Source organism: Barbus barbus (assembly GCF_936440315.1).
Source record: "Barbus barbus genome assembly, chromosome: 14".
NCBI lineage: Eukaryota > Metazoa > Chordata > Actinopteri > Cypriniformes > Cyprinidae > Barbus > Barbus barbus.
The window spans coordinates 638,360-782,538 of NC_136742.1; the positions used below are offsets into that span (position 1 = coordinate 638,360).

Consider the following 144,179-nt stretch of genomic DNA (forward strand, 5'->3'; position numbering starts at 1 on the left):
CTTTGCGGGTGAGACGGGTGCTGTAAATTTCCTGGAGGGAGGGGAGAGAGACACCAACGATCTTCTCAGCTGCTCTCACTATGCGTTGAAGTGACTTGCGGCTGGATGCGTTGCAAGCGCCATACCACACAGTGATGCAGCTAGTCAGGATGCTCTCGATGGTGCCTCTGTAGAAGGTGCACATGATGGGGGCCGGGGCTCTGGCTCTTCTAAGTTTGCGGAGGAAGTAGAGATGCTGCTGTGCTTTCTTGGCCAGTGCTACAGTGTTGTTAGTCCAGGAGAGGTCCTCTGTGATGTGCACACCCAGGAACTTGGTGCTGCTCACTCTCTCCAGTCGCACCGTTGATGGTTAGAGGGGCATGCTGAGTGTGTACTCTCCTGACGTCAACAACAATCTCCTTTGTCTTCTCCACATTCAGAGAGAGATCGTTGTCACTGCACCACCTCACCTCGCTCCTGTAGTTTGTCTTATCTCTGTTGCTAATGAGACCCACCACAGTCGTGTCATCCACAAACTTAATGAAAAGGTTGGAGTTGTGTGTCGTTGTGCAGTCGTGGGTCAGCAGAGTGAAGAGGAGGAGGATCAGCACACATCCTTGGGGGGCCCCAGTGTTCAGTGTGATGGTGCTGGATGTGTTACTGCTGACCCGTACTGCTTGAGGTCTCCCGGTCAGGAAGTCCAACAGCCAGTTGCACAGAGAGGTGTTGAGCCCCAGCTGGACCAGTTTGTGAGTGAGCTGTTGAGGGATGATTGTGTTGAATGCTGAACTGAAGTCTATGAACAGCATCCTGACATATGAGTCTTTTTTGTCCAGATGTGTGAGGGCTGGGTGGAGGGCAGTGGCGATGGCATCATCGGTCGAGCGGTTGGACTTATATGCAAACTGGAAGGGGTCTAGGGAGGGGGGGGGGGCAGACTTGATGTGGTGCATGACTAGCCGTTCAAAGCACTTCATGAGAATAGGAGTGAGTGCTATTGGACGGTAGTCATTGAAGCAGGATGGAGATGACTTCTTTGGGACTGGAATGATGGTGGTAGCTTTGAAGCATGTGAGGACAACAGCCTGATTTAACGAGATGTTGAAAATGTCTGTGAAGACATCAGTGAGTTCCACGGCACAGTCTCTCAGTACACGCCCAGGAATGTTGTCAGGACCCCGAGCTTCTGCTGAGGGATCTCCTCACACTGTCCGGGGACAGTGTCATCACCTGGTTGCCGGGAGGAGGTGTAGTCTTCTGTGCAGTGGTGCTGTTTTGTGCCTTAAAGCGAGCAAAGAAGGCATTCAGCTCGTTCAGCAGGGGGATGGTGTTATCACAGGTCTGTGGTGGGGGCTTCTAGTCTGTAATGGTCTGTATCTCCTGCCACAGGCTCTGAGTGTCTCTGCTGTCGCTGAAACGATGCGCTATCCTCCTGGAGTACTGTCTCTTGGCCTCTCTGATGCCGCGGGAAAGGTTGGCCCTAGCTATCTTCAGGCCCTCCTCATCTCCAGCTCTAAAAGCAGCGTTCCGAGTCTTCAGAAGTCTGTAGACCTCCCCTGTCATCCACGGCTTCTGGTTGGCCCTGACAGTGATGGACTTTGTGACTGTTACATCATCAATGCACTTGGTGATGTAGGCAGTGACAGTCTCTGAGTACTCTTGGAGGTCTGTAGTGTTGTTGTATGTGGCAGCCTGTTTAAACATATTCCAGTCAGTGGTGTCAAAACAGTCTTGAAGTGCCTCTGACGACCCTTCCGGCCACACTTGTATCTGTTTGTGTATCGGTTTGATGGCTTTAACGAGCGGTCTGTATGCAGGCATTAGCATGACACTGATGTGGTCTGAAGCTCTGAGGTGGGGGAGGGGGAGGGCCTTGTAAGCTCCTCTCTGGGTGGTGTAAACAAATTCCAGAGTATTTTTTACTCTGAAAGTCTATGTGTTGATGTATTTTTGGGAACACACTCTTTAAGTCTGCGTAGTTGAAATCCCCAGCCAAGATGAGAAAAGCATCTGGGTGGGCTGTCTGCTGCTCACTGGTGTGCTGGTACAGATCATTTAGTGCCTCACTCCTGTTGTTGTTGTTGGAGCTGGGAGGGACGTATACAGCAACGAGCAGTATAGCTGTATATTCCCTCGGTAGACAGAACGGCCGGCACTTAATAATCATAAACTCCACCAAGGGTGAGCAGTGTTTGCAGACCACAACAGCGTCGCGGCACCATGCATCATTAATGTAAACACAAAGCCCGCCGCCGCGGATCTTACCTCCCTCGACGAGAGCTCTGTCAGCTCGATAGCATGTTAGGTGGTCGAGCTGTATGGCACAGTCCGGTACACTGTTGTTAAGCCATGCTTCCGTAAACACAAAAACACAACAGTCTCTTACAGTCCTTTGAGTAGAGCAAAAAAGTTGGATGTAGTCCAGTTTATTGTCCAAAGAGCGTACGTTCACCAGTACGATGGTGGGGATAGCTGGCTTGTGTGGGTTGGCCGCTAGCCTAGCTCGGATCCCTCCGCGCTTACCCCTCTTCTGCTTCCTCTCACGCCGCTTGTAGCGCCTCCGCTGTGGGGGAGATGCAGTAGTGGGGGTCGGTGATGGAGTAGGCTTTCGGAGCAGACCGAGGTCCCGCAGCTCTTCGGCGTGCGCTGAGTTTAACTCTAAAAATGTGATTCTGCTGACATCGAGCAGAAACTCACGACTGTATGTGCGCTTATAGACAGGTAGACGTGACGAAGATGTACAAAAACATTGCGACTTACAAGACATTCTGTCGGGAGAGAGAGAAGCCGCTGTGTTTGTGCGCGCCGCCATGTTGTAGGTCAACCGGAACCGGGAACACTTCCCAAAACACCTGATGTACTTTTTACATTCTTAGAAGAATGGCATCTACGTTGATATTAGTCTGTGTCTTTCTTATTCCGAGGTCACCGTAGCCACCTAGATCCAGACTGTATGGATCAGATCAGATGGTGGATCAGCACCTAGAGATGAACTCTACAGCCCTGAAAGTCAGCAGAGACCAGGACACCTAGATGAGCCCTAGAGACTGATCCCCAGTGAAGACCCTGTCTCCAAGACAGCCATCGGGACAAGACCACAGGAACCAGATGAGTCCTTTGCACAATCTGATTCTGCTTTAGCCTAGATTTAAACTGCTGATTTTGTCTGGCCAGAGGAGAATGACACTATTTCGACAAACTAGTTCCCCGTCTAAATATTGTAAAGCTGATATAAAGCCACCCAGCTTTATATCAAGCCGATGTAAAGCTGCTTTGACACAATTTGCATTGTTAAAAGCTCTATACAAATAATATTGACTTGACTTGACTATTATATTGTATTATAGATCCTATATTCTCATTCATGTTATCACATTTCAGGACAAGTTTCTAATTTTATGTACTATTATGTAAACGCTGCATAACTTTCATGTGTTGGTGGGCGTGTGCGTCGAACATTCGAGGCGCATTTAAACTGGAGTGTTGCAAAAGGTTTTTACTGCTTTCAGGTAAGTTTAGTCCCTACACAAATAATACATACAACTGTTTCTGACACTTTCTTACATGTAATTGACATGCTTCTGTTGAATATTTTACAGAAATGGTTCAGTGTCATCGGGAAAAAGTCCGTTAGCATCACAACTGTGAGCTAACTATAGAGGCCAGCTATAAGAGGTAAGCTAGCTATAGATTTGAGCTCTTATTTATGAAATTTTGGGATTTTAATTACATATGTGTAGATGAGTGATTTTTATAGCTTTGTAAATGTTTTGCTGGCAATTTGTTAATGGATGAATTGAAATAAGCTAATTAGTTTAACCCTAAAGTATGTTAATCCACTTACACTAAAATGGGCTGAAACTATTCCAGACATGTTTTTATCTTTCATTGTAGACAAATATTGATAAGAATTGTACCGTGATTTCAGGAGTGTCAGAGAAAAAAAAAAAAACTGCTGACAGAGATATTAGGGAACACAGGTGATCTGAGAAAGCTTATTAAATAACTTCATATGCATTTTTCACTATATATTTCACCTATATCATCATGCATCTTTAAAACGTAAAAACATAGATGATCTTTTCTTAAGATTTTTTCGTATGTTCTGTACATTATTCTCTTTTCTGCATTTCACCTCTGCTGTAGTTTATTTCTAATAAACCTGACATTGTATATTACATATTGTTGGCTCTCTGACAGATTATGTTCTTATATTCTTCCATGCTGATGGCCGTGCAGCAGAGTTGGAGGGGACCTCTTGTCGAAGAACATCTCCAAGGTACTATGGACCATCTGACTAGTAAGTAAAACCTCAAACATTCAAAAGTTTATTAGATATTACAAAAATATATCAAATAAATATAAAATATTTTTTGAGTCCTGTATGACTTACAAGGCCATCCTGTTTAACACTGCATTGAGGACATTACAACCTACAGATGGGTACAACATAATTCAAAATGAGACACAGATGATAATAAAAAGGTGCTTTGAAATGAAAATGAATAATGGTAAGACAGAACCGAGTACCGTGACTGTGCCTCATTTCAAAGTGAAACAGTCTGTAATGGTCATCTGCCATACCAGATGAACGGTGAAGGTGGGAATTAGAGAAGTAAGATTTTCTAAACTTTAAATGTAGTAAAGTGTTTGTTCAAGTAGACTTTGTTGCTTGTGGAAACCTCACTCTTGAAAACTGTTCACCAAAGACTAAATTTCAGTCACTCACAAGGATTGCTTTCTAATAGCATATTATTTGTTCTCTTCAGAGTTAGGTACCTGCAGATATTACTTGATTTTAGATTTAATGAAAACTATATATATTCAGTCAAGGCCAAAAATATCAGCACCCTTGGTAAATATGATCAAAGAAGGCTGTGAAAATTAATCTGCATTGTTAATCCTTTTGATCTTTTATTTAAAAAAAATCACAAAAATCTAACCTTTCATTGGATAATAAGAATTTCAAATGGGGGAAATATCATTATGAAATAAATGTTTTTAATGTAATACACATTGGCCACAATTAACGGCACCCTTTTATTCAGTACTTTTTGAAACCTCCATTTGTCAGTTTAACAGCTCTAAATCTTCTCCTATAATGCCTGATGAGGTTAGAGAACACCTGACAAGAGATCAGAGACCATTCCTTCATCCAGAATCACTCCAGATCCTTCAGATTCACAGCTCCATGACGGTGCTTCTTCTCTTCAGTTCACCTCACTCATTTTCTACAGGGTTCAGGTCAGAGGACTGGAATGGCCAGCAGAAGCTTGGTTTTGTGCTCAGTGACCCATTTTTGTGTTGTTTTTGAGGTTTGTGTTTGGATTATTGTGCAGTTGAAAGATCCAAATTATATGATTTCTAACAGAGTCAGTCACTTATTGATTTTTTATCTGTTGGTATTTGATAGAATCCATGATGCCATGTGTCTAAACAAGATGTCCAGGACCTCCAGCAGAAATATAGGCCCACAACATCAAAAATACAGCAGTATATTTCATTGTACACATGGGGTACTTTTTAGCCCTGTGTTCACCAAACCCATCTTGAGTGTTTGCTTCTAAAAAGCTCATTTTTTTAGTTTCATCTGACCATAGAAGCCAGTCCCATTTGAAGTTCCAGTCCTGTCTGATAACTGAATATGCTGGAGTTTGTTTTTGGATGAGCTAGGAGAATTGTTCTTGAAACCCTCCCACCCTGGTGATGTAGGGGCTGTTTGACCATTTTTTTAAAGGTTTTCTGACCCCAAGACTCAACTATTTTCTGCAATTCTCCATCTGTGGTCCTTGGAGAGTCTTTAGCCACTCAAACTCTCCTTCTCACCGTGCATTAGGATGATATAGACACACGTCCTCTTCCAGGCAGATTTGTAACATTTTATGTTGATTGGAAATTCCTAATTATTGCCCTGATGGTGGAAATGGGAATTTTCACTGCTCTAGCTCTTTTCTTAAAGCCACTTCACTAATTTGTGAAGCTCATTTATATTTTGCTGCACATCAGAAATTTATTCTTTGGTTTTTCTCATTGTGATCGATGATTAAGGGAATTTGGGCTTTGTTTTCCCTCTTATTTATATTTCTGTGAAACAGGAAGCCATGGCTGGATAATTTCATGTTCATAATCACCCTGGAGTGCTTAAAATTGTGAATATAAATGGGAATATACTTCCAAGATATTTTACTCATAATAATTTCTAGGGGTGCCAATAATTGTGTCCAACGTGTATTTGAGAAAAAATATTTATTTCATAATGATATTTCCCCCCATTTTAAATTCTTATTATCCAACGAAAGGTTAGATTTTTGTGAATTTTTAAAATAAAAGATCAAAAGGATTAACAATACAGATTCATTTTCACAGCCTTCTTTGATCATATTTACCAAGAGTGCCGATATTTTTGGCCATGACTATATATGGCTTTAAGGTGCTTTGGGGGAAGAAAAAAATATATTTCACATTTGCTATACACCAACAGCACTGACCAAACAAAACAAAATAAGCATTTTTTTAAAAGAAAATATTTTTTGTGGCAGTGTGAAATGACCATAATGCTGTATGTTAGGCGTGAGATTCATTAAACTTGATTTGCTATAATACATCTATTCAGAAGTGCATCAGTGTGAATCATAATTCCCCCCACATTTGCTGCATATCCATAAAGTGATATATTTGTCATAGTATTCTTTCATTGGTTAACTAACTCATTAAGACAGTCTCTTGTTCCCACCTACTGGCATAACAATGACAACGTTTGCATGGACAACAATACTCCAATTTTAATACGATTAAGACAATACTCTGATTAAGAGTCTACCATGTAAACAGAGATTTTTGATTACCTTAATCCGGCTAAAGTCATAATCGAAGTAAACACAAATCGAATTAAGACATGTGGAGTATTCCTATTTTAGTCGCATTATCGAGGTGCAGCACAGACATTTAGACACCTTAATCACACTATTACCGTCGTGTAGGACGTTTCTCTGCATTTTACGACAGTATACACACACGGCAGTGGTCAACCGTTTGATGGCAAATAAAAGAGCTTCAACAGCGCCATCGTCTGTATGCACGTACAAATAATTAACTGCACTTGAATCTTTCATAAAATTAAAAATGAAACACCCAAAACTGCAAATGGCATCATCATGAAGAGGAACTATATGTTTATACGTGAAATTCTGGGTCGGATGGCGTCGCCTGGTGACGCATGCCATTAATCGATCTATGTACTATAACATGTAAAACGGGAATATGAAAGGATTATTCTAAAAGCAGCTCATGTAAACACCTTAATTATAAAATTGTCTTATTCAGAATAAGGTAAATAATTAGATTACTGATGCCCATGCAAATGTAGTCAATGTAACCTGCAATGTTTTTTTTTTCTTTTTGAAAAAAGAAAAAACTATTTTTTTTTTGCATGATTTCCAATTAATTATTGGAAGTGGGTTGGTTAAGGGCCTGATTAGCTGATGTATTACAATTCTTGATTTAGGTTTAATAGAGCATGTGATTAGTTGAGAAATTGTGCATAGTTAATGATGGCTCTTAAATATTTAAATACAGTGTGTTGCATGCCTACTAAGAGTTGCATAATGTTTTGACCCTGGATTCTTATAGAAGGATAATCTTTCATTTATGTGCCAGAAACATCATACGCATTCATAATTTTGTAGGTTCATGCTGAACTCCTCACTCTGTGACTGGATTCAAGACTTCCTCACCGGCAGACCTCAAGTGGTGAAAGTTGGCCAGTTCACCTCAAACTCCATCACCCTGAACGTAGGAGCCCCACAGGGCTGTGTCCTGAGTCCCCTGCTCTACTCTCTCTACACGCATGACTGCGTGTCCTCTCACAGCTCCACATCTATTGTCAAATTCGCTGATGATACTGTGGTTCTAGGCCTCATCTCCAACAACGATGAGACCGCTTACTTGGATGAGGTAGAGAGACTCACATCATGGTGCCAGGACAACTGTCTCTCTCTGAATGTGAGCAAAACTAAAGAGCTGATCATGGACTTTAGGAAGAGACAGCAGCAGCCCTACACTCCTCTTATGATCAGTGGGACCCCTGTGGAGAGGGTGAGCAGCTTCAAGTACCTCGGTGTAAACATCTCAGAGAACCTGACTTGGACTACACACATCCAAACACAGGTTAAGAAAGCCAGGCAAAGACTGTACCATCTGCGACAGCTGAGGAAATTCAGGGTCTCACCAGCAATCCTGAAAACTTTCTATTCAGGGACCATAGAAAGTGTATTGACTCAGTGCATCTCAGTGTGGTATGGAAACCGCTCCAATCAGGACTGCAAAGCACTACAGAGAGTTGTGCGCTTAGCTGAGCGCATCTCAGGGTCTGCTCTCCCCTCTCTGCAGGACATCTACCTCAAACGCTGCAAAAATAGAGCTGTTAAAATCTACAAGGACTCTAATCACCCTGGTAACCAGCTATTCACTTTGCTTCCATCTGGTAAGCGCTTCTGTAGCCTGATGGCAAAAACTGAGAGACTTAGGAGGAGCTTCTTCCCCCAGGCCATCAGGCTCCTAAACTCTAACTGTGTCATAATATCACTTGACTCCATGTAATATCACCGTATCAATAAGTTATTCATATTATTCATAATTTTTTTCTACCTCATATGCTGCTATTTAAATACCCTGTACAACTTTTTGCACATTCTTTTTGTGCATTCCTCTTATAACTATTTAAGTCAACAACATACTGACCTGCACATTCATATTTATATTTATATTTTTTATCTTTTATTTTATTTTATTATCTTATTTTTTCTACTTTTCTTTTTCTCATATTTGTATTCTATATAATTGCACTGTCCTTGGAGCGGACCTGACCTACATTTCACTGCTGGTTATACTCTGTATAATTGTGTATGTGACAAATAAAAATCTTGAATCTTGAATCTTGAACTGGTGTTGATAAATGTACTCTTTATATTAATAAGGCAATTTATATTGTCACTGTTTTTAAGTTACATTGTCTGGAGAGTTTTCCAGTGCCCAAATTTTGTTTGTATTCTATTTATTATGAAGGGACAAATCATAATCGCGATAATGAAAATATTCACGTGTGGAGATTAAATATATTCCCGTTTACTTCAAACTTTGTGTAAATAAATTAAATGAAACATGTTTAAGTTTATTTAATTGAATATTTTAATGTTTTAAAATATATTTGCGTTTATAGAAATACATTTACATGTACAGAAATGTAATATTAATATATGGACATGTATTGCAAATTAATATATTTACACAGTCTGATATCTAAATATATTTATTTCCTTTATGTAAATACATGTAAATATTTTTAATGTAATACATGTAAATACAAAAATATATTTACATGTATTTAATATATGTGAAAAATATAAAAAAGCTTCCAAAATCAAACATTTTAATATATTTTTAATATATATTTCAAAATATATTTACATGTGTTGTATAAAATAGATTTTCTTCTATTTGAATTTAAGATATTTAAATATCAAAATATTATGTTTGTGAGATTTCATTCTTCAAAAATTCTGACAAAACAGAGATATTTGTTATTGTACCAAAAACTCAGAACTAAAGATAATTGAATATAATCTGTCCATTAATGGATTAACTGTTACGTCATCTTCTACAGTCAAGAATCTGTGTTTTATATTTCATAGCAATCTGTCCTTTGATCTGACCATATTTTCAGTGTTTGTATAACAGTCTTTTTTCACCTTTGAAATGTTGCTAAACAAATACATTTGCTGTCTGTCTCTAATGCAGAAAATCTTATTCATGCATTTATGAAATCATGATTACTGTAATGCCTTATCGGGTGGATATCCTGCACGCTTAATAAATATGATTCAGCTCTTCCAAAATGAAGCAGCTAGAGTGCATATTAACTCTTTTCCCACCATTGATGAAATTTACTATTGCTATTTTTTTCTAGAAATAAGGTTGCTAGGATAGCAAGAATTTATTCCCTCTATGCCACAGCAAAAAAAATATGGAAGCCTTTTTTTGTTAAACATTCAAAGGCCATAGTATATACTGCATGTTGCAATTAATCACTTTTTGATAACTGATATTTTGAATATATATTTTATTGTATCATTTGCATTATTCACATTGGATAATGCTATTCAACACTAAATTAAGTAAACAGTAATTTATTGTTTAAAGATTAACCAAAACTGATATTTTAGCATTATAATGAAGCTACTGAACAATTAATACTGACTGTAATTGGTACTCACCATTAACTGAGGTATACAATTGCTGACCATGTCATGACATGTCTGTTGTGGTCAATGTTTTAGTTAGGCACATTTGCAACTACATAATCATTTTAAATCCTTATAAGGTTAAAAGTTATAAAAATATACTAGTGTGTGTCCATAAATCTCTTTGGAAAGTTAAATGCATCTATCTATACACAACGTAAACTGCAACTGGGTTTTTGTTTAAAGAAAAAAAAATACAAAAAAGCAGCAGCATAGAACATACACACAGACAGACACACATATACACACAGAGACACATGCACGCGCGCACACGCAGACAGACAGATTTCTACTACATATGGGATATTCTTCCCCCACTTGATGGATATAGCTGAAGTATTTGGGTAGTAGTTCTTTGCAGGTAGGATGTTGACCCTGTGTCTGATCTCCAGGGTCTGATCTTTTACTCTGCACACAGAATGGTTCATAAGTCTTATGCTGTGTAAAAGGACACAGACACGGCTTCCTCAGAGCCTGCAAATCATCCACACTCACAGCTTAACTGTCCGTTTTACAGGATGTTGGAAGACTTGAAACAGTCTATATGTTACAGGTCACCCCTGCATCTTCTACGTGACCGCAGTTGGTTTTTCCCCATCCTGAGAATTTACACTGGTGAATAGAGTCTTCAGTACCAACACAAGCAACATCATCCATCCAGATTAACCCAGTGCCTAAAAGAGAGAGGAAATGGATCTCATGCATCTCATCAATCTTTATGGTTTAATTGTATAATACAATGGACATGCATTTTAAACATTAGACAGACTCTTTTATCCAAGTTACATTTGAGATTTAAAGTATATTTAATCCATTCATACATTGCCTACTCTTTCAGCTACAGAAAGTCAAGGAGTCAAGCATGGAAATTTGTGCAAATATCGCTAAAAACCCTTTTAGAGCACATTACTGTAGAGTGCACTAAATGCAGTCACTCTTAGGGGCTTTTGTAACTCTTTGCAAGCACGTCTGTAGCTGCCTTGTTGCCGTGTTCTATGTTTACATTTGTATTTTGGTATATGCTTAAATTTTGTACAGCACTTTGGCCAACAGCTGTTGTTTTTAAATGTGCTTTATAAATATGACTGACTGACTGACTGCCTTGAGGCCACTCTGACCTTGTCCAAACCGGCCTGTTTTGTGGATTTCTTTGGCTCCACGGTAGCCCAGCATCCTGCACACAACGTCTCCATCTTTCATGTCCCAAACATCATCGCACACTGTCCCCCATCGAAGCTCATGGAACACCTCCACTCGACCCTCGTGAGGCCCAGAGCCGTTCACCAACCTTACCAGAGTTTCTTCCACTGAAACACACACATTCATCATAGACGGAATCAATTAGAATAAAAGCATATAGAGTAGTGTTTCTCAACAGGGGCGTTCGGAGAGCATCGGGGGGTGCTGGAAGCAATATTTTTGAAATGGGGGCGCTGAGCTGTTCTTGGGGGGCGTTTGGTTAAGGCGAGTTTGCACCAAAGATGTATGAGCTGAAACTTGCAAAAGAAAATGGTCTGGCACATCCTAACGCCATCACGGCTCTACACTGGATGCATCAAAGTGCACTTTCTGTATCTATTTGTCAACTTGCATTGAGTGCGTCAGAAATAGAACGTGGCATCCGTTTACTGTAGCGCTTGCACTCATTTACTGAACGGCTGATTATAACGGGATCTATGTGCTTTGACGCAACGTGTTGCGCCGTTCGCGCCCGGTGAAGTAGTGTTAATACTACCGCTTCTAGACTAGACGGTGTATCATTTCCATAGCAACAACTCTTTACTTTAATGTTTGCTCTGCTTTCTGTAGCGCAGCTGATGAACTTCCCGTGAAACCAATATATGTATTTAGACACAAAGCATGAGATGCTTTTTCTTTTTAGAAAGATTTATATAAATGCTTTTTGTTTGCTGATTGACAAATTTCTAAAGAGTTTATTCAACGCACATAAATATAGCCTAATTTATATTCACGTGCCTTTTTTTCTTCTTGCGAAACTTGTGGTAATATTTCAAGTCCAGTCAAATCAAATATGTCATGAATGCCATGTTCCATTCAGTGTTATATATGGGTTAAAATACATGCTTTTAAGATATATATTATAAATAAAATATAGCCTAGCCTATAGGCCTACCACCATTCAAAAAATGTCAGTAAGATTGAATGGTTTTGAAACAAATAATTTCTGCAGTAAGTTTGCATTTATTTGATAGAAAATACAGTAAAAACAGTAAATCTACAATTTGAAACAACTGCTTTCTATTTGAATATATTTTGAAATGTGTTTTCCTCTCATGCTAAAGCTCTATTACTCCAGCTTTCAGTCACATGATCCTTCAGAAATCATGCTGATTGTTGTTCAAGATTTTTTTTAATATTTTTTTTTATTATAGCTGGCACACCACAACAACAAAAAAAACACGATTTTAAATCTAATTGATAACAAAAATATGAGTTTAATTAGTTAATTGATAAAAGAAATACAGGTGCTGGTCATAAAATTAGAATATCATGAAAAAGTTGATTTATTTCAGTAATACCATTCAAAAAGTGAAACTTGTATATTAGATTCATTCATTACACACAGACTGATATATTTCAAATGTTTATTTCCTTTCATTTTGATGATTATAACTGACAACTAATGAAAGTCCCAAATTCAGTATCTCAGAAAATTAATATCAATTAAGACCAATGCAAAAAAAAATATTTTTAGAAATGTTGGCCAACTGAAAAGTATGAACATGAAAAGTATGAGCATGTACAGCACTCAATATTTAGTTGGGGCTCCTTTGGCCTGGATTACTGCAGCAATGCGGCGTGGCATGGAGTCGATCAGTCTGTGGCACTGCTCAGGTGTTATGAGACCCCATGTTGCTCTGAGAGTGGCCTTCAGCTCTTCTGAATTGTTGGGTCTGGCGTATTGCATCTTCCTCTTCACAATACCCCATAGGTTTTCTATGGGGTTAAGGTCAGGCGAGTTTGCTGGCCAATCAAGAACAGGGATACCATGGTCCTTAAACCAGGTACTGGTAGCTTTGGCAGTGTGTGCAGGTGCCAAGTCCTGTTGGAAAATGAAATCTGCATCTCCATAAAGTTGGTCAGCAGCAGGAAGCATGAAGTGCTCTAAAACTTCCTGGTAGACGGCTGCATTGACCTTGGACCTCAGAAAACACAATGGACCAACACCAGCAGATGACATGGCACCCCAAACCATCAATGACTGTGGAAACTTTACACTGGACCTTAAGCAACGTGGATTATGTGCCTCTCCTCTCTTCCTCCAGACTCTGGGACCTTGATTTCCAAAGGAAATGCAAAATGTACTTTCATCAGAGAACATAACTTTGGACCACTCAGCAGCAGTCCAGTCCAGACGCTGTCTCTTGTTCAAGAGTGGCTTGACACAAGGAATGCGACAGCTGAAACCCATGTCTTGCATACGTCTGTGCGTGGTGCTTCTTGAAGCACTGACTCCAGCTGCAGTCCACTCTTTGTGAATCTCCCCCACATTTTTGAATGGGTTTTGTTTCACAATCCTCTCCAGGGTGCGGTTATCCTTATTGCTTGTACACTTTTTCTACCACATCTTGTCCTTCCCTTCGCCTCTCTATTAATGTGCTTGGACACAGAGCTCTGTGAACAGCCAGCCTCTTTAGCAATGACCTTTTGTGTCTTGCCCTCCTTGAGCAAGGTGTCAATGGTCGTCTTTTGGACAACTGTCAAGTCAGCAGTCTTCCCCATGATTGTGTAGCCTACAGAACTAGACTGAGAGACCATTTAAAGGCTTTTGCAGGTGTTTTGAGTGAATTAGCTGATTAGAGTGTGGCACCAGGGGTCTTCAATATTGAATATTTTCACAATATTGTAATTTTCTGAGATACTGAATTTGGGACTTTCATTAGTTGTCAGTTATAATCATCAAAATTAAAGGAAATAAACGTTTGAAATAAATTCACTTTTTGAATGGTAATACTGAAATCAATCAACTTTTTCATGATATTCTAATTTTATGACCAGCACCTGTATATAAATCAGGACTGCACTAAAATAATATTTGGAAAATGAGAAGCATATTTTCCCCATCTTTGTACAACCCCAATTCCAGAAAAGTCTGGACGTTTTGTGAAATGCCATACAATCAAGAAAATGTTATGTGCTCATTCTCTTTAACCTATATTTAATTGACTGAAGTACAAAGAAAAATATCTAATATTTATACTGGCCAAATTTTATTTTGTAAATATAAACTAATTTTGATTTTGATGGCTGCAACACACTCCAAAATAGTTTAACAGTTTAACACTGTCAAATCAACTTTCCCTTTAATTACAGTGTTTTATTGTTTGGGAATTGAGGATACAAATTTTTAAAAGTTTTGCCCAATCTCACTAGATACAAGACTTCAGATGCCCATCAATCTGTGGTCATCGTTGTCTGATTCTTCTTTTCACGATGGGCCGTACATGTTCAATAGGAGACAGATCTGCTGGCCAGTCAGTCACATGCACATGTGTCTATGAAACCATGTTGTTGTAGCACATGCAGAATGAGAGCTGGCATAGTCTTGATCTAATAACTATGGACTTCCCATGAAATAAGTCATCTTGATGGCAGTATATGTCTCTGTGCAATACCAATATATGCCTCAAATTTTAATGGCACCTTAACACATAAGCCAGTCACCCCTGCTGTTTGCTCTGCTGCACCCCCATACCATGACAGATGTGTGCTTTTGCATCTGTCGCTGATGAAAAGTCTGGATGGTCCCTTTGGTCTTTGGGACTGAGAACTCAACATCCATTTTCCCCAAGAAACAAGATGAAATGTGGACTCATTTGAGCACAGCACACATTTCCACTGTTTGTTTTTTTTTTGACTATCTGAGATGAGCTCTGGTCCTGAGAATCCGGTGTTATCACTGCATAGAATTGATAGCTTTCTCCTTGAGTAACAGATATAAGTTGTATTTCTTGATGCAGCAGCAGACTGTGTTAAGTGAGAGTGGTTTTCTGAAGTGCTCCTGGGCCCATACTGCAGCATGATGGTTTCTTATCTTTTTCTGCTTTGCCCTACACAGACTGAGATTTCTCTGGATTCTATGAATCTGTCCACAGTTGGTTGTTGGTGAAACACCTACATTCTTTGTGATTTTGCTTTGAGAAATTAGATTTTTGATTTGTTTGGCACAAAGTGATGAGCCATGGCTGAGACTGAGATGATCCTTTTATACACAAACACGATACCCTGGCCTATAATACCAGTCCACCTGCTTACTGTGAACTTTTTCAATTTTAATTTGGATATTCTGTAGCCTTTTCATTTTTATTTTCCCTCTGTCCCAGCTTAATTGGAGTGTGTTGCAGCCATCAAAATATGTTTATAAAAATGCATTTATGTTGGCCAGCAAAAACATTGGAAACATCTTTTTAATTTCTGTCAGTTAAATAAAAGTTAAAGAGAACTAACAAATCACAGGTTCTTGATTTTATTGCATTTTACAAAACATCCCAACGTTTCTGGAATTAGGGTTGTACTTTGAAGTATTTGTAAGCAAACTTTGAAATATTGTCACAGAATTTATGAAACATATTAAAAGAGGGTTTATATTTCTTCTATTTTCAAGTGTAAATGTGGTATTTAACCACCAAAATTACCATGTCTACTATGTCAGAAAAACAGGAAATTAAATATATTCTTTAACAAAAAAAAAAACTAAGGGATAAATATTATGTTTCACTGAAAGCTAACATCCATACATATGACAGCAGTAAAAGGGTTTTCAAGAGTTCCAGGAACAGAAGAACAAACTAAAATCTAGCTTTTAAAAATGCCCCTGTGGATATATTCTAAACAGGATATTTTTTTTCAAGGTCTCTTTAAATTTGGAGCAAGGTATATCAGATCTCAACATCATTGAAGCTGTAGTAATGAAAATCACCAACATGCTTAAAAACTAAGCTTAAATTAATCTTCAAATATTTCACTGTAAAAAAAGTACTTCACTGTCTTATTTGATCAATTCAATGGATCCTTAAATTAACTTAATTTCTTAAAAATCATAATGACACCATACATTTGAATGGTACTGTAAAAATAACAATCGTTATTATAAACACAAAATAATAATCAACTGTAATGTTCAGTGAAGACAATTAGACTGTTTTATATGATGGGGGACGGTGAGGGACCTGGAGAATGGGTAGGGGGGCGCTGGCCCAAAAAAAAGGTTGAGAACCAGTGATATAGAGAAAGACTTAGTCATGGAAAAATAAATCCCATTTACATGTGCTTTAATTGACTTTGTGTCACAGGAATTAAGTGTGTGTGGTCCAGATTATACTGTAGATAGGAATGTACAATAAATATATACATGGTAAATTCATAATAATAACACATAAAAGTATACATAGATACAAAAATATCTAGTATGTCTACATCTACTGTAATTGTGCAAAGCTTTAAAAGGAATGTTGCAGGATGGGATGGAGGATTAGGCATGATGTTACAGCATGTCAGTGTTGAAACAAGGCCTGAAGCATTTCAAACTAAGTTTTTGTTCAAAACAAAACCCAAAAACGTATTTGTTCACATTGGCTGGAGAAGATATAATGCAATACTGTAAACCTATTAATCACTGTAACTTCAAACAATTTTCAATTAGTCATCAACTATAATTAGAGCTAAAATTCTATTAATTCTCACTAAAAGCTTTTGACAAAACACACACACACACGTTGGTTTTTGTGGTTTATGGGGACTCTCCATAGGCGTAATGGTTTTTATTCTGAACAAACTGTGTGTGCTATTGCCCTACACCAACCCTACACCTAAACTTAGCCCTCACAGGAGACTTTGTGCATTTTTAGATTTTCAAAAAAAAACACCATTTAGTATGTTTTTTAAGCCTTTTGTAACAAGGCCGCTGAGGCTGAGTTAGAATCCATAAGCAGAAGTTTATTAAGCAGACTTACAACAGGCAGAAACGAGAATTCAGGCAATGGGTCAATACCAGGATAGCAGTCCGATCCGTCGACAAGTACAGGGCTGATCCAATGGACAAAGACGAGTAGGCAAGCATAAGGTCCAAACCCAAACATCAGAAGAATCGGGCAGGCACAGCAGAAGGGAGAATCCAGAACAATCGTGGTCAGATAAACAGGCAGAATCATACACAGCAAGGCAAACTAAATACAGGATGAACGCTTGGTAAGGCAGTGTAACTGGCAATACTTCGCATGGTCTAAAAAGGTCAGCATGCTTATAAATGTTCCAAACAGGAAATGATAAGAGAAGCAGAGGGAGTGGAGCACAGTCAGTATTCAGGTGAGGGCTCCCTCTGCTGGTTTGGCATTACAGAACCCCCCTCCTCTAGGAGCGACTCCTGGAGCTCGACGTGGCCGTCCCCGTGGTCATGGCGCTGGTCTGTCGGGTCTGGCTCGATGGAATTCCTCGATGAGCGATGGATCCAGAATATCCCAGGGCAGATACCCAGGACCTCTCCTCAGGCCCATAGCCCTCCCAGTCCACCAAATATTGGAGTTGACCCCCTCTCCTCCTTGAATCCAGCAACACATTTACCCGATAAGCAGGATTTCCATCAATGTCCAAAGGTGGTGGTGGCTCTTGGATCTCGGTTCCGGGGTCAGCATCCCGGTGGACCGGTTTGAGGAGGGAAACATGGAAAGGAGGAGATATACGATAATTAGCAGGAAGCTCTAGCTGGTAAGTGACCTCATTTATTCTTCGAAGAATTTTGAAAGGGCCAACATACCTTGGGCTGAGCTTCCTGCTGGGTAGCCGAAGCTTGATGTCCCTCGTTGAGAGCCAGACCCGCTGTCCCGGCTGGTAGGAGGGATGTGGGCGACGTCGTTTGTTAGCCTGGAACTCCTGTGTTCTTACGGCTCTCTGAAGACGGACGTGAGCACTGTCCCACACCCCCTCACTACGCCGGATCTAATCATCCACAGCCATTACCGAAGAAGGTTCGCCAGACCACGGGAACAGTGGGGGTTGAAACCCTAGGACGCATCGGAAGGGGGTTAGGCCTGTAGAGGGATGCGTGATGGAATTCTGGGCGTATTCAGCCCAGGGCAAGAACTCTGACCATCGGTGTTGCTCTTGCATGCAATAGGTTCGTAAATATCTGCCAATCTCTTGGTTGAGGCGTTCAACTTGGCCATTTGACTGAGGGTGATAACCAGATGTTAGACTCACGTTAATGTCCAAATGTTTACAAAAGGCTCTCCAGACTTGGGAGGTAAATTGAGTGCCTCGATCACTGACAATATCTTCAGGTAAGCCGTAAACTCTGAAGACCTGATGGAACAAGTCGAGTGCGGTTTCCATAGCTGTTGGTAAACCTTTGAGTGGTGTTAGACGACAGGATTTGGAGAATCGATTTATAACTACAAGTATGGTGGTAAAGCCATCAGATGGGGGAAGATCTGTTACAAAATCGATGGAGAGATGGGACCAGGGACGTTGTGGGATGGGTAATGGATGAAGTAGCCCTGATGGTAGTTCTTTTGGAGTTTTGGATTGTGCACAGACTTGACATACATGGTAGTGTCCTTGGTCATGAATGGCCACCAGAACAAATTTTGAAGTAAGTGGAGGGTGCGAGATATCCCAGGATGACCCGTACTGATGGAGATGTGGACGCACTGCATAATTCGTTGACGTAGATTGTGTGGTACATATTGTTTGTTTGGTGGGCAGTTATTAGGTGAAGGATCGTGTTGTTGTTCTCGTTGAAGCTCTTCCATAATATACCAGGTTACAGGAGCAATGATAACAGAAGGAGGAAGAATGGGTTCTGGTGAGACGTTTTCATTAGGAGGGTCATAACTCCTGGATAGGGCATCCGCCTTGCTATTTCTACTGCCTGGTCGATAAGTGACTGTAAATTGGAAACGGGTGAAAAACTGGGACCAGCGTGCTTGCCGTGGGTTGAGACGTTTGGCACTTTTTACATACTCAAGATTTTTATGATCAGTAATGACTTGGAACGGGTGGATGGCTCCTTCGAGCCAGTGTCTCCACTCCTCAATAGCGGCTTTCATTGAAAGAAGTTCCTTATTACCCACATCATAATTTCGTTCTGCTGCTGTCAACTTTCTTAAGAAAAATGCACATGGGAACAACTTGCCTGGTTGACCATGACGTTGGGAAAGTACAGCTCCGATTCCACAGTTTGAGGCATCGACTTCAACCACGAATGATAAATTGGGTTCAGGATGTTTCAGGATTGGTGCTGTGGTGAATTTTCCTTCCAGGGCAGTGAAGGCGGTATCAGCTTCTTCTGACCACGTAAGTTTTGCAGGTTTGCCTTTTAGGAGAGATGTCAGAGGGCTGGAAATCATGCTGTAGTTACGGATGAAACGTCGATAGAAGTTAGCAAAACCTAGAAATCGTTGAAGTTCTTTGACCGTAGTAGGCCGAGGCCATTCAGTGACTGCTTCTACCTTCGTCTCATCCATTTTTACCCCCTCGTGGCTAATATGGTAACCCAAGAATGTTGTTTGTTTGACATGGAATTCGCATTTCTCTGCTTTAACGTATAGTTGATTCTCTAGAAGTCGAGAGAGAACAGTTCTTACATGGTTGATATGTTCTTCTTCTGATTTGGAGTAGATTAGGATGTCATCAATATAGGCTACCACATACTTATTAAGCAGGTCTCGGAATATTTCATTGATGAATGATTGGAAAACAGCTGGTGAGTTCGCAAGCCCATAAGGCATGACCTGATATTCATAGTGCCCCCTGGTGGTAAGAAAGGCTGTTTTCCATTCATCTCCCTCCTTAATTCTGATAAGATTATACGCACTCCTTAAATCAAGCTTGGTGTATATGGTGGCCTCACGAAGTTGTTCTAGGGCTGATGGAACTAAAGGGAGTGGGTAGCGAAACTTGACAGTGACATTGTTGAGTCCTCTGTAATCAATGCAAGGCCTTAGTCCGCCATCCTTCTTCTCAACAAAGAAAAAGCCTGCGGCAGCTGGTGATGTAGAAGGACGAATGAAACCAGAGTTTAGAGCTTCATCGATGTATTCTTCCATAGCCTGGCTTTTGGTTCTGGACAGGGGATAAATTTTGCTTTTGGGTGGCATGGCATTGGGGAGTAGATCAATGGCACAGTCCCCTGGTCGGTGTGGTGGTAGACTAGTGGCTTTGGTTTTACTGAACACTTCAGATAAGTAATGGTAGCAAGAAGGGATGTTTACAGTCTTATTAGTTTCTGGACTTTCGATGCTGGTTGCAAGACAAGGTTGCGGTAAATCAAAACAGTGGTTCATACAAAACGTGGACCATTGAGTGAGCTCACCATGATGCCAGGAAATGTTCGGGTCGTGGATGGCTAGCCAGGGGTGACTGAGAATAACTTCATGTTTAGAAGAGTTAACAACATACAGGGTAATGGATTCTTGATGAAACAGTCCAACTTTCAGAGTGAGAGTTTGTGTTCTTTGAGTGATTCCTTCCCCAATAAGTGCTTCGTCGATGATTCTAATCTTAATTGGGGGTTTGCATGGTTGGGTGGGAAGACTGTACTTTTCAATTATGTTTTCACTGATTAGATTAAGAGCGGCTCCAGACTCAATCATCGCTGTTAATTCAAGAGAAATATGTTCAGTATTAATGGTAACGGGAAGCAAGAATAATTTATTATCGAGAAGAGAAAAATATTCAATATTCACCCTCTGAGCGGTTTGAGACTTGTGTGGGCATCCCATGCTGACGTGGCCTGCCTCCCACAATAAAAGCACAATCGAAGTTGTCTACGTCTTGTCCTTTCATCTTCAGACAATCTTGAAACACCAATTTGCATGGGCTCACTGTTCGCCTTGGTCTCTGCTGTAGACGAATCCCAGGGTGGAATTAATGAGTCGTGTCGGATGCCTCTGTTGCCTCTTCGTTTGGGTGCTTGTCTCATCAGATTGTCTATTTTAATTGCGAGCGTAACAAAATCTGAAAATGGTAGATCCTCCCCTTTACAAGCTAGCTCTGCCTGCAGATCAATGTTAAGACTTTGCTGGAATATGGCCTTTAAAGAAACATCATTAAAACCGCTTTGGGCAGCGAGTGTTCTAAACTCCACAGCATAGTCAGCGGCAGTATGAGTACCTTGTGAGATGTGTAGGAGTTGAGTTGTTACAGTTTTCCCTCCAGCAGGATACTCAAACACTTCTTGGAGTTGATGAATGAAGTAATCAACAGAGGATCTAAACCGTGAGTCTGTGTCCCAAACAGCGGCTGCCCAGTCGATAGCTTTACCGGTCAACAAAGTCATCAAAAATACACATTTCTTCTCTTCCGATTCAAACTTATCTTGATGATCTAAGTAGATCTTCACTTGACGAATAAAGCCTCTACATTGTTCAGGAGATCCATCAAACTTATCAGGAAGAGCAAAGCTTACCATCTTAGGTGTTGGTGAGGGAAGTGTCCGTATGTAATGTGTCAGGTTCTCGTTGATTGATTGCAGACTAGAGAGTTGTTCCTGATAACCCTTCAGCAACTCATTTTGATAAGCAAACGCTGCTTGTAAGTTTGAAACTTCCGCTGGACTCATAGGAGGCAAAGTATTCTGTAATAAGGCAGCTGAGGCTGAGTTAGAATCCATAAGCAGAAGTTTATTAAGCAGACTTACAACAGGCAGAAACGAGAATTCAGGCAATGGGTCAATACCAGGATAGCAGTCCGATCCGTCGACAAGTACAGGGTTGATCCAATAGACAAAGACGAGTAGGCAAGCATAAGGTCCAAACCCAAACATCAGAAGAATCAGGCAGGCACAGCAGAAGGGAGAATCCAGAACAATCGTGGTCAGATAAACAGGCAGAATCATGCACAGCAAGGCAAACTAAATACAGGATGAACGCTTGGTAAGGCAGTGTAACTGGCAATACTTCGCATGGTCTAAAAAGGTCAGCATGCTTATAAATGTTCCAAACAGGAAATGATAAGAGAAGCAGAGGGAGTGGAGCACAGTCAGTATTCAGGTGAGGGCTCCCTCTGCTGGTTTGGCATTACACCTTTTGAATTACGGGGACATAGGCAGTGTCCTCATAAACCACCTTCATATTGTAATACTTCTGTCATACCCATGTCATTATACAAATTTGTGTTCTCATAAACCACATACACATGCACACACACACAAACACACACACACACAATGCATATGTGCTTTCCAAGACTCTCCACAGGCCTAATGGTTTTTATACTGTTTTAATCAAATCTTCTATTGCCTGACCCTACACTGAGAGTATTGTACTGATTACTCCGCTATTATTGGAAACTTTCAGCTGCTGAAAATATGGGCAACGTATAAGAAAAATATACCTGTTCACAGGGAACTTCTGCAAAACTGTCAATAACTAAAAGGTTTTGCTACAATTTCCCCAACAAAAGAATGACACTTTAAGGCTTAGCTGTATTGTTGTTAAATGTGTAAAACGTGTATTTAAAACTTATTCTTAACTGTCTTTTCGAACATTTAGTTGTTAAACATCACTTTAAGTAATGCAGGTGGTCACAAATGATTTTTGAGTTTGTCAAAAGTATGTCAAAATATAGTATATACATTTATTCATTTAGCTGACGCGTTTATCCAAAGCGACTTACAATTGCTATATATGTCAGAGGTCGCACGCCTCTGGAGCAACTAGGGGTTAAGTGTCTTGCTCAGGAACACATTGGTGTCTCACAGTGGATTCGAACCCGGGTCTCTCACACCAAAGGCATGTGTCTTATCCACTGCGCCATCACCACCCCTATATGCACATAAAAGCAAGTGACTATAACTACAGACTTGTAGATGTATTTGTACTCTGCAGCATTTCAATTCACAGATAGCTTGATCTCACAGTTGTTTACTGCTTTCCAAGACAGAAGACACATCTGCAGGGTTTGAGAGCTATTTGAGAGTTTAAAATCCTAAAGAGATGCTGATTTTGACTCAGTGAAAGATGAGCTTTCACGCAGTTGTTTTACTCACTGACGATAAGAGCAAGTTCATGCAGAGTGTTTGTAAGGGTCAAAGTTTAGACTTTTTTATGATATTAACGCAGAACACACCGAGAACTGTAGATCAATGTGATGGCACAGTTGGAAAAAAATCTCGCAAATGTATAACAGCTGTGTGATTGCTGGCAGCGAACACACACCCACACCGCAGATTAAAGCCACATGCATGAGCCATGAGAAGGGTGTGTGTGCTCAGAGAATGAGCGAATGAAAATAAGTTTAGAGAATGAAAGACTGCATTACAACCAACCGTTAATGCAACAGAAAGTAAACAGCTGCTGATACATTTATTAAAACCATCTCTGTGATCGCTCACTGACCAAACCTGATGCAGCTTTAAAAAATGATTGTACGATGATGGAATAATCCAAAGACACATCTGTGGAAAACCACAACACAAGGACAGATTTGCATGTAAAGCATGACATCATATAGTTATTGACTGTGACATCGGAATATTTCCCAGTGAACAAAAAATAAAGCATGCCTTTTTGGGTTTAGCATCACCATCAATGTGACTGTCATTAAGCATGCGTGTACATAGGCTTATAATAACGGGTAGAGACTTTGGGAGAAGTTGACATATCCTGGAGCATGGCGTTTTTTTTAAAACAGCTACTGAAGATGTACGAGTTTCCCTGAAAATGCATAACTGATAGAAAACAACTGTGAGGCGGAAGAGAGTCTATTTCAAACTGTGATTTTTCTGTTGTGATTTTCCATCTCTGTGACTCAGCCAAGCTGTCAGTGTCCAAAAGAGAGTGTGACGAGTCGGCTGCCTCCCCCCTGTCCATCATCACCACCCCGTCCCGTATTCGCCGCCCTTCACCAGGCTCCCGACAGGAGTGGGTGTGTGAGAGAGGAGGGGCGCTGAACACGCAGGGCTGGCGGCGTGTGATGAGGCGCACCTGACGTGAATAGAGCCTCATCACCGCCGCCGTTTAAACGCCGAGCGCGCCTCTCCTCGGGAGACCGGTCTCTTCCCGTGCATGCACGCTGGTGTCCTCGTGGGTCCAGGAAGGGAGCGTCGAGGAGGACTGCCGCACCCGTTAGGCGGCTGACGGGCTAGGATGCCGAGCCGCCGAGTCCCCCAGAAGTGCCGGGATCCCGAAGATGGACGAAGCCGCGCCAGAGACGCCGCCGCCACTCGCTCCCGGCCCCGAGAGGGGAGCGCGTGCGGCCACCGGACTCCGCCCCTTCCCTGGACCCTTCCCTCCTGAACACTGCCCTCCTGCACAGCCCCGCAGCACGACGAGGACACCAGATCCCCGTTTATTTTGGACACTTTTCCCCCTTTGGACACTTTATTTTGATATATTGTTTAATAAAAACCTCTCCGAGGCTTGACGCCACGCCCACTGTGTCTATCGTTGGCTCCTCCCGCCACAAGAGTCATATCACTTACTAACCACTTCTTCTGTTCAGCCCAAAAATGAAAATTCGGTCCAAGCAACTTTTATTGTACCGACAGAAAAATACTGAGATGTTTTTTCATCTTTTGTCTTCCACAGAAGAAATACATGGGTAACACTTTACTTAAATCCTTTATGTATAATTCATTATAAAAGTAGTTTTAATGCATTATTTATGCCTTGTTATGCACCTTACGGTGCACCGTATGACCTCATGAATTATTGTAACCACAGTAATAATTGATTATAATACTTACAATATTATATGTAAATACATATTTATATTATTTTTAATATTTACCATTATTTATGAAAATATATCATGGATTACAACATACATTATGAATACCTTTATAATGTATTATACATAAAGACTTTACACAAAGTGTGTATACAGAATGTGAATAAGCACGCATATTTACTGTAGCTGGAGTGTGTGCATGAGTCTGAATGTACAACAATCCATTATTAGATCTTATATCCACTATACTATTTCTACCATTTTAAGTGCAATTGTCATTGATGTCAAAATAACAATTCAGTCATTATTTACACACTTTCAACATTCGTTCCAAACAATCTGCTGTTATTCAGACACAATGTTACTTTTGGTTACTACACGTGGTGGGCATTAAATAAATAATGCAAACTAGACTCAAGTTGCTGTTTGAGAGGCAAATTATCAGGTAATAATGACTTGAGTTTTGTTCGGTTCATATCCCCTTAATCATATAAACGCCAGGATATGCTTATGCTCTCTGAACCATGGCAAATATACAGAGGTAGAAAGAGCACGAAAATATTTTACTCGAGGAAAAGTACCATTACCTTAATGAAATTTTAGTTAAGTAGAAGTAAAAGTACCAGTCTAAAAATCTACTCAAGTAAAAGTAAAAAGTAGCTCATTTAAAATTTACTCAGAGTAAAAATTACTTAGTTACTTTTTAACAGTGGGAGGGACACAACAATAGGATAGGCCAAGGGTGTCAAACTCAGCTCCTGGAGGGCCACAGATCTACAACAGTTTAGATTCAACCCTAATTAAACACATCTGATGCAGCTAATCTAATCATTTAGGCTTATTTGAAAACTACATGGCATGTGTGTTGGAGCAGGGTTGGAACCAAACTCGGCAGGGCTGCAGCTCTCCAGGAACTGAGTTTGACACCACTGGGATAGGCCTATAAATCTCAAATTAGTTGTTTTTAACTAAAGGAATCAGTTATTTAGAATAATAAGACATTTGGGCTGTTATCAGGCAAATTAAATCAGTATCAACAAAATTCATCTTTGCAATGCAGAAGAAACACAGAAGCTTCATCTGAAGTGGCATTTAGACGTATTTACACACTGTTTATCAAAAGATATTTTAAGTGTGAAATTAAAACCGCCAGCAGGTGTCACCAAGTCACTGTTAATGAGTCATTGAGATTGAATCGAATCATTTAAACGGTTGATTCATTCAGGAACAAAACAGCGTCATGTTCCTCAGAGACACAAAACAGTGCTGTGGCTGTGTTTGGAATTATTTTTTGTTGTGGAAATAGAGCAAAAACAGGCAATATTGTGTCTAAAACGCAAGTCTCTTAATTTATTGTTTAGATTAGATTAGATTAGATTAGATTCAACTTTATTGTCATTGCACATGTAAGGTACAGGGCAACGAAATGCAGTTAGCATCTAACCAGAAGTGCAATAAGCAGAGGTACAGGATATACAGTGCCTACAATATGTTACATATGTACAGAAATATACAGATAAGGCAGTAGTACTATGGACATAATTTACACATTTTTAAATACTATCAGTATGATATACAGATGGGTGATATGAACATACTATACAGATGGATTGTACAGTAAATGTATGTACACTATGAGCAAAAACTATGAATATAATTACAAATGGATATGAATAAGCTATAAATTAAGATATATAAATACTAGTGCAATGAACATTGAAAGTGCATAGAAATAAAAATTTCCAGTACATAGTACTCAGTGTAGATTGGTTGTTTTTTGTTTAGTTTTTTTAATCGATTTAATGATGGGGAGGGGTGAAGAGTTTGTGGTGGTGTGTGAGGGGGGTATCATTGGGCAGAGTTCAGTAGGGAAACAGCTGTAGGGAAAAAGCTGTTCCTGAGTCTGCTTGTCCTTGATCGGAGGCTCCTGAAGCGCCTCCCAGAGGGCAGTAAGTTAAACAGTCTATGGTCAGGGTGAGAGGAGTCCTTAAGAATGCCGCGAGCTCGACGTAAACAGCGTTTTCTCTGGACGTCCTCAATGGCAGGAAGTGGTGTCCCTGTGATGCGTTGGGCGGTTTTCACCACCCTCTGTAGTGCCTTGCGGTCAGCAGCTGAGCAGTTTATTGAATCTATATGTAATCATGTTGATTTTTGGAGGAAAAAACGGGTCTCTTCGTGTGATATTGATTTACTATATGAAATGAAATAAATATATACATTTTCTGCCCCGTTTACCTTCAATTTTGTGATAATTTTAAATGCTTTTTAACAGACTGAATCACGAAAGAACACACTCTAAATGCGCACGCACTAGTCTAACCTGCTTCACGACACTGTGTAGGAGTGTTTTGTTTGGTTTTTGGCTAAATACTGATAATGTCAAATCGCACATCGTTAAAACAACAATTACGATATTGTCGCAGACGATACCTGCACCACTGTCTTTTTGGCTAATTTGTGGAAAACCTTTTGCTAAACTGGCAAAGCTTCATTTTAACCACCAATGCAATGATGCAAGTATTTACCTTACCTCTACATGCTTGCGAAGGGTTGATGTCGAGATTTTATAAGATGCTAGTTTGGTCTCCCTAGGCAAACACAGCTTACACTGCATAATAGAGCATAAACATGGCCAGGGGTTCACTTCCTTTCCTTGTTTTTCAGCTGAGTCTGCACCGTAACGCCTGTCTGCATCTTTCTTGTGGTTTCAGCGCCAGTTTGCCCATTATATACTGCAGTAGTTTCCAGGGAGCGATTTTTTTTTTTTTTTTTTTTTGTTATTTATTAATGTGTTTTAAAATGTAGCGAAGTACAATACTTCAAACTAAATATACTTAAAAGTAAAATGACAGATTTGAAAAATTACTTTAAAAAGTAGAAGTACACAAAAAAGCTACTCTATTACAGTAACGCGAGTAAATGTAAATCGTTAGTTTCCACCTCTGCAAATATGAAATGACTTCATGTACATGACCTGCTCACCCCGTGTGGATACAGCTACCTCACAGCCATGAGAGCACATTGTCAGTAACGTTTCAAATCATTAGCCTAGCCCCACTACATTTAATTCTGTTGTTAGCACTGGACCTGTGTCTTCCTCTCATTCGTCTCAAAACACTCATGAGCTCCGAATAATCAAAGCGATAAGTCAACATCTTATACAGCTGTACAAAATCTGGTCTTCACGCTCTGTTTTACTCTAACCATATTCTACATTCTTTAAAAAACCATTCCAGTCTAAATCTTGTCTATAGCATATAGTACTAAATGTCTGTTTACACCACATCAGCTGCCCCTAAATGTCATAAATCACAAGCAAGATTTGCCAATATGAGCCAATATAAAACGCTTATGTGCTCATCAAATCAGGCAGATTGTGCAGTCTTTATAATGTTAGCAAACCACACAATGGCTTCAAGTGCCACATCTGAGGTATGACTGTGTGCAGTTTATGTGGTAGAATAAAATAGGAATGACTCTTCAAGTCTAATAACCATATACTTTAATTTACTTCCAAATCATTAACCTATATTCTAAATCGCCTTAGAAATTCCAGAGGTAACCCATGGCAAATGATCATCCTACAAAGTGATTTCATGACTTACCAACTCTGCTTATGTTGAACTTTCTGCTATAGTGTTTCCTTTAGTCTGCTGCTTATTCGATTCACTTTTGGTGTGAAAAGATCATTCGTTGGTTATGTTTCACTTTTAAACATCACGTTTGGTGCTCTATGTGTGTGCGTTGATCAATGTTTATATGAGAATAAGAGCTTATATTAAATCTGTTCATCATATAAAGTGATCGTGCCTCTTCAGAAAATGTGGATTAAATTGCTTAATCCATATGATTTTTTAATTATATCATCATGAACTTTTGCAGCATCAAAGGTTTGGTCGAATAAACTTTATAAAGGAGTGACAGAAATCTCTCAGGTTTCATTAAAATATCTTAATTTTGTGTTCTGAAGATGAACAAAATTCTGATGACACGAGGTGAGTTAATGGCTGAGCCGTTTTAATGCCTACCCAAATTATGCCTAATTTGTTTTTGGGACAATTTTATCTGGAGATTTTAAAACAATTTTTACGGGTGTAATCAAGAAGGCAAGAGGTCCCAAAACAAAAAGTTGGGTTGGAGACAGGGTGAAAATGGTCATTATTAAATATTTTTTTTTTGGAACAAAAATCTTCACAAATATAGGTGAGTCTCAAGGAATAGAATCGTTACAAATGCATTACATTAACATAAATTAACAAACTACTTACACTAGGCACCATATGTAGTAAAAACATATAAATGCAATGTTAAAATGTAGCAATTTATAATATTAACAGAGATAAATACATTAAATTAGCTAGCTGCATGTTCATGTGTACCATCTGAATGTATAAAATCTTCACCTGTTTTCCCTCCTTTGTCTCCACGCTCTCCTTTCTCTCCTTTCGGTCCTCTTTCTCCTTTCACACCTGCAGAAGAAGCAAAGAATCATGTGTTTACTGACCGGTACAATTCTTCACGTTTTATTCTTTTGCAATCAATGGGATAAAGAAAATTACTCAGGTTTGGAACAACATAAGGATGAATAAATAATAATCTTTTAAAACTTTAAATGGGTCATGAGGAACCAAATCTTCCTTGAAGTTGTGATGAGCTGTAGAATGCACTATGAACTTAAAAGTCACAACTACCAGATCTGCACTACAAACACAAATGTTATGTTTATCTAAAAAGTACTTTTTGCTTATTAGTATGGTTGAACTGGATCATTAAGTGCCGACATTGGTTAATAAAATGGGAATTAAATACATAAAGTATATTTGTGTTTTTAACATGTTTAATTATTGCAGGTTTGCATCATATTCTGAGTTTGCAGTTTTTATTAATTTTGAACAATCCCAAATCTATTTTTGTGCAGTGAGATGAGTAAATGCATGATGAAATTGAGTCTAGAACTACAGTATGATCATGTTCACACACAACGCCACTGCAACGCCTGATTTCTCTCAACATGGGGACAGGAGAGCTGTCAGTCACCACATGGAAAACAAAGGAACTGCTTATTTGAAAAAGTAACTCAGATTTTTTTTTTTCTTTTTTCAGATTACTTTTTTCAAGGAACTAACACATTATTTTTTAATTTGCAAGACAATATCTGTGACCTAGCGGAATACCATGTTAAATTCACTTCGGACTCCAACTACGGTCAAATTATCACCTTATGATTACCACTTCAGGGAGCAAAACAAAGAAGCTGAATCTCTTATTTACATCATGTTTACACGAGCATGAAGATCTCAGTGAGCTCTGAACGAAAAGTTTGTTTTGAGATGAATTGAGCAGGTTCTTTGCGTTTATGAGCTCAACAGACATCTCTATGTTTGGCTATAATACTCGACCGCTGCAAAAGTGAAGTGAAGTGACATTCAGCCAAGTATGGTGACCCATACTCGGAATTCGTGCTCTGCATTTAACCCATCCAACGTGCACACACACACACACAGCAGTGAACACACACACACAGCAGTGAACACACACACACCGTGAACACACACCCGGAGCAGTGGGCATTTATGCTGCGGCGCCCGGGGAGCAGTTGGGGGTTCGGTGTCTTGCTCAAGGGCACCTCAGTCGTGGTATTGAGGGTGGAGAGAGCGCTGGACATTCACTCCCCCCACCTACAATCCCTGCCGGCCCGAGACTCGAACCCACAACCTTTGGATTACGAGTCCAACTCTCTAACCATTAGGCCACGACTCCCCCTAAAAAAACATGGTGTGAATGAAAACCTTTGATATTCCTCTGAGCATGGAGTCATTACTCTGTAGCCTGCTATAGATAATAGCTGCTATTGTCACATTTCTACAATTTCAGTAGGGCTGCACAATAAGTTGCATGTGATTGTCATGCGCATCGTCAGTAAAGCCGGTTTTGTGATTAGTAGTAAATCTCCATCATGTGCTTTCAAATGGAGCGGCATTTACTACACAGAGCCGTAGATCACTGACAAGCTACGCAATATCGCATTGTTATTTTATTATTATTCAATTATATAATTATTTAAATTATTAATATTTACCTATTTACAGTGTTGTGCGCTTGCTAAGCCCTTTGTTATGAGAAAGTGTGTTCAAGCGCTAGCAAAAGACAGTGTAAAGACATACTCTTTGAGAGAAGCAGTCTATCAGTGGAAGTTAAAAGCAGATCGTATGTGTCTTTATTTCTTGTCTAAATTATGTTTTATTAACAAAGTTCGGGAGGAGCACGTCAGATACTTAGCCTAATTAAACACAAGTGGCACTTAATCAAGTCAATCAACTCACGGACATAAATACAGCTGACATACCTCCACTCATTTGACGGTCTATCAGCATCCCTCCACCTCCCCTTCTCCACCAGTATCACTAAGTTCTCACCACACCACGGGGGGATACTCTGGGTTCGGGCCATTCCCGAGCTCAGAGCCCTTCCCCAGGACAGCACGCCAACTACGTATTACCATACTCACCAAATACGCATTACGCTACTCGTGCTAAATATATGTAAGTGTGAACTCGTGAATTAGTGTTTAGCGCAGTTGTCGTTGCTAGGAAACGCTTGTTTTATTTACTGTGTTGAGACATGCGGAAGTTGCATTTGGTCTCGTACTCTTATCGCATGCCTTGTCAGTGTTGTAGCCCTTTGTTGTGATAAACAGTCAAGTGTGTTCAGCTGAATTCAATTTTCAGTTTGTCAAACGGGTATAAAAAGGTTAGTATACCGCGGCAGTGGTCGCAGCAGCCATCGTGTGAAGCCCTCCTCGTGTGAAGACCGAAGAGTGTATAGACCATCGACTCTACCGTGCGATTCCACCGTACAGGGACACGGGGACATAAGTATCGCTTTTGAGTCATCCTCTTTTCTACACCTTGTTTCACTTCTGTTTCAGTTTTAATGACCAACTCTTACTATGTGTTTCCATATCATTACTATTACTACCACTCGCACATCACGCATCACACACTACAGGCAGCGCAATCCTAACAACCTGCGCACTTTGCCTTTGTCTGCTAATACACTACTTTCTTTTTCTATTGGTCTCTGGAATTGTCAGTCTGCGGTAAACAAAGCAGATTTCATTACATCTTTTACTAGTCATTCAAGACTAAGCCTCATGGCCCTGACAGAGACGTGGACCAAACCAGAGGACACTGTTACTCCTGCAGCACTCTCCAATAATTTCTCTTTTCCCACACTCCCCATCTGACTGGAAGAAGTGGAGGTACTGGTCTGCTTATCTCTAATGACTGGAAATTTATTACTTTACCTTCTACGAGTATAAACAGCTCCTTTGAATCACATTCAGTCACTATTACCCACCCAGGGGCAGACTGGGATAAAATTTCAGACCGGGAAATCTCACACTCATCCAGGCCATCTCATACATCCACAACAAATTTTGAAAAAAAGTTTAAATCTCTAGGCTGGGGCCGCGGAAAATAATTAAATGTTATCTCTTGAACTTCCTATTTAGTCTCTTCATTTTCGCTGACATCTCTCTGTCCCTCTGTAACAGACGTAGGCAAGTAAGTGCTGATGAGTGTAAACCTCACTCCCCTGATCTCAAAAAAGAGGCGCTCTGGCGACTGTTGATGGAGGCTGTGTCCTTTAGCCTCCTTGTTAGTGCGCCCGCCTCCCGCGCTGGAGACTGCGGTTCGAATCCCGCCCGGAGCGAGGCAAAGTAGAACCGGTTACACCTTATGTTTACTTTTTTCACTAATTTTCTTGTACCTGTCACTTTTTCATAAACACATCTCCACCTTGTTGCAAAACAACCACCTCATTGTGATTTGTTTGCACATAGTATACATAGTATTATTATGGGGGGTATTCTGCTCTCCCTGCTCCTGTCCATGCTAGGCTGCGTGGATGGGCAGGGAGTGTTTGCCCAGAACAGAACGATTCCCCCAACCTAAAATGTATGCTAATCGTAAGTTCGTAAGAACTATCTTTTTCTTACCTTTTTATATTTTGAAGAGCCTTCTTTAGCCACAAAGAACCTTTTGTGAAACAGAAAGTTTCTTCAGATGTTAAAGGTTCTTTATGGAAGCATGTAGACAAAAAGGGTTCTTCTGGCATCTGAATGAAGCATCTTTATTTTTAAGAGTGTAATTTAACTATAGCAACCAAGGTTTTTGGTTTTATTTTTTAGTAAAACCAGATTAATTTTCATAAGGGTTGTGTTGTTGTCTGCCTTAGCTCTCTCTAAACCTGTTATAAAACGATGTGAATATTTGTCTGCTATTCCTACTCTTTACTATAGTAATTACGCCCTTTTGGTGATTTTTCAGTAATTTGACTGCTACTGCTAACATTTGCTAGCAGTTTAATGATTAACAAATTAAACGAAGACAAAACTACAATAGTCTGTTTAGAGATGTAACTGACCTGAACTGAACAGGACAGTTTAGCCTCTCTGCTCCACCAGGGCACTTCCACGGCCAGTCCGCCCCTGTACCCACCCTTTTAAAATCCATTTTGTAGATTTTATATCGACCCCCAGGACCACAAGGTAACTTCTTGGATGAATTAGATGTGCTGCTCTCAACCTTTCCTGAGGATGACTAGTTAAGCTTGGAGACTTCAACATCCACCTAAATAAACCTCAGGCTGCAGACTTCCACACTATGCTTGCCTCTTTTGATCTCAAGAGAGTGTTAACTACGGCTACTCACAAATCAGGCAACCAACAGGACCTTATTTACACATGATACTGCTCCACTGATCATGTGTTGGTTACTCCAATGCACACCTCAGATCACTTCCTCCTCACTCTTAACCTCAACATGATTCCTGACACAACAGATACCCCTCCACATGACACTTTTCGACATAATCTACGCTCTCTGTCACACTTCTGGCTATCTGCTATGGTTTCATCTTTGCTTCCTTCTCTTAAACAGTTAGCATCTCTTGATGCTAACAGTGCTACTGATACTTTCTGCTCCACTCTTACAGTTAGTTTAGACACTGTCTGCCCCTTGTCTTCCAGGCCCGTACCACTCCTTCGTCCCCTTGGCTGTCTGATGTTCTCCGCGAACATTGTTCTAAGCTCAGGGCTGCAGAAAGGGTGTGGTGCAAATCTAAAAACCTTACTGACCTTAATACCTCTCAGTCTCTCTGCTCTTCCTTCTCTGCTAATGTCTCGACTGCTAAAAGGACATATTACCATAACAAAATTAACAATTCGTCTAACTCTCGCATGCTCTTTAAAACATTTTCCTCCCTTTGCCCCCCCCCCCTTCATCAACCCTAACAGCTGACGACTTTGCCACGTTCTTCATTAATGAAATTAAAACCATCAGTGCACAATTGTACACACCACAATCTGTCAAGCACATCTTACCAGCAGACATACACTCGTTCACATCCTTCACTTCACCCTCTGAGGCAGAAGTCTCCAAACTCATCCTTTCTAATCATCCTACTCCTTGTCCGCTTAATCCTATTCCATTTAATCTCCTTCAAGCCATTTTTCCTGCAGTTGTACCTGCACTCACTCACATCATTAACACTTCCCTTCCCACTGGTGTTTTTGCCCTCAGCATTTAGACAGGCTCGTATAACCCCACTACTTAAGAAACCCACCCTTAACCCATCTCTTTTAGAGAACTACAGACTGGATTCCCTTCTTTCTTTCATTGCAAAAACACTTGAACGAGCTGTGTTCAACCAAGTCTCTGCCTTTCTCTCACAGAACAATCTCCTCGACTGTAACCAGTCTGGCTTCAGAAGTGGACATTCGACCGAAACTGCCTAGTTATCAGTTGTTGAAGCCCTAAGACTGGCAACAGCGGATTTCAAATCATGTTTACTTATCTTACTGGATCTGTCCACTGCTTTTGACATGGTTAACCACCAGATCCTCCTGTCAATCCTATTGGCAAAGGGCATCTCAGGAACCGCACTCCAGTGGTTTGAGTCATACCTCTCAGATAGGTCCTTCAAGGTATCTTGGAGAGGTGAGGTGTCCAAGTCACAACATCTAACTACTGGAGTGCCTCAGGGCTCAGTTCTTGGACCACTTCTCTTCTCTGTCTACATGGCATCATTCAGTTCTGTCATTCAGAAACATGGATTTTCATATCACTGCTATGCTGATGACACTCAACTCTACCTCTCATTCCATCCTGACGATCCTGGCATCTCAACTTGTCTTACAGACATTTCTTGCTGGATGAAGGACCATCACCTTCAACCTTAACCTTGCCAGATCAAACCCATCGTTTCATCACGATTTCACCATCCAGTTAGGCATATCAACCATAATTCCTTCAAAAACAGCCAGAAACCTTGGAGTTATGATTGATGATCAGCTGACTTTCTCAGACTACATTGCTAAAACTGCCTGGTCTTGCAGATTTGCTTTATTCAACATCAAGAAGATCAGGCCCTTTCTTTGGGAACATGCTTCACAACTCCTTGTTCAAGCTCTTGTTCTGTCAAGGCTGGACAATGCTCTATTGGCAGGTCTTCCAGCCAGTTCTATCAAACCTTTACAATTAATCCAGAACACGGCAGCAAGATTAATTTTTAATGAGCCAAAAAGAATGCACGACACACTTCTGTTTATCAATTTGCACTGGCTACCAAAATTCAATGCATTAATGTTTGCCTACAAAACCACCACTGGCTCTGCAACGCTTTTCCTAAATTCACTACTTCAGACCTATGTACCTCTAGAAGCTTACGTTCCACAAGTGAACATTGCTTTATTGTGCCATCCCAAAGAGGAACAAAATCACTTTCACAGACTTTTAAATGAACTGTTCTGGTGGAATGACCTGTCCAACTCAATCCGATCTTCAAAAATTGGCTAAAAACACATCTCTTCCATCTTTATTTGACCGTCTAACTCTAGCACTCCCTATTCTAATTGTATTCTTCAAAAAAAAAAAAAAAAAAAAACTTGCACTCTTTTCATTTACTGCTTGTTCTCTTAAATAAATACATAAACTAACACTAGCTTTTGTAATCTTTTTGAATTCTATCTGTTTCTTTTTATTTATTATATAATTAACAAAAACAAAAAAGACTAACACTAACGCCTCTAACACTAGCTTGCTCTATTCTTTTTCTATTCTATCTGTTTTCTTTTTATTTACTATATAATATTAATTAAACAAAAGAATTTGCTACGTGTACTGCATTAGGCTAACAGACTTATTATAGCACTTGCATATCATTGCTCTTTTGTTGATTTTGATTGCTTCCATTGTCCTCATTTGTAAGTCGCTTTGGATAAAAGCGTCTGCTAAATAACTAAATGTAAATTTTGAATGCGATATTGCGTAGCTTGTCAGTGTACTATGGTTCTGTGTAGTGAATGCTGCTCCATCTGAAAGGACATGATGGAGATTTACTACTAATCACAGAACTGGCTTTACTGACAAGATACGCATGACAATCAAATGCGATTTATTGTGCAGCCCTAAATTTCAGTAATGATTTGGTAACAAATAAGAAATGCATTCCTCATAAAACTTATTCTGAAACACAAAAATAATTGAAAAACTTTCCTAAATCAATGTCCAAACTTTGCTGGCGCCTATAGCCTCATGGGCAGTGTGCACAACTGCGCCACTGGCTACTCGACTTCGATTCTCTTCATCATTCCCGTCTCTCTCTCCCTGCCCAATGTTTCCTATCTGATCTGTACTTAATAAAGGTATAAAAAGTCCCAAAATATAATCTAATAATACATTGGACTTCATCCAGTGTAATAAGTCTTTGCAATTTGGAGGCAAATGACAATAAAAACAGAGTCTGAAAGGGCAAGTGGCTCTATTTAAGTGATTAAAAATGATCAATACTATATGTCAGTCGTTCACAACCACAGAGCTCACTCTGCTGGCCTGTACTAGGCCGCAGCATGTTTGGCCAAATCACACTGATCTTTCCCAGCTGTTTGTTACATGCTGTGAAAACATGACGCATCTATTGCAGCCGACCACAGCCAGCGCGGTCACACATCTTGTGAGGCCCGAGATCGTAGCGAATGTTAGTGAGGATGATTCTATTACAAAAACAGGGTTCTGAGTCCAATAACATGAGAATGAGGCAATGAAAATAGGAGGAATGGGTGGATTGTTTTGGTGGAAGTTGGGGATGAAGAGCGATTGGGGGATGGTGTGGTTTTCTGGAGAACATTAAGGGAAATCATTAAATGTTTTGGAAGGTGTTAAAGGAGCACTGCATGTTCAGAGAATGAGATCAGTGGGTTGGAGGTTAGAGTGAAACTGAAATATAGAGTGAAAATAGAAACAAAGAAGTAAGTAAAGTCTGAAGTCAAAGCTGAGTTAGAAGCCCAAAACCTCATACCCTGTCTAAACCAAGCTTCCAGTGAATTGCCTGTTCACAGTGAGCACAAAACGTCTGTGCGACATGACAAAATATGAAAATCAGGACAACAGAGTTTGAAACTACAAGAAAGCACACAGTCCCCCTTCACTTCTTACTATCCTGGGCTGCGTTTCCCAAAACCATTGCAACTCTAAGCAGATCATAGAACCATTGCCACCAATAGTTTCTACGATCAACTTAGCTTACCATCGTAAGCTTTTGAGAAACGCAGCCCTGAGTTGTGACGTCAAAAACAGCAGACAGAGTGTCATTCAAAACGAAAAGTTTTTTTTTATTTTATTTTTTTTATTTAATCACACAGTCCTGGTATAACTGGGGATAATATGTCACATCAGGCTGGAGAAACATTTCATGTTGAGTAGGAGAGCACTAGTCTACCTCAAACAAAGAGAGAGGGCGAGAAGATTAAAGGCCTCAAGATACTTCAAGCAAAATTGAAGAACGAACTCATATGACGTCATTTCAAACAAAATCCGGCCAAAACAAACAAACAAAAAAGCACATATTTAACTATTCATTTAAGCATTGCTTTCATCAGAGTGGGCGTACCGCTGCTCACGTATTTCATTTTACCCCTAAACGAAGAATGAAAAGGAATTTTGTTTTGAGTATATCAGGGCTTTAAAGACACATTTCTTTGTCCCTAGGTATATACAATATATATATATATATACAGTGCCCTCCAAAAGTATTGGAACAATAAGGCCAATTCCTTTATTTTTGCTGCAGACTGAAAACATTTGGGTTTGACATCAAAAGATGAATATGAGATGAGAGATTAACATTTCAGCTTTTATTTACAGGTATTTTCATCTGGATCTGATGCACAACTTAGAAGATAGCACCTTTTGATTGAACCCACCCATTTTTCATGTTACCAGAAGTATTGAACATGTGACTGACAGGTGTGTTTTGTTGCCCTGGTGTGTCCTATTAATTAATTATGCAAACAATAAATAGCACTGAATGTCTGCGCTCAGTTTCAGATCCGTGCAGACTGCATTTATAGTTAGTTAGACGTGTAACCAACATGAAAACCAGAGAGGTGTCTATGGGTGAAAAACGATCAATTGTGAAGCTGAGAGAAGATGAAAAATCAATCAAACCATTGCACAAACACTGGCAAGAGCAAGTACAACCATTAATCTCCTGAGGAAGAAAGAAACCACTGGTGTACTAACGCACCTCAAACAGGTAGATCAAGGAAAACATCTGCAGTTGATGACAGAAACATTGTGACAGCTGTAAAGAAAGACCCTAAAACAACTGTTAGTGACATCAGCAACAACCTCCAGAGGGCAGGAGTGAAGGCATCACAATCTACTGTTCGCAGAAGACTTCATGATCACAAGTACAGAGGCTACACCAGAAGATGCAAACCACTCATTAGCAAGAAGAATAGGAGACGAGCATCAAATTCTGGGACAAGGTTTTATGAACTGATTTTATGGACCAAAGTGATGGAAAGGCTAAGGTTTGGAGAAAGAAAGGATCTGCTCATGATCCCAAACATACAAGCTCATCTGAAACACAGTGTACACAGGTGTACATTATAGTACACATTACACAAGTAATGTAATGGCTTGGGCTTTCATCGCTTCTTCTGGGACAGGCTCATTAATCTTGATTAATGATGTAACACATGATGGCAGCAGCTAAATTAACTCAGAAGTCTACAGAAATATTTCGTCTGACAATTTACAGAAAGATGCAACCAAACTGATTGGGAGATCCTTCATCATGCAGCAAGATAATGACCCAAAACAACAAAGGAGTTCATCAGGGGCAAGAAGTGGAAGGTTTTAGACTGGCCAAGTCCATCTCCACACTTAAACCCTGTAGAGGATGCATTTTACCTGCTAAAGAAGAGACTGAAGGGAGTAACCCCCAAAACTGAAAGAGGCTGCGCTGAAAGCCTGGAAAAGCATCACAACAGAAGAATGCAGAAGTTTGGTGATGTCAGTGGGTCACAGGCTTGATGCAGTTATTGAAAGCAAAGGATTTGCAACTAAATATTACGTCTCTTTCACTTTAATCTGTTAATTCTATCTGTTCCAATACTTCTGGTAACATGAAAAATGGGTGGGTTCAATCAAAAGGTGCTATCTTCTAAGTTGTGTATCAGATCCAGATGAAAATACCTGTAAATAAAAGCTGAAATGTTAATCTCTCATCTCATATTCATCTTTTGATGTCAAACCCAAATGTTTTCAGTCTACAGCAAAAATAAAGGAATTGGCCTCACTGTTCCAATACTTTTGAAGGGCACTGTATATATATATATATATATATATATATATATATATATATATATATATATATATATATATTAGGGCCGGGACTCGATTAAAAAAATTAATCTAATTAATTAGAGGCTTTGTAATTAATTAATCAAAATTAATCGCATTTTAATCGCATATAAATATTTGACCTGAGAACAGTGAGAAGTAAGTTTTTTTATATGGATTTTTAAATTTCCCATCCACAGGGCCAACCAAAGCGGTCTCATCAGCTTCTTTGTCCATGTTCACTGTGGTTTGTTTTTGGCTGTTTCTCAATATGCGTTCTTCAGCGATCTTGCGTCCTTGTGTTCTCGTTCTACGTCATCATTAACCGTCGAAGTTCAGTTCCAATTCTCAAGAACACAAGTACAGAGAATGCATGAAAGTGCCCGGATATGTTCTTGAAACTGAGGATGCATCGAGTGCAGACTTGAGAGAATCGAGCCGTTAGAAATCCCAGAAAACGCTGTGGGTGGCCGGTGTACGGAAGCCTGTAAGCTTTAAAGTCGCTCTCACAAATACTTAACGGCTCTTCAAGTTGAAAGTAAACATTTATCGTTTTGTTTTGGTTAATTTTAATAAAGTTATAAGACCCGGAGAAAGTCTGCATTTTTATTGGCATATTAAAATGAATCTTAACAGTAAAACATATAACGCTGTAAAATAAAACACAATACAATTATATGAAAGTAATATCTATAATAGTATGAAATGTTTTAATAAATTATGACATTTTGTAATATTGATTGTTCATTGGCCGTTTCTTATGCTGAGACTATGCGGTCAGTTAAGCAGGAACGCAGTACATCTCAATTCTCATAAGTGTGCGTTCTGTGTTCTCGCGTCCTTCCGAGTTCGTTCTTCCAAGGAAGCTTGGCAAGACCGGTCTCCACGAGAACGCAAGTCCGTTCTTTGCGTTCTTGGAATTGAGAAACAGCCTTTGTCTGAACGCTAGTTGGTGCTTCAGTATAATCGGTCCGCCGAAACTCATCCAGTGAGAAACGTTCCGCGGTGCAAAAATAAGTGCGATTAAAATGCGTTAAAAAAAATTTACGCATTATTTTTGTGTAATTAATTAATCTAAATTAACGCGTTAAAGTCCCGGCCCTAATATATATATATATATATATATATATATATATATATATATATACACACATACATACATACATACACACACACACACACACATACATATATATATTTACGTGTGTGTGTACAGGTTTAACTGCTTGTGAGGTCCAAATTGTTCTGACTATTCAACAGTCTTCTCACTGATATAGTAAACTCTGACTAGAGAGCAGGAGCTCATTACTTAAAAAGGTTTATAAACTGATCAAATAATTTTTCTGTTTATATCTAGTGTTTTGCACAGGTTTCTGTGAGGAGTAGGTTTAGGGGTCAATTTAGGACATAGAAAATATAATTTACCTCATATTAAAAAATAAAATCTATGAAACAAAATCATTAATACAGTCAAATTATGATGTATGTGTGTGTGTGTGTGTGTGTGTCAACATAAAGGACTAACCTTTGGGTCCCTCGGGCCCAATTTCTCCTTTTTCTCCATTGTGTCCATCCTGACCACTTTGTCCTGCCAGTCCACGAGGACCCTGAATGCCCTTTTCTCCTGGCAAGCCTGACAAAGAAAACAGGATATATACTCCCAAATGCTCTTAAACAAGACACACTGTATAACTTTATTTGAATCAAGATGAGTTGTTGGGCTGTGTTCATACGTGTGAATGATCATGTTAAGCCCTATTCGGACAGTGATTGATAGAATAAGGCGAAGAGATATCACTGAAGGAGCAGATATAGTATCACTGGTCTGTCAGTTGCTGTTGGTAATGTGTTTTGGCTGTGCTACACGGTACTACACCTCTTATTCCTGTCAGACCAGGAAGTCCAGCTGGTCCCAGGGGCCCCACATCACCTTTCTCACCCTTTGGTCCTGGTGGTCCTAAAAAGCAGATAAACAACATTCAAAAATTGAACACAAAATTAAAAAAAAGAAATTAATTACAGGCTCTAGAGTCACCTAACAACAGATTTCCTTATAATGACCTAGACGAGCAGACTCTGTTCCTTTTGTTTAATCTTATTTGTACAATCCAGAACACATGTTTACACAGCTCTTTGGAGTGAGTGTGTGTGTGTGTGTGTGTGTGTGTGTGTGTGTGTGTGTGTGAGTGAGTGAGTGTGTGTGTGTTTTAGTTTTTCTATTCAGGTGGGGACTTAAACCTGAATACACACAGACTCATGGGGACTTGTGTCATGGTGGGGACCTAAATTTGAGGCCCCCACGGGTAAACAAGCTTATAAATAACACAGAATGAAGTTTTTGAAAATCTAAAAATGCAAGTTTAGATGTAGGGATGGTGTAGGGCAATAGAATATATGGTCTGTACGGTAGAAAAACCATTATGGCTATGAGAGTCCCCACAAGGATAGCGAAACAAGTGAGTGTGTGTATGTGTGTGTGTGTGTGTGTGTGTGTGTGTGTGGGTGTGAGTGAGTGTTTCTGTGTGTGTGTGTGTGTGTGTGTGTGTGTGTGTGTGTGTGTGAGTGAGTGTTTCTGTGTGTGTGTGTGTGAGTGAGTGTTTTTATGTGTGTGTGTGTGTGTGTGTGTGTTCAAAGTAATGGTGCTTCATATAACGTTATCCAAAGAAACAAGTGTTAATGATAAATCCCCAGCGATGTTTGTACTGGCTACTGTATACAGGCCACCAGGGCACCATACAGACTTTATTAAAGAATTAGCTGATTTTCTATCTGAGGTAGTGCTGGCTGCAGATAAAGTCCTAATTGCTGGTGATTTTAATATCCATGTCGATAATGACAGAGATTAGTTAGGATCAGCATTTATAGACATTCTAAACTCTATTGGTGTTAAACAACACATTTCAGGACCTACTCATTGTCGAAATCATCCTCTAGATTTAATACTGTCATATGGAATTGATGTCAGTGGCGTTGAAATATTGCAGCAGAGCAATGATATCTCAGATCATTATCTAGTTTCGTGCATATTCCATATAGCTAAAGCTGTAAAGCCAACTCCTTGTTACAAATATGGTAGAAACATCACTTCTACCACAAAAGACTGCTTTATAAATAATCTCAATTTATCTCAATTCCTCAGCATATCCAATAGCTCAGAACAACTTGATGATGTAACAGAAACTACTTACTCTCACTTTTCTAGCACTTTAGATACGGTTACTCCTTTACACTTAAGGAAGACTAAGGAAAAGAGTCCCACACTGTGGTATAATGAGCACACTCGGGCCCTGAAGAGAACAAACACTTTTATCTTCTGAAAACCTGGATACTGCACATAGAATATTTATTGAGGAGCTAAAAAATGTAACGAATAAATATACAAAACTAGTCAGAAATAATTCTAGAAAGAATAATTTACCATGGATTAATGAACAGGTATGGATGCTTATGAAAAAGCGTGATATTGCCTTAAAAAAAGCTATAAAATCTGGTCTGCAACAAGATCGACTTCTTTTTAATAGTTTAAGAAATAAGGTAGTTAAGACATTACGGCAGGCTAAGGCACAATTTTTTGTTAATATTCTAAATGAGGGTAAAGGCAATAGTGAAAAAAAACGAATTCAAAGTATGGGTCACCTTACTTGGCAGTATGTCACTTCACTTCACTAAAGAAATTAAATCAGGAAATTTAGAAAAATCTGCATTTCATTTGACAACAGCTACAGAGAGTATAATTCAGAATATTATAAAAGATTTTAAAAATTCTAATGCCAAAGATATAGATGGTTTAGACTGTAATTTTTAAAAAAATAATAGTGATATCTTTTTAGCACCAATTACTCATTTCGTGAATTTATCAATTACACAAACTACATTCCCAAATTGTTGGAAAACTGGGTTAGTTACCCCAGTTTTTAAGACAGATGATCCAACTAATGTGGTAAATTATAGGCCGATTTCAATTCTATCAGTAGTGTCTAAAATAGTAGAAAAAGTAGTAACTGATCAAATTGTGAATTTCGTAGATATACCTCATTTATTGTGTCCTATGCCATTTGGGTTTCGTAAACAGCATTCGACAGAAACTGCTGTATGTTATTTTATTGAGCAAATTCGGTCAAAAATAGATAAGGGTGGGGTTGTTGGTGCTGTGTTCCTTGATTTACAAAAGGCATTCGATACACTAAATCACAATATTTTATTATCTAAATTATCACATTTTAATTTTTCAGAAGATACAATAAAATGGATGGAGTCTTATCTTACATCAAGGAAACAGTGTACCCGGATTAATACATACATATCTTCTTTACGAGATACTCAGAGGTCAACCCTAGGGCCATTACTCTTTAGTTTGTATCTGAATGATCTTCCAGATGTTTGTCCTGATGTGCATATTCAAATGTACGCAGATGACACTGTGATTTATGTACACGACAAAACAAAAGAAAAGGTGGCACAAAAATTATCTATTGCAATGAAAAAATTTTAGATTGGTTTACTCAGTGCTGCTTAACATTAAATGTTTGTAAAAGTACATGTATGTATTTTAAAATTAAATAGAAGGAGGAGGTCCAACCAGCTATATTAGTTAATGGTGAAAAATTACAAATTGTACCAGATTTTAAGTATCTTGGAGTTATTTTAGATTCTCATTTGACATTTGAAAAGCATGTTAGAAAAATTGTTTGTGCAGTGTCACCTCAACTTAGAAATTTTAAATTTATACGGAGTCAACTTTCAATAGAAGCCTCAAGAGTTTTTTTGAATTCTTTGATCTTTTCTCATTTTTCTTATTGTATTACTTCATGGTCGCAAGCAGGAAAATCTGCTCTTAGACCTTTATATATTGTATAAACGTGCTCTAAAAGTATTCGATAGGAAACCTTGCAGGTATCATCATTGTTTGATTATTGATAAGTATAATTTTTTTACTTTTGACAATTTTATTGCGTTTTATAATTGTTGTCTAATGTACAAAATTGTTAACAATCTTGCACCCTCACCCTTAAAGGAATTAGTTTTTTCTTGTACTGAAAATATAAGACAAACTAGAGCTTCGTCTAGAGGTGATTGTGCAGTGAATTTTAGAGCTACTGATTTTGGTCGTTCAGCTTTCTCTGTAAGGGCTGTTAATAACTGGAATAATTTACCAATTACTATAAGACAGTGTTCTACCTTAGCACAATTTAAGCTACATTTGAAATCATGGTTAAAAACGAGTCAGGTGTGTGACCATTGAGTATTTCCGTGTTTTTAATGAAATTGACTTGTAAAATTTTTAGATTTGTTTGTAGGATGATGCTTTGTAGTATTTATAGGGGATATTTTGTAGAAATTTGGTTTGTAGTTTCTATGTGAGAAATCATATTTTTTCTGTTAAATTTTGGAGGGATTTCACTGTAAATGTTATTATACTGGTGTTGTTTTTGTCACATAATTTGTTTTGTATTCTCCTGCCCAGGGACAGCAGATGAAATTTAGCTCTGTAGCTAATTCTGGGGCAGTTTTCGGACTGTCTATTGTCCCTGTCAAATAAACAATTAAATAAAACAGCCCCGACAATGGAGCGCAGCTGGAGGAAATCAAAATTAGAGGTATTTCGTATTGCTTGACGGGAAAGTACCCTATCCTCCAGAAAAGCATTAAAAACTGCTAGATCTGCTTACTTTACGTCTCTTTTAGAAAAAAAAAACAAAAAAAACATCAAATATTTATTTAATACAGTAGCTAAATTCACTTCACTTTCACTTTCTTTCACTTAAATTAACAAACAATTTAACATCAGCAGGTGCAGACATTACCCAGCAGCACAGTAGTAATGACTTTATGAACTACTTTACTTCCAAGATCGAAACTATTACAGATAAAATTGTAACCATGCAGCTGTCAACCACAGTATTGCATCAGATAGTGCACTATAGATCCCCTGAGGAACAATTCCACTCAATCTCTTCTATTGGAAATGAAGAATTGTATACTTGTTAAATCATCTAAACCAACAACCTGTATTTTAGACCCTGTTCCATCTAAGCTTCTAAAAGAGGTGCTTCCAGAAGTAATAGATCCTCTTTTGAATATTATTAACTCATCATTGTCATTAGGATATGTCCCAAAAACCTTCAAACTCATTAAAAAAACACAAAAAGCCAAAAAGCCAAAATTCCTCCACAGCGCTGTAACAGACTCATTGCAAGTTATGGCAAATGCTTGATTGCAGTTGTTGCTGCTAAGGGTGACCCAACCAGTTATTAGGTTTAGGGGGCAAGCACTTTTTCACACAGGGCCATGTGGGTTTGGATTTTGTTTTCCCTTCATAAAAAAAAACCTTCATTTAAAAACTGCATGTTGTGTTTACTTGTGTTATCTTTGATTAATATTTAAATTTGTTTGATGATCTGAAACATTAAAGTGTGACAAACATGCAATAAAATAAAAAATCAGGAAGGGGGCCAACACTTTTTCACACCACTGTATTAGAAAAGGTGGTATATGTGAGGATTTCCAGTCAGGTTTTAGACCATATCATAGTACCGAGACTGCTCTCATTAGAGTTACAAACAACCTGCTTTTATCATCTGATCGTGGTTGTATCTCTATTAGTTCTACTGGATCTTAGCACCGCGTTTGACACTATCGACCACAACATTCTTTTAAATAGACTAGAAAATTATGTTGGCATTAGAGGAAGTGCACTGGCATGGTTCAAATCGTACTTATCTGACCGCTATCAATTTGTGGCAGTGAATAAAGAGGTATCATACCAATCACATGTGCAGTACGGAGTACCTCAAGGCTCAGTACTTGGCCCCTTACTTTTCACGCTTTACATGTTACCCTTGGGAGATATCATTAAGAAATATGGTGTTAGCTTTCACTGTTATGCTGATGATGCCCAGCTCGATATTTCTTTGCGACCTGATGAAATTGACCAATTTGCAAAACTAACTGAATGTATAGTTGATATCAAAAACTGGATGACTAGCAATTTCTTACTGCTAAATTCTGAAAAAACAGAGGTGTTAATTATTGGACCAAAAATTGCAATCTCAAAACTCTGGCCATTTGATAATACCTAGAATATCAAAATCAACTGCGGGCGGTAGATCGTTTTCCTATTTAGCGCCCAAACTCTGGAAAAATCTACCTAACACTGTTCGGGAAGCAGACACACTCTGTCAGTTTAAATCTAGATTAAAGACCCATCTCTTTAACCTGGCTTACACATAATACACTATCACATTTCTATAATTCAAACCCGTTAAAGGATTTTTAAACTGGATTAATTAGGTCAACCGGAACCGGGAACACTTCCCAAAACACCTGATGTACTTGTTACATTGTTAGAAGAATGGCATCTACGCTAATATTAGTCTGTTTCTTTCTTATTCCGAGGTCACCGTAGCCACCCAGATCCAGACTGTATCCAGATCAGATGGTGGATCAGCACCTAGAGATGACCTCTACAGCAGGACACCTAGATGACCCCAGAGACTGATCCCCAGTGAAGACCCTGTCTCCAAGACGGCCATTGGGACAAGACCACAGGAACCAGATGAGTCCTTTGCAAGATCTGATTCTGCTTTAGTCTAGATTTAAACTGCTGATTTTGTCTGACCAGAGGAGAATGACACTATTTCCACAAACTATTTCCCCGTCTAAATACTGTAAAGCTGATATAAATCCACCCAGCTTTATATCAAGCCGATGTAAAGTTGCTTTGACACAATTTGCATTGTTAAAAGCGCTATACAAATAATATTGACTTGACTTGTGTGTGTGTGTTTGGAGTATCAATGGAAGGAGGTCTTCTGTGGAGACCTTTGAGTAAAATGACTTTTACTCAGTTCTTTAAAAAATTATGTGTTGTTTCTTTTTTATTGCTAAACTCATTCAATTCAATTCACGTTTATTTGTATAGTGCTTTTCACGATACAAATCGTTGCAAAGCAGCTTTACAGAAAATTTTAAGTTTCTACATTATATCAAGGAGTAGGTTATTAGTGTTGACTATGGCAGAAATGTACAGTAAGAATCATGCAGTTAGTTACAAATTACACGTAATCAAACAGACGTGAACACTATTAACTGAAATGATTAAATGTTGCGATTAAACTTTGAGATTATGCAAAATTCACAAGCTGATTTCTCCCAGAACTGTTACTCTGTCATGCTTTCAAATGTTTGTTTGAGCATCACAAGCAGCCCTGACACAGGAACACTGACTCAACCAATTGTGTGAGCTTGGGGCAGAACTATTTGTTTTCCCAACCAATGACAAAAGGGAAAAGTGTCACAGCAAAATCCTCAGTGTTAAATCAACACTGCTCAGTGTTTATATGTTCACAGCGTTAAAGTAACACTTAAGCAGTACTGCAGTTAATTAAAGTAGGTTCGCTCTACAAGTGATGACAGATTATTAGTAATGACGCCTGCTGTTAACGAGTAGAGTCACTGAAGAAACAAGTAGAACAGAAAAAAGAGCAGACGCCACAATAATTACAAGTGACTCGCAGCAACACAGCTGGAAATCAACTGCCAAAAAAATTAATCGCTCAACTTATGTGAGGATGCTTGAAAATACTCTAAAAAAAGAAAAAAAAAAAAAAAAGCATGATCTTTTTCACTTTTTTTTTTTTTTTACATTTACACAAAGACAATTTTGAGAGGATAAACTCTATTACTGAGAAATTGATGTTTTATTGAAAGTAACTGATTAGCATTCCCTTTGATTGGACACTTGGAATATGTCAATAATAATAGTAATTATAATAATAATAAAACATTATTAATTATTGCTTAAATTATCAATTAAAATGTATTTGTATTCTTATTAAATAGTTATTTTTATAGTGTTTCTAGAAAACACATTGACTTGTATTATGGCAATTTACAGTACAGATTACATTACATTGGTTTGTAAGAGGTTGTTTTATCTGTTGCTGTCATTTAGTTTTGTTGCATGTACACCAATTTAACCTGCAGTTACCACAAACCATCGCACTAACATCTTATGTTCAAGAAATGGCCAGTGTGCCATGCTCAGAGATCAACAACAAAATCTTCAAATTATACTGAAACATCTCTGAACATTACAAAACAAGTTAGAAAAAGCATACACCAAAAATAACATCACATTAAAACCAGAAATTAAGACTGATTCGTGCCGCAGTGCATGAAGTTAGCCATGGTAATTTTGTACAATGGGGGCAGCCAGAATGCACTGCAGCATCAGTCTTCCTTTTCTTCCTTTGCAATAACACAAACCAGCATGATTCCTAGAAACACTCATGCATTGGCTAGAGAATGAAATAAATAAATAAAAAGTCTGTGTCCAACCAAAAAGAGCACACTAACATCTCATTGGACATAAATTCCACTCCTCATGTACTGTATATTACATTACAGTATTAAGTTTAGAATAGGATATTTTATGATAAATCCCTCGATTTCCATAACAAAATATATCAAAAGCACACTGCCTGGTGAATCATCAGGGCAATCATGAAAGTGTATGAGAGAACATACATGCAGAGAGTGTTTTCCGTACAATCAAACACTGTTGAACCACGATAGTGTGATGCATCACTGCAGAAATGAACTTGTAAGTTCGATTCATGTTGTTTCAACAATATAGAATTGCTTGTTAATGACTGTTGTTAATGAATTCACACAGGTGGTAGAATAATACTTTCTGTTAATTGGTTCATGATCAAATGAATGTTTAATTATTATAGCTCATTTACACTGGCCATCACTTTCATGAGCAGCTTTCTCTCACCCCGCTGTAAGTAGCAAACATTCTCCATTGTTTTGCTTAATTTTGAACTGTTTCTTTCCATTGTGGGTTCCCTTTTTGTGTACTCTTCAAAATAGTGCTTTACACACAGAAAACACAGACACACACACACACGGACACTTCATAGGCATAATGTTTTTTTCTATACAAACTGTTTTATCTATCCCCTAACCCTAACCCTAAACTTACCCCTCACCATAAACTGTCTTGAAATATACTGGTATTACTATACTTGTGGGGACATTTGGTCCTCACTCATGAATACTAGGTACACACACACACACACACACATACTGTACATTCACATACATATACACGAAGTGTTCTATATTATGTATCATTTATGTATTTCATGCTTATGTTCATGTTTCAGGTTCCATTTTGATGTTTATTGTGGACAGACAAGATTTACTAGAATCTCGTGGCATCATCAGGTAGGACAGAGTGTCAGATACTAGACTGTACAGCCTTTATCAAAAATCAAAAGAGTATAAAACATTTGGGGAATTCTCTGACTAACACATTTTTAATGCATGAACTGGCAACTGATCAAATTTCTTTCAAGCACAAAGGGCAAAACTTTCTACAGCAGCCAAACACTATCAGCAATCTTTCACTCACTGAAGAAACACGTCAAACCACACAAGTTGAGGTATGAAATATATCTATAATGACAAATTCCACTAAAAGTATTTATTATTACTACTACTAATCAGAAGTGCTGTTAAGCAATTTTCAGTATTATTATACTTTTAACATGTTTATTAATTTTGTCAGTAAAAAAACAAACACTAAACTCTAAACACTTTCACCAACAACTGCTTTTATTTTTAGTTCAATTGTCCGTAATTGAGACAATAATAAAAAGGAAGAAATCCTACCTTGTAATATCGTTAAGTTTTTGAGTGCTATGGAGTGCTCCCATTCCTTTAGCCTCAGATCTGCGGTGATGACATTCAGCACTTCAATCTCATTCCTGAGCTGCTCCTCCAGGTGTAACTGAGTGATCCTCATGCTTGTGGCATCATGAGACACATTTCCAATCTTCTCCTGCAGTTCACAGATTTTCACCTGGTGCAGACTCACATCTCCACTAAGCGAATGGTTTAATGTCTGTACTGTCCATCCCACCTCCTCCAGACGCTCCTGTAGCGTCTCTACGTTCACCACCATTGTCTTTAGAATTGTGTCCTGGGTTCGAATAGAGCCAGCAGCAAAGGCTAACTCTTCTCCCAGACTGCTGCTGTTCCTCTGGCTGGAGTGGCTAATCATGGCCAGATGCTCCCAGAGTTGAGCCACAGAGTCCGTGGTGTGTTCGGAGAAGGCCTGCAGATCTTTAATGTCACGCTCCAAGCCCTGTGCCAGTCGCCCTGGTCATATTAGTAGAAGTGTGAGGACAGTATTAATTACACTTGCACATGCAAACTCATTTTTATGTTGATGTGACGTAGGCTTTGTTCACAAAGGGAGCTCAAATCCAGGTAGACTCAAATAATAGACTGTGGGGCTAGTAATGGCATGGGTTAAATCCTCAGGGAATGCATTAAATGTTTCTAAATGTATGGGTCTATACACTATGTACTTACCTTAGGGTTAAGGTTAGGTAGTACAGGTTTCATGGCATGGTTAGATTTAAAAATGGGTACAGGCAGGATCAACACTTTAATTAAAAACACATGAATTGTATCAAATTATTAATTTAAATATTTGTACATATTAGTTAAAGACACTTAATATAAAGTAAGATGCTTTATAAGCATCTGCCAAATGGATAAATGTAATTACAAGTTATTTTGTTATATTATAAGCATACTAATTTGATGACATGCTCAATCTCATTTTGACAAGGTAACATTAAGATTTTTCTTTGCATTGCAAGCAAGACAGTTTGTCTATTTGTACAAAGCAGTTAGGCTGGTCAATGTCACAAATTGTCTTAATCAATTAGTGACCAAGAATGTTATGTCATTTATTGTTTTACATTTTAAAATTTACAGTTAAAAATATTCCAGATTTTCCAATGTTTACAACATTATACTGTAGATGTGCCGAAGTATAACTGTGTAAATTACAGTAATGCCTCTTCTGTTGTTTAATGTATCTAATAATATTGCCAGATGCCACTGATGTATATAATAAAATAATAATAATAATAAAAGCTCATTCTATGAACTCTTCTACATCTCCCATATAACAAATCATTATCACTTACAAGTACTTCACTTCAATGAAAAGAGTTTTCCCTCAGTAAACTCCTACTGCTTATTGATAGTAAGAAAGGTATCTTTTGTAGTATATGTTTGAGTATTGGATAGGGTTAAGGGATCTAGAATATGGTCATGCAGAATAACACATTCATATATGCTTTATAAGTACTAATAAACAGCCAATATGCTAGTAGTATACATGCTACCCTAGTTTCCTAATGCAGTCTCATGAAAAACATACTGGAAAGTACAAACCCACTGTTCAGTTAATTCTGACAACTAAAATTATTCATGAAGACTCAACACTAAATTATTAAATTCACTTCCATTTGAAAAATTTAAACGAACTGACTATTATGAAATAATGTTGTGACAAAATGTTCAAGAATTGTGTTGCTTCAGCTCATTTTGTAATCTGGAATTATGCTATTGTCTATAAATGCATTACTCCAGCCAAAAGGTAGGAAAACTTAGGAATTAACTTCACTGCCTGAACAAAAGGATCTGTGAAAAAGCAGGGGTCCCTCAATATGACTTCACAACAGTGGGCCACAATGTAATTTACAGTTTTTCTCAACTGCTTACACACTTTTTCAAAACTTTGCCTCTTTTTTCAAAACTTTACACACAAATCAAGAATTGCACACAAAAATGCAAAATGCCTCACATCTCATGCAAAATGAAGCACTGCATTCAGAATATGGATATATCATTTACACACACTTATTCAAAACCTAAAACTCTTCTTCCATGAGTTACATTTCTGTTCAAGATTGAAAGTAATTGGCAGAGAGATGTTAAAAACAATCACGGTAAATATGATTTGATACCAAACTTTTTTTTTTTCCTGTAAGCGTTTGTGGTGTGAATACAATTTTACACAGTATGAAAGAAAATAAATACATCAAGCATGTGTATTTGTGTAGATATGCGTTTACAGGCCTGTTCTAAAGCATGATTGGTTGGTGTTCAGCGAAGCACATGTGAGGAGTTACAGGTTTTTTTTTTCAATTGCTAACAACCATTGTTCAATACTGAAGCCACATTTTCTAAACTGTTCACACATTCAGCGAAACAGAAGTCTATGTGGACCAAACTGTGAATCATTTTTCATTGCTTTCAGACTAAATGCATGCAATGAACACATTTTTCAAAATCCACAAACACTTTTGTCATTCATACTCCACAACCAGCAAATCACTAAATATCTTCAGCACATTTTCAAATGCTAACACACTGCTTTCAAAACTGATAAAAGTCAAATTCTGCCCATTTCTGCAGGAATTATATTGAAATATAAAATCTTCGCAGAATATTTATTATGAAATTGAATAATATTTATTCCAAACACAACTAAATACAATTTCAGCTGAAAGCAAAGCCAAATGTCCTATTTTTAGTCTTCATCTTCTTCTTTCTTTTCTTTCTTTCTTTCTTTCTGGCTTTGGAATGATTTTGTTTGGAAACATGGATCAGGGAAGACACATTGGTGGGGAAAACTGAGTGGCAGAGAGCGGGAGGACTAGAAACCTCACAGTACTGAACATGCATCCATTTATCCCATCCATTTTCCAAAGCACTTGTCCTTTGTAGGGTCATGAGGAGGCTGGATCCTTTCCTGGGTCATAAGCAGAAAACCCCCTGGACAGATGGCCATCCATCACACACATTCATATTCACACTCACTTACAGTCTCCAGTTCACCTGTCCTGTATGTCTCTGGACTGTGAGAGAAACCCAGAGGAAACCAACATCAACATGGAGAGAACATACAACCTCCACACAGAAAGACTCCTTCAGCAGCAGGGACTCCAATACAGCACATACAGTACCTCATTATACTAGACTGATGATGCTTTTATTTATATATATATATATATATATATTGTAGTTACTGCTTCAGAATTTATTTATTTTTATTATATATTTTTTTCTTAACTTTTATATGTATTTTTATGTATTTTTTTTATTTTTCACAAGTACATTTTGTAAATGTTGTTGGGTTTTGTTTTTGGTATGTAAGGAAATAGGGTGAAAATGCTGCTTTTCACATTAATTCTTTATGCTGTAATACAGTTCATTCAATATAAAAGTTCATCGGTTATGTATTGATCCCTGTTTTTAGTGTTTTTTTAAATCAGTGTGTTATGAATGAAATGTATGGTTCCTGAATGAGAATTGTTCCCAGTGTTATGATGAAACACACTTGTTTTGAGACCTATATGAAGTGTTTTGTTGGTCTGAGTGAGTTTTGGAGGTGAGATCAACTGTTTGGCCAAGATTCGTGTTAGTAATGCAGACTGTATGAACAGCTTTGAAAATGTGGTTTCAGTATTGAACAATGCTTGTTAGCAACTGAAAAAAACGGTAGTGATGAATTAGTGTGGCATTCTAATTGGTTCTGTTTGAAAAAGGAAATAAAGATACTTCCTGTTAGATGTTTGTGTGTTGCATAGAGAATTGTGTGTTGTGTTTTGCAAAAAGTGTTTTATGAAATTGAAAATTGAGTCAAAGGCTGAGAATTAGTGTCTGGTTTTGTAGATTTGGTGTGTGCTTCTGCTGTTTGAGTGACAGCTTTCAGAAACTGTGTGACGAGTGAAGAGTTTGTAAGCAGTTGAAGAAAACCTCTGAAAAACTTCAGTCAGTGAGCTTACTTACTCAACATTGTGATAGTCACATTCTATGTTAGCTAAAAACTGGTCCTGAGGCATACTATCAGCGTTACAGGTCTTCATGGGTCCAAAAAGAGACCCGGAAATGTGTTATCCAGAACCGACCCGGACTGTCTACTATTTGAAAGCTGGAACCAGACCCGTGCAGAACCGAGAAGTGCCATAAATGTACTATCCGGACCTGGCCGGAAGACTAAAGACCCGTTTGGACCTGATCGGCACAGACTCTACAGCTAACAAGCTTACTTAATTTACAAGTTCTGAGAATTAAACTTTGTTTCTTACTTAATGTAAAGTTAGTAGCCTTCTCCCCTCTACCTGACCATGATGCATACAATCCATCTCCCTGCCAAGAAAGTTGGTAAAGAAAAAAAAATCCACATCAGTTTTGAGGCTACATCAGTGCCAGGATAGCACGTTCTTAATCGCGATTGATGGCTGATCTACAAAATCAAATGAGACTAATATATATATATATGCATACAGTATATTGTCTGAAAGAAGACAATTCATGCATAGTAAACACCTAAAGCATAATAAGTATTAAGATCCGGGTGGTTGAGTGTTGATCTTCCAGCTGTGCGCTTCTATTTTATGGCGATTTGTTAAATGCAAGAGCTGTCAATCAAAATCAATCCAATCCAGGAGCGATCTAGCTGTAAAACAGTCCCTGATTGGTCTCTACTCATTGTCCCTACTCACTAAACCCACCCACCATACCTGAGATCCAGTTTCTAGTGGTTGATCTTCCCTATGTTTTCAAATTATGTTGGAAAACACGGCCCGAAAGCTGCATGTGTATACTGTTTACATGTACTTGTATTGTATGGCCTCTACCTGAAATAAATATTCTTGTTGCACACAAAGTTTTATATTAATTTTCTGTTGCTTTTTTTTCCACATCAGCGAAGAAGGTATCCATGACCATGCTACCCTTAACTCCGCCCACTCTGCGTCTGACAGTTGAGGTAGTGCTTGTGTATTTATTTATTTTTTTTCAACTTATTTCTCAGCTTGCACATTCTCATTTTAATTTTACAATGTTGCAAGTTACAAACAAACACACACGCAGTCATCGGCACTGACTGACTCCAGCACCACTTGTTGAGATCTGCTATTTTATGTATGCATATTTGTACAGTAGCTCTATATTGGAAATTTATGTATTTTATATATTTATTTATTTATTATTATTTATTTATTTATTTTTGCTATGATACATTAAGTTTCTTTGGCATCTTTTTTAAAGCCTCTACTGCCTTCATGCATTGCCGTCATCAAAATTGCACATAAGTGCCAATTAATTATGAATGACATACAAACATATAAAAATACAACTGGAATATTGACATTAGCGTGTAGTCTGTAATCCTATATGGAATCCAATCCTGGAAAAAAAGTTCTTAATGCAGGCTCAACAACACGAACACACATCTCATTGTATACTACATATTTTCAATGAAATGGAATGGCAGTATACAGCTGGAGAAAAACATGCTTCAAAACTGGAGTTTATATTTCTTGAGCAAGGGAGACTTACTTTTAGACTCTAGACTTACTGTCCTTAGCCCCTTATACCCCTGGTTTCACAGACAAGGCTTAAGCCTAGTCCTAGACTAAATTGTAAGTCTGAGCTGTTTCAGTTGAAATAAACTTGCACTGACTGATCTTAAAATATATCAGTGCCTTTGTTTTGTCTCAAGATGCACCCCAGTAATGTTTTATTCTAAGGATGTTTATAAAAATGAGTTAAATGTCCTAATTGAACTACGGCCTAATCCTGGTTTAGTCTAAGCCCTGTCTGTGAAACCAGGCCATAGTCTTTAAAATTATGTTTCTCAGAGTTTTTTTTTTTTTAACAAACTATTATAAACAAATATGTTTTTGCATACTGTGTGTTTTCTATATATCAAAGTAAGACAAACAAAATATTGGGGTTACTTCCTCGACACACTGCAAAATAAATTAGGTGTAATTAGAGTTATTCAGAACGTTTTACTATCACGTAAGCATAAATAACTTTCTAGACTCTTCTGCTGCACATTTTGGTGGTTACCTAACAGCTGCAGCTGCTCGCTATGATTATGGAAGAGGCTCTCAAGCTTCCAGATGTTCTCCAGAAGGTCGCTTTGGGAGGGCAGTTGGCTAAGAGATCTCTGCAAGGTCTCAGCGTGCTCTCCCAGACGAGTCACATTCTCCAGCAGTGCTTCCTCCCTCTTTGAGGAGGCATGGGATTTTGATACTGGAAAAGGAGAAAAGTTGAAAAAGAGTTATTTTATATTGACATTCATGGTTGATCCAAGCTTGATCACAAGAAACAAATCCCACAACTCAGATTATTCACTGCAACCAAACTAATACATGACTTATACTAAACTTAGATAACTAGCATTGACCTCACACATGAGTACCTGTACATGTATATATGTACATTAACATTGAGTACGTACCTCAGGCTTATTCAAGCTGTTTTATTTTACACTTTCTGTATGCAGGCTGATTTACATTTTATGTTTGTGACTGTATAAAGTTGCATATGGGCTCAGGTATGACAATATGTAAGACATATACACACACATTATCTGTATATATGTTTATTTGTACTCGTTTTCTTTCTTGTGATGATTGTGCTTGTTTTTTATTTGGTTGCTTTGATTTTATGTAGAAGCCTAACCAGGGACGAGGGCTGCAAACTAGCTTTATGCTATATGCCCTATGTACACGCATCAGTTGACTATGTGTAACAATGCCTAGTGTATTGTCCCTGTTAAATAATACAAATATATATATACATAAAACATTACAATATAGCTTTCCTGTAATATATATAACCTACCAGTCAAACGTTTTTGAACAGAAAGTTTTTTAATGTTTTTTTAAAGAAGTCTCTTCTGCTCACCAAGCCTGCATTTATTTGATCCAAAATACAGTTTTACAATGTAAAACAACTGCTTTCTATTTGAATATATTGTAAAATGTAATTTATTTCTGTGATCAAAGCTGTATTTTCAGCATCATTACTGCAGTCTTCAGTGTCACATGATCCTTTAGAAATCATAATAATATACTGATTTACTGCTCAAGAAATCTTTTTTAATTATTATTATAATTATTATTAATATTTAAAACAGATGAGTAAATTTTTTCAGGATTGTTTGATGAATAGAAAGATCCAAAGATCAGCATTTATCTGAAATAAAAAGCTTTTGTAACATTATACACTATACCATTCAAAAGTTTGGAGTCAGTATAATTGTTTAATTTAATTTGTATTTTTTATTTTTTGGAAAATAAATGATAGAAATCAATACTTTTATTTAGCAAGGATGGTTTAAATTGATGATAAAGACATTTATAATGTTATAAAAGAGTTCTATTTCAGATAAGTGCTGTACTTCTGAACTTTCTATTCATCAGAGTATGAAAAAAACCTGAAAGAAACCTAAAAAAATCCAACCAGCTGTTTTCAACATAATATTAATAATAATAGGCAAGGCAAGGCAAGGCAAGGCAAGGCAAGTTTATTTATATAGCACATTTCATACACAGTGGTAATTCAAAGTGCTTTTACATAAAAGAAAGTGAAATAGACATTAAAATCAATAAAAACATGGAAATAAAAATAATAAAAACAAGGAATTTTAAAATGATATAGAAAATGATTTAAAATAAATTTAAAGAAAATGATTAAACCTAAAATATATTGCAGTCAGTTGGGACATATAGCACAGTGCTCATTCAACAAATGCACAGTTAAACAGATGAGTTTTGAGTCTTGATTTAAATGTGGCTAATGTTTTAGCACATCTGATCTCTTCTGGAAGCTGGTTCCAACTGTGGGCGGCATAATAGCTAAAAGCAGACTCCCCTTGTTTTGTGTGAACCCTTGGTATTTCTAACTGACTCGATCCTAATGATCTGAGTGGTCTGTTCGGTTTATATTCAGTGAGCATATCAGCAATATATTTAGGTCCTAGGCCATTGAGTGACTTATAAACGAGTAAAAGTACTTTAAGATCAATCCTAAATGTAACTGGAAGCCAGTGTAAGGACCTGAGGACTGGTGTGATATGCTCAGATTTTCTGGTTCTAGTCAGAATCCTGGCAGCAGCGTTCTGGATGAGCTGCAGCTGTCTAATGGTCTTCTTGGGAAGGCCGGTGAGGAGACCATTACAGTAATCCACCCTGCTGGTGATAAAGGCATGAACAAGTTTCTCCAAGTCTTGATTGGAAACAAAACATCTAATTCTTGCAATATTTTTGAGATGATAGTATGCTGATTTAGTTATTGCTTTGACATGACTACTGAAACTAAGGTCTGTCTCCAGAATCACCCCAAGATTTCTGACTTGATTTTTAGTTGTTTGACCCCTAGAGTCAAGGTATGCATTCACCTTGAGAACTTCATCTTTCTTTCCAAATGCAATGATTTCAGTTTTCTCCTTGTTTAACTGAAGAAAGTTCTGGCACATCCAACTGTTAATTTCATCAATGCATTGGCAGAGGGAGTCAATGGGGCTGTAGTCATTTGGAGATAAGGCTAGGTAAATCTGGGTATCATCAGCATAGCTGTGATAGGCAATTTGGTTCTTCCTCATTATCTGACTTAGTGGGAGCATATACAGGCTAAACAAGAGCGGTGCAAGAATTGAGCCTTGTGGGACTCCACATGTCATGGCCGTCCACTTAGACTTATGCTCTCCTATACTCACATAATAACCTCTCCCTTCTAAGTATGACCTGAACCATTTGAGTGCCATCCCAGAAAGCCCGACTCAGTTTTCCAGTCTCTCTAGAAGTATGTTATGATCGACAGTGTCAAACGCAGCACTAAGATCTAGTAGTACCAGCACTGATATTTTTCCTGAATCACAATTTAAGCGAATATCATTTATTATCTTAATGAGTGCTGTCTCTGTGCTGTGATGTGCTCGGGAACCAGACTGAAAATTGTCCAGGTATCCATTTGAGTTTAAGTAGTTGTTCAGCTGATTAAAAACTACCTTTTCAATAATCTTACCTATGAAAGGAAGATTTGATATGGGTCTATAGTTGCTCAACATGGTGTTATCAAGATTGCACTTTTTCAGAAGGGGCTTAACAACTGCAGTTTTAAGGGAGTTTGGAAAAGTCCCAGAAAGAAGTGAGGCGTTCACTACTTCTAAGAGATCAGCTTCTAAACAGTTAAGCACATTTTTGAAAAAGGATGTGGGAAGTGTGTCAAGATAGCAGGTTGAAGATTTAAGGTGCTGTACTATTTCTTCCAAAATTTTGTTGTCAATTTCTTTAAAAACACACATAGTCACTTCTTTTATAAATTGCGGTCGAATCTGTGTGACCTCTGCATAACTTGAGGATGTGCCAATCTCCTTTCTGATATTATTGATCTTCTCAGAAAAGAAGGAAGCAAACTCATTGCATTTGCTGTCGGAGAGCATTTCACTGGGAATCTGACTTGGGGGTTTGTCAGTCTCTCAACAGTCGCAAAAAGAGTGCGAGTGTTGTTTAAGTTACTGTTTATAAGGTTTGAAAAGAAAGTCTGACTAGCTGTGGCTAGTTCCACATTGAAAGCATGAAGGCTGTCTTTATAGATGCTATAGTGAATTTCGAGTTTTGTCTTCCGCCACATCCGCTCAGCTTTTCTGCATTGTCTTTTCATGCTCTGAACTGCTGTTGATTTTCTCCAAATTGATTTCTGTTTCCCCGTCTTCTTGCTGAGCTTTATCGGGGCAATATCATCAATAACATTCTTAACTTTTGAGTTAAATGACTCAAGGAGAAGATCAACAGAGTCTGCAGAAATGCTTGGTGTTAATGATATTGCCTCCATAAATAGCGCACTAGTGTTCTCGTTAATGCATCTCTTTCTGATAGAGACAGATCTAGATTCAGTGGTGACTGAGATCAATATATCAAAGAAAATACAGAAGTGATCAGATAGTGCTACATCCTTAATTACAATGGATGAGATGTTTAGACCTCTACTGATGAGTAAATCTAGAGTGTGTCCATGATTGTGTGTTGGTCCGTGCACATGCTGACTCAGGTCAAAAGTGTTTAAAACAGTTATAATTTATTTTGTAGTTTTGATTTCTGCATTATCTATGTGAATATTAAAATCCCCTGCAATAGCAAAACAGTCAAACTCTGAGGAAATCATTGATAACAGTTCAGTGAAATCATCAACAAAGGCTGGAGAATATTTTGGAGGCCTGTAAATAATGATAAACAGGGTGCGTGGAGCACCTTTCAGCACAATACTTAGGTATTCAAAAGATGAATATTGACCAAATGACATTTGCTTGCACTGGTAAACATCTTTAAACAGAGCAGCTACACCTCCACCTCTCCTAACAGTCCTGCAGACACTTATAAAATTAAAGTTAGGAGGGGCTGTTTCAGTGAGGACTGTTGAACTGCAGCTGTCTTCTAACCATGTTTCATTTAGAAACATAAAATCCAGGTTGTTTGTGGTTATTAAATCGTTGATCAGAAATGATTTATTTTTAAGTGAGCGAATGTTTAAAAATGCTAACTTGATGGATTTACATTTTGTCTCTACAGCAATCTTAGATTGATGCATTATAGGCCGCAGGTTAGATGGGTCAGCCGTACGGCTTGAGAAGGCCTTAGACTTTCTATCGCGTGATAAAACAGAAATAGAGGAGGCTACAGGCACACTGGGTTCCCGCTTGTTCTGTAAACATTTGTGAATGTTGTGGCTAATATAGCGGGGACCCGACACATATCACTGAGAGCTGTTATCAGTTGTTTTTGGTTCACCTACACCAGATGGAGAGGGGTTTGGGCCCTGGCGTTGTGGCAGCGGCCGGAGAGCTCTCGCAGGAGGAGGAGGGTGAGCTGGGCCTGCAGTCTTTGGTGGTTGTGGGGCCCGCCGTTTTTTAGTTGATATCTGGGGGCTTGCAGCGAAAGAGTGGGAGAGTTTGGTCCCAGCATACACCAGTTCCTCCATTTTCTGTGAGAAGCTTAGAAGTGGAGATTCTGGAGAGAGGGAAAGTGTGTCTGGTGAGCAGGGCTCTGGCTCTGGTGTTTCCAGTGGCTGTGAGATGCTGTTTTCCAGAAAGTCGTCCTTGGGTGCCGAGTCTTGGAGCTGTTGGAGCTGTTGTAGTACGTCACAGTCTGCATGTGATGAGCTCTGTGGGCAGGGCTCAGCCGGGATGTCCATGAGCAGTGCTTGTTGTGGCTGCGTGGTGTTATCAGTATCCTTGTGGGATGTGTCAACCACATGTTGACTCAGAAGCTGACATGAATTCCTGTGGTCACTCATATTCTGTCCAGGTGTGTGTGTGCCATTCAGGCCGAGTAGATTGGCACACACCGTTGAAGGATGACAGAGGGAGAAATAGATATTGTCCTTAAGCACTCTTGCACCGAGTCTGTTTGGGTGGAGGCCATCTAGTTTAAACAGTTGTCTGTGGCCCCAGAAAAGATTGAAGTTGTCGATGAAGTTGACTCCTTTTATACTGCAGGTCCTTTGTAGCCATGTATTCAGCCCAAGCAAGCGTGAGAACAACCGATAATAATAATAATACATGTTTTTTTTTATTGAGCAGCAAATCAGAATAGCAGAATGATTTCTGAAGGATCGTGTGACTGGAGTAATGATGCTAAAACTTTAGCTTTGAAATCACAATAAATTAAAAAAAATTATATATTTTAAAATATATTAATATAGAAAATTTTAAATATTAAAAATATTTCAAAATTTTACTGTTTTGCTATAGGCCTACTTTGGATCAAATAAATGCAGGCTTGGTGAGCAGAAGAGACTTCTTTAAAAAAACATTAAAAATCTTACTGTTCAAAAACTTTTGACTGGTATTTTTCTCTTATTTCTAGCTTTTAATTGGCTTAGAAATCAGATACACTGCTGGACAATAACCAATAATAATGCTTTGTTTATATACTACAAACACTTTTTTATCAGATGAGGCAGAATAGTTTCTATACTGTAATAAATGCTATGTCAGTTAGCACTGAATTGTTCATATACTTTATTTATTACCTGGAGATGACTTGAAAAAAAAAAAAAAACATTGTCGCAATTGTACTGTATGTTTAATGTCTTCATGTTTGCAAACGCTTCTGTTTTTCTGTAAAAACAACTGTTTTCATACAGTGATAGCTGGACGCATTTGTCCATATTAGGAATTTCCTGGTATAACGTTTTGCTCAACAGCGCCCTCCGGCTTTGAGTATGAACGAAACATACACTGCATGTGTGTTTAGTGCGCCGTGATGTTCATCTGGGTCCGAATAAAACATCAGATTATGCACAGACTATCCTGTCTCTTTGAATTTAAATCTATATTTATTCACACCGGCTCTTGAAAACCTCTATGCAAACACACTTGCCCGAAAAAGTGTCGGGGATGAATTTACGTGATATTAAAGTGGGGGGACACGTCCCCCGCGTGATCTACGCCCCTGCAGGGATGGTCTGAACTTCAACCTCATTTCTAACGTTTGAAACTTTTAGCCTTTGCATAAGGAAGTGCAGAAGTTTTTATGAGTTTTGAGTTCTGTCATTGCAACATCAAGCTCAAAAGATCAGTGAAAACTATATTTCTTATGCTATAAGCCATTTTATGCACAAAATAAATATTTATCTATATAATGTATAGAGTTTGTGTAAATGAACAGTCTGTTTTTTCTCTTTTTTTAGAGAGCTCTTTTTTAACTTTTAAACTTATTGCAAAGTGTACAGTTTTGGCCTTGATAGCTTGCTTACGCTGAAGAACTAATAGGACTAATGAATTGTTTTATTCTAACTTTAACTGGAGCGAGTAGGAAAGACAGGCTCTCGCACCAGAGAGATAGAGAGACAGAGGGCAGGTGTTGGTCCTGGCCTCTCCAAAACTGGTGAGATTTCCATAGTCTTCCTAATTAAATAAATAAATAAATATTCAGTATTCAGTATTCAGTCTGCTATGTCTTAGGTGAACATAAACAGTTGGGAGAATTAGTAACAGCAGCCTAATAAACCTTCTGCTGTCCTTAAAGGAGACCTATTATGCCCCTTTTTACAATATGTAATGTAAGTCTCAGGTGTCCCCAGAATGTATCTGTGAAGTTTCAGCTCAAAATACCCCACAGATCATTTATTACATCATTTTGAAAATGCCTATGTGAGTGGAAGCAGAAACAGGCTGTGTTTGTGCATGTCTCTTTAAATGCAAATTAGCTGCTGCTCTCCGCCCCCTTTTCCAGAGTAGGGCTGTGCCTTTACACCTCCTATATCAGACACTCTGCCAAAAAAAAACAGATACTCTGTTTGGTTTTGATTATCATGTCTATTGCGTTTTAACCATATTAGTTCAAACGTCTGATACTGAGCACACATCCGAAGCACACGGGCAAAATCGGCTGTCACACGGCATGTAGGTACTAAACTAAGTTCTCTTTCATGTTAAAAACACACATGAGCTATAAAAACAGTCGGTTATGTCTATGAAGGTAAACAGCTGGAAAGGAAATTACATGTTTATATTAGATCTGTGCGGCAGCAGTGTAATATACAGTAAATAAATCCACTGCTCTCTTGTCTCCTCTGAGGCTGGAACTCTAAATAGTGTTCTGTGCTTGCCAGTGCAGCCAAAGACACACTGTTAGACATTTCTGTAATTTCTACAGTTATTTACTGTATATCACCCAGTATAATACTGCAAATTCCCTTTACAGTAAATAACTGTAAAACCCTTTGCATCATGGAAATTTTCTGTGATGTCAGACCCCGCATACAGAGACTTACTGTATTTAAAAAAATTGCTGTATACTATATACTCTTTGGCGCCATTCTATTGAGGTTGTTTCATTTTCCGCATTTCTTACATTTGGATTGACACTATTTGCCCTACACCATGTCTATAACGCCACAACAGCTTGGGACTGACTACACTGGATGTGTTACACCGTTTGTAATTCTGTCAGGACCACTATCGTCAAAATGATAGATACTCAGCATAAAGTTTGGTTTGGCGGTATGGTTCTGTTCTGGGCAAAACGCCCTGTCCATCCATGCAGCCTGTCATGAATGAGCAGGGAGAGCAGCAATAATAATAATAATAACCCCCCCAACACAAACGAAAGGCCAGAACCCCCAACACAACGATAGGCCAGAACCGCCCAAACCACAACTGATGGCATTCTGAAAGAAGCATAGCCTTCTTAAAATAGCAGAGACTGGGGCAGCAGCCCCTTAAAGGAGAAGGCAGTGAAGGGGTGCTCTTCTTTATAAGCAGTTAAGAAGAGCAGCAGCCCCTTACCGGAGGAGAGTAGCAGCAAAGGGGTGCTCTTCTTTATAAGCAGCTAAGAAGAGCAGCAGCCCCTTTAATGCAATACCTGAAAAAGATGCAGAAAACGCACTAAAATTGGCAGCCTAATCTGCAGCAAACACAGCATACTGCAGCCATATGAGCAAACATGAATGGTTCAAGAGATCGCCGGTTCTACTTCGCCTAAAAGATTCAGCATCCATTTAAAAACTCTATAAAACAGCATATAACAACTCAAATCAACTCATCAGTTTACAAGTGTGTCGTCTCCCACTGACATGTGCTCGTTGTGTTATGTGTCCTCAATCTTGACAACCCACATGAGCAAAGACAAAAAACCTTACCAATACACTCGATAGCTTGCAGCAAGCATGTTGCTTGCTTAAATCACAGCATGTTGCAGTAGTCAAGAAACTTAAGGAAATAGCAGTCCCAATACTAGATGAGCCATAAGCAACAAGCATATTTCGAGAACAATCAGATGGTCTAAACAACAGCAAAACATTAGCTTCTTGCTGTTGCAAATTTAATGAAGTACCAGCACTTGCAATAACACTAATAGTTTAAACCACATAATCTCAGACACAGATAGACTTAATATTCAGTAACAAGCCTGAACGAATTGTAAAAACATTAAATTTTATTACTGGACTGTCTGACCATAATCTGACATTACTGTCAAGAAATCTTACAAAAAAGCGCTTTCATCATTCAAAAAAACTTGTTGAGCAACTCAGGATTCCAAAAAATGAAATGAATAATTTTCAAAGGGCAGTACAGCAGACTAAATGGACAAATATATTTACTGGGATTAACATAGAAGAAGTTAGTAAGATGTTTGCCACCAAGCTACAAAGTCTAGTTAAGGAGTTCACTAGAAAGGTAAAAGGAAAGAAAAAAACAAACGCACTCCCTTGGCTTAATACTGAAATATTTAATCTGATGAAGGAAAGAGACTCTGCTTTAAAAAGATCATTAAAAACCAAGTTACATAGTGATAGGCATAGGTTCACTTCATTACGTAATCAAGTAGTTAAAATGATCAGAAAAGCTAAAGCCAATTTTTTTATAACAATCATTAATGAGGGAAAGGGTAACACAAAGCTGATCTGGGAACAGATTAAGAATGTGATGGGAATTAGCCACAGGCTTAGAAATCGGTTAGAGTTGGACCTGAATGGTAAATTAATACAAGATCCAGTACAAATAGCTGTAGCTTTTAATGAATACTTTATTAATTCTGTGGATGAAATCGCACATCATTTTTCCCTAACAACTGGAGATATTGTTGAAATAGATGACAGCAAGCCTTCTTTTAGAATTCAACCTATCTCTGAAATTAAAACCCGGGCAATTATTAACTCTTTTAAAATTTCAACAGCAAAAGATATTTATGGAATGGATTCAAAAATGCTTAAATCTCTAAATGAATATCTAGCTTTTCCTATCACACAAATTGTTAACCAGTCAGTATTAGAGGGCATATTCCCAACTACCTGGAAGACTGCAATTGTAACTCCCATATTTAAGTCAAATGACCCTTTGAACATAGTTAACTACCGCCCAATCAGTATTTTACCTGTGGTTTCTAAGGTTGCTGAAAAATGTGTATCAGAGCAGCTTGTCTCTTTTTTAAATAACAGTCCATTTACTCTTCATCCGATGCAGTTTGGCTTTAGGGCCAATCACTCTGCAGAAACAGCTAACTGTTTCTTTCTAGAGACTGTTCGAGCAATGGTTGATAAGGGAGGTGTTGTTGGCGCTGTGTTCTTAGATCTTCGTAAAGCTTTTGACACAGTCAACCATCAGGTCCTTATTGCCAAACTCTCTACTTATAATTTTTCCCCTTCTGCAATTAAATGGTTTGAGTCATATTTAACTGGTAGAACTCAATACGTTTCTGTGAACAACCATCGTTCATTGGTTCTTAATTTATGCACAGGGGTACCACAAGGATCTATACTTGGCCCGCTTTTGTTTAGTCTATATATTAATGATCTGCCATCAGTTTGCCCTGATATTAATACATTAATGTATGCGGATGACACGGTAATTTATGTGCATGCCAAGACAAAACATCTGGCTGCTGCCAAATTGACCACAGCTATGGATCAGATCACCAATTGGCTAAATCGTTCATGCCTTCAACTAAATGTAAATAAAACTGTGGGAATGTTTTTCACCAAGAGACAATGTAACATTGTGTCAAATATAATAATATCAGGTCAAAACATTAGTATTGTGCCACAATTTAAGTATTTGGGCGTTATTATTGACTCCAATCTCTCCTTTAAAGCACATATTAAGAAAGTATGCAATAGGGTTAAGTTTAGCTTAGCTAATTTTAGATATATTAGAAATGTAATTACTTTTAATGCTGCTAAATTATTTATGGATGCCATGATTATGTCGCACCTAACATATTGTCTGACAAGCTGGGGACAAACTAATGGTTTATCACTAAAGCCATTAGTAATTCTTTATAAAAAAAAGTCTTAAAGTACTGGACCAGAAGCCTAACAGTTTACATCATTGCATTATTCTTAATAAGCATAAACTGCTAAGCTGGGAAGATGTAATCAAATATAAAAATATCTGTCTGGTCTACAAAATGTTGCATAACATCGCTCCTGCTCCTCTTAACTCATTTATAATTCAACGTAACAATAGCAGTCAGATCACCAGAAGCAATACACGAGGTGACCTTCTAATCCCATTCAGGAAAAGCACATTTGGTCAATTATCATTTTCTGTTAAGGCAATACAAAGCTGGAACTCATTGCCCACTATAATTAAAGACATACATATGTATTCCACCTTTACTATACACCTTAAAAACTGGCTGTCTGACAATTATAACTGCACACATCAATCTGACAGTTGTGCTGTGTAGTTGATGTGACATGGTCATGTTGCTGCCATTAGCTTTCTGCTGCCTGCTTCAATGTTAGGTCCTGTATGTGTTATTTTGTATGTTGATCTGTATTGTTTTAATGCATGAACTGCTCTTATGCCTTTGCAATTTGTGCTTGCTTGTTTGTGCTTGTCTTAATTGTGTTCCACACGCTTGTATGTTTTGCTTAGCCTTACTGTAATTGTAATTGTAATGTATTTTATTTGATGTATGCCTTTTAACAACTGGCTGGGGACTACAGCTGGAAATTAGCCGTAGAGGCTACAGCTGCTCTTTTTAATAAAAGGGATTGTCCACATTATTATAAATCAATAAATCAAATCAAATCAAATCAAATCAAAGCAACAAGCAGGTCTAGCAACAAACATGACACTGAGCACTAGATAAGCCCTAAAAGCAAGCGAAATCCCTATACCCTAACAGCTTTAAAGCAAATACCTTCTGAAATAGCATAGACTGGGGCAGCACACCCTTTAAGAAGAAGAGAAGCAGCGAAGGGGTGCTCTTCTTTAATAAGCAGCTGAGAAGAGCAGCATGCCCCTTTATTGCAGTACAGCATATGGTCAATAGCCGAAGTTTATGCAACACCAAAGCGACTTACAATTGCTATATATGTCAGGATCAGGACAGGCTCAGGGACACATTGGTGTCTCACAGTGGATTCGAACCCGGGTCTCTCACACCAAAGGCATGTGTCTTATCCACTGCGCCATCACCACCCAGAATGAAATAGAACTTTGCTTAGCTTCGTGAAGACATTCAGAGTGAGATGAATAAAGGGTTAAATGTTCAGTTGTTACGTATGCTTTAACCCTCCGTGATATCTTTGCTTCTTCCAGCAGGGAAAGCAGATCTCTTGTAAAAGTGTTGTTGATGCAGTCACATTAGCACAACTTCAGCGAATTGCGGGCATTGCAGGCAAGAGTCTATATAAATGATATATCGTTGTGAGAAGCAGTGCTTGCTCAGATCAATTCCTGATTAAAGCTTTCCCATAGAGATGGAATTTGCTGTCTAATTTGCTCCTGAGCAAGCGGGAAAAGCTGCCGATTCATACTGAATAGAGCTTATATAGGAATGCCGCAATAGGTGTCGTATTCCTATAGGTAGATGTGATCGGCTGAGAATCAGCTGATGCAAGCTTGACTCACGTGACCTGCCAGAATTAACGCTAACGCTCGATTGATTGGGAAATACGTTCCGTGCTTCAAGTCAGAAACAGCGCGATCGCTTGGAATGCTCGGGGCATCACTTTACTGTCAGCATCCACTGTAGATAGTAACATTATATATAATGGGTCCTATATTGTCTTTTGTCAAGTCGCGCCACGCCGCTCGTGTCCGAGGAAGACACGGAAGCAGCGCTGCGGGTTTTTGCCCAGGGATGAACCCACGAGAGTGGAAGAGTTCCGGAGAAAATCTGCGCTGTGTGTCGATGCACCTTACGAGAGAATAAGATCAGTAAGCAAGTTCAAAATATATGTAAGATACATTTGTCTGTGTGTTTGTGTCAGATTTTTGTACACCAGTTTAACTTAGTAACATTTCCTGTCAATGTGGTGGTAACAAACTTTACTATGGTAAACTGTGCTGTTGTTTCAAATGACGTTTGTCAGCAACGATTATTTTATATTAAAATTAGGTTAACTAATGCAAAATTTTGTTCAGGTGTTAGTAGTTAATGTTTGGCCAGTGGCCTATTGAGAAAATAAAATAGTATGTTAGCTAGGTTAAACAAGTTTTATGGCTAGCTGCCTTTCTGGTTTTAGAATTAGTTTGTTATAGTTTTTAAAGGAATTTAAGATTAATGCATTTTTTTGTATTTTTATTTGTACATGGCCACTGCTATGAAGCATCAAGAAAGATATGAGGATGCCAGAGACCCTGAGACTGATAATTCACGGTAAGAGAACAACTATGGTTTTGAGAGGTTTGTGTATTCTATAGGGGCGACCCTGAATAGGCGACGATTCGATGCTTCGATAACAGGAGACCAATTCGACTCCCAATCTCACAGTCGAATATTCTCGGGGTGTTGTGATCATGCCATTTTGGCCCAATAAATGAATATATACAGCGTAATAAGATAATGCTGTAAATAAGAATCTGAAAAGAAGGAAGCTTTAAATAAATATTTTAACGTGCGTGAATAAATCCAACCACCTCTATAGATTTAAGTTTCACATTCCATAATCCGTGACCAACAGAAGCATTTTGGCGGCAGGGATTTAAATCTTAATTTCAAGACTCAAATTGACACAGGCAGAGTGAAAGACTGGATTATTTTTATTTTTTTTATCAGGTAGGGTACAAGTGATTTCAAAACATTTCAGCCAGTTTATATATATCGTGTATATATTATTTATCTAGTATAAGATGCATTTGGTTGAGTTGGGCTGCAGTAAAGCATTTCATTGTTTCATTCAATACGGCGATTCTCTTCAGCGTGAGCAGAACGAACGACAATGCAGAATATTAATAACTATGACTGGGACTGTCATATACATAACATAACATTAATATGAAAACACTATTATAATTAAACGCTGTGAATTTTTAGAGTTTCATTTTTCTGCACATTGTTGCGTGAAGAAAGCGTTCACAAATGGAGTTTATTCAGAGCAACGCAGACACGTTCATGCATTCGGGCATTTTGTGCAGATAGCCTATAAGTCGTGATATTAACGTTATGTTGTGTAAATAATGAAGTGTATTCTATATGAGATAAATTATGAGTTAAATCCCATTGATTAAAAACCAGCTATCAGATGCTTCATTCTACTGGTCATCTTCAGCGCGCAAAAGAGAAATGCAGAACAATAACTTCTGTCATATACATAACGTTATAATGAGTAAAAATAAATAAATCTTTTAATCAAAAACATAAAACATTATTGTTGTATCTGCGAGGCGTCCGATACGCATTTTCCCTGTGTGTTAACGTCAGCAATTATGACTGTCGAATGTCTGACTTGACTCTTTGTAATGTATTTTGCCCCACCCCCAAACATATGATTCATCTATCAGTTGACAGGTAACAGATCAAAGATGGCGGCGGGCAGGTGTGGAGTATTAATATCGCTCTTCAGTTTCTCACTCTTTTTAATCGTTTGAAAGAAGTGGACAAATTTTATTTTAATATTGGGAGAGAAGAAAAACTAACATGATGTGTATATAAACATCTCAGTTTTGGGAAGAGTGTTGTTTTTTCGCTGATTTACCGTCCGTGGATGAACTGTTCAAGGAAACAACGACACAGCGGAAAAATGGGAAAATGGTTATTATAATGATGTGTCTCCTTTTGTCAGGAGATATTAATCAATGTCCTGGGCCTTTATCGATGGATTTTGAAGGTATTATTTCGGGCGATTCTGATATGAGACCCAGAGTGTTGACTGTTGAGCAATGTCGGAAATTCGGAAATTGCTGTGCAATGGAGTTCTATAGTGGATTGCTGGAGAGATTTGCTTCCTTGTTTTGAAACAAGAGATGTAAATCGAATGGAAAATGGTGTGGTGGATGTGCTTTCTACATTTGAGGAAGGTGGCAGGACTTCGAGGAGGCCGAGGCCCAGAGCTGGGTCTGTTGAGGAAGACGCGCAGCTTTCACAGGATCAAATGATTTCGGAGATCAACGAAATGAGGGACATCGGTACTTTGAAGGGATTGCACATGGTTCATCTCAACGTTAGGAGTCTGCTTCCAAAGATAAGTGAATTGCGGCATTTATGTCAGGAATCCAACGTGTCTCTGTTTGGATGCAGTGAAACATGGTTGGATGACTCAATATTGGACGCAGAGATACATATAGCAAATTACTGTTTGTTAAGAAGGGATAGGAATTGTAAAGGTAGTGGAGTGTGTATATATATTAGATCAGATGTCGTGTTTTTGGAGAGAAACGATTTGGACAGTGCCGCTATTGAAGCTGTTTGGCTGGACATTTTTTTACCTAAGAGTAAACCGATTTTAGTGGGTATTTGCTATCGCCCACCTGATCAGACTGACTTTTATGAAAGACTTGATGAGATTTTAAGTGCTTCTAATTTTAATATTGGACAAGAGATAATAATTATGGGGGATTTAAATATGGATATGCAAAAACATGATACTTCAATTTATAAACATTTGAATGTATTTTGTGAATCATATGCGTTGAAACATATTATTGTGGATCCTACTAGAATTAAGCCTAAAACTGAAACTGTCATTGACATTGTATTGATATCTGATAATTCTAAGATTTGTAGAAGTGGTGTTTTGGATGCTGATATTAGTGATCATTGTATAGTATATGTAATCAGGAAATCTAGAAGAGAGGCTATAAGGCAACACAATACAGTAAAATTGAGATCTCTCGGTTCCTCATTCACCGTGAGTGTCGCGGAGGAGGAACACGACATTGCGTCCATGCCGATAATGGTGGCCATATCTGAGCGCACTTACATAATGGCGGCGACAGTGGAACCCGTTCACAAAATGGTGGCCACAACGACGCTCCGTCATGTCACAGCTGCCATTCATGAGTCCAACCAAGTCACAGCTAATCTTCACGAGTCAAGTCCAGTCACAGTTAATCTTCACGAGTCAAGTCAAGTCTCAACTGATCGTCACGAGGCAAGTCATGTCTCCACTGACCTTCCAGAATCTCTTCACGACTCCGCTAACCTTCCAGAGTCTCTTCACGTCTCCGCTGACCATCCAGAGTCTCATCACGTCTCAGCGGATCTTCCAGAGTCTCTTCACATCTCCGCTGACCATCCAAAGTCTCTTCACATCACAGCTGATCAGCCAGAGTCTTGTTACGTCCTGTCTGCAACACCCAGATATTCAAGGTCAGTCCTTCAAAAGGGCTGTCCCTGAACTCCCTTCCTGTCCTGTCACGGCTATGGAGGTCGTCTGCGAATCCTCGCCCTGTCCTGTCACGGCTATGGAGGCCGTCTGTGAATCCTCGTCTGCGAATCCTCGTCCTGTCCTGTCGCAGCTATGGAGGCCGTCTGCGAATCCTCGTCCTGTCCTGTTGTGGCTATGGAGGCCGTCTGTGAACTCTTTGCCTGTCCTGTCTCAGCCAAAAGGCTGTCCCTGAATTCTCGACCTGTCCTGTCGTGGCTACAGAGGCCACTTATGAACTTTTGTCCTGTTCTGAACCGGCCGAGGAGGCCATCTCTGAACTCTCGTCCTGTGCTGAATCAGCCATGGTGGCTGATTTTGAACTGTCCATTTGTGTAGTCTCATCTAATGGATCTGGCTTTGAACTGTCTGTCTTGCCTGTTTGCATCAAGGAATCTAAACTTGAGTTGTCTGTCTGTATTAATGCTGTTGTTGAGTCTGAATTTGAAATCTGTCGGTCCCGGTTTAAGCATGTGTCTGATGTTGAACCATGTGTTTGTCCCATTCCTATCTATGAATCCGTTTTTTGCCTCACTAGTCCAGTTACGATCCCAGAAACCTTACCCGAGCCCCCTGTAGGCTCTAGTAGCCTTGTCACAGCCCAAGGACCCACCGTGGAACTCTTAACCCTGCCTGTCACAGACTCAAAAACCATAAATGCACTCTGTCTGTCCCGTTTCGACCAAAGAGCCTGATTTTTAACTGTCTGCTAGTCCAGGTTCAGTCACTGAAACGTCCGTCAGTCCAGTTTCCTTCAATGAGTCTGTTTTTGAATTGTTTGTTTTGTCAGGTTCTGTCACTAAACCGTTTGATTCAGTCTCTGTCAATGCACCAGATTCTGAGCAATCTGTCAGTCCAGTTACAGTCTATGAACCTGATTATGAACTGTTTGCCCACTCGGTTGTCATCAGGGAAAATATTGATGGACTTCCTATGTTCCCTGTCTTGGTCCTTGAAACCGGATACGCTCTCGCTGTCTCTTGTATTTCTGTTTTTCCTAGATTCCAATCTCTGCTGTGGGTTCCTGATCAGCCTGTTCCGTCGGGGTGCTCTCCTGTTCCGTCATGTTGCTCTTCCATTCCACCCTGGTGGGCTCCGTGGAGGTCTGTGGCTCCGTCTGCTCCGCCCTGGTGGGCTCCAATCCCGACTGTTCCGCCCTGGTGGGCTCCAGTCACGTCTGCTCCGCTCTGGTGGGCTCCTGCTCTATCTGCTCCGCCGTGGTGGTCATCTTGTACACCCTGGTGGGCTCAAGTCCCGTCTGCTTCGCCTTGGTGCTCTGCTCTGCTGGCTTTGCCTCTGTTCCGGGCCTCTTCACTTCCTCTCGGACCTGGCCCTCCGTCCCTCCCCCTGTTCTGCCTCCGCTCCACCGCCTTCCTAGATTGTTCTGAGTTTGGAGCGTCTGCGTTTAGCACTCTCCAAGTGTTAGCTGCCTTACAAAGCCATTCTGTGTTTATGTCTAGCTCCGAGTCTGGTTCTGCGTTTAGCACTCTACAGATGTTAGCTGCCTTACCTAAAATAAAATAAAATAACTAAAAATATAATAAAATACCTAACTACATAATACTATTATCGTTAGAAATTGCAACAATATAAAATAGAAATAAATACATTTATACATTTAAAATTTTAATTAAAACAATAAGTAAACAATAATCTCCTGGCCAGAGGAGAACTTGATACTGTTAAGTGCTTTGACACAATCTGTAAAATCTTGTTAAAAGCGCTATATAAATAAAAGTGACTTGACTTACCGAGCCATTCTGTGTTCTCTAAGTCTGTTTAGTTTATTTTGTTTATAGTCTCGTTTACTGTTTCCTGCCGTTGTATCGTGGATTAACCCTTGTCTCACCGTTTCAGACTCTGTATACCTCGTTTGGATTATTGCTCAGGTTATCGGACTACCCCTCTTCTCAAGCCCTCTGGATATTGTTCACCGATCGAGGACCCAGGCATGCCCTAGGATTATTCTTGTGTCTTGCCCTAACCATACCCGTTTGCTGGTGTTTTGACCCTGCCTGTTATTTTTCTATGTGTATTAATAAAAGCTTGAAAATGTATCACCTCTAATGTTAATAAAAAAAATGCTACTGTGAGATTTCATTAAAATATTTAAGAAATCTTAAATGGCTAAAGCAGTTGCTCTTATAACTCTCTGGTAAATATAAATCAACCCCTAGATTAGTCGTACCATACAGAGTTTTGCCAGTGCTGTGATTTTCCTCAACTGATTTATTAATGTACATCCTGTATTTGTTTGGCTCTTGAGGGCCGCGTCGACTGACAGCTGAGGCTGCAGCAGCCCTGCATTAAAGTAACTCATGTAATGTCCTGGCATGTGTTTACAGAGAATCAGCCTAGTTCAGTCACTTCATGAGATGCCTGAATTGCTGCTTGCTACATGTTCAGTATGTGTGGGAAAAATTTAAACAGTATGAGTCGTATTCTAAAACACTGCAATTCAAAAGAGCACTTAATTTCCCTCCAACTCTGTTTTCCTTCACTTCTAGATTTTTCTCCCCCCGTTGCTCGTATTAAATTTCAAGCAAACAGATGAATGATGTCATGGCTGTGAATGACTCATTCAACAGTGTGTGTGCCTGTGCTACCCAGCATTTAATCCAAAAAACACTGAATAAATCAGCAGTCTAGTGTTTTAACACAGGATTATTGTTTTAAGATACAGATTTTACACTAGGCACTTACATAAAGGACAAGCAAAAACTGAAGCATATATATTTATATTCCACTTTTCAAGGATGAGGACATGCGGTCATGCAATTGGTCCATGTTGGCACCTGCCTAAAGCTGAGTGACGTAGAGCACAAACTGAAGCAGGCCACTGAACTAATGCTTTGCCTGGAAAAAGAAAAACAAGTAGTGAGTATTTGAAGTCTGTCGTTACTGGGTGAAAGAGTACATTTCTAGACTGCATACATTCTCCAGGGCACATTTTTAGATCGTATTGTGAAACTGATGCTAAAGAAGGAGATATTTATGTTGCATATCATACAGACAAACCAGTGTATCTAAACGTCTTTTACGCCATAAATTGTTGTTCTTCATCAGAAGGTCGTCAAAGGAGTTACAATAAAGGACTGCAAGCCAAAGTTTCTGACCGTTATTGGAGGCTTACAATTAGAACTGATTTTGCTCAAAGACAAAGGCAGATTAAATCTGATCAGAGCATCTGTCCATACACTGTAAACCCAAATGCTCAAATAAATTAACTTTATTGATTAAACCATACAGAGAAGACAACAGAACTATTGCAATAGCATGAGTAATAAAGCAGTAAATAATTTATTCTCATTTCTCACTGTATCTTTGTAATGCCATTGTAATTTGCTTTCTACAACCACAGTGGGGATTTATAAGAAACTAAAAAGCCCAAACAGACCTGTTTTATTACTCTTCATCCTACTCACTGGGAGGATCCATTTTAGGATTATTCTGCCTAATTGTTTTTGGGCAGACAACACCAAAGACTGTTTAGAGGAACAAACTTGTTTATACACTGACATGGATGTTGAAAGACTTGTATATATTGCAGTTTCATCAATTCTTGGATGTCGTTCAGATTTGGTTGTTGATCCACAATACAAATCTGTCCAGTACTTTAAACCAATTGCTGTTTAACAACAATAAAGCATAAGATCACATAGAGTAAGAATACACTGACTGGATTTTCTCTGCTGACTTCCTACAACCCAAACAGAACTGCACAGTCACAACCCCTTTTGTTAAGAGCCATCGTTTAAGTCAATTGCCATAAGGCACAACAAATAGCTTTAGATATCTTTCACAAGCAACATGTAAGTGGCACATTATTCAAATTAATAAGTTAATTTGAAAAGAAATAACAACATTCACGCTAAATGTGAGTACAGCAGTTCTGGATGGCATCAGCACAGCTGCAAGAAAAGCCCATTTTTTTCTGTGCACTGAATGCTGAACTACAAAATTACTACAGAAAATAAAATGAGAATACACTGTAAATACATTTATCAACACCATGTTGCAATATTATTGCAGTGTTGTCTGTCGAGTTACACTGAAAAAAACTAACACTCTGTTTTCAGTAAATCTAACTGAATCTGAGTCAGAATCTAAAATTCATGGCTCAAATGCAGTGAAGGCAATTAATACACAGGGATGCATAACAGGTAATAATTTAGCCAACAGAGATATTCCAGCAATTATGTTCTCTAAACTCTGAATTGATTTAGCCGAACATTGATTTAATTGATTTAACCGAACATTGCTCATTTGCAGTTCCAGAAATGTAGTTCTTAGTTAGATCAGTCGACATTGAGGTAAAAACTCCACACTTGCCCAAAGTAAACACAGAAACAATGTGCTGAATGCAGGAGTTACTATGGAAATGGATGCTAGTTGTGCAGAACTTTAGTGAACAAAGATAAAATAATCTGCACTTGCAAGGGAAATACCTAAATATCTCTATGGTCTCCTGGGTTCGTTGCGGGTCAGCCCACATATAAGCACTGAAACCTGGCCTTGGTGTCCTGCTGTGGGCTTGATTAAATTTTTCCTGTGCTACAGAGTCAGGGGAACGGGCAATATAAGCAAAGTCAGCTTTTGTCTTCCTTTAAACAATCAACTGTCAATAACGGTCCATTAATTGGGAATTCAGTTCACTTCATGTATAATTCTGGGTAAATTATTTGGGTTTACACTTTATTTTACAGTACGTGCACTTACAATGTACTTACCTAAGTGAGTACTGGGTAATATATGGTAACTAGGGTAAACGTGCCTATTAAGCTCACGTACCCATTAAGCACACTTCCATTTTTGAGATCAGATTATAAAAAGAAAAAAATATTTATTATCCTACTTGATGTCTTCACCAATTGATATGTTTGTTACTACATCACTCGTATAATTTCAAGTCAATCATATCATTGCACGCTGAGATATGTTCACACTGTCTGTCGGACATTTTGAAAGCTGTCAAAAAACTTTCACCAAAAGAGGAACCCATTAAATGTGAAAATTGTATTAAATAAATTAATTAAAAAATGGTTAGACGTTTAAGCCTTTATTTTGGGTAAGTTTCACTACTTATTGTAAAATTAAGAGATTCATTTTCAGACTTTTGCAAAATATAACCTGGAACTTGGATGTGGGAAATAATTACATTAGATCCAAAAGATAGTTTTAATGCGCCCTCCAGAAGCTTGTGTTCTGCAAGTGAACAACACCTTGTGGTGCCATCCCAAAGAGGTACCAAATCACTCTCACGGACCTTTTCCTGGACTGTGCCCAGCTGGTGGAATGACCTCCCAATCTCAATTCGAACAGCTGAGCCTTTAGCCATTTTCAAAAAACATCTAAAGACACATCTTTTTTGCCAGCACCTGACCAACTAATACTAACACTTACCTATTCTATTCTATTTATTAAAGGGAACCTAATACACACAGTTTCATCCAATCTCATGTTAATCTTGAGTACCTATAGAATAGTACTGCATCCTTCATATCTCCAAGAAGTCTTTAGTTTCATCATATTAATAAAAAAAGATACAGCTTTACGATTCTCTCCGGAAAAAGCCGAGCTCCTGGAGGCGTGCCGTGTGCCGTGTAGAGACATTTGATGCTGTTTCACTTACTGTCTGCAGTTTCTGAATCATGACCGGGATCTTTTATAGCTCGGACTGCTCCATCTTTCAGTATTAAATGATGTGCAAATCCAGCGTCGAACTGGGCCTTGTTTATAAAACGTTCGTCAGCAAACACACTTGAGAAACTCCGTTGCTGCCCCGAAAAAACAAACTGCATCCACTGTCCACGTAACACTGGGTTCTTTTGGGAAGCTGAACAAGGTTATCTTTAGAGACATTCTTCCTGAGCGAGTCCCGTGCAGTGCTGCCAAATGAAACGCGTTGATGAGCGCGCTCTCACTCTCGCTCTGGTCGATGCGTGCACGGGCACGCTCTTCCGGGAGAAATGCCCATATAAGGAGTTCCACCGTCGTTTACGTCAGCAAGAACCACGATCGAAAAAAAACTCTCCGAAACTTATTCTAAGCCGGAAGTGAGATATTTGGCACAGAAATACTCTGTTATACGTCCAAATTGTTTTTTAAAACTTTGTCCATGCTTAGCATGTGAATCCAACTCTTTAACAGTGTAAACAACTCTGAATGCATGAAACAGCATTGGACCCCCCCCCTTTAAAAAAATAAATAAAATAAAAACTAGCTACGTGTACTGTGCTAGACTAACTGAGACTTGTCATGGCACTTGTATACTGTTGCTCTCTCGATGCTTCTATTGTTCTCCTCATTTGTACGTCGCTTTGGATAAAACCATCTGCTAAATGTGGGAAGTCGTGGCCTAATGGTTAGAGAGTAGGACTTGTAATCCAAAGGTTGCGAGTTGGAGGATTTTTTGGCAGGGATTGTAGGTGGGGGGTGTGAATGGTACAGTGCTCTCTTCACCATCAACACCACGACTGAGGTGCCCTTGAGTAAGGCACTGAACCCCCAACTGCTCCCCGGCCGCCGCAGCATAAATGGCTGCCCACTGCTCCAGGTGTGTGTTCACTGCTGTGTGTGTGTGTGTGTGTGTGTGTGTGTGTGTGTGTTCACTTTGCATAGGTTAATTGCAGAGCACGAATTCCGAGTATGGGTCACCATACTTGGCCGTATGTCACTTAAATGATTAAATGTAAATAGTTTTAGCAACAGCTACAGTTAGCTGACTAGCTGTATTAGATTGTGTGCTACACTAATATATTACATCACAGGCATTACTTGCTTGTACTTTTACATCCATAATATTATAAATTGACAGTTTATTAGTTTATTGCTAGTCTGTGGTTTTGCAGTGCTGTAATTTTTAAAGATTTCATATTTTAAGGAGAGCTTAAAGGGTGCACTACTATGAAAATCATACAGTTTCAGTTTGACATCAATAGGAAAATAGTATAATTTCATACATATTGTTAATAACAGTTGTTCATATTAAAATACATGTATGAACTTATTACATGACCATGACTATTTATTTAGCAAAATCCTGTCATTTTAATAAATATTACATGACATTTATTAAAAATGGTTGCTGCTGCCATTGCGCTCAGTGTTCTCTCTTTAAGCTCTTCCACACTGAACGTCTCTGTAAATACATCATAAACAGACTTTAAATATTAACTGATGGTTGTCATTTTAAGTTAAGTTAATGGATTTTCTATGGATTCTGTGGACTCAAATCTGCAGACTGGCTCTGATCGTTGATAACTATAAGCATCATCTTCTCCAGACTGGAAATCTGTGGAAAATCATGTAGTGTTCTCCAGTCTTAAGAGCTTTTAGATAAGATTACATCCATTTAATAAGAGGTTTCATAATGAGGCTAGTTTCTATGTTCATCCCCATGAATGAAATGTTTTATTTGATTTCTAAATGTGTTATTTAGCTGAACGTGGACTAGTCTAGATGTTGATATGTGTTTAGATGACACTTCATTATGAATATATAACAATGCCTTGTTGCTTGATTTTAGTGTTCTGTTTTTGGTTTTTTTTTTTGTGATTGACTTTGTACCTTTACAAAAATATATTTTTACAATTATCCTTTAAAAATTTTCCTTAAAATAAACAATCATTTTTAATAAAACATGAAGTGAGCTTAATGGGAACAGGGGTGTGCTTAAAGAGTACAAAAATGTACCCATTAAGCACAGCCAGACTTTTCGCATTTAATGATGTATATCTTAATTGAAATGCTTTTGTCATTCAAAATAAAATTACATATTTTTGTGTGAGAGATTAATATTTTATTTTAACATAACTTTTTGTGCTGAAACCAATATTTTGTGTACTAAAAATGTCTCAATGTAGATTTCGGTGAGCTTAATAGGTACGTTTACCCTACATGAGTTAAGCTTAGGTTTAGAACAGGTCTGTTTCTCACTATATTAATGAACAGTAATTGTAGTTTTTGAGCAAAGCTGCAAGTTACTCCATTGGCTTCATCTGCCTCTGTAATAATGTTCTAATATGTGCAGCTCAATTAAATGAAAATTGCTGTGCTGCATAAGTGATAAATATATCAAAATGTCTACTAGGGAAAGCACTTTTCTTCTAAAATAAAAAGTTGAACCATAATGACACAAGCAATGTAAGCGCAGGCCAGTGGGGGAGCGTGGAGGGGGACAACCGTGCCTAGTGTGAGTACACATATGTACAGTACAGAAGAGCCGATCTGATAAAGGTTGCAGACAACATTCACTGTGCTTGGGACAATCATTTCTGGAACTTTATCCCTCCGGACATTCTATTCACTGAGATCGCGTAGATGACGAAGGCACAGAAAGCAGACGAGAGGCAAGAGAGGGGACCTGCAAGCTAAGCTAAAAGCTAACCTGTACAAACCACTTGCCAACACTTGGTCGCTTAAGCTGCCACGCTGTCTACAGAGCGGATAGGACTGTTCACTCTGGTAAGAGTAGTTACAATGAGCAGAGGAGACCAGGCAATTTTTGCTGAGGGGACAGACCAGGAGGGACACATCAGCTGTCATTTCAATTATAAAGGTTTGTGCTGAAAGTGTGTCTGAAACAAAAACTAATAAAGATTCAAGATTTTTATTTGTCACATAGACAATTATACAGAGTATAACCAGCAGTGAAATGTAGGTCAGGTCCGCTCCAAGGACAGTGCAATTATATAGAAAACAAATATTAAGAAAAAGAAAAGTAGAAAAAAATAAAAGAATAAAATAAAATAAAATATAAAAAATATAAATATAAATGTGCAGGTCAGAATGTTGTTGACTTAAATAGTAATAAAGAGGAATGTGCAAAAAAATGTGCAAAAAAGTTGTACAGGGTATGTAAATAGCAGCAATATCAGGTAGAGAAAAATTATGAATAGCTTATTGATATGGTGATATTTACATGGAGTCAAGTGATGTTATGACACAGAGTTAGAGTTTAGGAGCCTGATGGCCTGGGGGAAGAAGCTCCTCCTAAGTCTCTCAGTTTTTGCCATCAGGCTACGGAAGCGCTTACCAGATGGAAGCAAAGTGAATAGACGGTTACCAGGGTGATTTAAGTCCTTGATGATTTTGACAGCTCTATTTTTGCAGCGTTTGAGGTAGATGTCCTGCAGAGAGGGGAGAGCAGACCCTGAGATGCGCTCAGCTAAGCGCACAACTCTCTGTAGTGCTTTGCAGTCCTGATTGGGGCTGTTTCCATACCACACTGAGATGCACTGAGTCAATACACTTTCTATGGTCCCTGAATAGAAAGTTTTCAGGATTGCTGGTGAGACCCTGAATTTCCTCAGCTGTTGCAGATGGTACAGTCTTTGCCTGGCTTTCTTGACCTGTGTTTGGATGTGTGTAGTCCAAGTCAGGTTCTCGGAGATGTTTACACCGAGGTACTTGAAGCTACTCACCCTCTCCACAGGGGTCCCACTGATCATAAGAGGAGTGTAGGGCTGCTGCTGTCTCTTCCTAAAGTCCACAATCAGCTCTTTAGTTTTGCTCACATTCAGAGAGAGACAGTTGTCCTGGCACCATGATGTGAGACTCTCTACCTCATCCAAGTATGCAGTCTCATCGTTGTTGGAGAACCACAGTATCATCAGCGAATTTGATAATAGATGTGGAGCTGTGAGAGGATACGCAGTCATGCGTGTAGAGAGAGTAGAGCAGGGGACTCAGGACACAGCCCTGTGGGGCTCCTACGTTCAGAGTGATGGAGTTTGAGGTGAACTGGCCAACTTTCACCACTTGAGGTCTGCCGGTGAGGAAGTCTTGAATCCAGTCATAGAGTGAGGAGTTTAGGCCGAGGTCTGTGAGTTTAGAAGCCAGCTTGATGGGGACTATAGTATTGAAAGCTGAGCTATAGTCAATGAATAGCAGCCTTACATAATTCCCATTGTTGCTGTCCATGTGTGTGAGGGAAGAGTGGAGGACATGAGAGTAGACCGTCAGTAGATCTATTTGGCCGATAGGCAAACTGAAGAGGGTCCAAAGTATCAGGTATGGAGGATCAGATGTGGCTCTTTACAAGTCTCTCAAAAACCTCCATGACTATTCATGTGAGGGCAACTGGGCGATAGTCATTCAGGCAAGAGGGTTTATTGTTTTTGGATTGGATGAGAGTTGCTGAAATCGCGTTTGGTCTCGTACTGTATCGTGTATCTTGTCAGTGTGTGCACTTGCTTGGCCATTTGTAGTTGATAAACAGGAAAGTGGGTTCAAGCGCCAGCAGAAGGCAGTGTAATGAAGTGGTCTTTAAGAGAAGCAGTCTATCAGCGGAAGTTTAAAATCAGCTCGTAAGTGTATTTACTTGTCTCAGTGTTTAGCGCATTTGCCGTTGCTAGGAAACGCTTATTTTGTTTACTAGGATGAGAGTTGCTGAAATCGCGTTTGGTCTCGTACTGTATCGTGTATCTTGTCAGTGTGTGCACTTGCTTGGCCATTTGTAGTTGATAAACAGGAAAGTGGGTCCAGCTGAATTGAAATGATCATTTGTTGGTTTGGTTATTAATTGGTTGGTTTGGTTGGTAATAAAGGTTATTATACCGCGGCAGCGGTCGCGGCAGTCGTCGTGTGAAGCCCTCTTAGTGTAAAGACCATCGACTCTACCGTGCGACTCCACCGGGCAGGGACACCGGCAAGGGATAGTAGTAGCTTTTTATTTAATTTTTTCATTGATATGTTTATTATTGAAATGTTGTTGTTATATGCATGTGTTAATTTTATTTAATTTCTTTATTTTCTTAAATATGTGGGTAGATAGTATTTATAGAGTTGTAACTTTTTAGTTTTAGTTACTTTTTCTTATTTGTAAGTCGCTTTGGACAAAAGCGTCTGCTAAATGACAAAAGTAAAGTAAAGTAAAGTAAGTTTTTTGGCACAGGGATAATGACGGATTTTTTAACCCGTTAACGTTTGCCAGAGCGACGGCGCACTGAAGCGTTTTTTTCCCCACTAGTTTAACACTTTAACCTTCAACCCCATTTAGGGCCTCGCAGGTGAAAATAACCTACCTGAATTAAAATGGTAACAGTTTGTGACAAAGTGTGCTTACACAAACAAATTAGGTATCTTTGGAAAGAAGAGACTCTGGGCTTTACTATCTATCATCCAGAGTTGATAATGCTCAAAAAGATAAAAAGTTATAGACACTGACGTGCCTTGAAAAATATTTTTCCACACTGAATGTTTTTTTATTTCATATACAAATACATGAAATAAGTCCTGGAGCAATCCAGAAAAGTAATGGATCGAAAGCCATGTGTCTCATCAGTTCATATTTCAAATTTGAAGAAGATACCATGAAAAATGAGATTCCTGCAATATTTTTTCTGAAACTATTTATAGTCCCCCCACCCCCCTGTTTGAGGAAAAATAACCACCAAATGGATTGCAGAATTATACAAGCTATTTTAGTCATTATACATGTTCCTGCATAGTTTTTCAATTATAAAATAATAGACAGATTTATTTGAGCACTAAAAAATACAAAAATAATTATTTGAGTAATAAAAAAGGAAAAAAAATAGAAAAAAATGCTTTGTATATAGTATGTATACTGAAGTATTCTTCGTTATTCGTTATTACAATGATAAATATCACTGCCAGACGTGAAGTGATATTGCCAGACATGGTCATAGAGTCAGTAAACACACGCTGATGTGCTTCCATTCAGATTATAATCAAACAGATGGGCCATATAATCAATAATAGCTGATCAATGAATCACAATGATAGCCGTCATAGAGTCGCTAATAAACACGCTGATGTGCGTCCATACAGATTATAATCATGCAGACACGGCCACATTCCCCACACAATACACACACACACATATAAAAAATGTAGAAGAAAAAAAAAACAGTTTTTTATGGATAAAGCAGATCGCTAAGTTATGCCCCGCTCAGATGACAGCGTGCGTCACAGAAGCGTCACTGCCGGCAGGAGGGAGCGCCAAATTCAAATAATCTATATTCCGCTTTTCTGAGACTTTTTTTTCCGTAGACGGTCTCATTATGTTTGTAAGACCGTATTCTACAAAATCGTTTTGTTTTTTTACCACCAAGACGCTGTTTTTGAGCGTAATTTATTCCATAACGGACGCGAACAATAACTCTCTGAAGAAATGAAACGTAAACAAAGGAATATTCATCCTTATTACAACGTTATTGTTTCGCTGGACTAAAAGTGCTCGCTGGGATGTTTTTCTGTGGACCCTTACCTCTCTAACTAAACTGGGATTTCAGCAGTGGACGCGTTTGTGGCTCGTTATTACAATGATAAAGGTACGTACGGCTTTTTTACTCTGCGTGTTTGGATGTGTACTGCTTACACAAATGTAGCAAATTTGTGCCACTCATTCCTTATAAGCTTTCCATCGAAAAACAGCGATCTGTCGTCGATGCTTGAGGCTTAGACCCTCAGAATGATATAGAGTTTGACAAGATTAACTTTGTCCCGTTTCATTTATTCTATTAGAAAACAATGACACATGCAAACAAAGAGCGTTCAGTGCGAGGTCGCTCTGGTGCAGGCTAACAGGTTAATGTTTATGAATGAATTTAACGTGAAAGAATATCATTAATCTTGACAAACTATATATCATTCTGAAGGTCTAAACCTCAAGCATCGACGACAGATCGCTGTTTTCCGATGGAAAGCTTATAAGGAATGTATTTGCTACATTTTTGTGAGCAGTACACATCAAAACATGCAGAATAAAAAAGCAGTACGTACCATTATCATTGTAATAACGAGTCACAAACGCGTCCACTGCTGAAATCCCAGTTTAGTTAGAGAGGTAAGGGTCCACACAACAACATCCCAGCGAGCACTTTTAGTCCAGCGAAACAATAACGTTGTAATAAGGATGAATATTCCTTTGTTTACATTTCATTTCTTCGGGAGAGTTATTGTTCGCGTCCATTATGGAATAAATTACGCTCAAAAACAGCGTCTTGGTGGTAAAAAAAACAACACGGTGCTGTAGCATACAGTTTTACAAACAGAATGAGACCGTCCACGGAAAAAAAAGTGGACTTTCTAAGATGGCCATCTTTCTAAAAGTGGACTTTCTAAGATGGCGCCGGTGAGATCGGCTGCCGTCACGACTGCTCCGACCAAACTTTGTCTTCTTTTGTTATTTTTTCGTATTGTTAACTATAAACACCAGTTTCTTTTTGTAAGATGGCCATTCTTACATACGACAGGGCCACTCTTATTTCTATTGGTGCACAATGCACTAACCTTTCGCCGTTTTTGAACCCGGACCCATCCTGGCCAAGCGAGATCCTGAGGACGCGACCCGTACCGGCGTCCTCGAGGGAAACGAGCCGGCGTCAGGAACAGGCTGAGGGCGCGCGCGCACCGCGCTCCCCTACCAAGTGTCCTGCTCGCCAATGTCCAGTCGCTGGATAACAAACTCGATGACCTCAGGGCAAGAGTCAGGTTCCAGAGGGACATTCGGGACTGCAACCTTCTCTGCTTCACCGAGACATGGCTGAACCCAGCGGTACCAGACCACGCCATCCAGCCGGCCGAGTTCTTCTCGGTTTACCGCATGGACAGAACGCTGGACTCGGGGAAGACTAGGGGAGGTGGAGTATGTCTGATGGTGAACAAACACTGGTGCGACAGCGCGAGCATTGTACCCCTCTCACGCTCCTGCACACCGAATCTTGAACTTCTGACCATCAAATGTCGCCCTTTTTATCTCCCTCGGGAATTTAGCTCGGTCATCGTCAGTGCCGTTTATATTCCACCTCAAGCGGACACGGACACTGCGATATGGGATTTACATGAAACACTACACCTTCACCAGACACAGCACCGGGACGCCGCATTCATTGTTTTGGGAGATTTCAACAGTGCCAACCTCAAGTGTGCACTGCCGAACTTCCATCAGCTGCCCCACCAGGGGCGAAAGGACATTAGATCACTGTTACACCCCACACAAGAACAGCTACAAGGCACAGTCACAACCACCGTTTGGGAAATCGGACCACGCCGCCATCTTCCTCATGCCTGTTTACAAACAGAGGCTGAAACAGGAAGCCCCGGTGCAGAGGGAGGTCCAACGCTGGACGGACCAATCGGTGGCCGCTCTGCAGGACGCGCTAGATGACGCAGACTGGGACATGTTCCGGCGCAGCTCTGATGACGTCAGCTTGTTTACGGAAGCGGTTGTGGGATTTATAGAGAAACTAATGGATGATACGGCGCAGAAAACCATCATCAGGACGTTTCCCAACCAGAAGCCGTGGGTGGATAAAACCATCCGCGACGCCCTGAGATCCCGCTCCGCTGCCTACAACACAGGGCTCATCACCGGGAACATGGATGACTACAAGGCTGCATCTTACAGCGTGCGCAGATCGGTGAAGGAGGCGAAGCAGCGCTACGGGAGGAAACTAGAGTCGCAATTCCAACATGGCAGCTCTAGGAGCCTGTGGCAGGGACTTAGAACCATCACGGACTATAAAACACCACCCTCCAGATCGGGGAATGCGGACGCTTCTCTGGCTGACGAGCTGAACACTTTTTATGCTCGCTTCGAGGCTGCAGCTAATCACGCTAGCGGCGCTAGCAGTGCTAACTGCATGCACGCTGAGGAAGCCGGTGAGGACAACGTGTTCACCATCACGGAGCATGACGTGAGGAGGGCATTCAGGAGAGTGAACATCAGGAAGGCAGCAGGACCAGATGGCATCACAGGTCGGGTTCTGAAGGCCTGCGCTGACCAGCTACCACCGGTGTTCACCGAGATCTTCAACCTCTCCCTGGAACAGTCCATAGTCCCCTCATGCTTTAAGCAGTCCACCATTGTTCCTGTCCCCAAGAAACCCCAGCCCACCTGCCTAAATGACTATCGCCCTGTAGCCCTCACATCAGTGGTGATGAAGTGCTTTGAGAGACTGGTCAGAGACTTCATCATTGCATCACTACCAGACACACTGGATCCACTACAGTTTGCATACAGGCATAACCGCTCCACGGAGGATGCCATCTCACACCTCCTCCACACCACAACAAGTCACCTGGACTGCAGAAAAGGGAATTATGTAAAAATGCTGTTTGTGGACTACAGTTCAGCGTTTAACACCATAATTCCCTCCACACTCACCTCCAAGTTGGAGGTCCTTGGTCTCAGCACATACTTGTGCCAATGGATCTCCAGCTTCCTGAAGGACAGACAGCAAGCCGTACGGATGGGTAAACACACCTCATCCTCCATCACCCTAAGCACTGGAGCCCCTCAAGGTTGTGTTCTCAGCCCCCTGCTGTACTCACTGTACACTTATGACTGTGTGGCCACTTCCAACTCCACCACCATCATCAAGTTTGCTGATGACACTGTTGTGTTGGGCCTGATCTCAGACAACGACGAGACGGCCTACATACAGGAGATTAAGAACCTGGAGAGTTGGTGCCAGGTGAATAGTCTACACCTGAACATCAGCAAAACTAAGGAGCTGATAGTGGACTTCAGTACGAAGCAGGAGCGGTCATACCAGCCGATCACGATCAGCGGGACTCCAGTGGAGAGAGTGGACAGCTTCAGATACCTGGGTGTTCACATCACGCAGGACTTGACTTGGTCCTGTCATACCAGCACCCTGGTGAAGAAGGCCAGGCAGCGTCTGTACCAAGGGACTTTAGACTTCCCCCTCGGGTGCTTAAGACTTTTTACACCTGCACCATCGAGAGCGTCCTGACGGGCAGCATCACTTCCTGGTTCGGGAACTGCACTATGCAGGACAGACGAGCCCTCCAGAGGGTGGTGCGTTCAGCGGAACGTACCATTCACACCGAGCTCCCTGACCTGCAGGAGATCTACAGCAAGCGGTGCCTGACCAGGGCCAGGAAGATAGTGAAGGACCTCAGCCATCCCAACAATGGACTCTTTTCTCTGCTGCGTTCAGGGAGGCGCTTCCGCTCCATGAAGGCGAACACAGAGAGAATGAGGAGGAGCTTCTTCCCGCAGGCCATTCGGAGTCTGAACCTCTCTCCACTCTAATCACATCACCCCACACTTCCACTTTGCACATTTTCAATACAATCTGCACTAATTTGTAGGAGGTTACGTAAGGATAAATGAGTGGGACTTACATACCATTTGTCTTTGTCTTTAGTATTCCTTTTACTCACTTATGCTTTACTGCACTGCACAGCACACAGACACTTTATCACTGACATACACTTTACTTTTTATAGAATCTATATAGAATCATATTCTATTTTATTCTTCATATCTATTTTTATTCTCATATCTATTTGTATTTTATTTTATTGCTAGTTTATTTCTGTATATATGTTTACTGTACTTTTTTTATTTGTTTTTTTGTAAACTTGAGGTTTTTCTTAATTTTGTTGGACAATTTGTTGGACAGTCGTACAATACATTTCACTACATGTCGTACTATGTATGTATATGTATGTGACAAATAAAATTTGAATTTGAATTTGAAAAGTCTCAGAAAAGCGGAATATAGTTTATTTGAATTTGGCGCTCTCTCCTGAAAGTGTGACGCACGCTGTGACGCAGCTGTCATCTGAGCGGGGCGTAACTCAGCGATCTGCTTTATCCATAAAATTTTTTTTTTTTCTTCTACATTTTTTATATGTGTGTGTGGGGAATGTGGCCGTATCTGCATGATTATCATATGTATGGACGGACATCAGCGTGTTTATTACCGACTCTATGACGGTTATCATTGTGATTCAATGATCAGCTATTATTGATTATATGGCCCATCTATATGATTATCATCTGTATGGAAGCACATCAGCGTGCGATTACTGACTGTATGACCATGTCATGAATATGTATAATGACTAAAATAGTTTGTATAATTCTGCAATACTGCAATTCTCGTGGTTATTTTTCCTCAAACAGAGGGGCTGGGGGGACTATAAATATTTTCAGAAAAAATATTGCAGGAATCTCATTTTTCATGGTATCTTCTTCAAATTTGAAATATAAACTCATGAGATACATGGCTTTCAACCCATTTCTTTTCTGGATTGCTCCAGGACTTATTTCATGTATTTGTATATGAAATAAAAAAACATTCAGTGTGGAAAAACATTTTTCAAGGCACGTCAGTGTCTATAACTGTCAGGGTTCTGTCGTGTGTGTCATGTGTTCCTGCCTTATGTTTCCTTATTTGGTTTGTTTCCTGTCCTTGTTAAATGTAATCAGTTTAATTCTTGTCCAGCCATGTTCATCTCATTATCTATGATTTACCTGTGTATATTAGTCCTGTCTGTTCAGTTAGATTTCGTCTGGTCTACTCGTTACTCCCCGGTGTTTGATGTCTGTGTCTTGCCCTGCCTTGATGTCCTCAGTAAAGTATGTTATTTGAGTTTATATCCTCGTCTGCGTGTTCCTGGTTCCTCCCTCGTGTGTGCACCGTGACAGAAGACCAGACCACAACAGTAAGCGGCGCCCCTTCACTCCGTTTTGTTTTTTCGTTTTCAAAAGTCTTTTGTTTGTTCCTGTTTTGTTTGTCCCTCGCGGCATGGAAGTCGCCACTCGTCCTTCTGCCCTAGCCCACGACATGTCAGCGTGGGAGTTCGGCGTGATCGCCGCGAGTGCCGCGAGTCCGCTGGCCGCGAGCCCTCAAGTCAAGCCCGCGGGATCGCCGCTTAGTCAAGCCCGCCGATCGCAGGAGATATCCGCCGCTGCCCGCGGCTATCCCAAGCCTGCCGCTCACTCCAGCCCGCCGTTCGCGGGAGATCAACGCTGCCGTCCGTGGGGAAAGCCAACCCACCGTCGGCAGCTTCCCCAAGTCACGCCGCCGTTCGCGGCTCACCCAAGTCCGCCGTCCGTGGGGAAAGCCAACCCACCGTCGGCGGCTCCCCCAAGTCACGCCGCCGTTCGCGGGAGTTCACGCTGCCGCCCGCAGCTCACCCAAGCCCGCCGTTCACGGGAGATTCACGCCGCTTCCCGCGGCTCACCCAGGCCTGCTGGTCCGCCTCTGACTCAATGCCCGCCGGTCCGCCGCTGACTCAAGCCCACCGGATTGCCGCTGACTCAAGCCCACCGGATTGCCGCTGACTAAAGCCCACCGGATTGCCGCTGACTCAAGCCTGCCGGCCGCCGCCTCTAGCCCTATTCCCCGTGGATCAAGTCCACACGTCACGGCCAGGAGTGCCGTGTTTATGTCTCGTTGTGCCCACAGGAACATTTTAAACTTACCATGTCTTGTCTTGTCCATGGAGACTCGTTTGGGGCAGGCTCCTTGTCTTGTGGCCATGGAGGCCATTCCAGCGGCCTGCCTCCCTGTCCCGGAAGTGGAAGCGGTTGTTGAGGGAACCTTGTAAGGGCCCCTGACTTGTCATGCCTATTAAGAAGCCTCTACTTCCGAGCTAGCCCAGGTGGGCTCCTGTTCCTGTGGGCGGTCCTGTCCGGTCCTGTCCTGTCCCTGTCGGTCTAGCCCAGGTGGGCGGTCCTGTCCGGTCCTGTCCTGTCCCTGTCGGTCTAGCCCAGGAGGGCTGTCCCTGTCCTGTCCTGTTCCTGTCTGTCTGGCCCCGGAGGGCTCCTGATACCCCCTGGATTCCCCATGGAAATTTTGGGGGGGGTAGTAGAGCTCTGGGTGGAGTGGGCGGGCCGAGGAACGAGGCCACAGCCACGAAGACCACCCGCCATGGCCCCCTGAGCCCCTGGCACCGCCGGGGCCTCCGTCTGTTCTGCTCTGGAGGTCCCCGTCCTGTGTTCCTGTGGATGTCTGTCCTGAGGGGCCTCCAGAGCGCCCACCCCCCCTCCCTAATGGAACTGTTAACGCTCGGGACGAGCCTTTCGGGAGGGGGGAGTACTGTCAGGGTTCTGTCGTGTGTGTCATGTGTGTCATGTGTTCCTGCCTTATGTTTCCTTATTTGGTTTGTTTCCTGTCCTTGTTAAATGTAATCAGTTTAATTCTTGTCCAGCCATGTTCGTCTCATTATCTATGATTTACCTGTGTATATTAGTCCTGTCTGTTCAGTTAGATTTCGTCTGGTCTACTCGTTACTCCCCGGTGTTTGATGTCTGTGTCTTGCCCTGCCTTGATGTCCTCAGTAAAGTATGTTATTTGAGTTTATATCCTCATCTGCGTGTTCCTGGTTCCTCCCTCGTGTGTGCACCGTGACAATAACTTTTTATCTTTTTGAGCATTATCAACTCTGGATGATGGATAGTAAAGCCTAGAGTGTCTTCTTTCCAAAGATGCCTAATTTGTTTGTGTAGCACACTTTGTCAGGAACTGTTACCATTTTAATTTAGGTAGGTTATTTTCACCTGTGAGGCCCCAAATGGGGGGGGGGGGGGGGGGGTTAACAGGTTAAATGAGGTGGCAACCATGGAGGTAGCAAGGGACTCATTAAAGAGAGACATTAGAGACATGTCTTAAGAGACATTTAAGCTGGCCGACTCCAAAAGAAAGCCAGATATATCGCCTAGCCCTACATATATATATTAATTCAATTTATATATCTCACTGATCATCTTTGTCTATAACACGTCTGTCTTCATAGTTTGTATTTATATTTATGTCTATTTCTTACAACCCATGCATAAGTGATGTTACTGTTACTTTCCTGTTACTGTATATGGTTACAAGTGTGTTTACTGTTTCTCAAACACTATTTCACATGTGATAATATTAATAATAACAGAGTGCAATTGACATAAAATGTACAGTCACAAAAACAGTAATTATGATGACTAGCATCTTGACTAACATTACAAGTGGAGCTATTATAATCCAATTAATTCACAAATCCATTCCATTTCAAAACTCATTCAATTATATTGCCAAACATACACAGAACATGTTTTTCTTTTTTTCCCCAGCCAAATAAATCTAAATATTGTATTTTTGTTTAATTTAAGAAAGAACCAGTCTGTCCGATTACAATAAATAATGATTTAAATAAGTTATAAAATTAGGTTAAAGCAAAATATGTCAAATAAATTGGAATAACATCGGTAAAAGCATTCGCCCCCAACAAATGTGTAAGGTTTAAGACATAGACAATGACAAAGAGAGAAAAATAAAACATGCCTACCTGCTATGCAGAGGCCAAATATGGTGAGCAGTACCAGAATATAAAGGGACACAATGGCATATTTGATTGCAGTGAAGGAATCCAATTGACCACAGCAATTATTAGTCTTTCTCCTGCCCTTTGAACCTACTGTGAAAGATAAAAACTGATCAACAAGGAGTCTATAAAAGAAACACATACATTTAAAATCAGAAACTAGGACGCTAAATCCAGTTTAGAGTGACACTCGAGATGATTTAATATAGTGGAAAAAGTGAAGAAAAGGGTAATCAAGTCAAGTCACCTAAATATTTATATAGCATGTTATACAAAAAATAATAATGTTGCAAAGTAGCTATGCAGTACTAACCAGATAAGTAACAGAATCAGTGATGCAAACTTAATAAAATTCTGCTGTAAAACAGCTCTAACAAGACAACAGTGTCAGTTCTCAGTTCAATTTAATTTTGATTTAATTTAACTGTGTAAAGATGAACAATTCAGTAATAAGCAGCTCAAATGAAGACAGAAGTGTTGTTATTCAGCTTGAATCAGTTAAATGTTGATTCAGTTCAGTCCAATAACTCTATAAAGTTGATCAATTATGAAGTGAGTTAATCTATTAATCTATAAAGCAACTCTACAAATAATGCTCCGGTTACTAACATAACCTCAATTCCCTGAGATAAGGGAATGAGCGTTGCGTTTGAAACGCTTATGGGGAAACGTCTTACGTTACTTATGTAACCCCAGTTCCTCGAAGGAACGAGACGCTGCATCAGAAGACGCTTTGGGGAACGCCTTCAGCGTGACCGGCTCTGAATACCAATTAAATCTGTCCAAAGGATGGGAGGGACGTCACTGACGAGGTGACGTAATGACCAGCTGGTATAAAAACATGTGCGGTGAAACCGGCGTCAGCTTCTAGAATGAAGCAAGCGCTGGCAGGGATGCCGGAAGTGTGGCCTCGCGACGCAGCGTCTCGTTCCTTCGAGGAACTGGGGTTACATATGTAACCTAAGACGTTCCTCTTCAGGAACTCGAGCTGCAGGAGACGCTTTGGGGAACGAGATACCCACGGCACCAGACTTCCAAGTCCCTGCCCTGTGTGTATCCATACGGAGCACAGCTAGGGCGAGAGAACTGAAGAGCCTGGAGTGGCTCGCATGTCCAGGCCATAAAACCTGACAAAGGTCAGGGGCGTAGACCATCCCGCAGCGTTGCAGATGTCCTGGATAGGGACACCTGCGAGAAAGGCCTTGGAGGCCACCACACTCCTCGTGGAATAAGCTCTGACTCCTATCGGTGAGGGGAGGTCAGAAGACTCATAGGCCATCTGAATGGCATCCATAATCCACCGACTGAGGGTCTGCTTGGAAGCAAGAAGACCTCTCTTAGGGGGACCGTAGCAGACAAGCAACTGCTCGCACTGGACACATACGCTTTAGCTTTTGCTGGTCAGGCTCCCGAAAGGGAGGAGGACTAAAGGCCTGCAGTACGACAGGCTGTGGCGTGACCGAAGGAACTTCGCAAAGTCCAAGTGAGAAGGGGCCACTGACAGTGCCGCAAATCCCCAACTCTCTTCAGAGATGAAATCGCCAGAAGAAACACGGTCTTCAGGGCGATCTGAGCTCTCCTCAATAGGCTCGAATGGAGGCCTACAGAGAGAATCAATACCACAGCCAAGTCCCAAGGGGGGGCCCGGGACCGTACTGGAGGCCTTAGCCTCAGTGCACCACGGAGGATACGTGTAACTAGCGGGTGTCTGCCGACTGACTATCCACCAAGAAGGCTGTGGTAAGCCGAAATTGCCACCATAAAAACCTTCAAGGTGGAGTGGGCTAACCCTGCGGAGAGTCGAGCCTGCAGGAACTCCAGCACTGTACCAACCGGGCAGTTAACTGGGTCAAGCTGGCGATTTCCGCACCATGAAGTGAAGAGTCTCCACTTCAGGGCGTACAGTCTCCTCGTAGAGGGAGCTCTGGGTCTCAACAACCTCGGTTGAAAGACTGGAAGCTACGAGCCATGCCCCCTCAGGGGCCACACCCACAGCTTCGACAACTCCGGGCGGGGATGCACAAGGTGCCTCCTGCCTGTGAGAGGAGATCCCTCCTGACTGGAATCTCCCATGGAGAGCCGTCGAGGAGGGAAATCAGGTCCGAGAACCATACTCGGCCCGGCCAGAACGGGGCTACTAATAGCAGCCGGAGTCCGTCCCGGCGTACTCTCTCCAGAACTCCGGGGAGCAGAGCAATCTCGGCCACGTCTGTACCATGGTATCATGCCCCAGCGGAGCTGGATGACGTAGAGAGTACCACCTGAGCCTGGCCAAACACTCTCCAGATCTGCTTCACCACCTCGGTGTGAAGCATCCATTCCCCGGATAACAGCCCCTGCCTCGACAGGGTGTCTGCTCCCACATTGAGATGCTAACTCAGATGCTCAGAAGGGAGCGGCATGCTCAAGGTGACCCTCTAAGTTGAGGGGAACAATGCCAGCTCGACCAACAGGAGAGCCGGGAGGGAGCAGCATGCTCATAGGTGACCCTCTATAGTGAGGGGAGTAATGCTAGCTCTACCAAGGCAGAGCTCTGGAGAGCGGAGAACTTAACTCTCAGCATGAAAGGGAACTCAGACGCTCAGAAGGGAGCGGCATGCTCAAAGGTGACCCTCAAAGTTGAGGGGAGCAATGCCAGCTTGACCAACCAGGAGAGCTCGGCCTCAAAGCCCACACAAGAATCTGGTGAACCAGCCTGTACAGGGGGCGCGAACCGCAGACCTCCTTGGTGGTTGATATAAGAGACCACCGATGTGTTGTCGGTGCGAACTAACACATGGCAACCTCTTAGGTCTGGGAGAAAGTATTATAGAGCCTGAAACACGGCCAGCATCTCGAGCCTGAGCACGTGCCAAGTGAGATGACGACCCCTCCACAGACCGTGGGCAGGGTGGCCACTCATGACCGCTCCCCAACCGGTGAAGGATGCGTCCATCGCTAGCGTATGCGGCGACACGGAACTCCCAGCACCGGGCCCTGGGACAAGAGCCAAGGTTGTCTCCACATGTCTAAGGCACGTAGGCATCGCCGTGTGACCTTGATCATGCAAAACGGGTTTCCCCTCGGAGAGAACCCCTTGGTCTTGAGCCACCACTGTAGGGGTCTCATGTACAGCAGGCCAATAGGTATCACGTTGGACGCCGCTGCCACCAGACCCAGCAGTATCTGAAACTGCTTCACAGTGAGTGACTGGCCTTCTTTCACCCTCCTTACTTTCGTGAGGATTGACTCGAACCGAGCAGGAGACATAAGTGCCTGCACCGTGGTCGAATCCCCACCAACCCCAGATAAGTGGTTCTCTGTAATGGAGAAAGCACATTAAGTGAGCGAGAACAACATCTCAATGTTGAGCCACCCTCTGCTCTGATTGAGCGAGAATCAACCAATAATCGATGTAATTGAGCATGCGGACGCCCCGTAGCCACAGCGGAGCTAACGTGGAATTCACCCCGTTGAATTGAGGTGGAGAATCGAATATTTGAATAGCAGCAATATGAGGTAGAGAAAAATTATGAATAGCTTATTGATATATGATATTTACATGGAGAAAAATTATGAATAACTTATTGATACGGTGATATTACATGGAGTCAAGTGATGTTATGACACAGAGTTAGAGTTTAGGAGCCTGATGGCCTGGGGGAAGAAGCTCCTCCTAAGTCTCTCAGTTTTTGCCATCAGGCTACGGAAGCGCTTACCAGATGGAAACAAAGTGAATAGACAGTTACCAGGGTGATTAGAGTCCTTGTAGATTTTAACAGCTCTATTTTTGCAGCGTTTGAGGTAGATGACCTGCAGAGAGGGGAGAGCAGACCCTGAGATGCGCTCAGCTAAGCGCACAACTCTCTGTAGTGCTTTGCAGTCCTGATTGGAGCTGTTTCCATACCACACTGAGATGCACTGAGTCAATACACTTTCTATGGTCCCTGAATAGAAAGTTTTCAGGATTGCTGGTGAGACCCTGAATTTCCTCAGCTGTCGCAGATGGTACAGTCTTTGCCTGGCTTTCTTAACCTGTGTTTGAATGTGTGTAGTCCAAGTCAGGTTCTCGGAGATGTTTACACCGAGGTACTTGAAGCTACTCACCCTCTCCACAGGGGTCCCACTGATCCTGAGAGGAGAGTAGGGCTGCTGCTGTCTCTTCCTAAAGTCCATGATCAGCTCTTTAGTTTTCCCCACATTCAGAGAGAGACAGTTGTCCTGGCACCATGATGTGAGTCTCCTACCTCATCCAAGTATGTGGTCTCATCGTTGTTGGAGATGAGGCCCAGAACCACAGTGTCATCAGCGAATTTGACAATAGATGTGGAGCTGTGAGAGGACACGCAGTCATGCGTGTAGAGAGAGTAGCGCAGGGGACTCAGGACACAGCCCTGTGGGGCTCCTATGTTCAGAGTGATGGAGTTTGAGGTGAACTGGCCAACTTTCACCACTTGAGGTCTGCCGGTGAGGAAGTCTTGAATCCAGTCCCAGAGTGAGGAGTTTAGGCCGAGGTCTGTGAGTTTAGATGCCAGCTTGATGGGGACTATAGTGTTGAAAGCTGAGCTATAGTCAATGAGTAGCAGCCTTACATAATTCCCATTGTTGCTGTCCAAGTGTGTGAGGGAAGAGTGGAGAACGTGTGAAATGGCATCGTCCGTGGATCTATTTGGGCGATAGGCAAACTGAAGAGGGTCCAAAGTATCAGGGATGGAGGAGCAGATGTGGCTCTTTACAAGTCTCTCAAAAACCTTCATGACTATAGATGTGAGGGCAACTGGGCGATAGTCATTCAGGCAAGAGGGTTTATTGTTCTTTGGCACAGGGATAATAATGGATTTTTTGAATGAAGTGGGAACAACGGAGGTAGCAAGGGACTCATTAAAAATGGAAGTGAACAAACCAGCGAGCTGATCGGCGCAGGACCTCAGAACACGGCCGGTTATCCCATCAGGACCGGCTGCTTTCCTGACGTTCACTCTCTTTAACGCCCTCCAAACCTCATCCTCCGACACGGTGATTACAGGATCATCGCTGCTCTGCCTGCTGCTTCCTGACGCGCCGCCGCCGTTGCCATCGAAGCGGCTGTAGAAGATGTTTAACTCGTCGGCCAGCAACGGATCTGCTCTCACCTCCGCGGAGGATTTGTTTCCGAAGTCACAGATGGTCCTCAGTCCCTGCCACATCCGTCGAGAGTCGTTGAGCTGGAAATGAGACTCAATTCTCTCTCTGTATCTGTGTTTGGCGGCTCTTACTGCACGACGGAGAGCATAGCACGATGCTTTGTACTCGCTCGTATTCCCAGACAGAAGAGCCTCATTGTAAGCGGCAGTGCGTGTGTTAACCGCGGCACGGATTGTTCTGTCCACCCACGGTTTCTGATTGTAGAATGTCCTTATCGTTATTGTTTCTGTAGCTTGCTCGGTTAACGTGTTTACAAAACTTAATGCTACATCCGTGAACTCGCTGACGTCAGAAGAACTCGCCCGGAACATGTCCCAGTCGACGTCATCAAGCGCCGCCTGCAGCATAGTCTCTGAGTGGGAGGACCAGCGCGTCACTACTCTCTGCACCGGAGGTTCCTGAACGAGCCTTTGTTTGTATCCCGGTGTTAGAAAAATGGTGGCATGGTCCGATTTGCCAAAAGCCGGTAGTGAGCGGGCTTTGTAGGCATTCTTGAACTGAGTGTAGCAATGATCCAGTGTGTTTGGTCCTCTAGTTGGACAGGATACGTGTTGGTGGAAGTTCGGCATGACCTGTCTGAGGTTGGCTTTGTTAAAGTCCCCCGCGATGATAAAGGCAGCGTCAGGATGTTTGTTAATGTAGCCGCTGAGCACATCGTGAAGTTTAGACAAAGCCAAGCCGGTGTCCGCCTGTGGTGGAATGTACACAGCAGTAACAATGATCGATGAAAACTCCCGGGGCAGATAAAATGGGCGGCAATTAATGGAAAGATGTTCCAGATGAGGCGAGCAGGAACGCGACAGAATGGAGATATTCCTGGGATCACACCATTTCTTGTTGATCATGAAACACACTCCTCCACCCCTGGATTTACCGGCCTCTGCTGTTCTGTCCGTCCGAGAGACAGAGAAGTTATCACTCGGCATTACAGCAGTGTCCGGGACCGAGGACGAAAGCCACGTTTCTGACAAACAAAGGATGTTGCAGTCCCTTATGTCCCATTGGAAACTAATCCTGGCTCTAAGATCATCCATCTTATTCTCCAAGGATTGGACATTAATGAGGAGAATGCTTGGAAGAGGAGGACTGTGAGCCCTTTTCCTGAGTCTGACTCGAATTCCAGCGCGCTTCCCGCGGTGTTTCTTGATCCGTCGCCTCGGGGGGTTATTGTTCGTCTCCGCGTTCCGAAGAATCTCCAGAGGCCACGCAGGATTCGTGGATAAAGTGTCCTGAAGCAGGTTGGTGTAGCGGTTTCCAATGTCCAAAAGTGTTTCTATGTTGTAGGTGATCAGTGCCGACGTGAAATGTGTAAAAAGAGAAAGTAAAAGTAGGTAAAAAGTAAGTTTAAGCAAAATCTCAGCGGAGCGACCCGAACGGTGTCCGAACACAGCGGCGCCATCTTGGTACATGATTTTTGGTACAAGATCATTATGTAGTTGCATGTTTATTCCATATAGCTAAAGCTGTAAAGCCAACTCCTTGTTACAACTATGGTAGAACCATCATTTCTACCACAAAAGACTGCTTTATAAATAATCTTCCTGACTTATCTCAGTTCCTCAGCATATCCAATAGCTCAGAACAACCTGATGATGTAACATAAACTATGGACTCTCTCTTTTCTAGCACTTTAGACACGGTTGCTCCTTTACGCTTAAGGAAGATTAAGGAAAAGACTCCAACACCGTGGTATAATCAGCACACTCGGGCCCTAAAGAGAGCAGCCCGGAAAATGGAGCGCAGCTCTGCTCTCCTTAACGCCTCACGAGACCCCTAAAACAAAGGGGCATATGTGTGGAGAAATCTGGAATATATTTAAAACAGGACTTCGCGGTTGGTTCTTGTCACTTAAGCATAATTCAACCAGGAACAGGGCAAAGACCTTGGCATCTGGGATAACTCTGAAACAAACCATCCCTGAGTTCCTTTCCATTAGCGCAGTAATTCAATGATGTGTTTACTACACATGTCCAGCTAAGAAGATTCCCAGATCTCCACTAAAGTGACACTCGTGACCTCGCGGTTCTCTCCAAAAGAGGAATGCGCCTTTTTGCTCCCTAACAGACAAAGAGACGCAATTCTTTGCTCAAGTATTTTAAAAGGGACAAATTATACTAGTTTTTGCTATTGAAGCAATATACTCGAAAACAATATATACAATATATTTACAACATATATTAAGGTTGTTTTCATGACACGTATAAGCTTGCTGTGTTATTGGAACTTATGGTATTGTTGTAATCTTGTGATGTATGATTTTCCTGATCAATATTTGTTCAGTTTCACATGCGTGGATGTGTTTATTTAGAATGTATGATCGTTTAATCGATGCATTAACTGCGTAATGGATACAATTGATATATGTACTTTGGTTATGCAAAAATGCGTGGTGTTGGATTTCAGATGAAAGCTGATTTTATTAGCAATAATCTGGTATGGATGAAAATGGTCTTTTCCCACCATAATGTACAAATTAGGACACTTATAGGAATCTGATTTTATGAAATAAGGCAGCAGATAATGTATGCACGGAAAGAAGCTGTGCAGGGCGGGGCTCCGCCCCACAGGAAGAATACGATTGGGTCAGTCGCCTGTGGGTGGATCCCAAATCGGCCCGTTAAAAACAGATACCCAACTGTGTCTCGTAGTTGGGTTGTTGGAAAGAAAAGTTTTAAGCTCAAGCTTAAGCTCAGCTCGCTCGTTGCTCGGCGCTCTCAGTCATTTAACATCATGATTGAGCAGTAAACTGAGATCAAGACTCAAACTTCCAAAAAACTTTAACATCTAAAGCCTCAGAAACTGAAACCAACTTCCTGGGAGCGTCATCAAGTCAGAACGAAGCCAACCAACCACTGAAGAGTATTCTCGTGACAATGACTGATAAATCGGTCGATCACACATCCAGAGTTTACTGCGGTGCTATAATACGTTTTCTGCAGCGGTAGTACTTGTTAGAATGCTTCAATTCGGGTCCAGACTTGTTTTATGAGTGTACCCTTTGTGATATTGTTAACATTTTTAGAGTTAAACAGGTTAATGAGCTCTTTCAGCATCTATAGTTGCAATAATGCATAAAATAACTCTGTTATAGGGTTTCAGCAACAGCTGAATGATAAAACAAAGTTAAGAATGTTGTTGGAAATTTGTGGCTGTCTGGGAAAGCTGTGTGGGTGTGTGTGTGTGAGAGAGAGAGAGTTTGAATAAAAATGTTTTAGTTAAAGATGTGATTAACTACTAAGTATCCTAACTTAGAAACACATTTAAAAAGTCGTAAGAAAGTTTATTGTGTTTTGAAGAGAAAGTCAGATATGGTATATAAATTTAATCTTTTTAAAATGTTCTATTATTGATTAATATGATAGAATCACGCTGAATTTATGAGGTTATGTATTTATTCATGTACTCACCGGTTACTGTATACATATAAAAGAGAAATGCATACACTCAATTGTTTTAATCAATCTAAAGCTTTTAGTCTGTCATTCATTAGATTCATCATATTGAGTCATTTGTCTCAGGATTCTGTTACACAAAAACCACTTGAGCGTGGACACAATCCTACATGAAAGCTAAAAAAGATGACTTTTTAAACTATTTTTACAGATACTTAACGTCGTAACACATCTGTATCAGTAAGATATTTATGTCATCACAAACCATCAGACACATCAGTTTGGGGGTGATAAAATGGACTTATCGAATATTTGCATGTTTCTTATATCAGTTATTAGATCAAATCTTAGTCAAACCAACCTCTATAGACTAGTTGTTTTTATTTTAATAAAATAAAACATTATACTGTGAAAAAATGCTACATTTAAACTCTGCGGTTAATAATACCATTTTTAAAGTGAGAAAGAAAGTCTAATCTGTTGTAAAGATTCTGTGAGACATTTGTACCATCTTGTTTAGGAATTACTTTTGTTGCAAACAAAAAATCTCTGTATTCATCAGAGGATTGTTTGATTGACTGCTTCTAATCCTTGCTTTAAAGGATCAGGATGGTTTTAGGTTTGAAAGATATAAAAAAACTACAAATCTTAACTTATTTGTTAAAACAATAGTTATATCGTTGTTTAATCATCTTGCTTTTCATCATCGTGTAGACACCCAGTGTGATTCTAAACATTTTTATTTATAAAAGGTTTGTATGAGACATCATAAAAGTCTAAATATGTAACTGTATGGTTGTTTATGTGCATGTTTGTTTGTGTGTATTTGTATTTGCAGTGTATGATTGTGTTGAGGGTTGAAAAATATGAGTATATATGAATATATGAGAAAATATATGAAAAAAGAAATAACAAAACTAAGTAAAATGAACTAAATTAAACATCATTTTCCTACAGCAGACCATCTAATTAAAACCACATTCAAATAGATTATAAATTCATTATAAATACTAAATTCTCAACTTTAACTAACTTCACCAGATGTGTCATAAAAAAGGTTCTATAGGGCACGCATCCTTTGACCAGTCAGTGAACTCCTGCCTAAACCTTTGACAGAGTTCACACTCGTAGGTGTGTGTCATAAAATAGATGCAATGGAGATGCTTTGATCCCTGAACATCTTAGGAAGATGATCTGTTTTGATCAATGAACTTTTTACCTAACGTTGTAACAAAGTTTACAATGCCAGATCCCCTCAAAAACTCATTAGATTGCAAAGGAGTCGCATCCCCAGACACTTTAGATTCAGCACCTTTCTCATTTTGTCGCACTGCGTGAGACAAAATATTGACATTTTGTAAGATGTTGTAAAAAGTTTAGGCGAATTACTGCTGAAAATCCAAAGACCCCGCCAAAACATACGTACGCATACGTACGTTTTAACTGACATAGCACGATAGAAGTTTTAAGATTGACAAAATCAAAGAGTAAATAAAGGTATTAAGTGTGAATAATTAAACTAAAATAAAACATAATTTTCCTGCGGGTGTCAGGGTTCTGTCGTCTGTGTCATGTGTTCCTGCCTCTTGTGTCCATATTTGGTTTGTTTGGTCTGGTCTACTCGTTACTCCCCGGTGTTGGATGTCTGTGTCTTGCCCTGCCTTGTCTTGCCCTGCCTTGATGTCTCCAGTAAAGGACTATTATTTGAGTTTACATCCTCGTCTGCGTGTTCCTGTGTCCTCCCTCGTGTGTGCACCGTGACAGAAGACCAGACCTAAACAGTAAGCGGCGCCCCTTCACACCGTTTTGTTTTTTAGTTTTCAAAAAGTCTTGTTTTTTTCCTGTGTCTGTCTGTCCCGCGGCAAGGAAGTCGCCACTCGGCATCCCGCCTTAGCCCACTGCAAGTCCACGTGGGAGCTCGGCGGGATCACCGCGAGTCCGACTGTCCAGCCCGGCGATCGAGGGAGATCGACGCCGCCGTCCGTGGGGAAAGCCAACCCACCGTCGGCAGCTCCCCCAAGTCAAGCCCGCAGGATCACCGCTGAGTCAAGCCCACCGATCACGGGAGATATCCGCCGCTGCCTGTGGCTATCCCAAGCCTGCCGCTCACTCCAGCCCGCCGTTCGCGGGAGATCGACGCCGCCGTCCGTGGGGAAAGCCAACCCACTGTCAGCGGCTCGTCTGCGGCTCACCCAAGTCCGCCGTCCGTGGGGAAAGCCAACCCAGCGTCGGCGGCGGTGGGAGTTCACGCTGCCGTCCGCGGCACACCGACCCCGCCGTTCGCGGGAGTTCACGCCACCGTCCGCGGCACACCGAGCCCGCCGTTCGCGGGAGATCACGCCGCTACCCGCGGCTCACCCAAGCCCGCCGTTCGCGGGAGATTCACGCCGCTTCCCACGGCTCACCCAGGCCTGCCGGTCCGCCTCTGACTCAATGCCCGCCGGTCCGCCTCTGACTCAATGCCCGCCGGTCCGCCGCTGACTCAAGCCCACCGGATTGCCGCTGACTCAAGCCTGCCGGCCGCCGCCGTTTCCTAGTTCCAGCCAGGAGTGCCGGATTTGTGTTGTGTCCACAGGAACAGTTTTAATCATGTCTTGTCATGTCGGTCTTGTCCATGGAGACTCGTCTGCCCCCTTGTCGTGGAAGTGGAGGCGGTTGCTGAGGGACTCTGTGAGGGCCCCTGACTCCTTGTCGTGCCCAGGAGAAGCCTCAGCTTCCGAGCTAGCCCAGGAGGGCTTCCTGTTCCTGTGGGTTGTCCTGTCCAGTCCTGTTCCTAGTCCTGTCATGTACTGTTTTGTTTGTCTAGCCTCGGAGGGCTCCTGATTACCCCCTAAACTTCCCCAGGGAAATTTTGGGGGGGGGGGGTAAGAGGGATACGGCTGTAGGGGCTGGGCTGAGGGGTCCGAGGCCAAGGCCCCGAAGACCATCTGCCATGGCCTCCTGAGCTCCCAGCTCCTCCGTCTGTTCCACTCTGGAGGTCCCCGTCCTGTGTTCCTGTCTTTATCTGTCCTGAGGGGCCTCCAGAGCGCCCACCCCCCCTCCCCGATGGAACTGTTAAGTCTCGGGACGAGCCTTTCGGGAGAGGGGAGTAATGTCAGGGTTCTGTCGTGTGTGTCATGTGTCATATTTGGTTTGTTTCCCATCCTTGTTAAATGTTATCATTAGTTAATTCTTGTCCAGCCGTGTTCGTCTCGTTATCTATGATTATCCCCTGTATATTAGTCCTGTCTGTTCAGTTAGATTTGGTCTGGTCTACTCGTTACTCCCCGGTGTTGGATGTCTGTGTCTTGCCCTGCCTTGTCTTGCCCTGCCTTGATGTCTCCAGTAAAGGACTATTATTTGAGTTTACATCCTCGTCTGCATGTTCCTGTGTCCTCCCTCGTGTGTGCACCGTGACAGCGGGTTAGAGGTGAATGTTTAGAAGAAAACTTGTGTAACCTAATTTTTAAAACTAAAAAAGTCTGGGTTATATAGCATGGCAGAAGTCTTAAGCTTGACAAAATTCAAAGGTTAAATAAAGGAATTATGGCACTTAAAATAAGACACAACAAACAACATTTTTCTTTTCCTGCGGGCATTTGTTTAGAAGAAAACTTGTGTAACCTAATTTTAAAGTGAAAATCTTTAGGATGAATACTGAATGGTTTTATTAATTAAGAAATGCTAAAGATTTATTAAAAACAATTTTCGTTCTAATGTTAAAACATTTGATCCTCTCTTATTTCATCACTTTTCATCCTGATATTTGCTCGTACATCCGATAGGGTAACCTATAGCACAGCGTCACGGATTCTGCACATCATCTTCAAACCTTCTCTCATTTCATTTTCGGTGCGTGAGCCGCGATATTTTGTATTTCGTGTGATGTTGTAAAAGTTTAGACGTTGTACATCAGTTTCAACTGATAACAAGTCTTACGGCAAGAAAATCAAAGAGGAGTCCAGTATTGATTTTATGAAGCAGTATGAAACCGAAACGTTCGCTTTCATTCCAGTTAGATATTTGTGCACGCATTTGTGTATTTTAACTGATGTAGCACACTAGAAGTTAAGATTGACAAAAATCAAAGGCCTATTAAACCAATTATGTGCGAATAACTAAATATAATAAAATAAAACATTTTCCTGTGCCTTAGAGGTGATTGTTTAGAAAAAACTTGTATAGATTAACCTAATTTTAAAAGTGAAAAGCTTTAGGATGAATGGTGAATGCTTTCATCCATTAAGAAAGGTAAAATATTTATTAAAAATAACTTTGTTCTAATGTTAAAACATTGCTTTAATTGTTTTAACATTTAAATCTTCACACCGGTCTCTCTTCCGGCGTTAGAGGGCGGTTAGTGGGTGTGGTCTGACCGCAGCGCTCGTAAGTTCATTCTTAGTTTCGACAGCGAGGAGCACACATGTATCAACGTAAGATGGTCAGGGCTTTTTCTTTTAGTTTAACTTTATGTCAGTGTAGCTAATGATAGACTACAAGATAGATTTCGACAAGTATCTTATGCTGGTGTTTTAACGATCGCCGTAGGATACACATTTGTTTAACTTTTCTACCGTTGTGACAACTAGTTTTAAATTATAATGTTGCAAGATTTTGACAGGTATATTATGCTATTGTTTTAACGGTCTGATTCTTTTTTATTTTAGGTGACGGTAAGTCGGTTCAACTCTATTTTATTTAACTTGTAATGTTAGACTACAAGATTTTGACAAATATCTCATTGTTTTAATGGACGTGTCTGATGCTTTTTGTTATAGATGAGCGAACATGCACACCTCTGCTCCTTTTATTTTATTTATTTTATTAAAACTAACTAGTTTTAAATTGATAGAAAAACTACCGTATTGTTTAAATAATGTGTCAGATGCTTTTTTGTTTTATTTTCAAACTTGTAACAAACTCTAACTTTTCCTAAAATTGTTTTAACAACTTGACTTGTAGGGATAAAACAGTCGTTGCTCATTTTCCGTGTATGTTTGATGTTTTTTCTTGATATTTGTGTGAAAACACTTTAATAAAAACTACCCTTTATCCCATTTAACACAATTTCACCATTTAAAGTTTAAAAACACATAACAATGGCCCCCCACACAAAACAATTCAGTCATAAATTCCTTAAGATCGCTGGGGTGGATGAACCAGAAGGTCACTTAGATGGATGGGGGTGTTCAAACAGGTGTCCAGTTATGGGTGGGTGGGTGGATGGCAGGGGTGGGGGATGGAATTTTTATAATTTTTTTGACACATAGTGCACTAAGGTCTCTCTGTTGCATCATATGTCATATTAATGCTCAAAGGAAACAAGAAGCATGCAGTGTTGAAGTTATGTCATCAATGTAGTAATGAAGTTACCAAAAAGGTGGTTAAAGCTGCCTTGAAACTGTGCATGAAAGTGTTTGTTATATATGAGTCAGATTTAAGAACATGTCTCTAAAATGCAGTGGTTTTCAGAACTGTCCGGAGCACCCAGCACTCTGTTCCTTATCTAACACACCCGATTAAAGACTTTAAGTGGGTCAGAATAGGTAAAGAGTGAGGAAATGCAATGTGTGTCAGTCTGCTTCATGTTCAGCAGTGGCAGCTCTTAAAGTAATAGCAACCAAAAAAACAAAAAATAAACTAATAACCCAGCTGCTGTGATGTCTGTTTATCAAAGAACAAAAGAAAAAGCTAGAAAAGTTATTGATTTTCTCTTTTAAGGATTCTTGTATTTTTAATTTAGAAGTTCAAATAAAAGTTTCAATTTCTGTATATTTCCTACTTGCTGAAGGGTACAGGTAGATAAATATGACATTTATTAAAATTGGTTCATGTGAAGATTTGTTTAAAAGCACTTAAATTAGAAGCTGCTATTTTGTAAAGTCTAATAAATGTTCAAATGAATAGCTCTCAATTATACTGTAGTGTTGAATGGCTATTGTCAATGGTTAATTATTAGGTAGAGAAGACATCATTAGTATTGGTATAAGTATAGGGGCGGTTGTGGCCTAATGGTTAGAGAGTCGGACTTGTAACCCCAAGGTTGCAGGTTCGAGTCTCAGGTCTGGCAGGGATTGTAGGTAGAGGGAGTGAATTTTCAGTGCTGTCTCCACAGTCCACACCAAGGTGAGTCCCTTGAGCAATGTGTGTTCATGGTGTGTGTGTGTTCACTACTCACTGCTGTGTGTGCCCTTGGATGGGTTAAATGCAGAGCACAAATTCATGTCACGTCCTTTCCTTTTCCTTTAAGAGATACTTGCCATCGGTCATTGAAAAAGATGCCATAAAACAAATATTAAATAAAATATTTAAAACATATATTAAACAAATATTATGTTGTTTCCACATTAATTTGATGACTGCATGTGAAATTGCAATATAAAAGTATATTTTAAAACTTTGATGTTAGGTGAGATTTATTGTGATTAATTACAATTAATGAGGATTAATTTAATAAAAAAATGTGCGATCGATTAGTAGGGTTCAACGGGGCTAAAGGCACACCTTAAGAAAAATGTGCTATTCCCTGCACCAAAAATGCATAATTGCAGAAAAATATATATGCTTGTATTGAACATTAATGGAGCAACAGATTTTGTATGAAAATAAATCATACAAGTCATTTATTTTGTTTAAAAATCTTATAAATGTATGAGGTGGCAAGGGGAGACTTTTACCCAACACACGGGGTTAAAGGCTCAACAGCATGGGGTAAAAGTCACACAGTATCGACACAAATACTTCAGTTAAAATGGTGTTTTTTTTAAATAATGTCTCAGTTAATACCTGTTCAAAACAATCACTTTAGCAAAGTTAGTACTATGTTCTGCTTATTTTGAAAAATAAAATTTCTGTTCAATAAATATTGTCTTTAAAATGTTCATATAAAAATATATTTTAAAATATAGAAACAAAAACATTTTAAAAAGTAAAGATTCTGAAAGTATTGAAGGAGATCCAATAATAATTGAATATATATTTACAGTAGTAACAAGAAGTGATATTTTATTATATGATATGATTAATATCAAGTTTTAAATATGACAGTTTCATTCTAAACAGGGTGATTATCTCTAATATGGACACCCAACATAATATATGATATTTACCATCTGAATCTAACCATGCCATGTCAACAAATGGAAAAGTTAGCCATCTATTAATTATCATGTTAATTACTGTACACTTTTAGCCCCAACAACAGGGGTGCTTTTTACCCCAAATACCACACTTTTACATATTCTTTCATTATTTAAAAACTTTTGCTTTAATTATCTTAAACAAAATTGAAAATCGTTAAGAAGACCTTTGTCTCAAAATATATGCATTAATGTTAGCGATTCTCATTTGATACTTAAATCTACAACATTTTAAAAACATAAAATATTCGATCAAGTAAGCACAGAATCAACTTTGCGCTGCTGCACTCGATCGCGTCAAAGATCAGACAAATATACACGTGCATCTTGAAAACCGAATGTTTTGGAAAGTGCTACGCCATGTTTTTGTGCCATCTAAGACAATCTGTGCCATCTAAGACAAACACCAAGACCAATTCTGTGTGTGTGTGTGAACACGCTTGGTAATAAAGCTCTTTCTGATTCTGATTCTGATTCATCTAGTGGTTTAGAGGAAAATAATATCAAAGGCGCCTTTTACCCCGGGGTGCCTTTAGCCGCTTTGTTCCCTACATTTTTTTAATCGTTTGACAGCACTAATAACAATTATATAAACCCAGAATGCAGGGCTTCTGAGACTGTGCAAAGCTTGTGATATGAGGCACCTTCTTTTTAATTCCTGATTGGACATCTGTTGCTAAGCATCCTGCGGTAAAATTCCAACATTGCATCATTTCACATTTGACATGTTTAACACCACAATGTGAAGTTAGTGGTGCTAACTCCCTTTCGGTATTATAGTGAAACATTTGTTTCCCCAGGGCTTAAAGCGGGTTTGGAATGACAATAACCCGGAGTAAAGGCAAGTGTGAAAAACTCTTCTCTTCTCATGAAGAATGTTGATGTTATTGTCTAAGCATGGTAACTGTGGTGTAATGTATGTGATACAGAGGGTGCACAACGCTTGTTCTATCTGGTCCTGTTCAGAGTAAATGTAATTAATTACTGTACTTGTATATTTTTGGATACTTTGTAATTTTACTGAGTATCAAAGATTTTAGCAACTTTTACTCTCTACTTCATTACATTTTTGAATGAGTTTCTGTACTCTTTACTCCACTACATTTGATACGAGTGTTGCAGTTACACATTACATTTTGCATGACACCTAGCTTTTTCTGCAGCAGTTTATTTCTTCTACAAAAGACGTGATACTACCAACTACAAGGCACCGAAAGATGAGCTTTACTCTTACTCACCCAAACTTGTCAACAAGGCTGATTAATGGTCTTCTTCAAATCCGTAAAATTCATGCACCATAGAAAATCCCTTAAACTATGTAATCTTTTCAAGGTATTTTTTGATGATTAAGTCCCTTGTGTTGCATTATATTTCTGTATGTATTTATTAGGGGCCAAGCACCAAAGGTGCGTAGGCACCTATTGTGTTTGTTAGGATTCCTATTATTATTATTCTTTTTCCGCCATTGCGTCTAGGTCAGCCCATAGAACCGCTTGCGGGAAAGTTGTCAAATTTGGCACACTGATAAATGATAGTGTCAATAGTAACCACAGCAAATTTGGAGTCTCTAACTCAAACTCTCTAGCGCCACCACTAGTCCAAAATTTCAATTTTGTTATGCTAATAACGTTTGAACCGTAAGCCACAAAATAAAAATTATTTTTTCCTCTGAATCCTTGGCTCAAGCCAAAATTAAAAAATCATAAGGTTTAGTTTTTTCTCTATATTCAATTGTTCGTAAAACATACTTTGTCGAACTCGTCCTAGATGGTTCGTCCGATTCTCACAAAAACTGGCTCAGATCATCTACAGACCATGATGGCAAAAAGTTATGGAATTCAAGTCGATTCGTCCAAGCGTTCTCGAATACCACACTAACGAATTCACCGAAAAGCATGCAAAAATGGATCTGAGGCTATATCTCCGCAAGGGTTTGACGGATTGAGATGAAACTTGGTGTGTGCTATATCAAGCATGACCTGAGGCTACCTGCAGTGTTTCGGCACTGTGCCCCCTAGTGGTCTGAAGATATGAAAAGTGCATATTTTTGTTTATAACTTGTGAATGGTTTGGCCAAAATCCCAAAACTGGTCTCTTTAGATTTGGTGCATCATGCCGAGTCCAACCATATCCAATTTTCCAATGTCAGCCATTTTGGGCTTTGGCCATGTTGAATTTTGTAGTAAAATGCTATATTTTACGAACGCATTAATGCATCGTTACGAAACTTGGTATGGGTCATCAGCACGATGCCCTGAAGGAGCCTGAGACGTTTCGAGGCAGTGCCACCTAGTGGTAAAATAAATTTTTCACATGCTTATATCAAATCTTGCCAGATTTTGACTTATGGTTTGTGCAGTGTTGCATTGTAGCACTTAAAAAACAGTTGCAAATATCGTAGAAACCGTTACCCCGATCGACACGAAACCACCGTAGGAAATTAAAAAAAAAACGTCAGCCAAACTTCCTCTCTACTCTTTTGATTTTCTTAAAAAATCTACTTTTTTGAACTCCTCCTAGACCGCTGGTCCGATTTCCCCCAAAATCGAATCATATCATCTTCAGACCATGCTGACAAAAAGTTATGGATTTTGTGTTGACAGACAAAACAGTTTTCATATACCACAACAACTAATTTGAGGCATGATGCCAAAATGACACTTGAGACTGTATCTCTGCAATGCTTTGGCATATTGACACCAAACTTTGTGTGTGCCATTGTCAACTCAAACAGAACACACCACATCGATTTGATAATGGTGCCACCTGCTGGTCAAAAGTGAAAAGTCATTCAATCATATTACTAGAGGTTTATTTATGATTTTTTTCAGCCGTTTTGACTAAAGTAATCCTAACTGTCTTCAATTACTAATTTCTGCAGTTGGTCTGATGCTCCATTCTATGCTTAGCTTCTCATTTTGCCGCTGGAGTGCTTGGCCCCGTCATTGCTGCTATATTTTCAAATGTATTCTTTATTAATTTTCTAATTATGTTAATTTTGTTTATTTATGTTTTTTGATATGCTGCTATTTGACTTCTTGAATTCTATTAAGATTTTTTCTTGCTGTTGTTTACTTGGTATTTTGTATGTTCTTTCAAGCAATCAAAAAAATAAATAAATAAAAAAGTCAACAAGGGCACTTTGGGGGAATGTGAGTTTCTTAGCCAGTAGTTGTGAATCACAGGTGTTTTATACATGAGATGAGGACATGAGACCAGCACATCCAGTTCAATAAGGCTTTGGACTTTTTAATTTTACTTGATATTATGTTATCTATCTGTTATACTGAAGATATATGTTTGAAGGACATTGTTGTTGCTGTTTCGCAATTTTGAGGTGCTCAGTTTTATTCTGGTTTTAGAAAATAAACATGATTGCTTTTCTGACAAATCAAATCTTTCTAGTTTTTGTTACATGTTCTCTGTGCCGTGTCTTTGACTTTAATGCCACGTCCTGTGTCCTTTGGTGTTTGCAGTCAGTTTGTATTCCGTTTATTCGTTGGTCCTTGATTAGTTTCCTTGTTAAGCTCATTAGCCCCCTGTGTATATGGTATATAGTCATAGTGTTTCTGCAGTTCTTTTGAGAGTTGTTGAATGTAATGCTTGTCTGTTTGCTCATCATTATGTTCTTTGTTCCCTGTATTCTTTGTTCTAGTTTTTCCATTAGATACCTGCACATAGATCAAGATTCAAGATTCAAGATTTTTATTCGTCACATACACAATTATACAGAGTATAACCAGCAGTGAAATGTAAGATCCTTGCTTCTGCCAGTTTTCCCCTGCTTCTCCACAACATTACAGTTTTTCACTGGCATGTCTCTTTGACTAGTGCTTCTTTGAGCCTATATTTATTATTAGAAAAATGCTTAAGTACTGTTAAAATCAGATATTCTAAGACTTTTATTAGGGTTATTTTGGAATTGGTGACTTGTAAGGTGTAGTAATTTTCACTCTAAGCTATCTGCACTTTTACTCAAGTGTGGTTTTCAGGTTCTCTTTACACCTCTGGTTCTCTTAAGGTTTCTGTTACCGTTTTCAACAAGCTTTTCAGCATAGTTTCTCTTCTTTGGCATTCTCAAATGACCTGCTGTCTAACATTTTACATAGATAGATGAACAGTAATAAGCATCAGCATGAGGAAGAGGGAGACAGAAAGTACTGTCTGACAACTGCATTGACAAAATGGAGATTAAGTATTGTTTTTCCAAGAGTTAAACAATGATCCAGGAAAGTCTAGTACCAGGACAGGCAAGACTGCCAAGGAGCTTTTGTGTGAGAGAGATCTGAGATGAAGCAATAGAATAGTAAGAGACCCAAAATTCCTCAGATGGGAGGTCATTGATTACCCTGAGCCATGCAGTCTAAGTGCTGGATTGTAAGAGTTTATTTTCTTCTAAGTGAGACTGCAGCAGTGGGGCAATGACATTTTCTAAAACTCTGGTGAGAAATAATAAAATAACACAATAAAGAAAATAGAAATAGCAAATATTGCAGGGTTTGATTGAGGTTAATTAAGACTTTGAGTGACAGCAGCAATTCTGAGATAATATGAAAGAAAGGGCTGTCTTAGTCAGATAGGATACGAACTCTGTGATAGATCCTGAGCTGATGTGCTGTAAGATCTTACCTTCTTCACACAGGTTGAGTTTCGAGAGATTCATCCCATCATAGCCCTCCTCGTAGAATGAGCTGTTGTCCCTGTCTTCATTGGTGGTGGTCAGATACATTGCCTTGTTCTCCATTCACAACACACTGGCAAAATGGCAAACAAAAGGTACAAAAAGTAGCTGATTAATTCAAAGACAAAGCAAGCTGTGACCAATAGTTGTATTAGTTAGATTTATACAATTACTTCTACATTATTTAGTTAGATTTATTACATTTTCTATTAACACTTCAAGAGTACTGTTTGACTTTCTCATAAATATCAATACCTTACAATGTAAATGGAAACAATTGCAAAGAGTTCATCAACAAACACTACCAGTCAAAAGTTTGGACATACCTTCTTATTTGATATAATAGTCAACAAAAACATGGTAAATAACCCAGAAATATGTTTTCTTCAAAGTAGCCACCTTTTGCTTTAATGACAGTTTTGCACATTTGTGGCATTTTCTCAGTCAGCCTCATGAGGTACACATCCAGGAACCGTCTGCTCACCCTCTCTATATCTAACAAAGACACAGGGGTCAGAACCAAAATCTGATCTCAAATTATCTAATGTCCATTCTTTGTGTTTCTTGGCCCAAGCTTGTAGCTTGTCGTTCTTCCGAAGTAATGGTTTCTTTGCCGCAACTGGGCCCTGAAGTCGCACAGTCTCCCCTGAACAGTGGATATTGAAATATGTCCGTCTCTTGAGCTCCCACAAGCATTTATGTGTGTTGTAATCTGAGGTGCTGTTAACAGGTAGTTTCTGAGGCTGAGAATTCTAATAAACATATCCTCTGCAACAGAGGTAGCTCTTGGTCACCCTTTCCTGGGACGCTCCTCATGAGAGCCAGTTTCATCATAGCGTTTGATGTTTTGGTGACTGAACTTGGGGATAAATTCAAAGTTCTTGCGGTTTTTTTTTTTTTTTTTTTGGATTGACTGACTTTCATGTCTTACAGTAATGATGGGCTGTCTTCTTTCTTAACTGAGTGCCTGAGTTTCTTGCCATGATTTGACACAGTAGTTGTAGTAGCACTAATAGGGCTTCCTCTGCACAAGACAACTGGTGGCCTAAAAGCACATTAAGAAGGCAAGAAATGTCACAAAGGAACACTTGCCAAGGCACACCTGTGAAGTGAAACCCATTCCAGATGACAACCCCGCAAATCTAATGAGAGAATGCCATGAGTGTGCCAAACTGTCATCAAAGCTAAATGTAGCTACTTTGGATGATCTGAAATATAAAACTGGGCTGATATACCTTTTTTTTTTTGTTTACTTGACAATTCCATTCATGTTCTTTCACAGTTTGGATAATTTCAGTATTAATGTGCAATGTTGAAAATAATAAAACATTAAGAAAAACCGCTAAAGAAGAGGTGCATCCAAACTTGATCAAATTTGATCCACATCCCCTGATAAAATTCTACATACTATATAATGATAATTAAAGAATAAATAATAATAATAATTACCACAGTGTCAGAAACACAGCAGAACACATTTCTAATTACTAACCCAGGGCTGAATATTTAAGTACCATAAACCAGACCTGTTTGCGGTGTAGCGCAAGTCTGCATAAGATTTAAGAAATATGATTTAAAAAGTTGATGAACACACTGTATCATAACTAAAACAAAAACCTTTTAAATAGTATCCTCTCTGCAAATCTGAAACTGTGGACTTCCACACAGTAAATGTATTTAACTTTAAGTTAATTTCAAAACTCTGTAAATGACCCTCATTTTTTACGCTCTTTATTTGTTTGTTTGTTTGTTTGCACTACCAGTGTATCTACAGAGGCAGCAACCAATGAGTGCAAGGATTCTCTTCGATGTTTAACACAGCATTTGAGCACTGTGAAATATATAATAATGAAATATACTGAAGGGGTAATTAAAACTTTTTACACAAAACTATTATGAGTACAGAGACAGTCTCCATCTCATATAAGTGTACACCTTTCAGATGACCCTTCACAATAATACTATTTATTTTTAAATGTGTAAAACCTTTTGTAATTAGTATCAAACTACAGAATACACCTTTAATCTGCTTTAGTGTTTTAAAAGATATTGTTTATAAGGCTGTATGATAGGCCAATAATTGTATTCTTTACAAACCCAACTTATCACCCGAAATTTCAAAAACAATAACCAATATTATTAAATTTGCATATTAGTAAGTGATCATTATTTTCTAAATTGTCATTAAACATTGATTAATCATTGAAGAACAAGCAGACCTATTATTTGCATTCTTCTGTTATGTCTTCTTTTGCAATTATTCACTGTGTTTGTTGTATAAAAATACTAAATATATGCATAAAATTGTCAAAAAATTGCAAAGTTTGTGAGGTATGATAATTAATGACATTTAAACTAATAGCAGACATGAACCCACATGACATTATCCAACGTGATAAAATAATAATAATATGTATATATATATATATATATATATATATATATATTTATATATATATTTATTTCGTTTATTTAGTCATTTAGCAGACGCTTTTATCCAAAGCGACTTATAAATGAGGACATAAGAAGCAATCAAAACCAACAAAAGAGCAACAACCTGTAAGTGCTATTACAAGTCTCAGTTAGCCTAACGCAGTACAGATAAATATTATTATTATTAATTTATTTTATTTATTTTTTATTAAAAAGACATAAATAAAGATAAAATAAAATTAGAATAGATAGTGCTAGAGTTATAGGGTCAAGTAAAGATGGAACAGATGAGTTTTTAGCCGTTTCTTGAAGATGGCTAAGGATTCGGCTGCTGGGATCGAGTTGGGCAGGTCATTCCACCAGATGGGAACAGTTCATGAGAAAGTCTGTGAAAGTGTTTTTGTGTGTCTTTGGGATGGTACAATAATGCATCGTTCACTTGAAGAACGCAAGCTTCTAGAGGCACATAAGTCTGAAGTAATGAATTTAGGTAAAGGGGAGCAGAGCCAGTGGTGGTTCTGTAGGCAAACATTAATGCCTTGAATTTAATGCGAGCAGCTGTTGGTAGCCAGTGCAGATTGATAAACAGAGGTGTGACGTGCGTTCTTTTCGGCTCATTAAAGATTAATCTTGCAGCGGCATTTTGGATTAATTGTAGAGGTTTAATAGAATTGGTTGGAAGACCTGCCAAGAGAGCATTGCAATAGTCCAGTCTGGACAGAACAAGAGCCTGAACAAGGAGTTGTGTTGCATGTTCAGAGAGAAAGGGCCTGATATATATAAATCAATCAGGCAGCTAACAACAATTTAAAACAAAAATGTAATATTACAAAAAAAAAAAAAAAAAAAAAAATCTAGTTTATACCTGTACAATGTGCTATATTATTTTACTTTATTACGGCTTTTAAATTTAATTTCTGTTTTTATTTTAGGAGTGGAAAGTTCTCTCACATGACAAGCATAACATTTTCCTAAATTGCGAATCCTCATGAAAAATATTTGCATTAATCATTAAAGATTGAGTCATTAAATGCATTCTTAAATTAAAACCTATACCTAGTTTTATATTTAGCATATGTTTAGAGCATCAAAATGAGCATGTCTTCACTGATCCTTAAAGGAAATATACACAAAAGAGCACATTGTTGATTAAACATTATCACGATCTTAATTGATATAGTGCATGTTGTAACATGATAATGTAAATTAAAAACATGTCTATTCTCCATTGCTGCAATGCTGGCACATTGTTTCTATGAGAAGAAAGCTCAAACAAAAGAAAAGTTTGACAAATCCACTTCTGCTTGAATGGCCATTGTAACCCCTGTCTACTTCTTACAAAATAAACAGAGCCCAGTTTGAAAATGTCATTAAAAAGCACTCTATCTGGTCTCTCTGATTATACAAGTGCACACTGACAGTTTGGCACAAAGTGTGGACAGCACTGTGAGCTCATGTGGCTGCTATGCAACTCAGATTACTGTAAATCTACTGGATAATGGAGACCATGAAAAAAAGAGAGCCAACCTCACTGCTCTGCAAACCTCCCTTTCTCTCTGTTCCCACATCTGTCTCTAATATTTGTCTTTTTTCATTTTACTGCATCTTACATGAGAAGTTGCATGTCTTTGTCGCAGCATTTTGTTTCAAACTAAAGCAAAATAACAATAGTCATCATCATCACAGTGACTTCTAAGAGAGGTAATGATGATAGATGAGCCCAGTTAGCCATGTCATAAGATAGGAACCTGAGGGAAATATTGGTAAACTGGGGTTATGTAGACTGGCCTATGTCCTGCTCATCCCATACATTGCATAGCAGAAAACGTTACATTCTACATTCATGGCATTGCTGTTAACCTGAAATTACGATCCAAGTTAAACCAAGATTTTTTTTTTTACATTTCGTATGCATGTGCGTGCAACTTACTGCACTGTTATGAATAAAGAAAAAAAAAGGGTGACATCTGCACCACTCACTGTCGTCCAAACCCATAGTTGTATCTCAAACGACTAGCACTGCTGCAACAAGAATATAATACATCAATATACCCCTAATACATGTCTATATACCATCTGAGTTCATTAAATCTAGACAAGCGACGAAAAGCGCAGACAAATGCAAACATTTCTGTAGAATTGCAGTTTATATATTACTTACTACACATACGACGTGCACTAACAGAAAATACAGAACCTGTTTTTATCGCAACCACTTTTAGGTCACGAAGCAGAAAGACAATTCCACATAGCGAGGATAGAATAGATCTATCTAGATTAATACAGAACCTACATAAAACATTCGATCTGTCAACTCTGAGCTGCATCACATCACCAGAAGAAACACGCCGTTTGTGTCCTTACCGGAGTCCAGAGGGATGAGAGCCGCAGGTTTGCGCTCAAGCTGATGCTCAGAGGAGGAGAGCAGCGCAAAGTTCGGCGATTTAAACTTTATGTTTCGTTTTTATTGCCGCTCTCTACGGACATCAGATCTGCGCAACGCTTTTCTCCGTCTTCTGTGTACAGAGCAAATATATCCTTGCTTCAATCCATCGTCTAGCGTCCTTCGATCTGGGAAAAGTGTCCGATTTCATGTGACTCCCACATGTGGGAAAACACACAAAGTGCTTCCCAGGGTTGCCAGATTGGGTTGACTATTGCCCTCACTGTCAATAATGTTATGTGTACTTTCAGAGCAGAAAACCGCTTGATGCGAGAAAGCCTAAAGTCACCATGAATTAAAAATTGACATTCTTATTTTTACAGAATATTGCAGTGTTCGTTTTGAATGGCTTATCCATGTACATCATTGCAAATGTGACAACAGTCATCTATCTATTCCACACAGACAATGCAGTGCCACAGTGTTTGGGAATAATCATGAAAACATCATATCAGTGTTTAAAATCAAACATTTTGAAGAGAACAAAACATCAAAGAGCATCTTGCAGACGTATGCGTGCTGTCTGGAGAGCATTAAGTTATTATCAGGAACTGACACTGTATCAATCGTGCCTTATTTAGTCAGCACAGTCAGGTGAGAGAGAGATGGCTTGTTTGAGATGAGCAAAATCTGAGCAGAACTGCCATGTAGATGGCGCAGTCGGACGCAGTTTATTTCCTCTGACTTCAATTCAATTCAATTCAAGTTTATTTGTATAGCGCTTTTTACCATACAAATAGTTGCAAAGCAGCTCTACAGGAATTTAAGTTTCCACAACATGTTTATATATTGCAGAACCTTAATATATTTAACTTATGGCAAAATTTGGTAGTTTTGTATGTTGTCTGAGCGTTGGCATCCTCTGAGGTCCTCTGAGGGGTTGGCATCACCTTTTCTCAGGTGTTCGGTCATCTCAGATCATTTAAGGGTTGCATCCAGACTGAAGCTTCTGTCATTCCTAGTTACCACGGGATGTTAATCAACAGAGAAACAAATAGAGACATAATTAGCGTAGCTGCTGTTCCATCTAAGCAAAAATGATTTGTTCAACCCAAGCTAAAGAATAATAATAATGTACATTTGATCAGATATAACTGCAGTACAAGATTATAAGATGCATTATGTGAATGCTTGGCTAAAGAGATGTGTCTTTAATCTAGATTTAAACAGAGAGAGTGTGTCTGAACCCTGAACGTTATCAGGAAGGCTATTCCAGAGTTTGGGAGCCAAATGTGAAAAAGCTCTACCTCCTTTAGTGGACTTCTTGCTATCCTAGGTACTACCAAAAGTCCAGAGTTTTGTGACCTTAGGGAGCGGGTTGGATTGTAGCGTGGTAGAAGACGAGTTAGGTACGCAGGAGCTAAACCATTTAGGGCCTTATAGGCAAGTAATAATATTTTGTAAATGATACGGAACTGAATAGGTAGCCAATGCAGAGACTGTAAAATTGGAGTAATATGATCATATTTTCTTGACCTGGTAAGAACTCTGGCTGGCTGATTTGTGACTACGTGTTTTGAGTTTGAGCTCCATCAAGTTGATTCTTTATCGTCTATTTTCCATCTTAAAAACTATTTTATACACTATCATTTTCATTTTTATAACGTGTGAATATATCCACTATAGCATTCTAAAACAAAACCAATCAGAGTGCCTTGTTATCACTAGTTTTATTGTGATTTCTCGTGTCTGCTATTAGCTTATAGCCCGTTAGCATCGGCAGCGTAGCTGCCGCTAATCTCGCTTAGATTGCTAATCCTCTATTCACACACATTACCATTGTTTCACTCTTACTTGCTTAAATGACGGATTTGTGTCTACCTTTGAGTGCAGGTGAGGACACGTTCGAGCTGCATTCGTTGCAGCTGGAGCTGGAAGCCGTGGAGAAACAGATCCGCGACCTGGTGGAGAAGCAGGCCCAGCTGAGAGAGCGGAGAGCCGCGCTGGAAACATCCCGGGCTGACACTCACAAGTCCGGGGTAAGTATACAGCACGCTGCTAACACTCCCACCACCTCTACTCCGTGTGTTTCTCTGCACAGACCCTGTGCACCCAGGACGCGATCTTCCCAGATGTCCTTCACTCCAGTGTGAGTGTCGTTGGTGGTGACTGTGGTGACTCTCTGACAGTTTCTGCTAACAGGTGCTGTAAGGGCAGAGTTTCCAAACGCAACTTTTGCCTACAGCACAAATATTACAATGGGGCATTTGCAAATAAAACTATTTAATTTTTTAAATATTGAAGTAATACTTCAGTAATTTATTTTAGTTGAATCCTCGGTTGACCTGTTATGATTAAATGTACAATACAAAACACTGTATTTAAGTTCTACTTGTTGAGTATAAAAATAGTATAGATAAAAATAAATGTTTTGTAGTTGCAAATAATTATAATAATAATTCATAATGATGCAGTACTTTGTATAGTTATGAACTTTACCTTTTCAATAATTTTACCACACTTCAAATAGTGCTTTTCACAATTTTGTATGGTTGCAAAGCAGCTTTACATGTGACCCTAGACCAAAAAAAACAGTCTTAAGTAGCACAGGTATATTTGCAATAGCCAAAAACACATTGTATGGGTCAAAATTATAGATTTTTCTGTTGTGCCAAAAGTCATTAGGATATTAAATAAAGATCATGTTCCATGAAGATATTTTGCTAATTTCCTACCGTGAATATATATACTGTATAAACTTAATTTTGATTAGTAATATGCATTGCTAAGGACTTCATTTGGACAACTTCACTCAAAAAAAATATTCTTGGCACAGTTTTTTATTAAGTATTTGCATCTATTTGATTTTATTTAAATAATTGTTTTTTTTTTTTTTAAATATGTACTCCCATTACTTAGAATCAATATAAATCTGTTAACTGTCAAAACTATTAGATTTAATCGGTTAAAAATTATGTATAGGGTTTACATAAAGCTTGCTCTGAAACAATTCAGATCCAATTTGTTGAATTGCATGAGATTGGTTCACATAAATGGAATCGTTTACCATCCTCCAGTCAGTAGGTGGCGGTACTGAACAATGACGTGGCTAAAGCGGCTTTGGTAATGCACGTGCAAATCGGAGCAAATTCAAAAAAAGCAGCGCCGGAAGCGTTCTCCTGAATCTTCTCCTCACCATTTTGCATTGGCGCAGCCTGTATCATAATCTATTTGCAAGGTAAGATATATCTTATCTGTACTCAGTGTATATTATTTGACAGATTTCATTGTATATGGAAGTCGTGACCTAATGGTTAGAGAGTCGGACTCATAATCCAAAGGTTGCGGGTTCGAGTCTCGGGCTGGCAGGGATTGTAGGTGGGGGGAGTGAATGTGGTGAATGTACAGCGTTCTCTCCACCCTCAATACCAAGACTGAGGTGCCCTTGAGCAAGGCACCGAACCCCCAACTGCTCCCCGGGCGCCGCAGCATAAATGGCTGCCCACTGCTCCGGGTGTGTGTTCACTGCTGTGTGTGTGCAAATCCACTCATTCTATCCCTCCTGTTCCTGAACTAACTCTTTTGTCCGAAGTGCTTCCCATGATGGGGATTGCTCTTTGGTGTGTTTGGGCCGCGTACAACTCCCAGCGTACAGCTCGCTTCAGCTCCTTGTGTGGTGGTGGCGCCCAACAATACACTTCCAGCCCGTCATGTTATGGTCAAAAGAATAGTCTATGAATCCTCGTCATGCCCTGTCATGGCTATGGAGGCCATCTGTGAATCCTCGTCCTGTCCAACCACTCTCAAGGAGGCCAATACTGAGTTGGTTGCCCTGTCTGTCACAACCCAGAAACCCTCCATTGGACCCTTAAACCCCCCTGTCATGATCCCAGAGACTATGAATGCACCCCATGTCTGTCATGTTAACTCTGTCACTGCCATAGAGACTATTTATGAACGGTCATTACGTCCAGTTTCAGCCCATGAACCCGATTATGAACTATCATTCTGTCCAGTTTCAGTCAGCGAGCCTACTGATGAGATTGTGTTCCCTGCCATGGTCCCTGAGACTGTGAATGCACTGCCTGTGTTGTCTGTCTCTGCTCTCCCTAGATTTTGGTCTCTGCCATGGCTTCCTGCTCAGTCTGCTTACCTGTGTTGGTCTTCCGTCCCGTCTGCTCCGCCATGGTGGTCTTCTGCTCAGGTCTGGGCAGAATTGAATCTGAATCTGAATATGTCACGAATCTGGTCTATGAACTTCCGTTTACTCACCACCAGAGGTCACTCGCTCACCATATTGACTCTTTCACCACACTACTGTTGCACTTCACCTCAAAGTACAATTCCCATAATCCATTGCACTGACGACACACAGCTGATTGCACGGCTTACTTAAGCCATGGACTTCCTCTTCCTCTCTGCCGAGTATTGTATAGCGCATATCCTAGTGATAGCTACTCTACGGAGCACACTCAGTTGTTCTAGTCTAGTTCTAGTCTTGCCTTGCCTGTTTCCTTGTGTTTTTATATCTGCCCGTGTTTCCTGGATCAACCCTTTGCTTTACCGTTCGGACTCTGTTTGCATCTCGTTTGGATTATTGCTTGTGTACCTGGATTATCTCTCTGCCTTGCCCTATTGGATATTGTTCGCCGATCGTCAACCCACGCCTGCCCTAGGATCACTCTTGTGTCTGGCCCGTGCCATATCTGTTTGCCGTTGTTTGACCCTGCCTGTGTATTGACTATGTTTATAAATAAAAGCTTGCACATGGATCCGCACGCCTCACGTCTTGTTCGCCCTGTAACAAGTTATAAGTTACATATAGTTACTTGTTTCATTTACATAAGGTTGGCAAATTTGCATGACATAATTAGTTTAAGTTAAGAAATATGTAATCAAAATGGATGGAAATTTGATATGCAATTGAAATACATAAATCTTAAGAATTGGCCCTAAATATTTTTGTTGAGTGTTTAAAGGCGATTTTCTCAATATTTTGATTTTTTTTGCACCCTCAGATTCCAGATTTTCAAATAGTTGTATCCTAACAAACCATACATCAATTTCTTTTTTCATTATTAAAGCTTATTTATTCAGCTTTCAGATGATGAATAAATCTCAATTTTAAAAAAAAGACCCTTGTGACTGGTTTTGTGGCCCATGGTCACATATAGAAAGTAGTTACAAAAGCAAAGATGTAAACAACATACAGTCATGGATTTGAAATGGTGAAAGAAATTCACAAACTTGATCAGAAGGTTTATTACTTTAGTAGGCTATATTCCCAATATACACTCCAATGCACCTGTATCAACACACTATTTCCATTAATGGTTCTTTAATGTCCCGAACAGACAAAGCCAATGTTGCACTTGGTGGACTGTGGCCCTTTGGGCTGTCAAAATCATATGAATTATTAAACAAATTATTAAAATTATCTTGACCAGCCCTCAAAACTACACAAAAAGTTAAAATGTCAAATAAATTCAGACGTTAACTACATGAAAAGTAACAAAACGTATTAAAATTATTTAAATTCATGTGTCACATATAAATCCGCAGCGTACTGCGAGACCGTCAAACCGGCAAAACATTTAATCACATTTTACATTAATATTTGTACAGTGCATTGAAGCGTGCAAAGACAATTTGCAGAGATGTTATGGATGGGTTTATTCCTTACGCATGCACTGAGACATAACAGTAGGCTACGTTCACATTCTTCCACCAGCTGACGGAACTGTCTGTGTTTTAGTGCATGTACAAGAATAAAACCATTGTTATGCCGGTTCATCCCATTGTTTCCTGCAGAATTAATGATAGATCATGTCAGGTAAAAGGGAAGCAAAACGATGCAGATGATATTTAATGTTGTTTCCGCTGACTTTAACAGCTTCAAGTTTAAGACACTTTTGTGTTCTATAGCCTACAGGTCATTTCACGTTTATTTCCACACTGCTTACTGCGCCTATACTAAGACTTACGAAGTATAGGTGAAAACATTAATACTGTATACTGCATGGGAGACGAGGCAGACAATGTGTTAAAAGGGCAACCTTTATCTGACGCACAGCGTCAGGAGTACGAAACAGTCAAAGAGACATTCAACAGATTTTTCGTGCCCCAAAAGAACATAATCTATTTATGAGCAAGATTTAATCAAAGAGTGCAGCAGCCAAATGAGCCAGTTGATAATTTCATAACTGCACTGTATGCTCTTGCAGAAAACTGTAACTATGGTGCTCTTCATGACGAACTGCTCAGAGATAGACTTGTAGTCTATCTTGCCTCATCGTAACCCTTCTTTTTAATGTTTTGTTTCTATGATATTTTCCTCTTTTTTTTATATCTGCCATCTCTCTCTATCTATAGTCGGTCTGCTAATATACGTCCTGACTCCTGTGCACTCAAATAGAGCGCTCTCTTCTCTCTATCAGTACAAGACACGCCCCCTTACTGCTGATTGGCTACACGTGTTTTGGGACTCGGTCAGACACTGCGGTCAAAAGTGTTTTTCAAAAATGGCTTAGCACATGTGGCCTGGCCGCCAGTACTTAGGCTAATGTACATAGCGGAAACCTTGATTTATCCTCCATATACTGATGTTGCCTTTCGTAGAGACAGTGAGGGGGATGGATCGGGTCACTATGAATCTGAGTGTCATGTCCCCCCCCCGTCCATCTGCGCGCCTGAGTCAAGTCACCTTTATTTATATATCGCTTTTAACAATACAGATTGTGTCAAAGCACTTAACAGTATCAAATTGGAGGATAGAGTGTCAGTAATGTATAAAAATAAGATTAAACACTCAATTTTCAGTTAAAGGCTTTTCATTATTGAGTTCAGAGATGTCATTGTCTAGATCAGTTTAGTTTAAATAGTATCTGCTAAATCAAATTGACGATAATCACTAGAAATTAAGTGTCCCCAACTGAGCAAGCCAGAGGCAACAGCGGCAAGGAACCAAAACTCCCTCTGTGACAGAATGGAGAAAAAAACCTTGGGAGAAACCAGACTCAGTCGGGGGGCCAGTTCTCCTATGGCCAGGAGATAATTGTTTATTTATTGTTTACTTATTGTTTTAATTAAACTTTTAAATGTATAAATTCATTTATTTCTATTTTATATTGTTGCAATTTCTAACAATGAAAGTATTATATAGTTAGGTATTTTATTATATTTTTAGTTATTTTTCTTTTATTTTTCTTTTTATTTCATTTAAGTCGAGGTCTTCACCGGGGATATGTCCCCGGGGCTCGTCCAGGTGTCCCAGCCTCCGCCGACGATCAGGGAGACATAATCTCCCGGCGCCAATCCACCATCTGATCCGGACACGGACTGAGTAACAGAATAAGAAAGAAACAGACAAATAATAGCGTAGATGCCATTCTTCTTATGATGTAACGAGTACATCATGTGTTATGGGGAGTGTTCCTGGTTCTGGTTGATCTAATTAATGCAGCCTAACAATCCTTTAACGGATTTGAATAATAGAAGTGTATTAGTGTGTTATGTGTAAGCCAGGTTAAAGAAATGTGTCTTTAATCTAGATTTAAACTGACAGAGTGTGTCTGCCTCCTGAACAGTGTTAGGTAGATTGTTCCTGAGTTTGGGCGCTAAATATGAAAAGTATCTGCTGCCCGCAGTCGATTTTGATATTCTAGGCATTATCAAACGGCCAGAGTTTTGAGAACGCAGCAGACGTGGAGGACTATAATGTGATAAGAGCTCACTCAGGTACTGAGGAGCTAAGCCATTCAGGGCTTTATAAGTAATTAACAAGATTTTAAAATCTATACGATGTTTGATGGGGAGCCAATGCAGTGTTGACAGAACCGGGCTAATATGGTCGCACTTCCTGGTTCTAGTAAGGACTCTAGCTGCTGCATTTTGGACCAGCTGTAGTTTGTTGATCAAGCGTGCAGAACAACCACCCAATAAAGCATTACAATTGTCTAACCTTGAAGTCATGAACGCATGAATTAGCATTTCTGCATTTGACGTTGAGAGCATAGGTCGCAATTTAGATATATTTTTGAGATGGAAAAACGCAGTTTTACAGATGCTAGAAACATGGCTTTCAAATGAAAGATTGCTATCAAACAGCACACCTAGGTTCCTAACTGATGAAGAAGAATTGACAGAGCAGCCGTCAAGTGTTAGATAGTGTTCTAGATTATTACATATGGGGTTTTTATGTCCGATAATTAACACTTCTGTTTTTTCAGAATTTAGCAGTAAGAAGTTACTCGTCATCCAGTTTTTCATATCGACTATGCATTCCGTTAGTTTCTCAATTTGGTGTGTTTCACCGGGCCGCAAAGAAATATAGAGCTGAGTATCATCAGCATAACAGTGAAAGCTAACACCATATCTCCTGATAATATCTCCCAAGGGTAACATGTAAAGCGTGAACAGTAACGGCCCTAGTACTGAGCCTTGAGGTACTCTGTACTGCACTTGTGATCGATATGATACCTCTTCATTCACTGCTACGTGAATTCACTGCCATCAATTCACTGCTATTGATGGCAGTCAGATAGGTACGATTTGAACCATGCTAAGGCACTTACACTAATGCCAACAAAGTGTTCTAGTTTATTCAAAAGAATGTTTTGGTCGATAGTGTCGAACGCAGCGCTAAGATCCAGTAGAACTAATAAAGAGATACAACCACGATCAGATGATAAAAGCAGGTCGTTTGTAACTCTAATGAGAGCAGTCTCAGTACTATGATATGGTCTAAAACCTGCCTGGAAATCCTCACATATATAATTTTTCTCTAAGAAGGAACATAGTTGTGATGATACTACCTTTTCTAATATCTTTGACAGAAAAGGGAGATTCGAGATTGGTCTGTAATTAATTAATTCTTTGGGGTCAAGTTGTGTTTTTTTAATGAGAGGCTTAATTACAGCCAATTTGATGGTTTTGGGACATATCCTAATGACAATGACGAATTAATAATAGCCAAAAGAGGATCTATGACTTCTGGAAGCAGCTCTTTTAGTAGTTTAGATGGAATAGGGTCTAACATACATGTTGGTTTAGATGATTTAACAAATTTATACAATTCTTCCTCTCCTATAGTAGAGAATGAGTGGAATTGTTCCTCAGGGGATCTATAGTGAACTGATGCGATATTGTACCTGACAGCTGCATGATTACAATTTTATCTATGATAGTATCGATCTTAGAAGTAAAGTAGTTCATAAAGTCATTACTGCTGTGCTTTTGGGGAATGCCAACACCTGTTGATGCTTTATTTTTTGTTAATTTAGCCACTATATTGAATAAATACCTGGTGTTATGTTTGTTTTCTTCTATAAGAGATGGAAAGTAATCAGATCTAGCAGTTTTTAATGCTTTTCTGTAGGATAAGGTACTTTCCCGCCAAGCTATGCGAAATACCTCTAGTTTTGTTTTCCTCCATCTGCGCTCCATTTTCCGGGCTGCTCTCTTTAAGGTGCGAGTGTGCTCATTATACCACGGAGTCGGACTGTTTTCTTTGATCTTCCTTAAGCGTAAAGGAGCAACCATATCTAAAGTGCTAGAAAAGAGAGAGTCCATAGTTTCTGTTACATCATCAAGTCTTTCTGCTGAGGAATTGAGATAAATCAGAAAGATTACTTACAAAGCAGTCTTTTGTGGTAGAAGTGATGGTTCTACCATACTTGTAACAAGGAGTAGAATTTACAGTTTTAGCTATATGGAGTTTACACAAGACTAGATAATGATCTGAGATACCATCGCTTTGCTGCAATATTTCAACACCACTAACATCAATTCCATGTGACAGTATTAACTCTAGAGTATGATTTCGACAATGAGTAGGTCCGGAAACGTGTTGTCTAATCCCAATAGAGTTCAGAATGTCTATAAATGCTGATCCTAATGCATCTTTTTCATTATCGACATGGATATTAAAATCACCAACAATTAAGACTTTATCTGCAGCCAGTACTAACTCAGTACTAACAGTAAATAGGCGCTATATCTTTATAAATAAACTGCAGATTTGAGTTTTAAACATCTACATTCTCGCCTGAAAAACTCTTAAGACTACATTTCATGACAGAATAACAGTAATATTTTGAAAGTTATGCGGATTCTGAGCAATGACGTTTCACAAGTCCACAAGAACAGACAAGAACACATATTGAGGAACGGTTATTATCTGTGTGAAAATATAAAAGTATAAAATACACTTAAATATTTTTTTGTGTTTTTGCGCACTCTGATGTAATAAGCAGAACACAGCAGAGCGGAACGAGTGAAGGGGGAGATTTATCCGCTTGCATCACGCACAAGTGACGATTCTAGTAAACCATTTAACTTCTGCAGTGAGTTTAGCTCCACTCTTTTGGTACCCTTTGCTGTGCCCAACAAAAGGGTACCAAAAAAGTGGTATGGTACGATTCACTATTTTGGTACCATTCACAACTTCTGACAATGGAAACGGACATAATTGCTGTACCATACTGTACCGAACCGTACCACTCAGTGGAAACAAGCCATAAGATAATAGGGCTGGGAAGGGAATCAGGGGAGAACTGTATGGAGAGAGGGAGAATAAAAGTGTCACGTATCCTGTGGGTGTGCCCTGGTTGGCCACCAGATGTCACTGTCTTGTCTGAGCACATGGGTTTGTGTTGTGATTGTTCCATGTGTTCCCCCGGTTGATTGTTTGACCCCGCCCTCCTTGTTATTCCCTAATTGTCTCAGCGTGTACACCTGGTGCCTCCTCGTTTGTCTCCTTTAAATGATCCTGGTGTTTGCAGGCCTGTTCGGCCACGTTGTCATATGTTCTTGGTGCAGTAAGTCATGTCTGTTTTCTAGTCCTTGTTTTTGCATTGCTCTGTCAGTCTGTTTTTCCCCTCGGGGTAATTTATGTTTCTGTTTTGTTTCTTTTTATTATTAAAACTTCACCATTCCCCTGCACTTGAGTTCTCGCCTCATTCTCTGCACGTATCATGACAAAAAGCTTCAGCAAATAATTCAACACGTTGAATGGGCCTGCTCTCTTTTGTTTAATAACACGACAGGTTATGGCTTTAGTGAACGTAAACAGGTGGGTGAAAACTGAATGTGTCAGTATTACATGCATAGTAAAGGAACAAACATAATGTCCGCACACTGAATTGACGGCTTCATAAAAAATGTCATTTTTTGCAACGTTTCGACCATCAGGTCTTTGTCAGGCACAGATTATTAAAGAAAGTTGCGCACATCCCCCAAAAATGCGAATAGGGCTCAGGTGCAGGACAAAAAAAATTAATTATAGTAAAGGAAAAAATGTAATGTCCGCACACTGATTTGACTGCTCCTGAGCCCTATTCGGGTTTTTGGGGGATGTGCGCAACTTTCTTTAATAATAAAGAAAGATAAAATCACAACCATATTTTCAACTAAGTCTCAAGTAATTTTTTGGGCTGGTTTCAGAGTCGGCCTACTACAGTGGAAAACTTTGCGATTTATACAGTAGTTCAAATAATGAGGTGTTAAACCTGTGAAACAGTAACAAACAATATTCGACATACACTAGAATCCAAAACTCTAATGTAACTTTGAGTTTGTTTCACATTCTGTAGATTATCTCAGTAATGAAATCTCAGTTCGCTTGCATTTTCAAGCTAACAGACTTATGCTAAACCTATTTTCAGTCCTTTAGGTTTGGTGAAATATACGTTATAAAATTCAACAACAGGCATGACAACTTTGTAAACACTTAACAAATAATATTTAAGATAAATACCTGTTTAGATATTTAGAAGGGGAAAAAAAAAAGATATACTGCAAAATTTCAAGGGGCCGTGCTGTTGAATACAGTAACTTCGCTCCGCATTGTTTTAATAAAAGCGGATCAATTATGAAGACAATCATGACAAAACAAAGCCACTGTTGTGCATGTTTCCCCAGGATCAAACCTTTTGGTCAGATGAATACCTAAAATATGTCTGTGTGCTGAAGCAGACCGCCTAAAACGGTCAAAAATGTGCACCTTTCAATTAATTAACTACATGACGTCTGTGATTTATTTATCAAAGACATGTTTAGAGACGCGTGCAAAGAAAATAGTCTTTCCACACTATCTTCAACTTGTAATGTGCAACTTTGTGTTCTAAATGACATAGATGTACATGTAACGGAGAAACAGTAAGATCGGGGGATGCTTGTGTCTCATGTCCAGAAAAAGCTCTGCAGTACATCACAATCTCAGTTTAAACAAACTCTTGTAGAAGGATTATCCTTTTATTATCTTATAATGTATTTCATGTTTTCCAGCAAACACTCGTGACATGATTAACCGGATTTTGAGAATAGTCTTCATCTAAAAAACAATGAAAAAGTATAGAGTGGTATCAATATATTTAGAAGAGAGGATTTCAGTATTGTATGTCTATAACCTTTTCAAAGGGAATGTAGTATAATTTTATGGTTCTTAATTGTGGTCACATTACCCCCACTTTAATCTCAAGCGGAAATGTTGAAAGAAACGAGTACAACAAATAAAATGTGCACATCGTCATCAGCTATCTGAACAAGAGCTCAAGATGTAGTGGCGTAAGAAAAAAGTCATGAGTTCCAGTTGTGTGTCTGGTGGTGCTTTCTCGCTGTCAAAAGATAGGGGGCATGAGACAAGTTCAAGTCTTAATTTTTTCAAAGTCTGTGAAGCGATGGGAAAATTCTGCATGCAGGTTGATCAAAGTGCTGCTGTACCTCTCAATGCAAGACTGTGTTATTGGTGTGCTTAGTCCGGTCAGTGTAGGAAAATGAGCGAAATCTCGGCTGGATATCTGTGTGGAGAACAGTACAAGTTTGGCTTTGAACACTTTCACGTTGCTGTACAGTTCGTGCACAAAAACGTCCTTTCCCTGAAATCTCAAATTGAGATCGTTCAGATGCATCAGTATGTCAACACCGAATGCGAGGTCGGCCAGTCTGTGTCTTGTAATTCGGGGAAGTCGTCAGTTTTGCCAATCATATTGAGGAACGTTGTTATCTCACCTTTTAGTTCCCAGACACGGTGAAACACATTTTTAAATGCCAGAAGAGCATTGCAAGACTAGGAATGGCTTGGTAGAGTAGCTATCGACAGAGACTGTGACAAATGCTAAACAGTACTCGGCAGTGACAGAGAGGAAGTCCAAGGCTTATAAAGCGTGTGTGATTAGTGTAATCAGCTGTGTGTGTGTCGTCAGTGCAATGGATGATGGGAACTGGAGTCCAATGTGCTGTGTAGTGTGAAAGTCCATGTGGTGAGCGGGTGACCTCTGATGGTGAACAAATGGAGGTTCATGGCCAGGATTCGTGACATAGCCCCCCCCCCCCAAGGAGCAGCTTCCAGACGCTTCTATACAATCAAGGAGGGCGGTGGAGCGGAGGCGGAACAGGGGGAGGGATGGAGTGGCCGGGGATAGAGGCAGAGCTGGCAGGGCAGAAAACCAGGGCGGAGCCAGAGGCCAGGACAGGGCCGACAGAGCAGAGGCCCACCAGGGCGGGGCAGATGGCACAGGAGCCCACCAGGGCAGAGCAGATGGCACAGGAGCCCACCAGGGTGGAGCAGAAGCCCACCAGGGCGGAGCGGACAGAACTGGAGCCCACTAGGGCAGAGCAGACGGGACTGGAGCCCACCAGTGCAGAGGAGACAGGGTGGGAGACCTCCACGGCGGAGCTGAAGACCACCAGACCTGAGCAGAAGACCGCCACGGCGGAGCAGAAGACCACCAGAGCCAGACAGCCATCCTCCACGGCGGAGCGAACAGAGCAGGAGTCCACCAGTGCAGAGGAGACAGAGCAGGAGCCCACCAGGGTGGAGCAGATGACCACCAGACCTGGGCAGCAGACCGCCACGGCGGAGCAGAAGACCACCAGACCTGGGCAGCAGACCGCCACGGCAGAGCAGAAGACCACCAGAGCGAGACAGTCGTCCTCCACAGCGGAGCAGACCGGGCAAGAGAGCACCACGGAACAGATTGGAACCTAGGGAAAACTGAGACACAAGAGACAGACAACACAGGCAGAGCATTCACGGTCTCAAGGACCATGGCAGGGAACACAAACTCATCAGTGGGCTTGCTGACTGAAACTGGACAGAATGATAGTTCATAACTAGTCTCTATGGCAGTGACAGAGTTGACATGACAGTCATGGGGTGCATTCATAGTCTCTGGTCTCATAACAGGCGGGTTTAAGGGTTCAATGGAGGTTTTCTGGGTTGTGATAGACAGGGCAACCAACTCAGTATTGGCCTCCTTGAGAGTGGTTGGACAGGACAAGAGCTCACTGACGGCTTCCATAGCCGTGACAGGGCAGGACGAGGATTCACTGACGGCCTCCATAGCCGTGACAGGGCAGGACGAGGATTCACTGACGGCCTCCATAGCCGTGACAGGGCAGGATGAGGATTCACTGACGGCTTCCATAGCCGTGACAGGGCAGGACGAGGATTCATAAACGGCCTCCAAAGCCGTGACGTGAAGAGACTCTGGCAGATCGGCGGAGACGTGGTGAGACTTTGGCAGATCGGCGGCGACGTGAGGTGACTCTGGATGACCGGCTGAGACGTGGGGTGACTCTGGATGACCGGCTGAGACATGACTTGGCTTGTGATGATCAACTGTGATTTGGCTTGACTCACGAAGATCAACTGTGGCTTGGCTTGACTCCTTAACAGCAGCTGTGACTTGACTTGACTTGAATCCTTAACAACAGCCGTGACTTGACTTGGCTCCTTAACATCAGCCGTGACTTGACTTGGCTCTTTAACAGCAGCTGTGACTTGACTTGGCTCTTTAACATCAGCTGTGACTTGACTTGGCTCTTTAACATCAGCTGTGACTTGACTTGGCTCTTTAACAGCAGCTGTGACTGGACTTGACTCTTTAACATCAGTGGTGATTTGATTTAGCTCTTTAACATCAGCGGTGACTGAATGGGATGCTGTTGTGTCTGCCATTTTGTGAGTATACTCTGGTGCGGCCGCCATTACACGAGTGAGTGCCATGTCGCGTTCCTCCGTGACACCCACAGTGAACGCTAAACCAATAGTCAATAAAGACAGGTACGGCAGACAGGTATGGCATGGGCAAGACACAGAGTAATCCTAGGGCAAGCGTGGGTCGACGATCGGTGAACAATATCCAATAGGGCGAGGCAGAGAGATAATCCAGGTACACAAGCAAAGATCCAAACGAGGGGCAAACAGAGTCCAAACGGCAAGGCAAAGGGGTTAATCCAGGAGACGTGGGCAGGAATCAAAACACAGGAAAACAAGCTAGGCAAGACTAGGAATGGCTTGGTAGAGTAGCTATCGACAGAGACTGTGACAAATGCTAAACAGTACTCGGCAGTGACAGAGAGGAAGTCCAAGGCTTATAAAGCGTGTGTGATTGAGTGTTAGTAAGTAAGTAAGTAAGTAAAGTTTATTTATAGAGCGCTTTTCACAGATACAATCACAAAGTGCTTTACAAATTGCAATCATACAAAATAAAACTTAGGTTTATACAATTTAAATTAAAAGGTAATAAAGCCCAGTCAACTAAAAGCTTGTTGAAATAACAATGTCTTTAGTTGCTTTTTAAAAGAATCGACAGAGTCGGCCACACGGAGGGACAAGGGCAGAGCATTCCACAGTCTGGGGGCTACAACCTGAAAGGACCGGTCACCCCGGGTTTTATAGCGAGTCTTTGGGACCAATAAAAGACTCTGGCCTACGGATCGAAGGGCACGGCCTGGGGAGTAGGGAAGCAACAAATCAGCAATGTATTGTGGGGACTGACCATTTAAAGTTCTAAAAGTTAAGACTAATATTTTAAAATCAATTCGAAATTTGATGGGTAGCCAGTGTAAGGAAGATAAAATGGGTGTGATGTGTGTCCTTCTGCTAGATCCTGTTAAAAGCCTTGCCACGGCATTTTGAACCATTTGAAGACGGTTTAAAGCAGATTTGTTGAAATTAGTAAAAAGAGAGTTACAATAATCTAGATGTGACGAAATAAAAGCATGGATAACCATCTCAAGATCAGAGTTCGATAAAATTGACCTCAATTTAGCAATATTTCTTAAATGATAAAAACAATTTCTGACCAGAAGTCTAGAATGGTAGTTCAAAGACATTGACTGGTCAAACCAAACGCCAAGATTTCTGAGACTCGACTGGACAGTTGAGCTCAGAGAACCAAGGTGTTGGAGGATTGATGGGATTTTGTTATCTGGGGCAACAATTAGAGTTTCAGTCTTTTCTGAATTTAATTGGAGACAGTTACTAGCAAGCCACGATTTAACACAAGAAATACTATCCAACAAATCTGTTAGTTTGTGGAACTCAGTGTCATTAAACGAGCAATACAACTTTAAGTCATCAGCATAAAAATGATATGACACATTCTTAAAATGGCTCAAAATTTTTCCCAAAGGGCTAATGTACATTACAAACAAAAGTGGACCTAAGACAGAGCCCTGGGGTACACCATACAAGAGTGGAGTGGCATCAGACAGTATACCATTTACATAAACAGAAAATGTTCTGTCACTCAAGTAAGAGGAAAACCATTTTAAAACAGACCCAACAATACCAAACTCTTGTTTCAATCTATTCAACAGTATTTTGTGGTCCACTGTATCAAAAGCAGATGATAAATCCAATAAAACCAATACAGTGTACCTTCCAGAGTCAGCAGCCATCTGTACTTCATTAGACACTTTGAGGAGGGCAGTCTCAGTAGAGTGCATCTTTCTAAAACCAGACTGATACTTATCCAAAAGGTCATTTTTATTTAAAAAACCTGTTAGCTGCTCAGCTACTACCTTCTCCAAGATTTTTGAGAGAAAGGGCAGTTTTGATATTGGCCTATAATTACTAGGCTCCGCTGGGTCCAAATTGGGCTTTTTTAAGATGGGGCTTATCGCTGCCTGTTTATAAAAATTTGGGACAATCCCAGTGGAAAGTGACAAGTTAATTGTTTTGACGACAAAAGGAATAACAAGATCAATCACTTTGAAAAACAAAGAGGTTGGTAATATATCCAACGGGCTTGAGGATGGCTTCATTTTTTTAAGTAAGACCAAGACATCATCTAATGAGACAATAGAAAAGCTAGCCCAGGAGGAATTTGGAGAAGCTACAGCCGTGGTGCTCTCATCAGATGGTTTTACACTTGCTCTGATCTCATTAACCTTATTTACAAAGTATTTTAAAAATCTATTGCTATCATCAATGGTATAAATGGGTATCAGTGGAGATGATGGTAAAACAAGGTTCTGAATGGTATCAAAGACAACTTTGGGGTTTCTCTTATTCTGATTTACAAGATCAGAGAAATACATAGATCTGGCCTGCTTCATCATTTCATTTAGTGATGCAATCAGCTCCCTTAAATGTAGTCTGTGCACTTCCAAATTAGTGGATTTCCATAAGCGCTCTACCTTGCGACATGTTCTCCTAAAGGAAGCAATCTCCTCATTTAACCAGGGACAAAGATTTTTAGGAGAAGTTTTTTTTTGCTTTACAGGTGCCACTATGTCCAGAACAGACTGGCACTGGTCATTAAAATGCTTAACAAGGAGTGATGTATCATTACAATCCTCAATAAACTCGGGCTGAAACAATTCTGAGAACTGTTCAACAACAGTTTGATTTATAATACGCCTTTGGGACACCACTTTATGAGCATTTCTGACCACCTTACAAGACACATTAAAATAAACACAGTAATGGTCAGACACATGAACATCCACAACATTCAGACAATTTATGTCTAGGCCAAAGGAGAAAACAAGGTCTAAAGTGTGGCCTTTTTTGTGTGTAGGACCAGAAACATGTTGTTTTAAGTTAAAAGAGTCTGTGAGTGTTAAAATCTCAGACGCTATATTACAAGAGGGGTCGTCAATGTGAAAATTAAAATCACCAAGAATTAAAACATTGTCTAATTTAATAATAGTAGATAAAAACTCAGAGAACTCATCTAAGAACTCTCATGCAGGACCAGGAGGTCGGTAAAGTAAAATACAATAAAAGAAATCAGTATTTCCAACCTTTGTCATTTGTAGCTCGAATGAATTAAAGGGCTCCGGCTTCATAAGCCTACAGCGAAAACAGTTTCTGTGGATGAGCGCGAGGCCTCCTCCTCCAACCCTTGGAGTTCCAAACACGGAGAAATCCGAAGGACACAGTTCATTTAAGTGAGAAAATTCAAGTTCCCGCTGCCACGTCTCAGTAAGGGCCATAAAATCAAGATTTGCATTTGTGAACAAGTCTCCCAGATAAAGTGCCTTGTTCGATATGGAGCGGGCATTCAGTAAAGCAAACCGTGTTTCCAGCGCATGATAAACTGGAGGTGTGCAATGACCAGCGGGGCACCACGGCACAGCCAGGGGAATATTCATCATAACAGTTCGCAGAACATGCTCACGCTGAGCGAGGATCTGGGCTTGCCGGGTTGGAAAAATCCGATCAGAGTGCAAAGGAGGGTGAGAAGCGAAGGCCGGTTGCGCACAGTGCGACTCCAATGCCCGGTCACTGACTGGAACCAGACGAAGGCACCGCTCAGCTCCAAAAGATCTGGACCCGCCGAATCATGATATTTGCCCTCGCTGCTTTCGCTGTCTAGACTGTACACCAGCCCTCGATCTCCTCTTCCTTCTCCTGCCACGACGCTTCACTAGCAGCAGGTACTCTGGTGATGATGTGGCGCATTCAAAATGCGGAGGGAAATATTCCCTGTACCTGTCCCAGGTAACACACACGTCTTTCATTTGCTCCTTAATTCGAAATAGCATGTGCCGATCATATTGAATGACAGCAGAGACACAGCTTTTAGTTGACAGGCTTGAAAAGGCATAATATAACATTAGGCAAAGAACTATTAACCGAGTCAGCGGAGAGGTGGCAGACGCAAAGCCGAACACAGGCGCCATCATGCCTAACCACGTGATTGTGTACAAATCTAGTTCTCAGCTGTGAGTGTGATTAGTGTAATCAGCTGTGTGTGTGTTGTCAGTGCAATGGATGATGGGAACTGGAGTCCAATGTGCTGTGTAGTGTGAAAGTCCATGTGGTGAGCGGGTGACCTCTGGTGGTGAACAAATGGAGGTTCATGGCCAGGATTCGTGACAACCAGACTGTATTGCACGCGATGTAAACAGCATTCGGATTAAGTTTATTATGATATTACATAATGTACATATAATAAAATAGACCAAAAAGAAAACATTTTTATCCATCCGACAAGTTTTTTTAAATCCATGTATTTTATTATTATTATTATTATTATTATTATTGGTAATATTTTTATATTCCTTGTTGTGTATTTGCTTTATTTTACCCTTCATTTCGATCTCTTAAAGTTCAGGGCTGTATTATAATAATAATAATAATAATAATAATAGCCTAATATACACATATATTACATAAAAAGACACGATCAACGGACTGTGGGATGGATAAATATATTTTATCACTCTCTGATAATCTCCGGTTGCTATGGTCACGCGGGTTTGTTTATGCAAGATTAAACTCATGGCCACGAGATCCTGTTGAGGGAACAACATCAATTTCTCGTGGCCATGAGAACACTACATACAGTATTATCACATTCCCACGACTTAATATCTCTTGGCCATGACAAAACTAAACCAAATGGTTTTTTTTTCATCTTTTAGTGACAGTCATTTCTTAATTTATGCCTGTCATGATACGTGCAGTGCAAATGAAGCGAGAACTCAAGTGCAGGGGAATGGTGGTTTTAATTATAAAAACAAACAAAACAGAAAGAAACTACCCCGAGGGGGAAAACAGAGCATGGCAAAAACAGGAATCAGGAACACACACGACTGACCGTACACAACATGTAACAACGTGGCCGAACAGAACTGCAAACACCAGGAACATAAATAGGGACACAAACGAGCAGGAACAGGTGAATTCACTAAACCAATAACGAGATAACAAGAGGGCGGAGTTAGACAATCAACCGGGGAACACATGGAACAATCACAACACAAACCCATGTGCTCAGACAAGACAGTGACATCTGGTGGCCAACCAGGGCACACCCACAGAATACGTGACACTACCCCCCAACAAAGGAGCAGCTCCCAGATGCTCCATCTGCAACACTAAGAACACAAAAACATGAAAAATGAAAATACAAAATGTCAAGAAGGGAGGTGGGCAAGAGACAGATCAGGGGGAGGGATGGTGGGCCAGGCCCGTGCAGAGGCAGGGGGCCCGCAGACCAAGGCCGAGCAGGAGACCAGGACGGATCCGGAGGGACGGACCAGGGGGTTTCCGGCCCAACAGGAACCCCAGCGCACGGCCAGGGTGGGGCCGGAGGGACAAGCCAGGCAGTGACTTTAAGAACGGCCTCTGTGGCCGTGACAGGGCAGACAGTCAGTTCAGAAACGGCCTCTGTGGCCGTGACAGGGCAGACAGTCAGTTCAGAAACGGCCTCTGTGGCCGTGACAGGGCAGGCAGTGAACTCAGGGACGGTCTCTGGCAGGGTAAGGAGCTCGAGTGGAGCCTGCAGGGCGAGAAGTTCGGGTAGAGCCGGCAAGGCGAGGAGCTCGGGTGGCGCCGGCAGGGCAAGGCGCTCGGGTGGCGCCGGCAGGGCAAGGAGTCTGGGTGGCGCCGGCAGGGCGAGGCGCTCGGGTGGCGCCGGCAGGGCGAGGAGCACGGGTGGCGCCGGCAGGGCGAGGAGCACGGGTGGCGCCGGCAGGGCGAGGAGCACGGGTGGCGCCGGCAGGGCGAGGAGCACTGGTGGCTCTGGCACGACCTCCTGGCCAGCAGTGAGCTCCTGGGTAGCCTCCTGGCCTTGTGGGACGGAGAAGGCCTTCCTCCGCCTCTTCCTCCGTCTCCGGGAGCGGGGCGCCGCTGCGGCATCCTCGGCCACCACTAGGGGATTGAGAGCGGGCACCGCCGCCTCGGGAGCGCTGTGAGCGGGCACCGCCGCCTCGGGAGCGCTGTGAGCGGGCACGGCCGCCTCGGGAGCGCTGTGAGCGGGCACGGCCGCCTCGGGAGCGCTGTGAACGGGCACGGCCGCCTCGGGAGCGCTGTGAGCGGGCACGGCCGCCTCGGGAGCGCTGTGAGCGGGCACGGCCGCCTCGGGAGCGCTGTGAGCGGGCACGGCCGCCTCGGGAGCGCTGTGAGCGGGCACGGCCGCCTCGGGAGCGCTGTGAGCGGGCACGGCCGCTTCGGGAGCGCTGTGAGCGGGCACGGCCGCCTCGGGAGCGCTGTGAGCGGGCACGGCCGCCTCGGGAGCGCTGTGAGCGGGCACCGCCGCCTCGGGAGCGCTGTGAGCGGGCACCGCCGCCTCGGGAGCGCTGTGAGCGGGCACGGCCGCCTCGGGAGCGCTGTGAGCGGGCACCGCCGCCTCGGGAGCGCTGTGAGCGGGCACCGCCGCCTCGGGAGCGCTGTGAGCGGGCACCGCCGCCTCGGGAGCGCTGTGAGCGGGCACCGCCGCCTCGGGAGCGCTGTGAGCGGGCACGGCCGCCTCGGGAGCGCTGTGAGCGGGCACCGCGGCCTCGGGAGCGCTGTGAGCGGGCACGGCCGCCTCGGGAGCGCTGTGAGCGGGCACCGCCGCCTCGGGAGCGCTGTGAGCGGGCACCGCCGCTTCGGGAGCGCTGTGAGCGGGCACCGCCGCTTGGAGAAGCGACAAAAACTCCACCAATTCCCCAAAAGTCAAGTGGTGTAACTCCCTCATCCACTCCTCATCGATGGGCTCATCAAGGGCAAGGTTGAAGAAGTCCTTGAGAGCCACCTCGTTGTATCCCAAACCCTCTGCTGCCTCACAAAACATCCAGGCAAACATCCTGACGTCAGTGCCCCTCTGACGGAGAGAGTGCAGCGTCCTGACCTGGAGGATCCGTAAAAAAGTGGGGTTCCTCACGTTAGGGGCTGGAGGATGGGAAGAATCCATTCCCCGCTGAGTTCTCTGATGTCGGCCACGTTCTGTCATGATACGTGCAGTGCAAATGAAGCGAGAACTCAAGTGCAGGGGAATGGTGGTTTTAATTATAAAAACAAACAAAACAGAAAGAAACTACCCCGAGGGGGAAAACAGAGCATGGCAAAAACAGGAATCAGGAACACACACGACTGACCGTACACAACATGTAACAACGTGGCCGAACAGAACTGCAAACACCAGGAACATAAATAGGGACACAAACGAGCAGGAACAGGTGAATTCACTAAACCAATAACGAGATAACAAGAGGGCGGAGTTAGACAATCAACCGGGGAACACATGGAACAATCACAACACAAACCCATGTGCTCAGACAAGACAGTGACATCTGGTGGCCAACCAGGGCACACCCACAGAATACGTGACAATGCCAGGAGTTATGTAAATGAAAAACAAAGTCAAGATCGATATGAAGCTTGAGTCTTAGAAATATTTAATGATGTATAGTTTATGAACTTAATTGCATTCTTTTACATTAAAACTAGCAGTAACTCTGAACTAATGTAAACAAAGAATGCGCAATTGACTGGTTTCAGCTCTCTGCCTTGTAAACGACTCCTAATTAATATCATTAACATATAAAATATCACCAATCATCATAATTTAGAACAGCGAGCTGCAAGAACAGCTTATATTTTAAAAAACCTGCAATACTCCGACAATAAAAAGTCTGTACGTCTGCTCAGACCCTGACGTGACGCTAAGCACTTTTCCACATCAAAGACCGTCTTTATAAATATGAGCGCTGGCGTGGATTTAAGCGTACGCACACTCTAAGATCAAATCTGAGCATACGCACACTTTATAAATGAGGCCCATGAAGCGCAAAACGGTATCGCAAGCTCAAACTTGACTGAAACGCAAAATAAAAGCAGCATTGTAAATAAATTAGTAGATATGGCCATGGAAAATATGTATTGCAAAATCATTGCTTTTGCTCGGTTTCATTTATATTTTGCAATTCTTTATTTTTGTTTGCAAATCTTCTTTTCTTCTTGCAATACTTCATTTTCTTTTGCAGTTCTTTATTTTTGCTTACATAAAGCACATTTACTTTTTCTCAATACTTTAATTTTCTTTTGCCATGCTTCAATTCTCTTGCAAATATATGCGGCATTAAATTGACTCCATATTAATACCTTATAGGAGTAGTATCCATAACCATAAGCTCTACTCTTCTGCACAATGGAACCTTCAATGTAACAGAAACTCTTTCAAATGTCAAACATAACTGAACATTAAACATTAATAGATGTTTCCCTTCACTCAAAATCCCATGGATGTATTCTTAAGTCTATAAGGTAACAATAATATAATAAGATAACCTTGTTTCGTCTATACTACTAGGTACTTATACTATATTGACTGGGTTAAATAGAATTGCATTACTAAAAAGAGACTAAAATACAATTTTCATTGATGAAAACTAGACTAAATGTCATCAGTTTTCGTCGACTAAAACTAGACTAGACTAAAAAGAGTATGAACGTGACTAAAACTAATAAAAACTAAAATGACAGCTTCACACAAAGACTAGACTAAAACTAAAATTAAAACAGGCCGCCAAAAACAACACTAGTTAGAACAATGCTGTTTACAATTAAATATTTCTAATATGGTGTGCATGTTTTTTTACCAAAACAATAACTCAAGTGAAATGCCAGATGTTTCTGTAGCAGGGGGAAGGCTAAGTTGTATCTGAATACAAGTACCTTGCATTTGATTGATTCTAGACTTTCTTTTAAGACTCAGGTTAAAAAGGACTGTAACTGGGTCAAATTCAGCCTCTCAAATTTTAGTTTTACTCTAGATTATGTCAACAGGGGCCACTATGATGTATGTTCATTCTATGTTTGTTTTTTAAATTACTTATTGTTTAACAACTTTGTCACAAGCTTGTACAACTATTTTAAAGCGCCGCTATTATGGGTTATGAAAGGTTCATATTTTGGTTTTGGGAGTCCCCAACAACAGGTTGACATGCATGCAAGGTCAAAAAACACTTTCATTTTCTTATAATATGCATTTATTTTTACCTTACTTGCTCAACGACTCCCAAACGATTCGCTCAACGATTCATTTTTCCAAACCCCTTCTTTGCGTGACGCTAATCTGTGGTGATTGGTCCGATTGGTCGATTTCATTTTCATTTAATCTTGCCTGTAATGCCTGATAAAGCATTGTTTCTGAGCACAGTGCTCCCTTATAGCAATCAAACTGACCTGTGTACACTGTTGACCTCTTAACCAACCCTTAAACCAACCCATACACCAAATCTGAGCATAAGCTTATACCTGTATCATACCTCAATAACAGCAAAACAGTGTTGTGCATTAACAAAAGCTTTTAATCATTTTATAAAATCTGTTAAAATTGTTTGTGGATTTTCAAGATGTGCATGATCATATGAATTAGATGTTTAATAACATTTGTAAGCATTTTAATTTACATGAAATGTTAATTACTAGGTAATGTTTAATACGTTTATTAATAAACATTGACAAGCACATTATTTCACGTTTCTAGATATGTGAATATATATTAACTACTGATCCATTAAGCATTACATAATGTTTGTTAATGATTTATTAATGAAAGTTATAAAGTGTTTCCGATTTGTTTTTTTAAGACTCAGGTTAAAAAGGTCTGTAACTGGGTCAAATTCAGCCTCTCAAATTTTCACATAGGCCACTAAGATTTATGTTCATTCTATGTTTTTTTTTTTTTCCCTCAAAATGACTTTTTGTTTAACAACTTGGTCACAAGATTGTACAACTATTGTAAAACCATTGCAGTCTCTGTATCACCAAAAATTCTTGACAAAGATTATAGTTAATTTTTATCAGTATTTAAAAAAAATGTAAGTTGGAGTTGGGACAACATGGTCAAATATGTTAATGTTTGTCTTATGCTATACCTAGCTTGGCTTGGGGATGTTAATATAAGAACAATGACACGTCGGTCTACAAGGGGAGCAGTGAGAGGGGATTGCATTATTCTTTTTATTCTTTTAGTTTGTATTTTTTCATTAAAGCTGCACAGGAATGGAACTGCATCCCACCAATGCGGTTCTTTCAAGTCTTAAGCCGTCTTAAATTACTTCTTTTAAAGAAATGTGTCTGTGCTGCTAGGAATTGCATTCATGTCAGGGAATAAATGGCCTAAACAACATTAGTCCAAATTAATGATGCAATTGCTTATGTTATAAAGAAATTCACCCGGCTGACATACTGGAATCGCTGAACAGGCAGACGCTGATTCGCTCCCGGCCACCAGAGGACGCTTGCCACCAGAGAACGCTTCCGCTTCCGGCACACACCCAGACTGAGATCACACACACACACACACACACACACACACACACACACACACACACACACACACACAGGGCCTTGCCCTTTTCGTTTTGTTTTTTTCCTCCGTGATCCCGTTTGCCACTGAACCTGCTTTAACGACGACAGTGGGGCTTTGACAGCCTTAGTCAAACGGGTTGGCGCGTTTGGTCGGGTTGTTAGTTAGTGCGCTATACGGAACCGTTTGCCACTGAACCTGCTTTAACGACGACAGTGGGGCTTCGACTGCCTTATTCAAACGGCTTTTCTATAACGTGTGAATATATCCACTATAGCGTTCTATAACAAATCCGATCAGAGCGCCTGTTTATCACTAGTTTTATCACTAGTTTTATTCTGATTCTCGAGTCTGCTATTAGCTTATAGCCCGTTAGCATCGGCAGCGTGGCAGCCGCTAATCTCGCTTACATTGCAAATCCTCTATTCACACACATTACTATCGTTTCACTGTTACTTGCTTAAATGGCGGATTTGTGTCTACCTCTGAGTGCAGGTGAGGACACGTTCGAGCTGCATTCGGTGCAGCTGGAGCTGGAAGCCGTGGAGAAACAGATCCGCGACCTGGTGGAGAAAAAGGCCCAGCTGAAGGAACGAAGAGCTGCGCTGGAAACATCCCGGGCTGTCGCTCACAAGTCCGGGGTAAGTATACAGCACGCTGCTAACACTCCCACCACCTCTACTCCGTGTGTTTCTCTGCACAGACCCTGTGCACCCAGGACTCGATCTTCCCAGATGTCCTTCACTCCGGCACCAGGACACCACGGACCCTGGGTGCTGCAGCAGCGGAGGACGCGAGCCAGGCCTCGGGTGATGACTTCTCCCCCCCCTGTCTTCGAGATCTCCACAAGGAACAAATTCGCCCCCCTCCGCGAGACAGAACGCGACGTTGTGATAGTTGGAGACTCCATTGTCCGGCACGTCCGTGCTACGCTAGCTGAAGGTAAAGTACACGCTTCTAACATCCCCACCACCTCTACTCCGTGTGTTTCTTTGCACAGACCCTGTGCACCCAGAACGCGATCTTCCCAGATGTCCTTCATCTCCACCCGGAACCGCTTCGCCCCCCTCCGCGAGACGGAACGCGATGCTGTGGTCGTGGGAAGCTCCATCGTCCGGCACGTCCGTGCTACGTCAGCTGAAGGTAAAGTGCACACTCACTGT

General features: G+C 40.4%; 1 protein-coding gene across 1 annotated transcript; it reads right to left on the bottom strand.

Annotated features, from left to right (window-relative positions):
- Positions 1-9,476: 9,476 nt before the first annotated feature.
- Positions 9,477-117,913, bottom strand: scara5 (scavenger receptor class A, member 5 (putative)). Its single transcript, XM_079433758.1, has 10 exons — positions 117,679-117,913; positions 112,830-112,954; positions 92,492-92,620; positions 56,390-56,575; positions 50,336-50,824; positions 41,532-41,612; positions 41,181-41,288; positions 29,369-29,434; positions 11,396-11,584; positions 9,477-10,951 (listed from the first exon to the last, which is right to left on the bottom strand). Exons 2-10 carry the CDS (start codon positions 112,942-112,944, stop codon positions 10,818-10,820), a joined length of 1,497 nt encoding a protein of 498 aa, XP_079289884.1. The 5' UTR covers positions 112,945-112,954; positions 117,679-117,913; the 3' UTR covers positions 9,477-10,817.
- Between the last annotated feature and the right edge of the window lie 26,266 nt (positions 117,914-144,179).

Coding starts and splice junctions, on each gene's coding strand:
- scara5 (XM_079433758.1), bottom strand. CDS start 112,944: ATGGAGAACAAGGCAATGTATCTGACCACCACCAATGAAGACAGGGAC. Junction 56,576..92,491: donor ATTTGGCCTCTGCATAGCAG/GTAGGCATGTTT, acceptor CTCCTTTTCCAG/TATCAAAATCCCATGCCTCC. Junction 11,585..29,368: donor AGACAAAGGAGGGAAAACAG/GTGAAGATTTTA, acceptor TGTGTGTTTCAG/TGGAAGAAACTCTGGTAAGG.